At 38.7% G+C, this 138220-nt stretch overlaps 2 protein-coding genes across 4 annotated transcripts; both read right to left on the bottom strand.

Annotated features, from left to right (window-relative positions):
- Positions 1–6448: 6448 nt before the first annotated feature.
- Positions 6449–6814, bottom strand: C11H3orf35 (chromosome 11 C3orf35 homolog). The gene is given in 3 exon segments (XM_036867848.1): positions 6449–6481; positions 6483–6607; positions 6610–6814. Coding segments are annotated over 3 exon segments (363 nt in total).
- A 12386-nt stretch (positions 6815–19200) lies between these two features.
- Positions 19201–132104, bottom strand: GOLGA4 (golgin A4). 3 transcript variants are annotated; one of them, XM_036869834.1, is made up of 26 exons: positions 131757–132104; positions 117264–117353; positions 105518–105616; positions 101446–101511; positions 92639–92953; positions 88661–88708; positions 87323–87379; positions 77639–77737; positions 76562–76691; positions 74896–75083; positions 74527–74610; positions 72180–72327; positions 60876–61054; positions 57675–57803; positions 55003–55158; positions 48985–53210; positions 48307–48428; positions 47774–47904; positions 40979–41092; positions 38805–38825; positions 38556–38624; positions 37194–37269; positions 35019–35122; positions 29546–29632; positions 22769–22831; positions 19201–19898 (listed from the first exon to the last, which is right to left on the bottom strand). In XM_036869834.1, exons 1-25 carry the CDS (start codon positions 131826–131828, stop codon positions 22802–22804), a joined length of 6840 nt encoding a protein of 2279 aa, XP_036725729.1. In that variant the 5' UTR covers positions 131829–132104; the 3' UTR covers positions 19201–19898; positions 22769–22801. The 3 variants fall into 3 exon arrangements, with proteins under 3 accessions (XP_036725729.1, XP_036725730.1, XP_036725731.1); XM_036869835.1 differs by lacking the exon at positions 22769–22831 and having other exon boundaries at positions 131757–132103; XM_036869836.1 differs by lacking the exons at positions 19201–19898; positions 105518–105616 and having other exon boundaries at positions 22791–22831; positions 29461–29632; positions 131757–132103.
- Between the last annotated feature and the right edge of the window lie 6116 nt (positions 132105–138220).

Below are 138220 nucleotides of genomic sequence, written 5' to 3'. Positions count from 1 at the left end.
GGCGCCCCTTGGCCACCCAGTCACCTAAGAGAGAGCTCAGCACAAACTGTTACACCTATTTCTCTCCCACACCCAATCCAACCAGTTTGTTTATTCCACCTCCTCAAGCTTTCAAATCCATCAACTCATTCTCATCTACTGGGTTCAGTTCAAGACCTTGTCTTTCCTTGACCACACTATCAGAATCATTACCTTTTTAATGTCTGTAGAATCTGTAGTGATGTCAGGTTTTTCATGCCTGTTACTTGTAATTTGTATTTTTGGTCTTTATTTCTTGATCTGTCTTTGTAGGAGCTATTAATTTTCTTAATTATTTCAAAGAACCCACTTTTAACTTTGGTGGTTTTCTTTCTATAATGCATTTACTTTTTAATTTTAAATTTTTATTTATTGATTTGTTTTTAATTATTTCTTTCCTTCTACTTTCTCTGGATTTAATTTGCAATACTTTTCTCTAGCTCCTTGAAATAATTGCTTAGATTTTTAGCCTTACTATTTTTCTAATTCTTTTCTATTATATACATTTTGTATAATATATAATAAATATATTATATAAAATATATACTATATATAATACATGTGTATACACATACACTAAATTTCCCTGTAAGCACTGTTTGAGCTGCATCCTACAAGTTTTAATATGCTCAAAATATGATGATCTGACATATGTAGATTTTCATGCATCTATATGTATACATGCTCATAAAAAGAGGTCTGAGTGGGGAGGGGGGAGAGATAATAGAGGGGTGGAAGAGTGGGAGATACAAACTATTAGGTGTAAGATATGCTCAAGGATGTATTGTACAACACGGGGAATATAGCCAATATTTTGTAATAACTAAACGGAGTATAACCTTTAAAATTATATTAACTTTTAAAATTTTTTAAAAAAGAAAAAAGAATGGAAATAATACAGAGGAAATTGATGAAATAGGAAATGAATAAGCAATAAATAAAATTAATAACCCCCCCAAAAAAAGAGGTCTGGATGTTTACCTGAAATATGTTCATATATATATATATATATATATATATATATATATATATATATAAAACTGGTTATATATATTATATATATATGTTATATACCTATATGTCATTTATATATATATTATATATATAATATGTATATATATAACCTGTAATGGTTATAGTTCAGATTGTGGGCTGTTCTTGCTAATTTATGTATCATCTATCCATCTACCTACTTACTTACCCATCATCTATCTTTCCTTTTGTACTGCTTAAATGGTCTACAGAGAGCCAGCAGTGGATGTAAAAGATGCTCCATCCATAAAGCCAAAGCATTTATCAAAGTGAAAGCCTGTTAGAACAGCCTGGCCTCTGCTGAGGGGCTGACACCCGCTTGCACTCCCAGTAGAGGTTAAGAAGGAGAGCAGCCAACCTGTGGAAGAAAAGTATCCTCATGGTATTGTCAAAGGAGGGGGAGAAATAAAAGGACCAAGATCATTCACACACCAGATAATCATTCTCTAAATAATTGATACTTAGCTTAATGCATTTCTTGATGTTAATTCTTTAAAAGTTCTCCGACTTTATTTTTCATATAAGACAAGCTACACTTCCACATGGTTTTGAAATCCAGAAAGTTCATGGGAAGGGCAAATATTATCACCAAACCTTCAACTATAATAGCAGGCAGAGATTTAAGCAAATACTTTCCCACTGAAGTATTTCATATGCCAAAAGTCCCACTGTTATTACTGGGTGCAATATTTCCAACCTGCTTCCATGCTCAAAAAAATGTTTTTTCCAGAGATCCAAATTTAGTGAAACTGCTTTAAGTAACAACCATCAATGTTAACATAGATAATGCCAAGGTTTTATTTGTTTATTTATTTATTTATTTTATTTTTGGCTGCTTTGGGTCTTCGTTGGCTGCGTGCAGGCTTTCTCTAGTTGCTGCGAGCAGGGGCTACTCTTCGTTGCGGTGCACGGGCTTCTCACTGTGGTGGCTTCTCTTGTTGCAGAGCATGGGCTCTAGGCGCGCGGGCTTCAGTAGTTGTAGCACGCAGGCTCAGTAGTTGTGGCTTGCGGGCTCTAGAGGGCAGGCTCAGTAGTTGTGGCGCACAGGCTTAGTTGCTCCACGTCATGTGGGATCTTCCCAGACCAGGGATTGAACCCATGTCCCCTGCATTGGCAGGTGGATTAACCACTGCGCCACCAGGGATGTCCCGAAAATGTCATTTTGAAAACATGTCTCACGTCAATTTAAATATTAAAACTAGCATGCCACTTTACAAAATGTAAAACTTTTCAAATGATATTTCTAGGAGGCAGTTCAGGGTGATGAGCCAGGGGCTCTGGTGCTCATAATCCCAGTGTGGTGGGTTGTCAGGTATATAACCTGCTGGGGCCACCATAACAAAATCCCACAGACTGGGTGGCTTAAACAACAGAAATTTACTTCCTCACAGTTGTGAAGGCTGAAAGTCCAAGATCAAGGTGCCACCAGGGTCAGTGACTGGTGAGAACTCTCCCCTTGGGTTGCAGACAGCCACCTTCTTACTATGTGTCACACGACCTCTTCTTTGGGCAAACACATGGAGAGAGAGGCAGCTCTCTGGCGTCTCTTCTCATAAAGGCACTAATCCTATTGGGATGGGGCTTCACTCTTATGACCTAATTTAACTTCAATTACTTCCTTACTCCAAATACAGCCAAGCTGGGGGTTAGGACTTCAACACATGAATTTTGGGAGGACACACACGTTCAGCCGTAACATCATGTATGTCACCTTGAGAAGTTCCTTAACCTCTCCAAGCCTCAGTTTCCCTATTTGTAAAGAGAGGCTCACAGAGGACTGCTGTGGGAGATTCAGCGAAAAATGCCTCCTAAAGCACACAGTACAGTATTTGGCACGTGGGAAGCCAGTGGTAAGTGTTAGCAATTTAATCATTATTATTATGCAATTTCTTTTACTCTTAGAAACAGCTATTTGCATTTGGATTAAAAGAGAAAAAAATCAAAACACTGTTCTTAAAGTATCTTCCTTGTTAAGTGAGCCATTTTAGAGCCTTTTTTGGCTTAAAAGTTCAAGACCTCACATCCTCACGTGCTTCAGGTACAGCTTGTGGAAGGCTGAGACGTAACCCACAGTGGTGCAGCCACGACCTCAGCCTCACGTGAGCGGCCCACCCCAGCTGGGCTTCCTTCTCTACAATCACTGTAGCAAATTGTCAAATCTGCCTCTCACCAGTTTCCCAGATGTGAGCCATTGGTGAAGACTCCAGAAATGTCCTCCGTAGAGATTTCCTGCAGCTGCTACCCACTGTTCACAGGGTTTAAGTGTACTGTGTGCAGTGCCTGTGTACGTGCAGCTAAAAGATACCCTTCCTCGGTGCTCCTAAAGCACTCTTTGCCAGCCATCTCCCATTTCAACCCCTTTCATAATGTTATTAACTGGTCTGTCATCTGCTTCCCTCACTAGACTGCCCTCCAGAAGAGCTTCACTGTTACAGCTCAAGCACTTAGCAGCCTGCTAAGGAATTGGGGCTTGGCGGGGCAATTCTTCAGTTCTGTTTCACGTGGCATCACCTGAGGGCCTCAGTGGTACTCACCTGGCGGCTGGGCTTGTCTACAGGATCCAAGATGGCTTCACTCACACGTCTGGTGCTTTGGTGGGAATGACTGAAAGTCTGGGCTCGGGTGGGACTGTCAACAGTAGCACAGACACGTGGCCCTTCAAGCATGGAGAGAAATGGGCAGATTTTCATTTCTAACAATGGTCATGCGTTCCCCTCAGATGGTGGGCCCTGGTAAACTTTCCCCAGCATGCAAACATCAAAGTTGCAAACCAAGGGACTTCCCTGGTGGTCCAGTGGTTAAGACTCCGCTATTCCACTGCACGGGGCAGGGGTTCGATCCCTGGTCAGGGAACTAAGATCTCGCGTGCCACGTGGGGAGGCCAAAAGAAAAAAGTTGCAAACCAAATTGTCATGACAACATTTAGCATATGTGGTCTGCACTGGTGGCCTTTCAAATACTGAGATTCTTCTACAGATGCAAATATTGCCCACAGGTTCCATTCAGGTTGGACAATGAAGCATCAGTTACAGCCTCTCCTCCCATCACAAGTCTCTAGAAATGAGATAAATGTGTTTTTGATCCATAATAATGTTGGAAAATTGGAAGGGGTTTCCTTTTAGATAAGAAATATTTAAAATCCCTGAAATATGGAAGGCAGCCTAATCAGATTTTGAAAGGAATCCTATACTTAGGTACACATGGGAGAGGACTCTTGCATAGAAGTAGATAGAAGTTGGGTGGTGGTTCCAACGATACTCAAAGCCTGAAGGTATGTATGGGAGAGCAGGAAAAGAGCAGCTTGGAGCCCCTGACGGGGCACGAGCTGGGGCACCTGAGAAGGAGCTGTCAGGTCTGTGCCCTGTCCTCACTGCCCCTGGGACTAGGCAGCAGCAGTAGAGGTGTCTGCTTCCATGTAGGACCATGGAGTATGAGTCTTTAGACAGTGTCCCAGGTGGCTGACTGCACCAGGGAGGAGTGAGGAGTTCCTGCACCCAAGAAAGCGCCCTCTGGTGGTGCTGTGTTGCTTCTCACTCCTCATCCTCGAAGTGGGCACAACAGGCAAAGACCAGCCAACAGGGGTCCTCAAATACATGACTCCTCAGCTAAGCATCACCAAGCAGCTGTGCAAGAAAGATGTCACCCTCTTACCAAGTGTAACAATTACGCCGAGGAAACAAAGCTCATAGACTGAGCTGAACTGAATAATTGCTATTCTCAGGGAGATGTAAGATTACCATGTTGCAAACATGATGAATGATTTTTATTTTAAGTATCTGATCATTGAAAAAAATTCAACACATAGGCTGAAGAGCAGAATAGGTTGCCAAAGAGCAAATCTGTGAGCTGTAAAATCAAGCCAAGAATTCTTCCAGAAGGTACCTAAGGTTTTAAAAATATGAAGTAGAAGTTAAGAAATGTGGACTATAAAGTGGACTTCAACGGATATAAACAATAAGGTCCTACTGTATAGCACAGGGAACTATATTCAATATCCTGTGATAATCCATAATGGAAAAGAATATGAAAAAGAAGGTATATACATATGTGTAACTGAATATGTGTAACTGTACAGGTGTTGCTGTACAGCAGAAATTAACACATTGTAAATCAACTATACTTCAATAAATTTTAAAATAAATAAATAAATTGGACTTCACCAGAGTTTAAAAAAAAAAAAACACTTCTGTTCTTCAAAAGACATTGGCAAGAGAATGAAAATACAAGCCCAGGCTTGGAGAAAAAATCTTTGCAAAGCATATTCTATTAAAAGACTTGAATCCAATAAGTATAAATAACTCTCAAATCTCAGTAAGAAACAATTCTATTAAAATATGCAAATCATTTGAACAAACACTTAACTAAAGAAGATATATAGATGTAAACAAGCACATAAAAACATACTCGATAATATTAGTCATTAGGGAAATGCAAGTTAAAACCATAAGAAAAGCTGATATGACTACATACCTATTAGGATGGTAAACATTTAAAAGACTGACCACACCAAGTGCTGATGAGGAGGAACGAGAACTCCCATACACTGCTAGTAAAATGGTGCAACTACTTTGAAAAACAGTTAAACAGTTTCTTTAAAAGTTAAACATATACCTACCATATGATCTAGCCCTTCCACTCTTAGGTATTTATCCAAGAAAGTTTATGTCATATAAAGACTTGAACACGAATGTTCATAGCAACTTTATTTGTAATAGCTCCAAACTGGAAACAACCTCAATGTCCATCTATAGATGAGTAGATAAATTGTGGCAGATTCATAAATGGAACACCACTTAGTCCTATAAAGGAACAAACATGTAATAACATGAATGAATCTCAAAAAATTATGCCAAGTGACAGAAGACAGTCAAAAAAAGAGTACATCCGGTATGATTCATTTATATAAAACTCTAGAAAGTACAACTAATCCATGGTGACAGAAAGGAGATCAGCAATTGTCTGGGATCAACGGTGGGAGGGAAAAGAGGGAGGAATTACAAAGGGGCACGAGGAAACTACTGGAAGTAATGGAGATGTTCACTATCTTGATTGTGGTGTTTCATGCAGATAGACATGGGTCAAAACTTATTGAGTTGTATGGTTTAAACATGTATAGCTTACTGCAGATCAAGTATACCTCAGTAAGGCTTTTACTATGTAGATATACACCCACACACATACACACACAGAGTTTCTCAAATTTATGTGACCACGACCCCCTTTCCCTGCTCTCTTATTACCCAGTTTGCAGAACCATAGCATATGCAATGAGACAGACCTAGGACTGATCCTGGCTCTCATACTGGCTATGTGCCCTTCAGCAAGTGATTCGTGCTTTTAAAACCTCAGTTTTCTCAACAGTAAAATGGAGCTGTGGTCAGGATTCAAGTAGTGAATGTCAAATGCCCACCACATAGTACAGTCTCGAAAAACTTTAATCCACTAATCACTCCAGAAATCAAACCAGCCATACTGATGGTTTCCCCAATTGCATTAACTTTATTTGGAGCTAGAGAAACCAGCACTCAGTCAGTCATCTGGAGTCCAAAGGTCCAAGAGGAAAGACATTGAAATGCTTAGCACTGCCCTGCAGGCCCATCTGCTCTGCATTAGCTGGTTTTCCTCAGTTTATTATTCCTGGTGTTAAATCTCCTCCAATTCTTGTGTGAAAAGTTCGGACGCACAATAACCTCTTTATCACATTTTCAAAATCTGGGCCTGTTCTGGAAAGTTTACACCTTTTTCTTGTTGCCATTGTTTTCATGTGGATTCAGATTTCTGAAAAAAGGCACTTGGAACATTTTACTGGAAACATTTATGTGTAAGCTGGATGCAGATAAATATCATTGAAGAATGAAAATGAGATGTCAGAGGAATTAGAACCACACCACGTGGTCTCTGTGTCGTTCCCCAGCTGTGGTTTTGCAAGGAGGACCCGAGGCTGAAGCTGGTGGTCAGAAGCCCAGGGCTGATCAAGCCCCTCCCTCAGCCTCTCTCCTTTGGGGGTAGAAATGGAATAATACCAAAAAGAGAAACAGAAACATGCCAATGTTAGGATATGGAATAAAAAGCACACATAACTCTGTAAAAATAAATATATCATAATAACAATATTGGTAACCATTCACTGAGTATTATTTGTGTGCCATGCTTCGTTCGCTAAGGGCAATTTTATTTAAACCTCACAATAAGCCTATGAGTTAGGTATAGAGTCAGTGAGGACTCTTTGAGCCACAAGTGACAGAAAATTCACTTCAAGCTGACTCATAATATAAAAGAATTTTTACTGGGTATGTCAATTAAAAATCCAGATTTAGTTCTGGCTTCAAGTGAGACTTGATCCAGCAACTGTAAAAGATATCCCCAGTGACAGATTTTCTCCTTCTCCTCCCTGCTTTTTTATTGGCTTTCTCTTTGGGATTCATGCAGTCAACCTAGAAGTTCCAGGATTTCCCATGATGGCAAAATGAGAGATCAAAAATACTGTAACAGAAATGAAGAATCCCTCTGATGGGATCATTTAGTAGACTGGACATGACGGAGGAAAGACTCTTTGAGCTGGAGGATATGTCAACAGAAACTTCTAAAACTGAAAATTAAAGAGAAGAAAGACCAGGGAAGAAAAAGGAACAAAATAACCAGAACTGTGGGACAACTACAAAATGTGTAATATACATATAATGGAAGTACCAGAAGAAGGAGAGACAGAGAGAAAGGAACAGAAGAAAAATTTAAAGTAATAATGACTGAGAAATTGCCCCAAATTAATGTCAGACACTGAACCACAGATCCAGGAAGCTCAGAGAACACCAAGAAGGAAAAATGCCAAAAGAAAAAAAGAGAGGAAGGAAGGGAGGGAGGGAGAGAGGGAGGGGGGAGGAAGGAAGGAAGGACTGAAGGAAGGAAGGAAGGAAGGAAGAGAAAGAGAGAATGAGTCCCCCGGGAGCAGGCTAAGGTGTGGAGACAGCCAGGGCTTACCTGTACACTGACTTGATCAGTTCAATAAAGTGTACACCTTAAAGAAAAAAAAAAAGAAAAAGGAAAAGATAAAAGAAACCATACGTCTAGGCATATTGTATTCAAACTGCAGAAAATCAAAGATAAAGATGTAGATGAATCCACTATCAGAGTTGGAGACTTCAACATTCCTCCATTAGAAATGGACGGATCCAGCAGGTAGTAAGAATGTAGCTGAACTCCACAGCACCAAGAGGCCAGTTCCAAAAGCGAACAATAGGAGACACAGAGCAGGCAGAATGTTCCATGAGTGGGCCCCAGGTCTGCCCCCTGGAAGGGGCTCCCCAAACATTGTTTTTTGGGATCTTGGCCCCATGCTCTGGGGGATGCTTCCTTCCCCATTGTCCTCCTTGGCCATATCTAGGTCGGCCATTGCTGGCTGTGCCTTCCCTGGGGCTGCACTAGGACACAAACCCTGTGCCACCTCCCAGATTCTCTTGATGGCGTCCTTCCCCCATGGTTCCAGGAATCCACCCTGAAAACATCCTTCCAAAGCACCAAACAACATATACACAAGGCCATTCATTGCAGCCCTATTTGTAATAGCAACTCAACTGGAAACAACTCAAATGTTTGTCAGTAGGGGTCTGGTTGAATAAATTACATCCACGCAATGAAATTCTGATGCAGCTGTAAAAAGAATGAGGAAGTTCTCTGTGCAATGGAGTGATCGCCACAATATATTGTTAAGTGAAAAAAGCAAGAGATGGAACAATGCATATAGTATGCCAACTTTGGTGTAAGAAAAAGGGGGAAATAAATACACGTGCTTATTTTTGCCAGAAGAAACACTGAAAAATGGGGTAAAGACTGTCGAGAGGGAAATGAGATTTCTCTAAGGATACCTTTTAATACTGTTTTGACTTGGAACTGCACAAATGTTTAACATATTCAAAAATAAAGTTACATCAGAAAGGAAAAAATGCAAACCCCCAAACTGAAGGCAGAGCTCTGAGGATTCAGTGATCATGAGGAGTTGGTGAGCAAGGGAAAAAGGAAAGCCTTTAACTGACAGGGGGTGACGTGGCAGGAGCAGGTCTAGGGGGATCAAGATTCAGTCTGGGACACGCCAAAGTCGAGGTGCAATTAGACATCTAAATGGAAATGCTGAACGGGCAGTTAGGTGAGTCTGGGGACCAGAAAGGAGATATAAAACGAGCATCGTTGGCACGTAGTGGGTGTTTAAAGCCATGAGACAGGATGAGGTCACCGAGGGGATGCAGATAAGAGGGAGGAAAAGCCTGGAGCCTGAACCCCAGGGCCCTAGGTTGTCAGCAGTCTGGGAAGCGAGGACGCCCCAGCCAGCAAGGCAGGAGAAGTGGATTCCAAGTGAGGGGAGGGGGTTTCTGAAAGACAAAGGGGCCACAGGTGTGAATCAGGTGAGACCCAGCGAGACCACCTGCCTTAGCAATGGACCTGGCCAAGAGCAGTTTCCAAGAGGGGTTTCAGGGGAATGGAAGCAAACATGTCAGGTACAGTGAGTATAGTTCTCTTTTTTCTTTTTTTTTTTTTTCTGGCTGCATTGGGTCTTCATTGCTGACCGAGGGCTTTCTCTAGTTGCGGACAGTGGGGGCTACTCTTCATTGTGGTGTGCGGGCTTCTCATTGTGGTGCCTTCTCTTGTTGCGGAGCACGGGCTCTAGGCGTGCGGGCTTCAGTAGTTGTGATACACGGGCTTAGCTGCTCCGTGGCATGTGGGATCTTCCCGGACCAGGGATCAAACCCGTGTTCCCTGCATTGGCAGGCAGATTCTTAACTGCTGCACCACCAGGGAAGTCCCAGTTACCTCTTTTTAAAGTGTTCCCTAAAGAGGAATAGAGAAACGGGGCGGTAAGTGGGGGAAGATGCGGAATCCGAGAGCTTTATGTTTTTTCGGGGTTTTTTGTTTTTTTTATTGTATCTATTTTTTAAAATTTATTTATTTTTATGGCTGCGTTGGGTCTTCGTTTCTGTGCGAGGGCTTTCTCTAGTTGTGGCAAGCGGGGGCCACTCTTCATCATGGCGCGCGGGCCTCTCACTATCGCGGCCTCTCTTGTTGCGGAGCACAGGTTCCAGATGCGCAGGCTCAGTAATTGTGGCTCATGGGCCCTGCTGTTCCGCGGCATGTGGGATCTTCCCAGACCAGGGCTCGAACCCATGTCCCCTGCAGTGGCAGGCAGATTCTCAACCACTGCGCCACCAGGGAAGCCCGAACTTTATGTTTTGACGCAGGAGCGGTATCAGCACCCAGATGGTGATGATCCAGCAGTGAGGGGAAAACAAGATGGCCAGAGAGAAGGTGTAATTATATAACCTCTATGAGGAGGGAAATGACGCTTCGGGAGGCAGTCAGCGGGGGCTGGGATGGTGACTTGCAAAGGTCGCTGGGCAGAATGTGATCCCCACCACCAACTCCGTCGTGTTACGCAGCGAGGACCAGCCTCTGGCTCTGCCCGTAAATGGCCACAGACCTGGAGCAGCTCCTGCCTCCCAGGGACAATCAAAGCAAAACCACCTCCATCAATCAGCGCCCAGATTAGATATGAACGGCTGAGGCCTTGCCAACCAGCTCCAGCTCTGACAGCTGCCTGGGAAGATCGGGAGGCTCTTAAGCCCCAGCACGCCCCTGAGAGCTTCCACCAAGCCTCTCTGAGAGCGGCCACGTTGCTCACTCACAGCCGTCCAAGGTCAGAGGACAGGGGACCCCACAGAACCCACCACAACTGGCAGGACCTATACAAAACCCAGAGATGGGATGGCCCAGGGATAAAAGTTCTCCCTCTCTCCTTACAGCTGCAGGATCTGCATGCTGGCCTATGGCGATACTGCACTTGTTAAAAAAATAAAAAGGGGGCACAGTTACCCATATCTCCTTGCAACATGACTCTGCGATGCTTCTCATTAAAGTGGAGCCTGTGTCCCCAGCCCTTCAATCAGGCTGGCCCGGTGACTTGCTTTGGCCAACAGAATGTAGTGGAAGCGATGGCGTGCAGGGTGGGAGCCTGGGCCTCAAGGTCTGCGGGCTCTTACCTGCTCCCAGCCCCCTACTATGCTGCCCGTGAACAAGCACGCGCTCCCTGCTAGACTCAGGCTGACCACGCAGCAGAGACCAGCCACCCTGGCCCCTGGACCAGCCAGTCTCAGCAGACACAGAGTTAACTCCGGGTGCATGAGTGAGCCCAGCTGAGATGGGAAGAATGCCCAGAGGACCCAGCCCAAAGGGCCACCCTGCAGAGTTGTGAGCTTGATAAGTGGGGCTGCTTTAAGCAGCAAACATTAACTGATACATCCAACCGATGTCCATAGGTGACCAGGAAGAATTCAGTCACTGCTGGTTGACAACACATTTTTGGTGAAGGATTATTCAATAAGACTTTAAACCTCGATTCTTGGCACAAGAGAGTGTGGGCTGAGGCCAAGAGTGGGAATGGAAGGCAAAGCCCCGAGGGAAGGACCAGCAAGGGTGGGGTGGGCCTAGAGGTGCACATGCAGGACGGCACGCCTGGGCAGCCCTCCGAACCACACCCCGGATCAGGCCTGCGACCCCACGCCTCTGCCCAGCAGCCCAACACACACAGGCAGGAGCTCCCTGGAGCTCACATCACCAGTGCAACCCCAGATGACCCCTTCTCAAGAGGTCACAGGCCCCCTGTTCACCAGAGTCTGGACGCCATGGTCCTGCAGTCTGGAAGCTACGCTGAGGAACAAGGTGGACCTTCAGGCCAGTCATCCAAGGGGCGTGGGGAAAAACACCCCGACCCCCCCTCCCACTGCCAACACAAGCTGGAGAAAGCTGCAGGGGAATCAGAGTCACAAGACAAGAGTAAGGGTTTCACTTAAATCAAGAAAGCAAAAGGAGACTTCAGAGCAGAGATGGAGGATATCGGTGATTTTGCTAACGATTTAGTGTGAATTTGAGAGGGCCCAGTGGAAGGTCTGGAATCATTAAGTCCAGGGTTCAAATTCTGCCTCCTGGATTACTGGCCTACAGCTTCTTGACGTCCATGGTGACCCAGTTTCCTCACCTCTGCCTGTTCACGAAAGTTGAAGAAAATAAGGCATGCACAGTGCGGAGTGTAAAGCGAGTCAGCCAGGGCCAATTTGTTTCCATCCTACTGTTCTGACACCTGAAGTTTCAACCACTTCTGATGATCAAAAATGTTTCAATGACCATCTTATCTGCTCTTTCTGTATCCTGAGTGCACTCTCTCTCCTCTCCCTCCCCACCCCATCTCTGGTTATGCAGTGCTAGCAGATTCCATTACTCCCAAGGAAAGAACCCAATTGTATATCATCCACCACAAGACCATGAGGCTCCTGACATTTTCTGATCCTTGAGCATTTTCTTGCTCAAGCTTCTATCCTTGTCACGGCTCAGTAAAGCCCAGTTTCACCTTTTAAAACAACTAAAGGTAAAATCCTAATGAGTCAAATGGGACAGCAACACCTACACCCCTGGGAGGGCTTGAACGAGTCAGTGGGTCCTGAGTCCCTCATGCTGTGAGAAGATGCTCCATAAATGCTCGCTTCCTCCTCCTTCTCCGTCTTCCCTCTTTAAAGGGGAGTAGTGAGCTCTGTGGGTGCCCTGAAGCGAATCTAACATTAGCTATTAGCGTGTGTAAAAGAGAAGGCAAATAGTCTTGTAAGAGCAGGAGGGAGAGAAGGAGGGAGAACGAAACAGAGAGAGGCAATCAAAGGGAAAGACATCAGCCCTGCCCACTTCCACGGGATGCAGAGGTGGCCCTTTCATTCAGGGACACACCTGTCACGCAAACAGATCTAGACAAATGCAAAGGGAAACTCATTCCAGCCACGAGGGCAACCTACCTGGTCCTTTGATGGTCAACCAAGGACTGCCAGCCACCAGGAACCCCACCAACAGAAAGAAAAACATTCACAAACAGGACAACTAGCCCCAAAGAAAATAGAGCTGTAGGATAAAGAAGGAAAAAAAAATTTTTTTTAATTCTAATTAGTATTTTCAGAGAGATTTAAGAGTAAGTTTCATTAGAAGACTACTTCAGTTAAAAAAATTAATACTGAATTTATTAACATCACAAATGTAGAACCTTATTTAAGTTCAGCTTATTAATCTCATTATTCTAATTATAAATCTACCAAATTTCAAGCAATTATTTTCAGAACATTTTTATAACTTCATTAAATTCTCTTTATATTTGAAATTGCTACATTAATTTATTTATAAAATTAATTTATTTATTTATTAATTATTAATAATCATTAATAATAATCATTAATCAAATAATCATTAATTTATAAAATTTATTTTATAAATAAAATTTATACATTTCATGTACTCACCTGGCTCCAAAAACCTTCCAAGTACTTATTTCCTTATTTAACCAAGGCTGATAAATCTAACTGATAAAACTTAAAATAATATGTATCTTTTATCTTAAATATTCTAACGTTGTTTATAAACTTAATAAGGTTTCAGCTTAAAATCACAAATCTAAATCAATTCTTCAATTATAACTTTTATAATGAATCCAAGGCTAATTTATTAGCTAATTTAGTATGCCAAGTTATCTTAAAAATACAAATAACCCAGGACTTCCCTGGTGGCACAGTGGTTAAGAATCCGCCTGTCAATGCAGGGGACACAGGTTCGATCCCTGGTCTGGAAGATCCCACATGCCTGGGGGCAGCTAAGCCTGTGCGCCACAACTACTGAGCCTGTGCTTTAGAGCCCGCGAGCCACAACTACTGAGCCCGCATGCCACAACTACTGAAGCCTGTGCGCCTAGAGCCCGTGCTCCGCAGCAAGAGAGGCCACCACAATGGAAAGCCCGTGCACCGCAACGAAGAGTAGCTCCCGCTCACCGCAACTATAGAAAGCCTGCGCGCAGCAATGAAGACCCAATGCAGCCATAAATAAATAAATAAATAAATAAATAAATTTTAAAAAATATACAAATAACCCCAAAATATTAGGACCATGAACTTGCTTCACTTTGACATTTATATTCAATTCTAAATTCAGAATCATCCTAGAGAATGATCATGTCCTTCTAAACAATTTTTGGCCAAGCCTGAGTGTTGAATTAAGCTGTGGGAGACTTGGTTTCTCTTCCTAAACTTGGGGGTGTCCGATAGGGTGAAAATCTCAGCGTGGAGACTGTGCGAGCAGGTGTTCAGATGCTGCAGGGGACTTGGCGGGCTGTGGCTCTTTCTCGGCCCGAGTCCTGCTTCCCTGAGAGCCCAGGGTGTTTTGGCATCTGACCCTCAGGCCCAGCCCCCAGCTCCAGAATAGGCCTCCCCCAGGGCTGCTCGCTAGGAAGGACACCTGACTTCTCAAACCCGAAGACATGGAGGGCCCTGGTGCCTCTACCACTTCTCTGCTGAGGATCTGCCCCCTATCCAGGCTGGGCCCCTAGACTGGCCAGAGGCCTCTCAGTGCCTTCACTGGGTCCTGGGAGCAGCCTCCCACACACTTCCAGTTTGGACCTAGGAATAACTGACTTACTGTATGAAAGAACAATCGGGGCCAGAGGAAACATGTATTAGAATCAGAAGGCAAGTCCAGGGCAGAGAAAGAGAACAGAAATAATCAAGCCACCAGGGGCAGCCCAGTTGCTCAGACTCTCTGCAGTTGAAGCCTTGGAATCTGTATTTTAAAAGCTCCTTGGGCCATCCTAGTTTTAAGAGTTACGAAACATGGGACCTAAATTTGGCACCAAGCTTCCACGTGGCCAAAGCGAAAAGGGAAACATGTTACATGATACATAAAATAGTTCTTGTTGCCCAAAAGAGAAAATATACTGAAACTTTCCCCGGCACTTGTCTGTAAAATAGATTTCTTACATATTGGTGACTCGTAAAATAGGTGTAAAGAACATATAATCGTTGATTCCCTGAAGTTCTTTCTTATGGTGGCCTTTGAGTAAAGCCTAAGGCACAGTCTGAAACACAGGTGAGCAAAAGCACTTCTGCAGGGACCAAGGAAACATGGGCTAAGCGTGCTCTTCCTGTTGGTCTGAATACATCCAAAGAGAGAAAACTTTTTAAAGCCTTTTGATGGCAGAATCTTTTTCAAACAAAACCTAATGTAGAACCTCAATATATAAAACAAATAAAAGTCAAGCAGCTTTAAGTGGAAAGGAGGCCCAGAACCCTGCCTTTTTGTCCCACCCCTGCCCCTACCGGGTTCCCTGAAGCACCCCCGTCAGGGAAACTTACAGTTGTGATGGCAAACAGGTCTGATACCCTGTATGAACTCAACTGATTGGTAGTGGCCGTACTGAGTTGATAAGCATTTTGATAAATTGTTTGCATTAAGGGCCCCAAATCTTCACACTCTCACTGCAGTCACACCCTTATAAAGTGACTTTTTGAATCTTCCTTTCAAGAGATGGTGTGATTTTCCCCACCCCTTAATTCTGAGTTTGGCTTAGGTTGTGATATAAGCAGAAGCTTCCAAAAGGGCTTGCAGGTTGCCATTTCTGCTCTTGCATCTGTACCTTTGTTACCGACCAGGGTCCTTGGACTCATTCAATCAGTAGAAATTGATAAGAGGCCAGATGAGAATTTCAGGCAAGGCTCTAATGGGACTCGTGCTGCAGCACAAGGGAGCGAAAGCAAGTAATAAGGTGCCCTTGCTCACAAGGGGGGCTGGTCCCTTAAATAGGGTGAGGGTAGGGGCAGACTGGTGGGTTGGGCCGGAGGGGTGGCTCAGGTGGTCTGCCCACCCCCTTGGTGGTGCTGTGTGCAGGGGGCATGCACAGAACCCTGCTTTTGTTCCTGGCACTTCAGAAGGGGCAGTTGGGTTTTGGCCTTTTTGCATCACATTGTTCATAGTTTGCCCCAACTGCTCATGCACACAGTTATTTTTAGTCCCTTATAGTTTCTTGTATTCTGTTGCTTGAGGAGAGTTTGTCCAGGTACAAGCACTGCAGCACAGGGTCCCAGGTCCCAGCCCATCTCAGATCTCTGGCATGGTGAGTAAATGGCCAAGCCAGGACTCGAAGCCTGGCAGGCTGGCCCCAGAGCCTGCACTCATAGCCAGCATGCAATGTCACCTCCCCAGGAGATCAGGGGAAATTAAGCTCTTTGGACAGATTCTTTCCCTGGGCCTAAACTAATCTTCAAATCCAACATGGCTCAATCCCAAAAGAAAAACACATCTAGCAGAGTAGGAGTGAAAACAGGGAAGGTCGGGGACTTCCCTGGTGGTCCAGTGGTTAACACTCCCTGCTTCCAACGCAGGGGACACGGGTTTGAGCCCTGGTCCGGGAAGATCCCACATGCCGCGGAGCTCATATTTCTTACATATTGGTGGGTAAAGAACATATAATCCCCTTTCCTGCTGGGGTGGAGGGAGAGGAGGCCCAGGGGAGAGTGGACTTTCACTACCACCCAAAGGTAAAGAGGTCTCCTTCCCTACCACCCCTCCCATGGTTCAGTGGAGGTCTAGTGGGCAACTGTTAACTCTACATCCCCACCCAGCAGTGATGAGGAGACCCTCCCCACCTTGGGTGTCAATGAAGGCCTAGTAGAGAATCTGGATTTCTATCCCATCCTTTATCTGACAAAGACTTCAAAGCAGCCAGCCTACATATTCTTCAATGAGCATTACAAACGTGCTTGAAATAAATGAGAAAACAAGGTCTCACCAAAGAAACAGAGTATCTCTGCAAAGAAATGGAAGATATAAAGACCCAAGTGGGAATTTTAGAACTGAAAAATACAATGACTGAAATTAAAAACTCAATGGATGGGTTCAACAGCAGAATGGAGGGGACAGAGAAAAGAGTCAGTGAACTTGAAAATAGAACAAGAGAAATTACTCAATCTGAACAACAGAGAGAAATTAGACTGGAGGAAAAAAAATGAACAGAGCCTCAGGGACATGTGGGACTATAACCAAGGATCTAACGTGTCATTGGAGCCCCAGAAGGAGAGCAGGGAGAGGAGAAAGAGGGTAGGGCTAAAAAAATACTCAAAGAAATAATGGCTGGGAACTTCCCTGGTGGTCCACTGGTTAATAACCCACCTTCCAATGCAGGGGACGTGGGTTCAATCCCTGGTCGGGGAACTAAGAGCCCACATGCTCCGGAGCAACTAAGTCCGCATGCCACAAGTACTGAGCCCATGTGCCACAACTACAGAGCTCACATGCCACAACTAAAGAGAAGCCTGCACGCCACAACTAGAGAGAAGCCAGCATGCCATGACGAAGAGCCCACATACCGCACTAAGACCTGACACAGCCATAAATAAATAAATAAATAAATAAATATTTTTTTAAAACCAAAAAAAAAAAGGAAAGAAATAATGGCTGAAAAGTTCCCAAATTTGGCAAAAGACATAAACCTGCAGACTCAAGAAGCTGGGCAAACCCTAAGATAAACCTAAAGAAATCCACACCAAGACACTACATAGTCAAAACTTCTAAAAACTAAAGACATCACTTTATCCTGCAAAAATAATTTTTTTTTGCATGTGTCAGTTTTCACTAAGTTATGCTACAGTAACAAATGATTCCCAAATCTCAGTGGCTTATAATAATAATAATTTCTCACTCTGTTACACGTCTGGTCGATGTGTCACTATCCCAGTGTCCAAGCTAAGGGAGAACCCATTATCTCAGTCTCATGGCAGCGATAAAACAGCAATAGCTGAACTATGCAAGGGCTCTTAAAACTGCTGCTCAGATGTGGCAAAGTCATGTCCACTCAAAACTCATTGACTAAAGTCACACAGCCAATCTCAGTGTTGGTGGAGAAATGTATTTCCACCCGCTCCAATAGTAGGTACTTCAAGGTCAGATAACGAAGTATGTGGATGCATAATCCAAATATAGGGAGGGAGAGAAGAATTGGAAACAACGATCCAATCTACCACAATCTGCTCACTGGGTCATAAGGATTCATTTCCTTCCTGGTTGCCCGTAAATTACATTACATTAATTAATGCTCCCAAAGACTTCCCAAAAGTCTCACCCAATCATAGCATCAGACATAATGTCCAGGATCTCATGAGCCACACCGGATCCTGAGTTAACTTTTCTTGGAAACCTGGAATGAAAAAGACAAATGATCTGTCCTACCTACTCCCAACATACAGTAGTGGAAAGAGAAATGACAGACATGGAAACACACTACACATTCCCCATTTAAAAGGGGAGGGCAGCCCAATCTGGGTGTGAGATAAGCAAGAAGCCGCCTGCCTGCAGCAGGGGAATAAGCAATTGGAAAATTATAAGAGATGTACCCGTAGCTGCATTTTAACTGCATTTAATCGTCAGAGTAAAATTTTAAATGGCCATATTGTTTACTAAGTGTCATAGGTTCACATATGTTTGGCATTTGGACATTTCTGAAAAACATAATGACAACAACAAAGCCTGACTAAAGAGGATCCCAAAGGAAGGCACCAGGAAATTGTTATTATTACAATGGCCAGAGGATGGAAGGAATGTCGCGGCCTTGCCTGCACCCTCACCTGCCCCCCAACTGCCACCATGGAGAGTATGCTTCAGGCATAGCTATTTCAATGCAGCTTTTAACACTTTAACCAAATATGGATGAAGCCCAGTTTTGAAACGTAATGTTCTAAGAGTGTACTGACTCTGAATGCTCACCCATGCGTCACATCTTTGGAATGTTTGGGGAAAGGGTGCCAGACAAACCTGGCACACAGTCTTCTGAAGTGTGTCCGTGTTTGGCAACCAAAGGCTGTTGAGAGAAAGACAGGTTGGTCCTGTATTGTTCTTTCCAGTGTGCTTACAACATGAATAGCAAGACCCTCATGGAGTACTGAATGAAAGTGACTAATTACACACAACCTAAATGTTCAACAGTAGAGAACATGGCATTAAATGATGGAATATTGAGGGTAAAATATTAGGCAATTAAAAATGTTTTCACAGAAATTTTAATGGGCCTTAATATAAACAGAATTATAAATGTAGTTATGTGTATACACACACACGGCCTATTCTTCCGTTCATCCATTCACACATTAGAAAAATACTCAATAATTAAATGCATAAAAAAAAATCTTTCCAAATGCTTAGCCATTCAGCTCTCTTGACAAATAGTTCCTCATTATATTCACCCAGATACACCATAAATTCTTAACTGTTTTGAAATAGATTTCAATTTAGGAAAAAACACAATAAGCACATTTTATATAGTAAATAAACTTTATTTATCTGTTCTTCTGAGATGACATTGCCAACAGTCACAGATTTGCATACGATACAGTTATGTATTGACTATTTACAATTTACAGTAGTATTTTTTCCTCTGAAAAATATAAGTACAAAAGCTAAGTAAACAATGAGGTACTGCCATTTGGATTTATCATATGTCATAGCTTAAAGAACTAGTCTTTAGCAAATATTCAACAAATCAATCTGGATAAAATAGTCAATTAAATGCTCTAATATATCAGGAAAAAAATCCACTAAGTTCCACCTCAAAATGTATTGCACAAGTCATTTTAAAAAATCACCCTAGAAATAAATAGGAAAGGCAAGCAGTTCTTTAAAAAGAGGGACAAAAAGAATGAAAGAAAGGAACATTAAATGAGCCCATAAATCAGGTCAAGTTATTCAAAGTATCTTTTAAACAACACAAAACTCTTCCCAACAGAAAAACTGAAGAATCCCCCCGCAAAAAACTATCACCGTTTCTCCACTGATATAATCTATTTTAAAGGCAGTCTGCAATCTTTCTGTGGCCAATGTCAGATTTTTCTTGGTCTTCTGGCTACATGAGGGGCCCTGAATAACAGCTTCGTTCTCTAAGAACAGCAAACGTGCACAGTTTTCCAGGCTTGCCCAACATCACTCTCCCCACTTCTTCAAGATGAAGGTCGGAGCCATGACTGGAAAAGAAAAAGGGTGAGGACAAAGAAAGAAAGAAAATGACATATATACACTACTATGTATAAAATAGATACCTAACAAGAACCTACTGTATACCACAGGGAACTCTACTCAATGCTCTGTAGTGATCTAAATGGGAAGGAAATCTGAAAAAGAGGGGATATATGTATCTGTGTAACTGATTCACTTTGCTGTATACCTGAAACTAACACAACATTGTAAAGCAACTATACTCCAATAAGAATTTAAAAAGAAAGAAAGGAAGGAAGGAAGGAGGGAGGGAGGGAGGGAAGGAGGAAGGAAGGGAGGGAGAAAGGAAGGGAGGGAGGAAGGAAGAAAGGGAGGGAGAAAGAAAAAACTAACTTTTAAAGCTAACTTTCTGTGAGATTTATTTTTTCAAGTTAAACTATATCAAGATTATATTCTATGGTCTGAGGACTAAAGCAGAAATATTCTAAATATTAAATCCTAAAGGAATCTTCTAAAAATTACTCTTCTTGGAATGACCTGACTTATAGTCAGCAGTCCTGGAAAGTAGTATTTTTAAGTGAAATCTGGAACTGCAACCTTTCAGCACATATTGAAGGCTACCAGGTCATGATTAGAGAAAGCCAGGAGTAAACGTGCTGACATGGCAGAATCTCACAAGAATGCAGACTGGATTTAAGAGGAGAAAAGGTTTTTCCTTTTTCCCTAATGTAATGATTTTTCTACATATTGCAGTTCTCCCAGGATGCCAGGCATGGTGGCAGAGGACAACAGCATTCTGGTGTGAAAAAGCTATGTATGCCTCGTGAAGTTAACAAACTTAATTTTAAAACCGTAATATGCTATGAAACATGATGCTAAACCTTCCTAAAAAGGTTTCTCTAATTGATGCTAAAAGCCAGTGGTCAAATCAAGTATGAGGTTAAAAATGCATAAAAATAAAATACCAAAAAAGATTAAGTAATAGAGACAAACTTTTCAAATATATTTTAGTTCTAGAGAAAGTATCAAAGTCTTCTCAACTTGTAAATGAACAATATAATACACCACTCATGATCTATCTCCAAGAGTTTACTATTTATAAAACTTGTTCAACACTCACGTTAGTCCTAGAAACGTAGAGAAGATAAGAAAAAGATCTCCTATGACATTTAATTATTATTATTATTTTCAAACGTTAGCTTGCACTGTTGCAGGAAAAGAAGTTCATGCATGATTCAATAATGCTGCACAATGTCAATGTCATGAGAGACCCAAAAAAGGCTGGGAGAACTTTTCTAGTTCAAAAGAGACCTGAAGAACATGACGACAAAATGCAATGTGCAATCTTTCAATGGATCCTGGAATTTTAAAAATTATGAGACATTATTTGGAAAACTGGGAAAATGTGGATATTTACTATATATTAGATAACAGCATTGTGTTAATATTAAATTTCCTGAGAGTGGTAACTGTATTGTGAGTATGTAGGAAAAGGACCTTGTTCTTAAAGATACTTGGTAAAGTATTTAGTTTATGTTTGCAAGTAACTGTCAAATGCTTGCAAGCACAATGTTTGCAAGCAACTGTCAAATGTCACAGAGGGAAAAATATATATGGAGAGGAAAGCAAGAGTGAGAGCAAGTGAGAAAATGTGGCAAAATGTTAATAACTGGTAAATGTAGGTGGAGGGTATATGGATGTTCATTGTACTATTTTTACAAATTTTGTTTGAAATTTTTCAAACTAAAAGTTGAGGAGACAATCAATCAACGGAAATGCTACAGAGTATACCCTTCAAGTGATAAATGATACTATTTAAATGCAATAACAAGCATGATACAGCATTTATAATATTATAAACAAAGGTAAATGTTAAGACTTATTGAATTAGATTTGGGACTTACAAGACTAATGACAGTTTTAGATAATCACTAAGGCAACTGACATATTAAAAATAAAAATGAGATTCAAATATAGGCAGAAAGGATATTTAAAGCAAAAAGGTTAAAAAAATGTTATATATTAACATTTTAAAACTTGATACTGTTGGTTGAACACTAGCTTAATTAATAATCAGAGAACCTTTAATTTAATTATAATTAAGTTCTATAGATTGTGATCCAGCTTATTTGCCACTTGTGAAAATTCTTGCAAAGTTTGAGGTAAAGATGTACCCTAAATTTTTAGGGGTGCTAAATCACACCAACAGCATGGATAATATGTGGAGGTGATGGGAGGGGTGTTTAAATGTGAGGACAGCCAACTGTGTCCAAATATTTTAGATGCCTCCCCCTCATTGTAATAATATGTTAATTAGAAACAGCCACATTCAATTAGAGCCGGCTGCCTAAGGGTCTCCTCAGGACAAATGTGCTACTTTGTTATACTGCATGATCCCAGGAAGTACTAAAACTGTCATTTATTTTAAAATCAATTTTACTAGTGCTCATTATTTCAGATTAGCCTTGACTCTAAGAAGGCTTTACAATATTTTACATTCTGGATTCGTGAAATACATCACTTTTATCTAGAAAATGATTTTTCATTTTTCTCTCACAATCTTTATTAACTTCAAAGACCATTCTTGAGAAATAAAAAACAAAAAGGAATGTAAAATACATAAAGATTTTTTTGGATTCTTCAGCAAATTTTCAAAGAGCAATTCTGAAACTTTCAACTACTGTTTAAAGAACTAAAATTTCCTAGAATTACGTAACATTTACTGGTGGTGATTATTAATCTATAAAGCAAAATTAACAGAAAATCCCTATATTAACCCATAGCATAATCATATTTTCATTAAACAAAAGAGCAAAAGAACTCCAGCATAATGGTTAGTATCATGCAATACATTTAATTTTTGCACAAAAGACACAAAGACATATTATTCTTCACTCACCACATGCTAACTAAGCACAGACTGACGGTTTACTCAGAAGATACCACTGCGAGGTGAAGTATACTACAAAGCCAGGAAGAAAAAAAGCTTATTGGATTAGTTTTAAGACAACATAACAGAGAGATTATATGTGTATATGAACTTCAAAGGATTAAACAGAATGTACTTAAATTTTTCTCACATCTCCCCAAATCAAGGGAGGACAGGCTAAGGAATCTGTAATAGCTCCCTCCCATCCTAAGTAAATATAACACTATGTAGTGGAGATTTTACTTGGAACTTTAATTTAAAAGTTTAAACAATACAATTATAGATGTACTTTACATTTTAAGTACATATTTATATGCTAGACATAATTAAGTCATGATTATTTGGTTTATAAAAGGATTTCTTTCATAATTCCATTAAAGCACACATTACAATTTGATTTACATAATTTCAATTTACCAAAATTGGGGGGGAAATGTTGATGAATGTGAACACCACCAAAAATTTGGGGGGAAATGTTGATGAATGTGAATACAGTGTGTCTATATGTTGAATCATCATTCCTAAAATATGTCAATTTTATCAATGAATAACTCTTATATATCAACAGTATATCAGGACTGGTTTCAGGAATGATAACCCAAACCAAAGTTTCTATTCAAGGGGACCCAATCTCTGCAAACACAGTTTTACTGTAGCAACCTTCTTAAATAAATTCTATGTCCTATTTAACATGGTCATAAACCAAGATTATTAATTAGCTTCCTGGTTTGCTTTAAAACAGCATCAGCAAAAACAGTTGTTTATAAAATCTGAGTCTATTCTTAGTGTAACCAACCTCAGAAGCATCATTTTATTTATCTTTTATATTTAATGTACAGTTAGTAAGGAGCAGCAAAATCAAAAGACAAATTAGAAAATATCTGCAACACACAACACCATAAGGCTAACATCCTATTGGAAAACTGGCAGAAGCATGTGAAATATATGTATGCTCCCTGTGTCTACGCTTGTTAAGTACTGAAAAACTGAAATAATCTAAGTGTCCATGGATAGGAAATTGATGAACTCAGCTGTAGGACATCCATATAATCAACCAATCAAAAGAATAAGGTAAATCAGTTTGTAATGAGGTGGAATTATATAAAAATAAGTGAAAAAAGCAAGCCATTGCATACTCTCATTTTTATAAAATAAAATACTTAAATGATAAAGGAATAATTATAAATACATAATTATAAAGCTGGGGGTGTTCACCACACCATTAGCAAACATGACCTTGGCAAGGTGGAGACAGCTGGGAGGCTGAAAATCATGAAGCTCTATCTCCCTTTCTATGTAATGTTTCTGAACTGTTTGCAATGTTTTTTCGCAATGATCACACATCATGTAATTCTAACAAAATCAAGAGGTAAAGCCACTTTTAAGATAACAAATGTATGTTTTACATGTGCATTGTTTTTCACTATGCATCATTTTTATGTGCGTTTGTTTCTTGAATCCACCTTGCATGCATCTACTGAGCCCACGCAAAGGGAAAGGTAAACCTCAACTAGAATGGAGAACTTTTATACCTAACGATGCTGAAAAGTTCTGATGATTTTATTAATCTGGAAGAGATTTTTAAAATTTCAGCCAAAGGGAGAGAAGTCAGAAACATTAACTTAAGTACAAGACTGGTCTAGGGTAAGGACTGATCAAGAACTTGACACAACACAAAGGATCAGCATGAAAGCAAAGCAATAACAAAGTCAACAGAAGATCAATCTTTAAAAATGACTAAAGTGGATGAGAAATGAAAACAAGCCAAATCTTTCTCATCAGAATAGAACGATTTTCTTTTAATGAGTCACCAAGAAAACAGTCATCTAGTTTAAAAGCGTCATTAAGTTTGCTAACACTCTAAAGAGAAAAGTATATTCCTAGAAACACATTTTTAAAAAGATTGCTATATGACAAAAGAACCTCTCAATTCCAAGAGATGATTTAGCACCTGATTAAAATAAACTTTCTTACTGTAATTATCCTAAATAAATAACACTCTCTTTAAAAAAAAAAAAATCTGATGGTGTACTTCCAGGGCAGTCTTATTCAATTAGACAAGCTAAAGACTTTCATATTGGGACTTCCCTGGTGGCGCAGTGGTTAAGAATCTGCCTGCCAAAGCAAGGAACACGGGTTCAAGCCCTGTTCCAGGAAGATCCCACATGCCCCGGAGCAACTAAGCTCGTGCGCCACAACTACTGAGCCTGCGTTCTAGAGCCTGAGTGCCACAACTACTGAGCCCGCATGCCGTAACTACTGAAGCCTGTGCGCCTAGAGCCTGTGCTCCACGACAAAAGAAGCCACCGCAATGAGAAGCCCACGGACCGCAACAAAGAGTAGCCCCCGCTCGCCAAAACCAGAGAAAGCCCGCACGCAGCAACAAAGACCCCACACAGCCAAAAATAAATTTAATTAATTAATTAATTAATTAATTAATTAAAAAAAAAAAAAGACTTTCGTATTCACTCTTGCTCCCACCCTGAAACTCAAACATCCAGTCTACTCTGGCCATTTACACTACCTAAACCATCACAAACCAGGCACAATAAGCTAAAAACTGAGAGGAGGGAAAAGGCTGCTCTAGGGAACACAAAGGTATGTGCATTTGGTATGTGCACTTTCTGTAACTTCTGCCTGCTGCATATAAGACAATTTTTTCCCACTTGAAAGAAATCTAAAACTTTAAAATTTACAACTAACTTAATACTTTAGAGGAAAAGAAACCTTAGAGATAGAATAATCCAACATACTTGTTTTACCAATAAGGGCCAGAAATATGAAAAAGGTTTGCTCAAAGTTACACAGGGGCTGAGCTGTTGAGAGCTAGCTCTCGCCAAGCAAAGCTGCATGTGGTGGCACTCAGAGGTGCTGAAACTGGAGACGGGACACGTTTTGAGCTGGTTTCATTCCTATAAAGTGACCTGACTGTTGTAGTGAGGTCTTTCATGATGTATCTTACACACATTATTAGTTTACCTTTCCAAGTCTCACCTTCTAGGAAAGACTCGTTCTACTCATCACTACATGGTGGCTCAGGAACCACCACCACCAGCCCCACCACGATCACAAAACCCCAGGGCGGGCACTATACATACTCTGGTTCTCCAACAATCCTAACAAGATAACGTTAGTTTTGTGAAGAAACAGAGGCTCTGAGACTTGTGTGTGCACTTTCTTTAACTTCTTTCTACCTCCTGCATAGAAGACAATTTTTTCCCACTTGAAAGAAATCTAAAACTTTAAAATTTACAACTAATTTAATACTTTAGAGGAAAAGGAACCTTAGAGATAGAATAATCCAACATACTTTTGTGAAGAAACAGAGGCTCTGAGACTTGTCAAATGAAGGACTAGGATTCCTTCTCTACACATTGTGACCCTCAAATAAACCAGACTTTACTTATGCTCTATAATTTACTCTTACTTGACAGATAATGGTTTCTCATCTATGAAATACATTCTTCAAATTAGGTTAAACTCTGAAACCACTTATTAAATAATAACTGTTGTATTCTGTAGTGGGGTTTTTCAAATAAACAGTATAAAAGTCACTAAGGAGAGGGGAGATACGGTAAAGAGGGGACATACTGAAAAATACCTTACCAGCAGTCGTGGACAGTTTTCAATCAATGCCACAAAGCAAACGTATAATCATTAGGGTCATAAAGCAAAGTTTTTAGAATGTATTCCTCCTCTCATACCTGCTAAATAACACAAATGCTGACGTGGCTGCACACTCTCAGCAAAAAGTGCCGCCCACGCTCTCTCTCAAGCATCCCAAAGACTAACGGACAGGGGAGGGGGCTCGGCAACGTGACGGGGTTTGTTCGGTTTACTTATAGCAGCTTTGTAGCCCCCAAACCTAAAATAACAAAATAGTCAATACTGTTGATTTTTAACAGAGGGGAAACTGTAGCTGCAGTTACAACAAATTACAGAAATGGTCCATCTGGAACACATATTTAAAGCTAATGTGACTAAATAGCTTTTAAACAATTATTTAATAAAACCCTAAAAAGCTCTGCTTTCTACACATATAGATATCTTCCTATTGGATACTTCCATAGAAAAAGAGAAGTCACTATTCTTAGCAGTGTTTTGCTCTAATCAGCTACAGTTCATTGGGGTATGAAACAAGTTATAATTTCTTTAGGAGGCTTGTTCAAAGACAGTGATTCTTACCACTTATTTTATGAATGACAGCAATCATAAGGCAAATGTGACTTACGTTTCAACTTTCTCAATCAACAGTAATCTTAATTTTTCCATCAAATAAGGAAACAATCATGAGTCACTCTATCCTGTACCAAAAATCTCTTTATGCTGACAAAAGGTGACTCAAATTGATAAGTCATCTTTGGGATCTCCCTCACTTCATGCTCACTATAAATTAGTTCATCTTTCCTAAGCACCTATTTTTATTATTTGAATTACATTACTTAAGCATATCTTTTATTCGTGTATGAATGAATGGATGCTACCCCTTCCCCCTAAAATTAAAGGTTCCACAGGGTCAACAATCGTATCATCCATGTCTTCAATTTTCCTACATTTGCCGTAACAAGTAAGATGTTACAGAAAAAACCCAAACAAACTTTTTGGCCAACCCAACAGAAGAGCAGTAGGTGACTGTCAACTGAACTCATTCATTAAGCAAAAGATAATGATGGATGAGACTTTGCTTAAAATAGTAGGGGGAAAAAAAAAAAAAAGTAGTGGAAAGGTGGGACTTTCTTTCTGGGCAGGTCAGCCTCTGGGATAAGGAAGGATTATTTCAGGAAGTCAGTCACCACTTCATCCCTATCTAGAATGAATACCATTTTATTCATGAAAGAGGAGTGTTAAGTTTTTCAAAGATTTCTTTTTAATTAAACTTAAGAAAGAAACTTTTCCATCCACCTTAAAAGGTTTTTAGATGGTTCACTATTTACATGTAATCAATTCGATTAGTTTCCTTCAAGACAAACCAATCTAAGGTTGTATGTGTGTGTGGGGTGAGGGGGAATGTTTCCTACCACATTTGCCAAAGCAGTGACTTAGGATGAGTCTATATTATATTCTAAATCCTGACAAAATGTAGCCCAACGGTAAGATGAGAGGTTGGCTATATCCCAACATCAAGATAAAAAAGAGGCTACAGGAGAATGAACAAAGATAATAAAAGCTTTCTATTTACATCCATCATTTTAAAATATTTTCTTAAACTGGACTACAATGACTGGACTAGAATTGTGTCAATGGGCTCAAACTGCATTGGAGATTTTTATTTTCACAAAGACACAGTTGTTTACTCAGTGAAGAGGAAGACCACTCTGAGTGGACTATAGATTATAGAATTGGATGTTTGCTGTAATTTAAAACAACATTCTCTCTACTGATGAAGGGCATACATTATAGTTACATACTTCTTTATCAAAAATATCTATAACCAGAAATAACCACAGAGGTATGACAGTATTTTTCAGACCACTAGATACCAGGGAGAAATGCTTCACCAAAAAAAACAATTAAAGGCTAACCAAAAGAACTGCAACTGTCCCAGAAAATATACAATAGGTAAATAATACAGTATACAATGGAGTATTGGGACAAAAGTCAGGGATGCTGGGATGACCTTAGAGGAAGCCGGAAAGAGGTCAGAACATGCAATGGGTCAAAGGAGAGGAACTTCATAGATGGCTGATAAGTGCTGGGGTTATTTAGCCTGGAAGGTAAAAGCCCTTCATCCAGGCCATCTGTGGGTTCTTGGTTGAGTTCCATGGGTTAGAACCAGAACAGGTTGGTGACCACAACAGAAAGGGAGACTTGGGATCAAGATAAGCCAGAATTTTTGTAAGAAACACACAGTCTGTAGAGATAAGATAGGATTCTTAAGGGTAATTACTTATTGACTTAGTCCTTCCTACTGGAGATACTCAGACATGGGCTAACCCATCACTAAAGAGTAGATCTTTGTTTGCTTTAAATAGGAGAGTGAAAAAAACAGCAGTACTGGGATCATGAAATAGGTAAAGAAATTGGGGGGAAGATGTGGAAGAGCTACAGGCTATTAGCAAGACAAGAAAAGGAAGCAGAAAGAGACAGCTAAGGGCCAGACAGGAAAACAGCACAAATTTCATACTGTGCTTAGAATGGATCTTCTTACTGTATTATTGGTTCAGCACAAAAAGAAGTTAGGCAAAGGGAATTTTGCATAATTTATGAAGTGTGTGTTTGTTTCATTTCAGTCACAGCTGACTTCACACAAAGGTTTCTAAGAATTCAGTTATCTACATTTCCCTTGCAGGGTATATGTCAAAAGCTCAAAAAATGCTTAAACTCTTTCACTCAGAATTATTGTTACTTAGAAATCAATTGAAGTAGAATAAGGAATTGTAATCTACAAAATACCTAACATCATGATATAATTCGGTTTAAAAAATTATTACTGGATATACCAGAACAAATGCCTTTTCCATCCTTCCCATAAAGAGCTCAAGTTCCAGAAATCTCATATAGCACATACTGGTGTCAACCTCATATATACTATTAAATAAGACTGTTCTTTCCTTGAGGGCATCCATTCAGATCTGCCCTCAGTTTAATTTTCTTAATGTAGTTTCACTCTCATTTTTCAGGCTATAGTACAATAAAGATGAAAACTTTTAAATTTCTCTTACCAACTCAAAGTCTTTGTAAATGAGACAGAATGTAAACAGATGAGATAAAGTTGTCTTCTATCTGTAGCCTATTCTTAAAGCTTACCATGAGCCGAGCATCTTCTCTTTCCAAAATTTTCTGAGTCTGATCATCAGGAAACTTCAGTACAGTGGTTATAACCTTTGCCATGGTCTACAAGAAAGACAAGAGACGATCACTAGACAGTGGAGCAGATGGGTCTCACCGAATTCTGACATGTTCTGCTGGTGGAATTCTTTAGTGCTCTCAATGGAAGCCACGACCAAAGAAGTATGATGTGAAGGTATTGGTCAAGGAAATAACAGCCAATGCTAGAATTTCAATTTGAAAGGATCCCTCACAAGGTCTGGGTTGATATTATTTTAAGAAGATGTATTTACAATAGCATGAAGCTATACACAGTTCTAATGCTCTTGGCCCTTTGTCTTATTAAAATGAAACTTTATTACTCATTCATTTTATAAGGCTTTTTATTTGTAGAAATCTACCTAGTAAGTGATGTATTGCCAAAACATATGCTCTAAACAATCAGATTTAGAGACTCCCAAGTTCACCTTGAACTAAATCACATCATATATCTCATAAACACGGGCTACTGCATGAACATGAACATGCTTAATAGGTATTTTTTAATACATGCAGCACATCAGCCTAATAGAAATACAAATTACATTTTAAATAAACACAAGATGTTTTGTTTGGTAGAAAACAGGATGAATCAAAACATTACACATGGTGGCTTGCAAACAAGATCATAAACTGTGCAGATCTCAATAAATATACCGTAAGTCAGACTGTCACCCATAAGCTCGTGGAAAATTCTCCTCAAAGGTTGAAATTCCCTATTTTGTATCAAGATGAGATGGTTTGAGGGAGACAGAGAGGAAAGAAGATACCACTTATGAAATAAGTAGGATAACAAGTTCAGTGCTTACATACAAATTCAGGTACTAGTGCTCTCCTGAGGATTAGTAGTAGTACTACTTACTGTAGTGCTACAGAGGATGGAAGGCTCACCAGAAAGCTGACTCTAACATTCTTTGTTCATAGTTACAAGACTGTGTGTGTGTATGGCAGGGCGGGGAAGAGTATGTGACTGCAGAAGGTCACTGAGCAAAAGATGACATAATAGAGTTAACCAAAATTTTAGGAACATACATCATTAGAAAAAAAGTATAATTATTTCCAGGAAGGAAAAGAACTAACATTTAAAAAAATTCCTATTATGTGCTAAGCCTAGGCAAGGCACTTTACATATTTCTAATACTTATTTCAACTAACAGATCAACTAATACTATTCCTCAACCACAAACCCCATAAAGAGCAAGACTTTAGTTTCAGCCCTCCTTCCTTCCTTTTATCTTTGCCTCTGCCAGCTTGATGATTAAAAAATACCTTTAAAACAACTTAGTTCTTGGAGAATTCCAAAGGCATTTTACAAAAACCCTCATCCTTTAAATTGTATTGCCTAGATAGAACAGAATCTTCTGTGCTAAACTGAAGTCTAGAAACCAAGCGTATATGTGGCATGAAATGGGAAGAGAAATATGAAGTAGTAACTATTTCAATATTCTTTTTATTAGCACTCTGGAAATTTTAAATGGTTTCTGGTATACTACCTATGAAGACTGTTTTTAGGAAGTACCAAAAATCTAAAATTCAGGGATTCACAATTATAGGGAACATTTCTTTAATTTCAATAGCTTATCAAGTTCAGAAACCCAAAAGCCCATTTATATTCACTATGAAACTGCATAGTGCACATCTATGCACAAACATGTCTGTCAAAACAAAAACAAAAAACAAAAAACGAAAACAAAAAATAAAACCAACTGTGGCTAGTTGCCTCTTCACATTTCTAGACAGCGTTAAATGGGAAACCCACCTCTAAATTCATCACTGATGCCGCATTTGCAGTTGATTACCTAGTAAAGACTTAAAAGCTCTTCCCTGGCTTGTCAGAAAACACTTTAATGGAAAGCCCAGGCTCTTTGCTGAATCTTGGGAAAGAAATCAGACTGTCTACTCTACATACAATATCCTTAGGTCCTGGGAAGTAAGGAAAAGTTCAAATGAGCCACCTGGTTTAGAAGTGGCCTCTCCTGCCATGTTTTCTTTAGGGAGAGGAGTCAGTAAAGGGTAGAATGAGAAACACTTTCTATTGAAAAGGAGAACAGGCTGAATTTAAGCATCAAAAATAGCATGGAGGCTCAAAACCCAAGAAAAAGAAAGTGCAAGGACAGAAGAAAGAAGGGGAGTTTACTTAACTTCGTACTATAAGAATGTGTATCACATATGTGGTCTTAAGAAAATCATCTGCCTCATCAAATAGGGAACACTGTGCAAAAGCAGATGAAGAAAGACAGGTGGGATGACATACAGATCCTACTGGACAAGAAACAATGGCAGATGGTGATCAAATCACAAAGGCCACAATATACTCCGGCTCGTTCTAAAACCACAACCTGGTCTCCATTTCAAATTCTTTGTGAATGTATGGAAATTAGGCAAATCAACAAAAGAAATGTCTAAAAATAGCTCTGATTGTGTCAACCCCTGCTCAAAAATTTTCAGGGCTACCCCCCAACAACCTACAGGTAAAACTCTGAGAACACTCCAGGCCCTCCACACCCTGCAGCCCTAAGCAGAGTCACTTCCACCTCATAGAGCTGGTATTTTAGTTGGAGCGGACTACTTGTCATTCCAAAGCCCACACTCAATTTCCTGTCTTGGACTTTCTGTCTGGGCTTTCCTCCTGTCTGAGCTCATCTATCAAAATCTATGCCCCCTTGTAAAGGCCTGTATATACATCTCCTTCCCCATGATGTCCTTGACCTTCCCACAAGTAAACATGAGGACACTGTGCTACAGTCTGCATCATACTGTGCTTAGTAAACAGCTCCACTTCCTCACTATATGGTAAACACCTTAAAGTTAGGGATGGTGTCAATTTTCATCTCCTTATCCATCATGGTGATAAACAAAGGACCACATATAGTAAGTGCTCAATAAATATGCAGTAAATTAAACTGAATATCTACTGTCAATTTTCAATATTGACTTATAAAATGTGATGGCAGAATAAAAGACTACTCGGTCTTAGTAACCAGAAAAGCACACTGAATGCTGAAGATAAAGATCAGAGAGAGCCGCCTCAGCACAGATTCCCAGCCATGTGTTAGCTGGGGCTGCCCGTGCCTCAAGAGCATCCCTTCTAGCTGTCTCCCAAGTCACAGCCTAGGAGGAAATGCAGAGCCCTGAGACCTGGCTGAACTGGTACCACCCCAGAACGTATCTCATGCTGGGCTGGGCCTTTCTCCAGGACTCAAACTCTGTAGGGATCTCACCCCACACAGGCTCACAACATCCAGAAGACACAGGCTGAGGCAGTCACACTCTCTTCATTTTGCAGATTGAGAAAAGACTAAATAATTTATTTAGCAACAACTCTGGGATGATAGCCTTAGACTCAACGAATAAACCAGAGTAGTTGAAGTTCCTGAGAGGCTATTTTTCGTAAAGAAATGCCTTTCCCCCTTCCCTGCAATAACAAGGTAACTTTAAACTATCTACCCCACCTCAAATACAGGCTGCTATCCAATCAGGGCATAGTAAGAGAAAGTTACATTTCATTGGCTTTGTTTTTTAAAGATAAGGAGAAAATGAGTTTTAGCTATCCTCTGAATTAAAAAAAAAAAAAAGTCCTTAACAAAAAAAGGTACTGAATTACCGTGAATTAATATATCCCGCCGGGCTTCCCTGGTGGCGCAGTGGTTGAGAATCTGCCTGCCAATGCAGGGGACACAGGTTCGAGCCCTGGTCTGGGAGGATCCCACATGCCGCGGAGCAACTAGGCCCGTGAGCCACAACTACTGAGCCTGCGCGACTGGAGCCTGTGCTCCGCAACAAGAGAGGCCGCGATAGTGAGAGGCCCGCGCACTGCGATGAAGAGTGGCCCCCACTTGCCGTAACTAGAGAAAGCCCTTGCACAGAAACAAAGACCCAACACAGCCAAAAATAAATAAATAAATAAATAAAAATTTAAAATAATACAGACATACACTTTAAAAAAATATATATATATATCCCACCTATGATTCATGTTCAGGATCACACTAGATATTACTTTAATTTGAACTATCTGATACAGTGAAATTAGACTTCTATAGTGTCAAGGATTCAAACGACTTCTAGCCTTATAGCTCCTGGTGTTTAGCTGAATCTACGATTCATAACATCTTTTTTTTTTTTTTTAAATAAATTTTATTTATTTATTTGGCTGTGTTGGGTCTTCGTTGCTGCGTGCGGGCTTTTCTCTAGTTGCGGCAAGTAGGGACTACTCTTCGTTGCGGTGCGCGGGCTTCTCACTATGGTGGCTTCTCTTGTTGCGGAGCATGGGCTCTAGGCGCGTGGGCTTCGGTAGTTGGGGCACGTGGGCTCAGCAGTTGTTGCTCGTGGGCTCTAGAATGCAGGCTCAGTAGTTGTGGCACACGGGCTTAGTTGCTCCGCAGCATGTGGGATCTTCCCGGACCAGGGCTCGAACCCGTGTCCCTTGCATTGGCAGGCGGATTCTTAACCACTGCGCCACCAGGGAAGTCCCCATAACATTCTTAAGAGATTTTCTTATGTCCTAATTTTTAGGTCTTAAATATATTTACCAAATCAATCCCTGAACTGGCTTATTAGCACTCAGTAACCCCCACAGACCCATAAATTAAAACACTGATAATTTCTTAGAAAACTCATTATCCCATTCTCAGCCAACATATAAGGACAATGTAAAAGTTCATGAAGGTAAAAAGTTGAAACAATATCAGAAACAGAAATTGCTTCAAATGAAAAACTTTGAGAAAAGGCTCATGAATTTCCCTAAATGCAATCAATTCAATTAAAGATATATTTACAAAATGTCTGGTACAAGGCTCTTTTAAAAACACTGCTGGGGATACAAATAACAGTAAGACAAGACTCTATACTCAAGGACCTTATAATAAATTTAACATTCTAGAAAACAAATTAACCAAGCATTATTACTTACACAGTACGGTTTTGTTTTTTTTTTTTTTGTGGTTATTTTTAAACGGTCAATATTCCATATGTGCAAGAGTAACTTTCTTACAGTGACTAAAGTAAAATATTTCTAAATATCCCTACATAGTCATTCTTAATTAGGACCATAGCCACGCTATCCTCAAGTTTCCATGAAATAGTCTCCATCTATTCTCTTACCTTTAGGATTTGAAGTCAAAAAAATAGGCACATGCTTCACAAAGTATTAAGTTAATGAAATTTTGATTTTTATTTTTTAGCATCATCCACCAGTATTTTCTAAATTAATATTTTATAAATGTAACAAATGTAAGCAAGATCTGCCAATTCACTTTTGCACACAAAGAGCAATAACACAATTACCTATTGCCTACTATCAGCATGTATGGTCTGCTAATAGTAAACATACAACATCAATATGTGTATTAAAAATGGGACATATTTCCTTTTAAATTAAACCACATGCCAAATCACCAGACATGATTTATACCTTAGTCTCACGACCCATCATATACTCAAAAAGCACTTTTCGCAAATACTCAAACTCGGTAGGTTCTCCAAAGAGCGAGACATCAGTATGGTACAAATTGCCACCTGTCAATAAAAAAAACAGATCAAACTGTAAAGACAAAACCAGATAAGCTACTTATTACTTAGAAAAAGACAAACTAAAAGACAATCAAAGGAACAAAGAGAGAGGCATCAATCTTGTATTAATTGTATTATATTGTATGTATTGTACTGCATTACATTACATATACACTAAGCATTCCAATTGGTATTTTTCCCTTGGAAGAGAAAACAAGAATTATTATAGCAATTTTATTTCTCACATTCCCCCCATCCTCAAACTTCTTCTTCTTCATCTTTCTGGCATGGCAATTTAAAAAGACTAGACCTAGGGAATACAATGATTCCTCAGAACTGTTATTTCTTTCCTAAATATTATGTGGTTGGCTTCAGATATCCTGCAATGACTAAAATGAACAATCATTTTTATTTTAAGAGTTTAGTAACTCAGAATAGTATTCTAGATTTTCTAGTATTCCAAACCTGAAAGCACTGAAGTTTAGATCAAGTTTTCTAAACAGTTCTGAAACACAAGGTAGATAAAATAACTTGAAAATGCATGAAATAATAATGCCAATATAGTGGTTTTCAAATACTTTGATTCAACATCTTAAAAAGACTGTCATAAAAAAAAAAAAAAAAAAAAGACTGTCATAAAATTTACAGTTCATCTATTAATCAAGCTCCATTTCAATCTAAAAATAGAGAAAAAATACAGTTCAGGTATATGAAGTCACACTGTGACAAACTTTAATTTGAATGAATTCATAATTATGCATTATGTGAAGTCTATACTTGCATCCACTTCCAGAAGTATGGCACACTAGGTAATCTGAAAAGCCTTCTGCACCAAGAAACATCTAAAAGCATAGCAAAGAGATTAATGTGCAAATTCAAACAGACTGCTTGGATTGTTGACAGGATTAGATGAGTTGATAGACAAAATGTGTCTTATAACAGTGCCTGACACTTAGTATTATATATGTGTCAGTTATTTAAAAAACTGTACATATGTGTTCATTTTACAATTTAAAACTGAGAAAAAAGGAAAATTAAGTATGAATTCTTAAGTTGAAACTAAAAAATAAAAACTAAAAAAAGAATCAATACTATTCCCTATGCACTGCTGGGCACTGATTTAGCAGTTCTATGCTAAGAATCACATATGTTGACTTAGCTATGGCAAACAGTCTTTGTAGCAGGAATTTTCCCTGCAATGAGCCATAGGAAACTTCCAAGTTGGTTTTCTCTTCTTTTTGAAGTGTGTTTTGGAAGGAATCTAAAGAAAGTCCTTGTTTAATTAAAAACTGTATAATATCTTATGTTATTTCACAACAATAAGAGCTTTCAAAAACACAAAAGAATGTGAAATGGCTTAGGTTCATGCCCCAGTGCCTTCCATGAAAAAGCAGAAAAGTTTACAAAACATTTAGCAAAATAAAACTATTCTTAATGCAGTGAGGCAGTGAAACTGAGAATGGGAAATTGTTAGATTATTCAGAGATTATTCGAAGTCATGACTATTTCAAGGGAACAACTACATAAAGACTTAAGCTCATCTTTAGAATCCTTTGTAAGTGGCATACGTAACTTAAGTCAACAGAGTAATACTTCCAAATCATCCTTCGCCACCTTGAAATAAATATCTTTATGAATTATTTTCTCCTTAAATCCTGGTTAAAAAATAGCAATTACAGCATTATTGTAAAAGTAAAAAACAGAAGCATCTAAAATATGTAACTCTGAGTTTGTATGGGTACGTGTAGTGGATTACATAAATGTCTGGATACACACAGAAGAGTCTGGAAAAATATATGTAAATTGTAAACTAGGTTCAGCTGGAGAGTGGACAATGAAGTAGGAACTTGCAGTTTCACTTAAACATGGCAGCATTTTCTTTTTTAACAATAAATACACATTAATTTTGTTTTAGATTACTACCATTCTTTCCATAAAACTAGTTGTTACTGGTGAATTACAAAGGTAAAATATATTCCTTGTAAAGCATGAGATTAGCAAAGACAAAAATGAAAATCATCCAGAAGTCCACCAATACAAGATAACCATAGATAACATGATGAGAGATCACTCCTACCTTTGTAAGGTGTCCCCACAGTTGTTGCATATACGTTCTTTTCATATTCCTTCAAACGATCTTCTAAATTGTGAATCTAAAAATAACAAATATTCCAATCATATCATAAGATTCATATGGAAATCATATGTAAAAAAAAAGACTGCTGTAGCCACTAGATTTTCTTAACGCTGAATACAGGATATAGGCAAAAAAAAAAAAATTAATACATATGGTTTCTTAGATATGATACCAAAAGCAGAGACAACGAAAGAAAAAACATATAAAATGTTTGTGCCTCAAAGGACATTATCAAGAAAGTGAAAAGACAACCCACAGAATGGGAGAAAATATTTGCAAATCATATATCTAATGAGGGACTTATATCCAGAATATATAAAGTACATTTATAATTCAACAACAACAAAAAACAAATGACCCAACTTAAAAATGAGCAAAGGACATTGCTCCAAAGAAGATATACAAATAATAAGATGCTCAACATCATTAGTCACTAAGGAAGTACAAATTACAACCATAATGAGATATCACTTCATACCAACTAGGATAGTTATAATCAAAACACTTGCTGGGGAAGATGTGGAGAAGTTGAAATTCTTATACATTGTGGTCAGAATGTAAAATGGTGTCCACAATGTAAAACCGTTTGATGGGTCTTCAAAGAGCTAAACATATAATTACCATATGATCTAGCAATCCCACTCCTGAGTACATAACCCAAAGAAGGAAACAGGTATTCAAACAAAAACTTGTAAACAATGTTCCTAGCAGCACTATTCACAATAGGCAGAAGGTAGAAACAACCCAAACATGCATCAACTGATGAATGAGTTAACAAAATGTGGTATATCTATACAATGAAATATTAATCTGCCATAAAAAGGAGTGAAGTACTGATATATGCTGCAACATGGATGAACCTTAAAAACATCATGCTAAGTGAAAGAAGTCAGATTAAAAAGCTCATGTATTATTTCTATTTATATAAAATACTCAGAATAGGTAAATCCACAGACACAAAAAGCAGATTTGTGGTTGTGAGAGGCTAGGGGGAGGAGGTAGTAGGGAGTGACGGCTTAATGGGTATGGGGTTTCCTTTTGGGGGTGATGGAATGTTCTGGAACTAGATAATAGGAATGCAAATGTTGTTTAAATATACGTGATCACAAATTTATAAAGATATGTTCTAGCACCTTCAGGTTTGGGAATAAAATTTCCTGTGTAAGACAAGATTGCAAAGTCAATTAATAAATGAGTATTAAATCCATTCTTTTTTAAAAACTAGCTAAATGAGTTCCAAGAACATACGAACAGAAATCAAGGAAGTCATCTCAAAATAAAAGGCACCAATTAGACCTGTACCTGTTCTCTGAACTCTTGCTCTTTCAACTTTGAATCACTGATTAGAGTAGTCTTCTGTGCTAGTTGTGTCTGAAAGAACAAGAAGTCAGATCTGAGATGCATATGGGTTTCATCATTGCCTGGACACATTTCTATACTGCTTGGTAAATTTTTCCTGAGAACAAGTCTCTTTATGTTTTAACCTTAAAGTACAGAATGCTCCTGAAAATGGACTACCTTCACTCAAATTCAGTGAAAAACTAGTCTTACCTGTAGCTCCATAATTGTTACCTAAAAATGGAAAAGAAAAAAAAAATTAGTGCATATAATAAAATCTACAAGAAATAATAAAATAGAGCAATATGAAATTACAAGGAAACAAAAATTTAGTGTTACAGTCTTAAGAGAGTGGTTAGATTTGAGATGAGACAACTTTAAATATTTGCTTTTAAACCTGGTCTATGTTGCTATACAAACTATTAAAATGTAAATATACATAAAGATAGGTAAACACAAAGAAAAATGACTGGAAGGTCACCCACCAAACTCCTAACAATGATTACCACTTGGGAAAAGGAGGTACCCACCAGGAAGGGTTTATCTATATACTTCTGTATTATCTGACTTTCTTTTTTTTTAACAAGAATATATTCATCTATTATTTGTGCAATTTCAAAAAATTAAACATATTAACATCTATTTATAGCATATGGGCCCTTTAGGGAAAATTCTAAAGGACCATTTCTGGGAATCCACTCTACACAATAATCACAAATTATTCTTCATTGAACTCAACACTGACATGTAGTTCAAGATATCCCAGAAGCACCAAAAGATGCTCAAAAAGGAAAAGAATAAAAATTCATAAAGAATAAAATAGAAAAATATTTTTTAGAGTAGAAATAAAAGTTAAGGATAGTTTCTCCTTTCTTATGCTACAAGGTAAAGGACTCAAAAGACCTCCTGAATATTAATTTCATAATGTTTCAATACTCTATGGCATCTTGACACAGGCCTCAGTGCCACTTTATGCAACATTAATACTTAATTTGATACTAAGGAAAAGAACATGTTACAGAGTAGAATACACTTATTTGGCTCATAGGAAGCAACATTTAATAGCACCAAGTATATTCATATTGTGACCAAATGGCAAAAAAAAAAAAAAACTAAAACAATAGAACTAACTTAGTAGCTAGTAAAGAAAGAGAGAGTCTACCCAGCTTTGCTCATTGCTAATAATCAAGATATATGTACCAAGCAGCACAGCATAGCAAAGCCTTTTATAAAGTCCTCTTCTCTCCATTTTGGAAAAGTGATCCATGTAATTGGTTGTCTAGAAAATTGCTATCTGGTCACTGACTTCTCTAATGAATCCTCTATAACTAAAGGATGAAGCCATGAATGTGTCCACCTTTCCCAAGACCCTCATGACAGAGCTATGAAGACCATACTGGAATGAGTGAGAACATTTTAGACGTACAACAGTACACTGCCCGGATTCTTGAATGGGGGCCCACAAGCCCTGCGGGTGTGCACTTGTTGGGGTGCACAGCAGGACAGGAAGCCACAAGGTAAACATGGCCTTTCATAGCATCATTTTTACTTAAAGATTGGGATTATTAAAAAAAGAAAGAAAGAAAAAAAAAAGCCTGGATATGGAGTTCCAGATTCCTTTGAATTCAGTGCAATTTTCCAAAATAAGCCCATTGCATCTACAACTGGTCTGTTAACCAAGGAGAAAAGCAGACATTGTTTTTCTCAAAGGTATACAACTAAAAACATTTTTATGTGACTACAAATAAAGATATATTATAAAGCAGGGGTCCCCAACCCCCGGGCCGTTGACCCGTCCACGGCCTCTTAGGAACCAGGCCTCACAGCAGGAGGTGAGCAAGCAAAGCTTCATCTGCTGCTCCCCATCGCTCACATTACCGCCTGAACCATCCTCCCCCCACCCCACCCCCACCCCACGGAAAAATTGTCTTCCACAAAACCAGTCCCTGGTGCCAAAAAGGTTGGGGACTGCTGTTATAGAGAATGTAAAATTTATATGAATTCTTAGCTCAAAATATAAAAATCTAAAATTATCATACTTTCTATGGACCATTTTTGGCTCTGCCCCAGGGCTATGAGGTTAACTCTCCTCTGCTGTTCTTTCCACGGGAAAGACTGAGAAGCACTGGTATCACAGAAACGCCCTAGGCTCTGAAGTCTGGAAGATTGGGTTTATATTCCCAATAGAATATTTATTGTGTGAGCTTCAACATTTTATTTAACTTCTTTGAACCTCAGTTTCACTGTCTATAAAAGAGAGGCAGGAATCTCCCTCTTGAAAGGCTTTTGTTAGGATTAGATGAGGTAGATAGGCATGTTAGTAGGCGAGCCAATGAAAACGACAATGTTTTCAAGGAACGTATGGAGCCAAGTCCAGTTCCCCTCACGTTATCATTGCCAGGGTTCTCCTCCTGCTCTAGTCTTTGCTGGTATTTCTTCTGCAGCTCCTCAAGTTGAGTCTGTAGATCTATTACTTTTGCAGTCATTTCTTCTTCACGAGCCTTTAGAATAAAAAAAATATTAACAAACATATCAAAAAGTATGCAGTAAAGAGGCAACATGATCTAGAGAAAACTACCTTTGTAGGAGAAACCAACACCTACACATTTTTGGAAACACAAACCACTGTTTTTACTGTAATTCATTACTGTGCTCTAAACACCTTCCTTCATGCCCCACTTTTTTTTTTTTTTTTAATTTATTTATTTTTTATTTATGGCTGTGTTGGGTCTTCGTTTCTCTGCGAGGACTTTCTCTAGTTGTGGCAAGCGGGGGCCACTCTTCATTGCGGTGCGCGGGTCTCTCACTATCGCGGCCTCTCTTGTTGCGGAGCACAGGCTCCAGACGCGCAGGCTCAGTAATTGTGGCTCACAGGCCCAATTGCTGTGCGGCATGTGGGATCTTCCCAGACCAGGGCTCGAACCCGTGTCCCCTGCATTGGCAGGCAGATTCTCAACCACTGCGCCACCAGGGAAGCCCCCATGCCCCACTTTTAACTCCAAGTCCTTTTTAAAGCTGTTCACTCTTCCTAGGATGACTTTTCCCACCCTCAGTCCTCCTGCCCCCACCCCATAAAGCTCATCAAGCTGTTTCTTTCCCCTTAAACTAGGGTTCCAAGGTTTAAGCAACACTTAGGTGTATAACAGCGTTGTGACAAAACTGTAAAACAGAATCTCTGTTTTAAGACTTTGGCCTTTTCTACACTAGGATTTGATTTCCAGAAAATACCCAATATAAACTACTTTTATGCAAAGCACTGCTCAACCAGCTGGCAACTTAACTGATCACAAGAAGTTGTGGAGGTTTTTTCTCAGCCCCTTGGGAAGGGCTGCACAAATCAAGATAGTTCTTTGTCCTAGTTAGCAAACCTGTACGTCCCCTTCACATCTGCCTGCAAACCATACCAGTGGTTCTTTGGAGTAAAATGTTCAACTAAAATCCATTTTTGAAAAAAAATTACTGTCCAATGTATTGGTAACTAACGTAACGTATCCATTTGCCCTGAACTTTGCAGAAAACAGACAAGGCTGCAAAAGTAATACATGACTTACTGGTTCAAAAATCCTTTTTATAAAATTTGGCATACAAATCATTCTCTCTTCTGTTCTGACTGCCCTGGTAAAAGGCTGTTGCCCACCCTTAAATTTTTTCATTTGTCTTGATAATTGCCATCATTTGTTGTACAAAGCAGTCCAGACCTCTCCTTGCTCTTATAAATCTTGCAATAACCTTTGTGCTAAAAGAACATTTGACATTGGAATATTGATCAGATTTGAGTAATGAAGACAGGACAAGTGTCTGCTAAGTAAGAGACTAAACAGGAAAACAGCCACAAGCAGCTATCTGATTTAACAGATGCTGACTTGCCAGAACCAAGAAACATCATTCTCAAAAACAAAAAGAGGCCCCAAGGCACAAAATAAAGCAAAAAACCATAAGACACCTCGAAAATCTAACTTTAAATACCACTTGTCATGAAACTTAGACCAACTAAAAAAGAACGAACCCCTTCTCTCAACATAAGCAAAGTCTCTTGTAAATAGCCTCCTTCAACATCTGCCCACTAAGGCACTCTAACCCAGCCTCCACCCCCTAAAACACCACTGATCAGAAACTACTGTAAATCTGTAACTGCCTGCAATCCTGGTTTACTTACTGTTTTTATTCTACCATCACATATCCTGTGTGGATGTCTGTGTCAATGTGGTCTAGCCTTGTTTGAAAGGATCACCTCTTACAGCTACTTATTCAGTTAGGTCCAGATTCTGATATGACAATCAGCTATGTCTGACATTGCCTTTGACAGCTGGGAGATACCAATAGAAAGCAAGCCCTCTAAGAATTGGAAAAGAATCCTTGATGCGTTGTTTCTAATTTAAGAAACAGTTCTATAATTTCCTTTGTAAAAGCTTTCTGTCTTCTTGAAGGGGGAAAGAAAGCAATACTGCTTGCTCTGAAGTAAAAACAATAAGAAAAACTAAATTGAATATTTATGCACATACATGAAAGTTATGTTTTAAAGACTATTATGCCAAAACCAAATCACTAAAATACAGTAAATGTCAAAAAGAAACCAGTTTTGTATCTAATGTAGCTGTAGGAGCTACTCCCTCCCAGTGAGACTGCTCTGAGGTTGGGACGAAGGCAGTCAGCTCCCTTACTTGTGAGACTCAACTCCTTTCAGATGTCACCAGCCCCTCTCCCCGAATGAATGCTCCCTTTGCCCTACCAGGTGTCACTTCCTTCAAATTTACCAAGTGTCTAGTGTGTGCCAAGCATTTGGCTAGGTCCTCAAGACTAGAGATGAACAGCAAGATCCCTGCCTACAAGATGCTAATAGTCTAGAGGAGAGGACAGACACATTAATACATTCCTACACACATATGTATGTATGACAAAAGTAACATGTCGTAAGTGAAGTAATAAAGTACCAAAGGAAGACAGGTGCAATTAATTCTATTTTCAGGGGTTTCAAAAAAACTAAGTGAAAACAATATGATGCAGAAAAGCATATTCAAAAAGCTAACTCTGGGGTAGGACAGGGAAAAAACAAGAATATATTTCATTTTTGTTTCTGTTTGCATAAGGAAACACGGGAATATTATTACATAAGAAACGAATGGTTACCTGTGGAGGGAGAAGGGGAACAGGGTGTAGAATACAGAGAAAAGTTTGGATGCAATTCTCATGATAGACCATTCTCCAAGTATACTTTTTTTTTTTATTTGATTCAAATTTTTTTTTCTGAATACAAGATAAATTTAAAACTTTTAAAGAAAACTGCCAAAAGAGATGACAACAGCTGCAGTAACTCATGAAGTGTGAGAATGTACTCTTGAAGCACCAGGAAAAGCGTAAGCAGAGGTGAAATACAGGGAAGAAGGAGCTAAAGCTGAGCTCAGCTAGACCACAGAATGACCCGGAGGATGGGGGCACTGGGACAAGGGAAGCCACTGCAGGTGTTCAGGAGAAGGGATATGATCCCACTTTTGTTTCCAGATAGACAATAACTCTGACAGGAAGAGACGAATACTTTACAGGGAAAAAAAACAAGAGCAAGGAGACCAGGCAGGAAATTAATACAGTAGGCCAGACCAAATGGAATACGGCAGCCTAGACCATGGCAGAAGCGGTGGAGTTAAGAGGAGAGGAGCGGGCAATGGGAGTCAATGAAACAGTACAGCTGAGAGTCTGTTACATGTTGGAGAATGTGCTGGAGATCCACAATTAAAGGGAGAAAGGTGATTTCTCTGCCTAGGAAATCAGGGAAGATAAGCAGATTTCATGTCCTAAAAAGTGTGTGGATGTGGATGTGTGAGGGGCTGAGGAAGACGGGAGGCATGAATCGAGGATGACAAAGTTCTCAGTTTCCTCCAAGCAACGGTAAGAATGTGAGCTAAGACAGTGAAAGCAAGAAAATGAAAATGTCTCTGTGCTCCACTTTGCTATTAACAAATCATGGAATTATTTTAATGGATGAGAAAAACATAGCATTCTACAATGTCATCATTAAGACAAATCATCAATCTGATAACAGCTTTTTCAGAGGGAAAAAAAAGTACTACATAATACATACAAATCCATATAAAACTCCAAATCTGGAAAATTTTAAATGGGAGAATGGTAAAAGAATATGTCTCAGAATCAAAGCAATATGGTGTTTACCTAGAATTGGTAATATCGCTTTTAGCAATATATGCTGTTTTAAAAAAACTCTTCAAGACAGAATATATATTTGGGGTGTTTGGATGGGGACTGCTGATTTAATCACTGGCCACCCTGTACTCTGGCTATAAGCACTTGAAATGTGACTAATCCAAACTGAGACAGGCTGCCAACGTAGAAGCACACTGAATCTCAGAGAATTAATACATATATCATTTTTATATTGACTACATCTTGCAATGATAATGTCTTGGATATAACGGGTCAGCTAACATTATTATCAAAATTGAAGTCAGCTGATTCTTTTTTTTTTTTTTTTTTTAATGTGGATACCAGAAAATTTAAAATCCCGTTTGTGGCTTACATTGTATTTCTAATGGACAGTGCTGGTCTAAGGGGCAGGAAGGGGCCTGGGGAAGAGTCCACCTGAGTCCTCTGGCCCACCCTCCACTTCCTGCCCACTTGCTCTACTTACTCCAAGCCTGAAGCTGGGAGGACCATTTATTTTCTAATAAACAGCAGATCTTCCAGGAGGAACCATACCAGAGATTAACTGCTACCTGTCTCCCTGTTCACTCACCCCTCCACCTACAGAGGCTTGTTGTGACCTTGGAAAGTGTACTGTGTACTACCTCCACACCCCCATATACACACATTCAGAGACAGAAGTAGTTCACAAAAGGGAACACTACAGCCGTGACACAGTTTATCCCCTGTGAACGAAGCTCCCTGACTTAACTATCCAAGTTCTTTCCTTAGGGAGAAGCCTTTATAAAATATATGAAGCTAATGAAGAATCAGTGCTCTACCACTCGCCATATGTAGTTTTAGGGAGATCATTTGACTATGCTGAACTCACTCTCCTGCTTCTGCCACACACAAAAAACACAAAAATAGAAGATGAACCTAAACTAGCTGTAATGTATCTTCCAATCCCAACATTCTCTAAGCATTCAAGAAACAACAGTATTTTTTTAAAGCTTCGCATAATATACTCTAGGGAAGTATAGGAAAATGTGAAATCGTTCAAATTTTCCTTCACAGTGAGGTCTAAAGCTCAAAAATTACACGAAGGTAACATTTAGATTTATGTATCAGGTAATTTCAGCTTTTTCAAATATATTTACAATAATTGGGACTTCCCTGATGGTGCAATGGTTAAGAATCCGCCTGCCAATGCAGGGGACATGGGTTCAAGCCCTGGTCCAGGAAGATCCCACATGCCACGGAGCAACTAAATCTGTGTGCCACAACTACTGAGCCTGCGCTCTAGAGCCCGCGAGCCACAACTACTGAGCCCATGTGCCACAACTACTGAAGTCCCCGCACCTAGATCCTGTGCTCTGCCACAAGAGAAGCCACCGCAATGAGAAGCCCACGCACCGCAATGAAGAGTAGCCCACGCACCGCAACAAAGAGTAGCCCCTGCTCGCCGCAACTAGAGGAAGTCCACACACAGCAACGAAGACCCAACGCAGCCAAAAATAAATAAATAAATAAAACTTAAAAAAATAAAATAGGGGCTTCCCTGGTAGCGCAGTGGTTTAGAATCTGCCTGCCAATGCAGGGGACACGGGTTCGAGCCCTGGTCTGGGAAGATCCCACATGCCATGGAGCGACTGGGCCCGTGAGCCACAATTGCTGAGCCTGCGCGTCTGGAGCCTGTGCTCCGCAACAAGAAAGACCGTGGTAGTGAGAGGCCCGCGCACCGCGATGAGGAGTGGCCCCCACTTGCCGCAACTAGAGAAAGCCCTCACACAGAAACGAAGACCCAATACAGCCATAAATAAATAAATAAATAAAATTAGGAAAAAAAAAATAAAAATAAAAAAATAAAATAAAATAAAATAAAATAAAATAAAATAATTACTACTAGAATCTGTTCCTGGCTCAGACGTCTACTGCTGCCATAGTCAGCTGAGGCATGATTCTCTAATTTATACATTCCTAACCATCAAATGGTTTTTAGCACATAGTGAAATAAGGCTTGCAGTAACTAAAGAATCTGCAGGGCTTCCCTGGTGGCACAGTGGTTAAGAACCCGCCTGCCAATGCAGGGGACACGGGTTCAAGCCCTGGTCTGGGAGGATCCCACATGCTGCGGAGCAACTAAGCCCATGCGCCACAACTACTGAAGCCCACGTGCTACAACTACTGAAGCCCGAGTGCCTAGAGCCCGTGCTCCGCAACAAGAGAAGCCACCGCAATGAGAAGCCTGCACACCGCAACGAAAAGTAGCCCTTGCTCGCCGCAACTAGAGAAAGCCTGCGCGCAGCAATGAAGACCCAACGCAGCCAAAAATAAATAAATAAATATTATATTATATATTAAAAAAAAAAAGAATCTGCAATCCAGCAAAGAATAATTTACACTGCTTTACATTAAAAAATGTTCTGCAGTCCAAATACTCACTAGCATTCATGGCTTATCTTCATACACAAAAATGACAATACTAATCTACCACTAGAAGAATAAGTACATTGAACTTAGCTTCCAAACTACATATAAAAGATTTGGCTGATGTATTCCTTTTTTTTTTTTTTTTTTCCTATCTTTTTTTCTCCCTTGAGAGCAACAAAACCTATGCAAATTGGGTAGGGATGAAATAAAGTTAACTGGCCCTCCTGGAAAGTTCCCAGCTAAAGCTCATACACACACTACCTGTCCCAAGCACAAGCTCTCAATTCTTAGTCTGGTGCTCTCACAATTTGGTCTGAATTTAGGAGAAAGACATAGAAGAGAATCCATTCTTCCCCTTACTAACTCACTGTTGCTTCAAGTGGCCTATATGCCTGGTTAGCAGAAACTGATCAGAAAACTACAATCCTAGCAGAAATCAATTAGGCTCCTTATAAATCTGCAAACAGTAGAGAAATACTAATTTGAATAATATTGAACCCCCCCCCCCAAAAAAAACCCTCTACACTAGAAAAAACAGGAAATCTGACAGCCAATCTTCTTTAGCACTACCATGAAATCTATTACAGCTAAATTTCAAGAGAGAGAAAATAAGGTACATCAAGGATTTCTTCGTATCTTTTGGCTGTTCTTTTTAGATCATCTTCTTTCTCTACAATTTTCTTATATAACTGATTTGTCTCCTCCTGATGGCTTTCCAAAAGTTCAGCCTCCACTTCCTGGGCTTTATCTAATAAATAAAAAATGGACACATACAAGAAAACACATTAGGTTAAGAATTAATATCTGTATCCCAATTTCTGTAAGAACCCTTGTTCCAAATTAAATTTGATTAAAATCAATTGACCAAATTGACCAAATGTACCCTTCTCACGGAGCAGAAGTGTCTTCATTAGGTAATTAATCAGGTAATGCTTTCAGGTTCTTCCACCTGCTCCTCCCCTCTGACAGGCAAGCCACTTTCAGGCAGCACAGTTTCCCATCAGAGAACTTTCTTGGGCAAGAATCATTTTTTTCTCCAGTTTATAATTACTTTAAGCACTTAGCACAGTGTGAAAAGAATAAGCTTAAATTATAAATAGTCTCTGCTGATTCTGATTTGTTTTTTTATTGAATTTAAAAGTTTACTTACCAATGGTCTCTTTTATGGTCATTTCCAGCTCCTGTTCCTTTTGTGCCAGCTGTGTATGAAACTCCCTCATCAGATGTTTTAGTGTGGAATTGTGCTTCAACTCAAGATCTTCCTGCTCCTGTCTGAGTACCAAAAATAGGAAGAGCTAACTGCTGTCATACAAAAAACAAGCTGCAAAGAGTTACCTGGTCTTCACGACAGTGTATATAGTATGACCTCACCAATATCAACCATTTTTAAGGGAGTGTGCATCCACATGCATGTGCGTGTGCGTGTCTCCAGGCACAGAAAACTTCTGGAAGGGTAAGTAAATTATGATTAACTGTAGGTAGGGAATGGTCCTGAGGATTTGAGAATTTTTACTTTCGACTTAAAATTTTTCACCATACACATCTATGTTATATAATAACAATATAAAAATAATTTTAAAAATAATTACTGGGATATGTACCTAATAACCATGATCTCATAGGCAAGAAAAGGTTTTTTTCCCCTTAAACTGATGAATAACACTGCCTCTTTCCTTAAATTGTTTTTATTTCTCTTCGGTATTTAACATTATATTTATGTTCGATACTAACAAATTTAGGTTGTGAAACTTAACTGTATTAGACACAAAAAAGAGAGATTTCATTAAGGAGGACTGCCTTAAAAATATTCATACTGAAAAAAACTTACTTGATTTTCTCTTCCATTTCTTGTTCATACTCTTTCTTTATTATATCCAGTTCTTGCTGATGTTCCTTCCGCAACATTCGAAGATCTTTCTGCAGCTTAACCACCTCCTGGCTCAGCTTCTGCTGCTCCTGCTCCGCCCCTGCCAATTGAAACTCCAGGTCATTGTGCTCAGCCTCCATGTTACGAAGCAAGCTGGGTTGGACCACAGGAGATTTGGACTTTTCTTCAGCACTTTCTTCCAAAACTTCCATGGGTTTACTTTTTCCATCCATCTGTTGTTGTAGAGCCTGTAATCTTTCAAGTTTTGAGGTCAATGCTTCAATTTCAACTCTATGTCCTTCCCTCTCTCTCAATAAGCAGGAATCCAGCTCTTTTATCTTTTGCTCCAAGATCTGACAGGTCAAGTCCTTCTCCTGGAGGGCTTTCTGGACACCATCAACCACATTCTCCAAGTTCTGCTTTGCCCCTATGTTATTTTTACCTCCCTCTTCTCCCACATGATGGGATACTAACAAGGAGTATTTGTTTTTTTCTTCAAGTTCTTCTTGAAGATGCTTTATCATCACTTGATCCTCATGTTGCTTTGCTTCAGCCTGTTCTGTCTTTATTAAGAGCTCCTGGTATTTGCACTGCATTTCAGAATGAGAAGAAATTGTGTCTTCTTTTTCCTGCTCTAGCCTCTGCAATAGCTTTTCCTTTTCAATTAAATTTCTTTGTAAAACACGGATTTTTTCTTCACATGCCTTCTGCACACAGCCTTGGGAATCTGCTTCTTCTTGCTCAGTACATGCTGCTTCATTTTCTGCCGATCTGGGTGCAACTGATGTTTCTGATTGTGGTGAACTTCCCACCGACTTAAGTTTTTCTTCCAAGACGTGAATTTCCTTCTCTCTTTCCTGCAATTTTGTATTTAGCTCACTCAGATGGCTTTCTCTGTCTCTTCTATACTGCTGTTCTTTCTCTTCCATTTGAGATAACAACTGCTTCTTGATGGCAGCAATTTTTTGTTCAGCTTTTTTCTTCAGTTCCCCTAATTTTGCAGCACTTTCTAGCTCAAGTCTATCTTCCAATGCCTTTAACTCCTCTTCTTTGCTTTTCGCAATTGAATTCACATGTTCCAATTCTTTCTTCATAGATTCAAGTTCAGATTTCATGGAAGATGCTTGCTTTTCAAGGCTTAAGACTTTTTCTTCAGCCTCTTTAACCCTGTTGTCCTTTTCTTCTCCTAACTCTTGAATGTGGTGAAGTTTCTGAATCATTTCTTTCCGTTCGATATCCTTTTGTTGATTGTAATTTTTAAGAACTTCATTTAAGGACTCAGTTTCAATTGTTTTCTGAGTAACATGCTCCTCTAATTCCACAATTCTTGCTGTTTGAGTTTTTAACTCCGTCTGTAAATTACGTTCCTTTTCCTCCATCTTGCTCTTCTTATCTTCCACTTCCCCCTTTAAATATTCAAATCTCTTCTTTTGCTGATCAAGGTCCTCCTTCAGTAAAGTTATCTGCTCATCCTTTTCACTGGTTTCCTTTGTTTTTAACTCAAGCTGCATCTGCAATTCTTTACTAGTATTTTGATATTGTGTAAATCTTGACTGTGCTTTCTTCTTCCATTCTGAGAATTTGTTGGCCTGTTCAAGAGCAGAAGTTTTCTCCTTACTCAGAGTTTCAACTCTCAAAGATAAATCTCGCACCTGATCCAGCAATTCCTGTTGCGCTTCATCATGTTGCTTACTTAGTAATGAAATGGCTGCTTCTTTTTCAGTTAGGCTGATGCTATTCTGAAGTTGAGTGCTCATATCAGTTAGTTGTTTACTAAGACTGCTGATCTCAGCTTTTTTTTCTTTAAGCTCTTCTTTCATCGAGGTGACAGCGTTGATGTTTTCTGATAACTCCTTCTTCAACTGAGTGATGCAAGACTCCTTTTCTGAGGCAGCCTGTTGCTGATTTCCTCCTTCCTTCTGTAAGGCTTCTTTTTCTGTCACAAGACCTTCAATATTGGCCTTCATGCTCTTAATCTGACTTTCTTTTTCTTCCAACTGATGTGTAGCATGTTGTAAAGAACTATTTAGTGTGTACTGCTCTTCTGTTAGCTGTCTCAGTTGTGCTTCTAATTCAGAAACTTTGCAAGTTTTACTAAGTAGTGCCTCCTTAACTTTAGTTGTGTGGTGTTGACAATGGGAGACCCTAGAGAGAATGGCATTAATTTTACTGCTACTAATATTGATGAGCTCACTTGTTTTAGCTTGTAATAAGGCTTCCGTTTTCTTGGAGTAAATGTCCAGCTGAACTGCTAGCTCCTCGGACAGTTTTTTGAATTCTAAGCTTTTGTCTTCTAGGCTTTTCTTATTTCTGTCATGTGAAGATTTCAAACTCTGGAATTCTTCATCTGTGGTTTTCAGCTTCTCAGTCAACTCAGAGACCTTAAGCTTATCTTTTTCTGCCAGCATCTTCAGTTCAACTACATGCTCTTGAAGAAAAGTATTTTCCTTCAGAGAGTGATTCAGGTCAACCTCCAGCTTTTCAAGTTCAGCTTTCAGTTTAGCTTCATTCTGTGAGACAGAAACCATGTGAGCAGCCTTCTGGTTTAACTGTTCCTGTAATTCCTTCAACACTGCATCCTGCTTAGCACCCTCTTCCTTCAGCCATGCCATTTCCTTGTTCATCTCTTCTTTTTCACACCCAAATATGAGGATCTTTTGCTTCAGTTCTGCTACCTCTTGTTCTTTTTCCTGTAACTGGATTTCATGTTTTTCCTGAAGTTCTTCAGCTTGCTGGTTAAGTTTCTGCTCCCAGACTGCTATGACATCATTGAGTTCTCTCCTGTGCACCTCAGTAAGACTTTCTATTTGCTCCTTTTGGTTTGTCTCCAATCTTGACACTGCATCATTGATTCCAGCTGAGTTAGCCTGTGCCATTTCCAAAATTTTCGCATTGAACTGTTTTTCTTTCTGACTGAGCTCCAGAGCAGTATTTTCGAGCTCTTTCTTAAGTTTGGCTTCCTGATCCAACAGTTTCTTCTTTAACGTTTCTTGCATCTCCTTTGCTTTCTGCTTAATTTTTTCTATCTTTTTCTCCTGATTTTTAAATTTGGTTTCATACTCCTCTTGCAAAACACGAATACTGTCCTCCTTGGCTGATAATTTCTGTTTGAGTATTTCAATTTCTTTGCTCTGTCCTTCTCTCATTTGTAAAATTACATTTTCCTTTTCCATTAAGAGTTGCTTTGTCTGTTCCTGCTCTATATTATCTTTAAGTTGGGACTCATAGTGTTGGGTTAAAGATTTTACTTTTTCTTCCATTTCACTATGCTGTTTTTCAAGTTGCTGCATTAAGTCCTGTACCTTGATTTTGTGAGCATCTAACTCAGCACAAACATCTTTCTTTTGAATGTCTACTTCAGCTACCTGTTTGGTAAGAAGAATTCTTTCTGTTTCCGAATCCAACAACTTCTGCTGCAACTGGGCCAACTGCTCCTCATATGTTTCTACCTGCTCACGCATGGTGCTCTGCAGTGACTGAAAGAGCTCCAGCTTAGCAGACGCCTGCTGGAGCTCCCCTTCAGACCTTTTAATATCTGCCTCTAAATTCTCCACATGAGCCTGATGCTCTTTTAAATGCTTGTCCTTTTCCTTCAGAAGAAGCCCAAGTTGGTTAATTTCATCTTTTAATGCCTTCTCAGTTCTCTGGATAGACATCTCTTGTTCTTTAATGATGTTGTCAACCTGTTGCTGGTGATGACTTTTCTGTTCATCCAGCTTGGCCTCTAATTCCCGCTTCACTCTATCTGCTTGATCCTTTAGTACAGAAAGTTCTTCTTCTAGCTTGTCACGGGCTTTTAATACTTCTGACAGTTCAGACGATAGTGATTCCAATTCTGTTTGCTTCACATCAAGCTTTTCTAAAGTCTTTTCATTCATCTCTTCTATGTGGGCCTGAAAGAGAACCTCTCTGTCATTCAACAATGTTACTTTTTCTTGTTCACACTTTTCTCTCAGTTTTTCCATTTCGGTCTGATGCTGTTGCTTTAAGACTTGGAGTTTTTCAGTCCAAAGGTTATCCTGCTGATGCTGCAGACTTTCCAATTCTGTCTTGTGTTTTTCAACCATGACTGTAATTTCTTTATTGTGCTTATTTTTTTCAGCTTCCAACTGAATAGTTATATCTTCTGATTGATTTTTATTTTCTTGCAAGCTTTTTTCCAAAGAACTTTCTAATTCAAGAACTCTCTGTTAATGAAAACAGATGTGTTTTTATTAAAGTACATATTTGTTAGCAATGATATATATGACATGATGTCTACACCTACTTAAAGATTAAAATTTAAATAAACGACTTTACGTATCTTACCAAACACTAGAAAGGACAAAGAATCTGTGCTCAATTCCTAAACGAATCATATAATAAAGAAAAGATTCTATTTTTTACACAACTCATAATACCAGATTCTTTCTACCTATTTGGGTAGCTATTTCAACTATCTGTTTTTTCAAGAATATTCTGAATGGATAGTGAAAAAGAAATAAGTCATAACGTAGATAATAGTAACTGCTTGTAGAAAGATGAGTATTTTTTTCTGTTTTTTAAAAAGGCCTATAATAGTATTCTATTACTTTCATAACTTAATTTTGGAAGAAAAGTAACGTATCTGGCTCTTACCCCAAAAATTATTACTTAGAAGATATTTTTCAAAAAGAAGGAACTTACACAAATTTTACCAAAGTAATTTACAAAAAGTAATAGTAAAATGATTATCTCATGAAAATATCAATCTTGACTGAAAGGAAAAGAGCTAAGGAATGTCAAGGCATTGTAAGGAATGTAAGGCAGAGCCAAGGAATGTCAAAGCTGGAAAGGTCTTAAGAAATTACCAAATATCAATCTCTTCAGGTGACAGGTATGGAAATTAAGGTATAATTAATTCACAAAGCTAGTAAGTGAAAGATCTAGGCCTCCTGAGTACCCATTCCTCTCTACCATGCCACCTTACAGAAATGTTGTAAGTGGGAAAATAAAATACAGTTTAGAAATAGGGGTAAGAAGTGTGACTGGGGCTTCCCTGGTGGCGCAGTGGTTGAGAATCTGCCTGCCGATGCAGGGGACACAGGTTCAAGCCCTGGTCTGGGAGGATCCCACATGCCGCGGAGTGACTAGGCCCGTGCGCCACAACTACTGAGCCTGCGCGTCTGGAGCCCGTGCTCCGCAACAAGAGAGGCCGCAATAGTGAGAGGCCCGCGCACCGCGATGAAGAGTGGCCCCCACTTGCCACAACTAGAGAAAGCCCTCGCACAGAAATGAAGACCCAACACAGCCATAAATTAAATAAATAAATAAATAAATAAATAAATAAACAGGAGCTGTTGTTTAAAAAAAAAAAAGAAGTGTGACTGTGTCACTGTCTAAATCAGAGCAAAAAGGATAAAAAGTCTAAATAACATCAGTCAGTTTATTCAAAATAGGTCGAACATTTCATACACTGTTCAGGGGAAGGAGAGAGGGCCTTAAAAATGTGCACATGGAGATATATATACTAACATGCTCACCATAGGACTATTTTTAATGTGGGAAAACTGGGGAAAAGTTAAATGTCAAAGTAGAGCAATGGGGTAACTGAACTGTGATATAAACAGAGAATGAATTATGTCCAGGGCGTGGCACGAGATGAAGCTGAACAGGCAGGAAGGTGTCAGGGCAAGTGCTGCGTACAAAATGAGGCCACTTCCTAAAGATGAAAGGTGAATAAGCAGTGGAGCAAAGATGCTGCACAGCCTGAGGGCAAAGAATCGGAGCGAATGGCTGACAGAAATACAGCCAACTAAAGGCAGGTCAGGAGCACCATGTAGCAGACATCAAAACCACTCCCATGAACAGCTCTTACTACCTAATAATGAATGGAGTGTACGTATATGTAAATCTAAAACAAAAGCTTCTCTACAACCTTATATTGACTGCAGAGATAACAACAGTTTTCCTATACAAGCAGTTCCACAGCTGTGGAACCTGAAGAGTATTTAAACTTACAGTTCTGTAAGTCTCTGCTTCTTGCTGAAGGTCCCAAAGTTTGTTTTCGCTCTCTGTGAGGATTGCCTTCTTCTGCAGCTCTAACTCTTCCAAGGCCAAAGATTCTTGCTGTTCTTTTTCTTGAGTGATCTTCAAATATTCAGACTGACTTTTTTCCTGTGCCAAAAACAGTAACACCACCTTAGACCCACGTAGATCTTCAGCATTCCCAAAGCACTGCCACAGGAATCATTCATTTCATTTGATCTGCACACCAGCCCTGCGAGGTAGGCAGTATCATTACCTCTCTTCCCACACCCTGGTCTGCAGAAATAAGGTACTGTGGTTTTTTCCGTATGGTCTGGCCAATCTTTGCCACAATCACTATTGATGTGAAAAATTTTGTTCCAGTAACCCTACTATGTCTGCTATTTTTTCACTACTTAAAATGTTTTGCAAAATATCACTGAATGTGCAGGGTCACACAATTGTTACTACCTCTTCTCTGCATGCCAGTTTGGTATTTCAACTCTAGGCTGAGAAATTTATGTGATTTATGAGAAATACCTCACTATAATAGGGAACCCCACACAGAAAAGCAAATCAAAATCAGAAGATTACATGTGAATATATGGATTAGATCAAGGAAATATTTATAAAAGCCTACATAACTCTTCAGATGGCCTGGCCCTGACAAGCTTCTTCTTTGACTGTCCTTAGTGTATGTCAGCATTCATATTAATACTGTTTACTGTTTTGAAAAGAGAAGCTCCAGAGAGCACTTTTAACATTTAGTGACTTTAGACTCCAATTAAGTATATTTATCTACACCTATTGCTTAGGGTTCATGTGGCCAACAGTAATATTTTCAGTCCATTTCACTCTGGTGAAGCATATTGCCTTAAGTAAAGATTTTGTACCATATTATAAGTAGATTGATAATAAAATATTAGTTTCTATAACATCAATTTTAAAACATCATTTAAAAATGTTATATTGTTTAATGTAAACTATATGTTAAATGCATCTCTATATATGTCCATAAATATAAAAGAGGAAATTTTAATAGTCTGAAGAATTTTGATTCTCAACTCCAAGCTAACTCCTTTGAGAAACTAGGTAGGAAGGGGAGTGGAAGGGGGCAAGAGCATGTGCACATACGTGTACTTTACGTGTGTCCTGCGCTCGCTAGTGGGAATATGTCTGAATATGTCAGTTCCCAGAACACAGTATTAACAAGGCCAATGTTCAAGGCTCAGTGCCCCCAATTACTCTAGCATGAAAACCCACAGCAGGTCTTTATGACTTGAATTTTTAGCACCATTCCCAGCTTCATTTAGGTCCTTAATGTCCCACTTTATTCCTTTATTTCCTTGTCCCTATTTTAAATGTATGCTATCGTGTTATAGGTTTTAAGTACTCTTGTAAACAACTTTAAATCCTTTTTGGACCAACAAAGAATACAAATATGTACCCATACAGATGTACATTTCACAAAACCACGGACTAAACCGCTAACCTCAGCCAACAGCACTGTCAAACCATGTGCCTGTTGGCCCCACAGAGATTAGAGAACTCCCTGACTCAGTTCAAGGATCACAGCTGCTGGAAATCCTCAGAGCCCCAGGTCCAGCTGAGAGTGAAAAAAAAATGTGTAAAAGAAAGCAGATTAAAGGGACTTCCCTGGTGGGCCAGTAGTAAAGAATCTGCCTTCCAATGCAGGGGACGCAGGTTCAATCCCTGGTCGGGGAACTAAGATCCCACATGCTGGGGGCAACTAAGCCCACATGCCACAACTACTGAGCCTGCGCGCTACAACAAGAGAGCCCGCGTGCCGCCAACTACAGAGCCCACGTGCCAAAACCAGAGAGAGAAAACCTGCACGGCACAACTAGAGAGAAGGCCGAATGTCTCAACAAAGATCCCGTGTGCCACAACGAAGACCCGATGCAGCCAAAAAAAAAAAAAAAAAAAAAAAGGAGATTAAAATTATAAAAAGTATTTCTCATCCTTTCACACTAAAAGCATTTTTAAATTATACATATTATCTCATGGATATTAGCTTCATATAAACACAGTAAACTACATTTTCAGCATTAATACTTCACAGTTCAAGAGAAAAAATTTTTTGCTTTAAACTTCCAAATTATACTATTCCAACAAATCTTTCTTATCTTTGCTTTTCTGGTTATTGTTTTAGTTAGTTCAGTCAGTTTTCTCATTTTACTTTATCTTTTTAAACATCATATGGATTGAAAATTACTGAAATTATTCTACTTAAAATGAAAACTACTTGGTTATTTTCATTTTGTCTTCTTTAAAATGCATTCAGGCAAACTCTCTGAACCTTAAGCTCTGATACATTCAGTCTGTTGAGTTTTTAGACATTCTTCCTAAGTTACGCAGTCGCTGCTTCCAGTTACCCCTGTGTTCCCCTTTACTTCTCCTAATCACAGCCTACAGCCAGGGTGAGAGGAATGATAAACAAACTGACTTAATGAAAGCTTGGTGGATGAGAAAATTAATTTTCAGATATACTAAAATTAGCAAGCTGTGAAAGCCTCATCCTGCCTACGGCCAAACCCCTCTCTGCATACTCAAATGTCAAGGACTGCCAGTAGCGTGACTCAAGCTGGAGGCAGGGGTGAGGGGCTGACAACTCTATAATGTGGCCAACCAAAATAGGTACTTACAAGAGCTACTTTCATTTGCTCCTGAAAATTCCTCTTCTTGGGTCTGAAACTTTCTTCGTCAGTTCCTGCTCTTTGCTGGCCAGTCCTCTTCATGAAGCTTCTGTAATTTTGCAATTTGTTCTGAGGATTCTGAACAGCAACCAAATAGTTAAAGTGAGACACCCAGAATAAATATGTAACTCTACAACTAAATAATACTTTATATATAATTAAGTTAATAGCTTCTTAAGAGGAAAGTTGGAACATATTTCCCACATAAATCAAAAGTCACCAAACTCTTGAGAGTTAAAAGAAAAACCAGTAAAGTGTTGCTCCTCATTTAAGACAAGGAGAGCTGCAGCTGCAACGGTCAGTCCTATGGGCTTGAAGCTCCAATTTCACATCATACAAAGATGCTCCCCACCAATCAGGATAGGGAAGCACAGCAGGGGGAATAAGGATGCTCTCAGAGAGGGCACTCCACCATGGTCAAGGTGTTCTGGCTACACCCATCTAATTATGCCTAGCTTTCCAGGCATGTACTACTACTTATTAAAAAGTATTGACCTTGTTCTTTCTTGAATAGGAGGACTCAACCTTATAAAAATGTCAAATCACCCCTAAATATATTCACAAATTTAATATAATCAAATAAAACAAAATGAGGGAAGGCCCCACTGGACAAATAAACATGCAAGAATAGCTGATCTCTTCTGAAAATAAGAGTAAAAGGAGAGGCTACCAAATAGTAGAATATTATAAAACTAAAACAATATTATAAAACTGGTATTAGTGTAATACCAGCACATGGTCAGACAAGCAGTGGAACAGCACAGAGAATCCATAAGGCCCATATGTAGCACTACAATAATTTAGTATGTAATAAAGGTTAGTATGGCATGTCAGAAGGGAAAACATGGGTTATTAAAGAATGATTTAAGGCTACTAGGTAGTCATTTGGAAAAAATTTAAGTTGGATCCCTACCTCACTCCTCACACTAAATAAATTTCAGTTGGATCAAAGATTTAACCATAAAAATGAAAACACAAAAGTGTTAGATGAGAGGGCTTCCCTGGTAGCGCAGTGGTTGAGAATCCGCCTGTCACATGCAGGGGACACAGGTTCGAGCCTGGTCTGGGAAGATCCCACATTCTGCGGAGCAACTAAGCCTGTGTACCACAAACTACTGAGCCTGGGCTCTAGAGCCCGTGAGCCACAAGTACGGAAGTCCGCACACCTAGAGTCCGTGCTCTGCAACAAGAGAAGCCACCATAGTGAGAGGCCTGCGCACCACAACAAAGAGTAGCCCCCGCTCACCTCAACTGGAGAAAAGCCCGCGCACAGCAACGAAGACCCAACACAGCCAAACATAAATAAAATAAAATTAATTAATTAAAAAAAAACAACAAACTTGGTGTGATGGAAGGCAAAGTTACCAGGGTCTGGGGATGGAGAAATGAGAAGATGTTGGTCAAAGGATACAAAAAAAAAAAAAAGTGTTAGATGAGAAAAATAAAAAAAATTTTTAATCTCAACTGAGAATGTGTTTTTAAAGCAGAACAAAAATCCAGATAGCATTTAAGGAAAAGAAAACTTTCTGCATAGCCAAAAAAAACCCAAAACAAAAGCAAATCATAAACAAAGACAACAAATAACAAACTGAGAAAATTATTTGGATAAACGCACCTTATATCCAATGGCTAATTCTTACTATAAGTAAAAAGCTTCTACGAATCAGTAAGAAAAAGACCAACAGCCCAAGAGGAAAATGAATCAAGGATCTGATCAGGCAACTCAAAAAGGAAAACTGTAAATTCCTGTAAACACACAAAAACACCTTTGTCATACTGGTAACAGATATGCATATTAAAACTACAGGACTTCCCTGGTGGCGCAGTGGTTAAGAACCCGCCTGCCAATGCAGGGGACATGGGTTCGAGCCCTGGTCCGGGAAGATTCCACATGCCGCGGAGCAAATAAGCCTGTGCGCCACAACTACTGAGCCTGCGCTCTAGAGCCCGCGAGCCACAACTACTGAGCCCACGTGCCACAACTGCTGAAGCCCATGTGCCTAGAGCCCATGCTCCACAACAGGAGAAGCCACTGCAGTGAGACGCCCGCGTGCACTGCAATGAAGAGTAGCCCCTGCTCGACACAACTCGAGAAAAGCCCGCGCGCAGCAATGAAGACCCAATGCAGCCAAAAATAAATGAACAAATAAATAAATGTATTAAAAAAAAAACTACAATGATGTCATTATTTTAACTTAGCTTGGAAAGATAAAAAAATTCAGGTAATACCATCTTTGTGGGGGGGGGGGGGAACATATTCTAATACATTGCTCATGAGTATAAACTGTCCTCCATTGAGCTTGTAGCAACTATCCAATAAGTAAAAATACACGTAATTTTTTCCTAGATTCCACTTCTAGGAGTCTATTCTAAAGAAACACAGATGTGAGCAAATACGATAAGGATATTCACAATTTCCAACAGTAAAAAATGAAAGGCTAAATATCCATCAGCAGAAGACTGATTAAATTATGAGCTATATCATACAATTAAGTCCTGAGCAGTCCTTAAAACAAATGGGGCATCATTATCAACTCAATAATAAAGAACAACCTCCAAGACAGATTATTAAGTGGAAAAGCAAAATACAGATCAGTAAAAATAACATGCCATCATTTGTGTTTAAAAAAAAATAAAATAAAGAGACTCCCCCGGTGGTCCAGTGGTTAAGAATCCGCCTTCCAATGCAGGGGACGTGGGTTTGATCCCTGGACAGGGAACTAAGATCCCACATGCCGCGGGGCAACTAAGCCCACGTGCCGCGACTACTGAGCCTGCGCGCTCGAGCACAACTAGAGAGAAGCCTGCGCACCGCGACGGAAGATCCTGCACGCCACAATGAAGATCCCACGTGCTGCAAGTAAGACCCAATGTAGCCAAATAAATAACTTAGTTAATTAATTAAAGAGAGGATTAGAAAACATAAGAGAGAAATTATATGCAGAGACTATCTCTGGGAAGTATAGCCAAAAAGGTACACATTCATTTATCTATCAAAGTGCTTTTTTCCTATATCCTAAACATCACGAAATGATCAAGGTCTCAAACAAAATACAAATTAACTCTTCTTTACTATCAAAGATGTAGGAAAAGCATAAGACTTAAGTTTCAACACTGCCGTAGCCCATTTCAATCCAGAATTATTCTTACTTTCATTACATCAATCACCTCCTGTTTCACGTGGCCTAATTCTTGTTGAAGTCTGTTATGCTCCTCCTCACTTGTTTTTTCAATGGCTTTTATTTGCTCCTCCATTTCTGCTTTCATTTTTCTCCGTGCTTCTTCTGTTTTTTGGGCTGTACTCAAGGCTTTTTCAAGTTCCTCAAAAGCTATAATGAAAACAGCAGAAAACAAGTATCTCAAGAAATACTATCATTGAGCTAAAGTGTTTTACATTCAATTTATGGGAACTAAGAGCAGCAGTAGCAGAAGAGGTTAAAAAACTCATCACTGTTTTAAGCCAAGAGATTATCTGAGTAGTTAAAAGCCACAGAAATGTCCAGTCACTGAAAGCAATTTGTCATTGAGTTCTGATTCAGATCTTAAGATTGCTTATATGAACTTAAGACTCAGAAGTTAGAAAAAATATTAAATTACTAAAGATTGCCTACTCTCCCCCACAGTGGTCCTTATGGATAGCAAATTCAAAGAAATGAAGACTTGTACCTACTTCTGTAGTATATAATTCCAATTGCTTTTTTGTTTGTGATGCAGTTCTTATCTAATTATCTAATTATTATCAATTATCTAATAATTATCTAATTATTATCAATAATTAGGTAATACTATTGTATACTCACTAGGACATTTTTAAGAATGAAAAAATCATTCTTTGACTCATCTTATTTTTAAAAACCTCTTAACCATATGATAACAGCAGGATTGGTTTTTTTTAAATATTTACTGTCTGAATCACATATTTAAACAATGTATTTTGATATGAAACCTACTACTTGTGTAAGTTTCGAATTAGTGTAGTTAACTAGAAAGAAATCTTTACCTGAGTCAACGTGTATAAAAAGGTACTACCAGCAGGGAGTTCTTGGGTGAAATAAGTAAGAATTCAGGCCCTTAAAAAACAATCATCTAGGCTAGAGTAGTAAGATCTTTAAGGACAGCTCACCCAGTATCAAACAAAATCAGATATGATGGGTGCAAGGGCTGGGTAACTTGACACCAAAAATATATGTGTGTGTGTTTATGTATATTTGTGTGTATATGCGTGTGTGTGTATATATGTATTTGTGTATGCATGTGTGCACTGCATATGTGTGCAAACATACACTTTCCCTCTCTCTCCCCTTCTTTCTCTCTCTACTGACAGAATAGTATCCTGTGAAAATCCTACGGCTATTATCATCCTAGACTATTTCCTTTAGTCCTCACAGACTAGAAGACACCAGACTTCCCTTTACCAAAGAGATGAACTATAAATAAAACATCAATTTTCAAGATGGGTTTTAATCCTTTTAAGAAACAAATATCCAGAGGTGACAGTTCATTGACATGTGTAGTATTTTCACTCCCAGTGGTATAAGAATTGTGGAACTTCAACCTATGATATCTCATTTAAAAGCCCCTTTATTAACCACAATTTGACTTAACAGACAGTGGTTTGGGCAAAGGAATTGCATACCTGAAGCAAACACGTATTCTAAAGCATTTTCTTAATGATGAACTGTAGTAGGTATAGAAAAAGGCAAGAGAAAGGTTGAATTCTGGTAACAACTGGGAAACAACAACTTACTTTGCTCACTACGTTAAAAAAAAAAAAAAAAAAAACACTTCTCTGGCAACCATGTTTTTGATATTAAAAAAATCTACCCAATTTGGGCTTCCCTGGTGGCGCAGTGGTTGAGAATCTGCCTGCCCATGCAGGGGAAACGGGTTCGAGCCCTGGCCTGGGAAGATCCCACATGCCGCGGAGCAACAGGGCCCGTGAGCCACAACTACTGAGCCTGCGCGTCTGGAGCCTGTGCTCCGCAACGAGAGGCCGTGATAGTGAGAGGCCCGCGCACTGCGATGAAGAGTGGCCCCCGCTTGCCGCAACTAGAGAAAGCCCTCGCACAGAAACGAAGACCCAACACAGCCAAAAATAAATTTAAAAAAAAAAAAAAAAAGCCTACCTGCTTTATAAAAAAAAAAAAATCTACCCAATTTATTCATTTTATATGCGCAAAGTATAAAACTATAGCTCAAATAAGGTCTAAATTTCAAAGGCATATTAATTAGCTGAAATTATTTTTAAAGATTCCTACTCCAACTTTACTGATATTTGGCTGTAAACACCAAGATGATAATCCTTAGACATAAATATGTTGGTAAATAAAGTATTTAAAGGGAAATGCTCTTTGTTTTAGTTAGATATTCTTTTACTATAAATTCTGGTGTCGAGCATTAAGAAGCATCTCTTGCTAGGAATAAGAAATTAGTTTCCTAATTTCTCAAAAACGAGTGGAGTAAACTGATCAATTACAGGAAAGAAATTCTGTAACAGAGTGCTTACTGCTTAGTTTGAGCTGAAGGTTTAAATCTGGGAAAGAAAAACATGGAAAAAAGGAATGACGACATTTTAAATGCTTATTAGATGTCATCACAATCTTTCCTTACCGCTAATATTCGGCATGTAAGATTGCACTTACATTAGCGCTTCTAAGCACTTCACAGAAATATCTTAAATCAGGCTCTAGAGAACCTGAAGATAGTTTTGATATTCTTCCAGCAAGACAGAGTTTTAAATGAAAAACTTTTGTCAATTAAGCAAAATAAAACAAAACTGTACACAGTCAATACCAAGTGAATTTTCATTGTTTTCTTTAAATTCCAGAATCCAATATAGTATAAAAATAGATGTGGTGCTCTCACTTTCTCAAGTAACAACAAAAAAATCTATGCCACAAAGTTCCTATTTGGATATAATTTTCCAATAGTTAACTTTTCTAACCATACTCAGTAAATTTTAGTATATTCTCCTATATTATATTCTAATTTTAGTGTTTAATCCTCCAAAATAGCTTTCCTAAGTCACTTGATTACCCATGACATAATGATTAAGGTAGGACAGATCTGGTTCCAAAGTTCTTTTCATCTAAATTTAATCCTTTCTTCCTACTTTCTGCCACCTTGTCAGAGAACCATATAATTTTATACCTAAAAAGACACCTTTGAGATGTCCTCATTCAAATGCAAGAACTGAGTCATCCAACTTCTCCTTCAGATGATAAATCAACTTAAATATACAGGATTTAAGGAACAATCCTTAACTTGCATTATTTTTTAAAACTAAGAATGCTGACATTGATCAAGCTCAGCTGAGCAATAATATACCTTACTAAACCAGAATTTCTGAACCAATCAATTACTGATGGCTTCTAACTCTCAACAAAATGCAGCATGTTATTATACCTCTGACAGACATACAAAAACTCACTGCTATCCATCTCCATCTTGCTTTATGAAAATGTTAAGTCCCCCCAAAATAAAATACAATTTTAAAGAGGCAATAAAACACATTTCTATATCCACATACAGAAAACTTATTTCAAACCCACTCTACACTCTACCACAAATGAAGCCACTTCATTTACAGGAAGTCTGCGTCCAACAATGAGTCCCATTTCAATGTTGAAGGAGGATATACTGAGAGCTTACTTACTAACCAGAAACATCTCACCTTCTGATCTTGCAACCACCAGACATAGTAAAGTGGTGTCCTTAGCCTGTAATATTCTCAAGTGAATTCCCCACTCCTTCCAAAATAAAACTATGCTAGGATTTTAATGTTGAGTACTAAAGAAGTATGTTCTGAATGTCTACATAATTTGTCTTCCAATTACCAACACAGGGTAAGTGAGTGGGGAGAAAGAAAGCGTGCATCAGCCCCAGCTGACAAGTCTTCTGCCAACATGCAAGAGTGCACAGAGAAACCATGGTCACAGCACACATCAACAGGAAGGCTAAGCACGAACTGCCGCCAAATGTTGCAAGAACACGTTGTGTTCTTCCAAAGCAAAATTCAATGTATCTCAGGCAATTTTTGCTTTAAAAAAAAAAAAAACTTTGAAAATATTTCTAGAAAAAATTGAATGTACCTTAAGAATGGTCCTCTATCAGTTAAGAAAAACACAGGGCAGACCTTTTATTGCTGGCTCATCACTTTCCCCTTCAGATGAGGTTTACTCACGTCCATGGGAATTATGAAAATGGACAAATGCTCACTATATGAGTTACATGAGAAAGGGTGGCAATCTACAGCTCAATAATCCAACCATTCATTCATCATATATTTATTAGATGTTTGACATCTGCCAAGCATATGTTAGGCATTGGGTGATATAAAGAAAATATTTCACAAAAAGACACTTGAAGTAATAAGGCAGGCGGGGGGTGGGGGAGAGGTGTATAAAAGAACTAATCGTCAGGCTAAGCTAGGAAGAATGTGGCATTTGCTTGTGCCACTTCACTGTCTTTCCCCCTCCTCATCCTCAACGTCCTAACCAATCATAATAAATAACCAATGCCGGAATTCTGAGATTCTAGGCAGCATTATTGTTTTGTTGCACTGTCCCAGGGGACACTTTACTGTAAAAATAACAAGACCCACTCTACTCCCCCTGCAGGGAAGAAGCAAAGAGGCAGAAAAGTGGAAAGGCTGCCACCTCTAGATTAAAAAGCTAATTAATAACATCAAGAATGAATAAGTAAGCCAGTGCTTATTTCTTTATCCCAGCAAAAAAGCTGCTAAAATGCATGTGATATAAAACCAAAACAACACAGCTAGTACTATGAAATGAATGAAATGCAAATTAACAGAAAAAAACAACAAAAAGATTTATCAGAATTCCCATCCAATCATCAAGTGTCTTGTGAATAAAAGCAAAAGTCTAGAGCAGCAGTTTTCAAAGTGTGGTCCACAAATCCTAGGGTCATGAGACCCTTTCTGAGGGTCTATGAGGTCCTCCTGTTTCTAGATACACATCTGCATCAGGGCAGATGTTCTTCATATATTTTAACCAAGATAATGTATCACAACAGATTGAATGTAGAAACAGGTATGAAAATCCCACTATCTTCTATTAAGCCAAACAATAAGATAAGGAAAAATGTAAAATAATGCCATTCTTCACACTAAATTGTGTTTTGGGAAATATGGGTAATTTTCATAAAAGTATTCAATACTTACATGTAATAGGTTTATAATTGTTATTTTAAAATGAACTTTAAAAAAATTTCTTAGTTTTAATTTCTAATATAATAAATATCAATCCATATAACCCACACAAACAAATACTCTTTGGAAACCTCAGTAAGCTTTAAGAGTGTAAGGAGATCCCTGTGATTAAAAAGTTTGAAAACCACTGGTCTGGAGTTTACATAAATGAAAATAAAATAATGCTACCACCCAGTGGCATAAACTAGATATTGCAATACCTATAAGTTGGGGCCTTCAGAAATTTAATAAATATCACATGTGCAATGGAAATCTACTTTTCAAGCCACTTCCCAAAATACATAACAGGATTCACTCTAAGGATTAACTATGCTTTGACCTTTAAAATTTTTACAGATCTATCCAAATTTCATGCACTCCTTACATTAACCATGCAAATTTAACTATCAAATACTTTGAAAACATCAGGATGATCTTTAAAAATATAAGGCTAAAGCTAAGTAAATTTAATTAAATGGAAAATATGATTCTGTAGCAAAGAAATGTGTTCCTCTAGCTGCTGGTACTTTCCAGTAACAGTGACATTTCCAGGGACATAAATAAGTGCAGGCTGACAATGACTTTCTAAAGGTATGTATGTACAGCTACTATTGTAGAAATGTATCAAGCACCTACAAATACACGACTATGAAATAAAAAACCTATATTAAATTAAAATCTAATTCCATTTAAAATAATAAAATTTTCCAACAGGTGTTCATTCAGTGCCAAAATGTGTACATACTACTCACCTAACATGGCATACTTAAATTCAACTTTAATTCATACTTTTTTGCCTGAGAAACATGGAATTTTCTTTGTAAAGCTTATTCTAAGTACCCATGATAAGAAAAAACAGCCCTTACCCCAGTCCTGTTCATACAAGGCTTGGGAAAGGCACCATGATTCACTTATTGGCATGTGTGGATGCACAAAAATAAGATGTTTTGTGAGACTTAAGACTCCAAGAAAACTCTGTTACATAAATTATCAACAACTAACAAAGCACTTAAATACACATGTGATTTTTGTTTGTTATATAAATATGCATAAATCTTATACATTATTTAAAAATAAACTCTATTCTAAAGGGTCCTTCAAATAAATGTTCCACTGAATGTCTTTGGTATACCAGGTCTGTACTATACAAATGAAAAAGAAACTTATTTCCTGCACAAACACAACATGACAATAAAAAAGCAAAGAATGTTGTGAATTAATCTACATTTTAAAATGCAGCCAATCACATAAAACACAGAACTTCAGCAAAGCCAGGGTACATGAAAGGGAAACAGGGTTTACAAAAGTCAGTGCACTCTGGAAACTTTCCTAATCCGAGCAGAATATTTTATTCATTTTGCACAGTTGTGGGCGAGAGCATTTTAAGGACAGGGTATTAATACTATGATATGGGTTCTTTTTTGTAATGGCTATATTTAAATCTCTTAAAGGCAATTAATAAAAAAGACTAAAAGTCTATGGGTAAGACTTTATCCGGAGAAACAATTCAAGGATGGAATAAGCTGTATTACAAAGTTGTTATAGTATTCTTCAGAAAAGTGAAAGTAGAAAATAATCTAGGTGATGATCAATAGGGAGATGGTTAATGATGTACATGCATTCTGACAAAGCCATTAAAATGTTAGTACTTTAGCAACAAGTAAAACTACTCCTAATATAATGTTAAATAAAGAAAAAGGAGCATACAAAATTATATGGACAATTATGATTACAATCGTATAAAATAAGGATTGAGAAAAGACTAAATGGAAGTGTACTGAAACAACAGCAACGTGCTTTCATTTCCTCTGTTTTCCAATTTTTGGGTAATATACTACATTAATGATTAGCCAGCTACTCTCCCTAATATCCCAGGTAAAACATACACACACATGCACACAAAGAATACCCAAGACCTAGCGTGAACTTTAGCAGCATTAACATTCTGCACGGGTGCTGCATTGAAGAGGTAATATTCTAGACAATCAGTAATAATACCTAGTACCTAAAAAAGCACCATCACATACTTAAGCTGAATCACCAGAATTCTCCAAATTTAAAATCTGGTTGCTTGAAGATATGACCATCTGTTTTTAAGTAACACCTAGAAAGGAATACTATCAACAGCTGTAGTAAAATGCTTGTAACAAATATATTTATTTTTGGTTTTCTTTATTCACTGAAATAATTTTAACAAAAGTGCTAGAGTATTGTACTTCAGAAAACATGCCTACCAGTTCCACTGTAGAGTAGAGTTAAGTACTACAAGCTGATACAGCATCAAGTAGGCATGTTACCATATTCCCATAGTCTTGGTATTTTATGACAGAACTATTCTTTTTAAAATCAGAGACACTCAGATTTCCTTTGTCCTCCAACATATGAGAAGCATCACAGTTTGTCTAGAAAAACTATGAGAAGCAGTGCAATAGACTGTTTTCTAAGAAAAGTAGTGAGGAATGTATTTGAGCCGCATTTTGATCTCCAGAATAAGTGAGCCCCCAAAAGTAGCTATTTGTCTACTAATATCCACATGTCAAGAACTGCTAAATATATGAGTTAAATTTTTTACAATAAAAAATGCATTAGGAGAGTTCAGATCCTTTGATAATTATTTTATGTAGACACATTTACTTCTAAAAACCTTAACAACCACAAACTTTAATGTTAGTGTTTCCTTCACATGGCCAGCTCTTATGTGTTTTTTAGCCTTTGAATTTTAAATCTAAGAAAGAGAAAGACAAACATTTAACAGAGCAATTGAATTCTCCAAGAGCCAAATGATGTTTATAAAAATTTATGAAAACTCTATTTCCTTTACAAAGACCTTTTCGTACTTTTAGTACTAAATTGGGACTTTTCTGTCAATTGGCATATGCGTTTTATATTTGAACTAAGAATCACATTATATTAGAACAATTCTGTTCAGACTTAACTAAAGCCATTAGATGAAATTCAGTTGATGCACAAAACTAACTTTCATTATAGATTTAAAGGGCAACATCTTCAATATGGAATCAGTCTGTTACAACTTTCTATCATAAACCTCAATAATTACGACTACAAATATAATTTTGAAAATATCTATAAAAGCACTCATAACTGTGTTATCCAAAGACTTTCCAAAATAAATATATCTATTAAATAACTGTAAATCTTAATTCTCTCTTTAAGTATTTATTAACTTTAAATATTTTGACAGTATTATTAACAGATAAGTTTCTCAACTTATAGGCTATGAAATATTACAAAAATATAGTTTTATGAAAATCACATTTAAAGACAAAATACATAAGAGGTACAATCTACCATGCATAAAATAAATAAGGTACAAAGATATATTGTACACCACAAGAAATACAGCCAATGTTTTGTAATAACTATAAATGGAGTATAACCTTTAAAAATTGTGAATCACTATGTTGTACACCTGAAACTTATGTAATATTGTACACCAACTATACCTCAATTGTAAAAATAAATAAATAAAGACAAAATACATCTGTGTTTTGGTGAAGCAAGAGAAGGAAGACTGTATTACAAAAGAGTTGACTGGAACAGCAGCCTGGGAAATTTTTACCTTACATATGAATTAACTGTATATTTTGTCTGCCTTTTTATCAATCATGTGCCCCTTTTTACTTGTTATTCATGGGTTTCTACCTCCTCACAAGATGCACCTCAATTTTAAAAGGAAATGTAATCCCTGACCAGCATTATTTTCTCTCAGCTGGCTACAAGAGTCAACAAAAGCAGTCCTAAAAATGAAAAGGCTTGACATGAGAAGCTGAGACTCTGCATTAGGTTTTCTGCTCACGGAAAGCAAACCTGTTTAACAGCATCTCACGAATCTACAGCTGCTTCAGTGAAGTCTTTAGAGATTAGAATCTGAGAGATTCTACCTATTAATGCTCTCTGAAGGGAAATCTTAGGCTTTGGGGGAGCAAATTTCTAAATTTCCCAGCCACTTGTCAATAAAACAACTAGGGCTTCCCTGGTGGCACAGTGGTTGAGAGTCCGCCTGCCAATGCAGGGGACGCGGGTTCGAGCCCTGGTCCGGGAGGATCCCACATGCCGTGGAGCAACGGAGCCTGTGCGCCACGGCTGCCGGGCCTGTGCTCTAGAGCCCGTGCTCCACAACAAGAGGAGCCACCGCAATGAGAGGCCCGTGCACTGCAAAGAAGAGTGGCCCCTGCTCGCCACAGCTGGGGAGAGCCCGTGTGCAGCAGCGAAGACCCAACACAGCCAAAAATAAATAATAAATAAATAAATAAATTTATGTATTTAAAAATAAATAAATAAAAATTTTAAAAAATAAATAAAAACAACTATAAGGAGATGAGGAGATATTTATGAGCACAACCAACTGCCTCTCTTATCCAGACCCACTCCTTTCCTTAAACCTTACACTCTGGTTTCTAAAATCATTTCTGAAACTGCATCCTGGGAATCAAATCCTCATGCAAACTAAAAGACATTTAAAAAATCTTCATCCTACCTCCCCAACTTTTGGAAATGCCTCCTATATTCCCCCAGAAGCATAAGTATCCGCAATTCCTCTGACTTCTCAGATTACTTTTTTTGTTCTCATTTATGTCTCTTTGCCAAACTCAGTATCTCTGTATTAAGAGCACAGGCTCTGGACTCAAAATGCCCGGATTCAAATACTGACTATACATTTACTCTCTGTGGGTGAATGTAAGCAAGTTACTTAACTTCTATGTTCCTATGTTTTCTTGTCTCCTTTCTTATTTGTGAAATGAGGATAATAGTAATACCCAAGTCATAGAAATTTTGAGGATTAAATACAAATACATACACAAGTGAATACGAGCAAAGCGTTCATGACAGAGCCTTGCATAAAGTAAGTGCTGGCTATTAGTAGCAGCAGCCGCTAAAGCTACCACCGCTTCTACTACCAGTAAAACAATCTTTCAGAGAAATCAGCCTCTTCTACAGATCGAACCATAGGCTTCAACCTTAGGCTAACAACTCCTAAAAGATGTTCCGATTTTTTATTTCCAAATTCCTACAGGTCAATTCCATCTGGAAACCTCATGATAGGCCCAAATTCAAAGAATCTAAGCAAACTCACCATTTCACTCTATTCCTCAGCGTTCCCATTTAGACTTCCTATTCTGACTTCACCTGATTCATTCGGTCTCCTAACCTTAAAACTCTGGCGTCATCTTGGACTCCTACTTTTCTTCTGCCCCTCCAAGTTAACTGGATACCAAATTCTGCAAATTTGACCCTTCCTCTCCTTCCCAGACCCACCATCCTAGTCAAGGTGGCCAAAGCTCTCAGTTCCCAAAGCCTGTATTTCTACCCTTGCCTTTAAGTTTGACTTTCCACTTCATTTCTTTTCTACATACAACACTGGCTTCCATCACATTATGCTTTCCTATTACTGGTTTCCTTGTTTACCAAAGTCTAAACTCAGCTACTCACTTTTACAGACTTTAACAGTCAGTTCCTTCACAATCCAACTTCATTTCCCACTTCAGCAAGAATGGTTTCCAGTTGACACACACACCCCCTATGGTCACTGGGCCCATTTATGATCTTAAATCTGAAATATGTTCTGCCCCCATCTCTCTGTTTAGGCCCATTCTATTCATTATCTGAGGCCCAAGTCAACTCACATCCTCACTAACCTGAAGGCACCAGTTCACCCTGCTCTCTCCTCTTTCTAGCATCTCTACTTTCTTTCCGAGCATCATTCAGTATCATACCTTGCTGAATACTGGTCTCTACACTTTACAGTCTAGCATTTATTGGGTCAAAACATAATGCAGTTATGTATAACACTGAATTATTCCATCATTCTCTTAAAAAGCAGACTACATCTTATACTTTTTATTTACCCTAGAGCATCCAAAAGGTAGCAGTTATTTAAGATGTACCATGCTGTGCCTACCTGGGGAATCTCAAAGTTGTAAACCTGAATTTTGATAGTCTATGGCAGTGGTCAGCAAACATTTTCTATAAAAGGCCAGATAATAAATACTTTAGGCTTTGCAGGGCTCTACATAAACAGGCCAGGCATGGGCTGCATTTTACCCATAGGCCATAGTTTACCAACCCCTGCCTCTTCTGAGGAACAGTCCCAGTGTCTTTATAAAGAGTCTCTACAGTTAAACATTTTTATCCATATTTAACTAATTTTTCTAAATGTTGGTTGGTCAAGCACTTTACATGACTTTTGATTTCTAACATAAAACAAGTAACCCCTGAGTTCTTACCAGCTCTTTCAGATTTTTCTTTCTGTTCCCGTAATTCCTCTCCCTGGCTAGTCATCTGCTTGATGCGACTACGAAGTTGGGCAATTTCTTCTTCTTTGATTTCCAGGGTTTCATGCATCTGACGTTTTGTCTCTGCTATTACCATCCCCTAAACAGAAGTGCAGACTCTAAAGCGTTTGCGTAACAAAACTGCATTATCAATAGCACATATCAAACTTACTTTAAAGGGCAGAAAACATAATGTCTCTTACTAAGTACAACATACGAATTATTTTAGTATTTCACAAACTTAAGTCTGTGTCCTGTGTATATACTACACTATATACTACAATAACTTCAGTTACCTGGCATATCAGCGTATTCTTAATAGAAAAAATTATTTTAATAATAACTTTAATCTTTTAATTATTAACAACATATTTTAGTTAAAAGATTTATTTTATAATCTTTATAAATGTTTACTATAATTTTCCCTATCTTAGTAAACAGTTTACATTGAACAAAATATAGCCATTAGTACTTGGCTCAGAACCAGTCATGAACTACAATTATTGAACTGCGCTGTAACATGGGGAAAGCCCCAGAGGCTGCTGAGAGTATAAGGTTACTGCTGCCACACTGGATGGACCAAGACTGCGGTACAGAGCTACCTGGTTTTTCTCTTTCCTCTTGTGACAGTCTCTGGTCCCAACACCACTCCTTATTACTGTCAGTGAGGCATTCCTCCAATTTGCTAATTGCTACTGTCTTCCCACTCTCTGGATAATCTACACAAGAAATGAAGGTCGCTAGGGGGAAAATATAATCAAATAGTATATATTAAATCAGTCATTTGCAACTAACAAAAAATGGGTGGTTCAACTTGTCTCTTGAAACATAAGACTCTGTGACAGCTATTTTATGATATTAAGCAGAGTATTACCTTACTTCCAGGGTTTGTCAACCCTTGCTTTAGGGTATGACTCTTTCAGATGGCTAATATTAATGAACAGATTAAAAACCAGGTAAGTGGGGCATTATTATACAAAATTCCAAAAGAAAATTGTGGGCCTTCAGTTTCTTCAAAAACCAAAGCACAATGGAAAAAAAAGAGAGAGAGAGAGAGAGAGAGGTGGAATCTATAGATTAAAAGAAGCCTTAAGAGTCACATCAACCGACTGTAATGAAAGAACCTCATTTGGATCCTGATTCATAAAAATGGGAAAGAAATGTATGAGACAAGAGGGAAAATCTGAAACTGTCTAGGTAGTTGATTGTACAAAGGAATTGCTATTAAATTTTTAGATGTGATCATGATAATGTGGTTATATTTTTATTTAAAAAAAGACCTTTATTTTAAATATACATTAAGATACTTATGGAAGAAATGGTAAGATTTCTTAGATTTGCTCTAAAACAAGCCTGGGATGAGGGTACTGGGGGCTGGGAATGTACACATGAAACAAAATTAGCCAGGAGATGTTAACTGTTGAAGTTGGGTGATGGGTTCATAGAAATTCCTTTTATTAATCTTTGTACTTTTGTAAGTGTTTTAAGTTTTTCATAATAAAAAGTTGTTTGTTTTTTTTTTTAAAGAGGGCCTTCATGAAGTTTATGGAATAGAATCCAGCAAAATGAATAGGATGAAAAAACTGCCAATACATTTCAATAGCAGAACAGCTCTAACATGTTCTTAATTACATGGTCACTTAAAATACTGCAGCTATAAAGTACCATATTAAAGAACACGGTGGATGGTGTGGAACTAACTGGAAGCTACTTTTAAAAAAAGGACCCACGAACCCAGTGCTGAAAGGCTTTGGTCAAAACTGTTTTGCCCATGAATTTTTTAGCTGTCTTTGCTTCCATAGCTAAAGTTTCTGTTCCAACTCTAAACTGCCAATCTCACCTATACATTCTAAAGTTTATTTGCAGAAATTTCTGTTTACGCTAACGTATACATTACCACTTCTTTACTTTTTAGGCAATTTATCTGTGAGATTAATCTGTTTCCATTATATTTGAAAGACAATACTTATATCATTCACATTTAGCAATGGCTTAACTGTAAATAATTTAACTTTTCTCTAAAAAGTAGTTATGTTCTGTAAACAAATTTCTTTTGCAACAGTATTCTAATCTATAAATCAAAATGCTGACTGGGATCAAGAAATCACAGATTCAGCTTCACATGATACGAAACTAATGCTAATGGTTATATAAATCTAGAAATTAAAACAAAAAGATTTTTCATGGAAGCAGCTGTAATAATTTTGGAAAGCAGAAGTCTGAATGCTTCCAATTGCTTCCAAAAATGAATTGGGGTGCCCCTTGACAAATTTTAGTATCATAAGTTTTGTTGTTTTACCTTATCTTGTTCAAGCTGTTCAATTAAGTTCTTTGCATCACGCAACTGAGTGATAAGTTTAGTCTTCTCAGCCATATGAAGCTCCTAAAAAAATTTTAAAAGTTCATTTCCATCTCTAATAAAGCTTCTCCTCATATGAGAACTCTAAACATTTTCTCTAATTTGAATACTCCTACAAGTCTAATAGGAGAAGAGAACACAGGATGTGTCAAAAGGATGGTAAATGCTATGAAGCCCAGGGCACTCAGGAGCCCTTTCCATGCTGTCTACGGAGGAAGGGGGAAGGCTTTCCAGAGGAGGTGCAGGCCACGCTGGGGCCTGTGGATCTAGCACAGGGCTGCGTTAAACCACAATCATTTTCTCTTTTACCTTCATCTTTTCTAGTTCTTGAAGTCTTTCATCTAGTTGTTCTTGCAGGGCTTCTTTTTCACTGGTTAACAGCATACATTGCTCCTTATGCGACCGAATGGTTTCCTTACAGCGCTGCAGTAGATTCTCTTGACGCTTAACTCTTTGCTGAAGTATTTCCAGTGTTTTAGCAGAAGCTCCATCTCCCACTATTAATAAAGCAGCATAAGCAGCGGCAGTCAGTGAGGAATCTAAGGGCTCCCTGGGAACAGCTACTCTGTTAGTGCACAGGACTGTATTCTCATTCCAACACTCTGCTATACTCTGAGCCAGATTGAGAAGAGAGGGGTGCCCTTCCAAACCTCTACTCTGCCACTATTTGTGTGATCTGCTGCTGAAGAAGCTGTGTAGTACATTCACCTCTTCTTCTGTGGTTCAACCCCAACGCAAATGGCACAAAACACTCAAGAGTTAACTAACGTTAACTGAATCCACCCTCCTTCAAAGACAGTTTGATGACCATCTTTTGCTATTTACAAGTGCCTCCCATGTCTTAGCGCCAATCCCCACAGGATCACTAAAGTATTCCTTCCAAAGCATTCTAATCTCATCCAGAGAGGAGTTCTGGCAAGTACAGCTTTCTCCATCTCCTTACACTTATGACATAGCCCAGGGGTGTTTCAGGAGCCCTTACAGGTCGGTTGCTCAGATAAATGGCTGCTCAGCACCTTACTCCAGCACTGGCGGGACCAAAAGTTTATCACAAATCTCTTTGTGATAAAGCTAGTAAATAAAAAGTGGGAAGTTTACTAAATAGGTACCACAAAGCCTCAAAGAGTAGGGAGGGCTACAATTGGATTTTAAAACATAATTTAACTATTCCTTCTTTTACAATTACAAAGCAAATAATAGGGCAAATATTGGCATCTTTGAATGTAGAAATACGTAAGCAATAGTACTTAAAAACTAAAAGAGACAAATAGTGACAAAGAGCATATTCCTTAATCTTGAGCAGACTTAACCTTTTTGTATGAAATCTAGCTACTGCTACCAGTAAAACAGTATAACATAATGAATTTCAATTACAATGAAAATGTGGTGCTACTCACAGACTTTCAAGTGTCAAAACAATTACTCACTTTCTCCTGGAAAACAATAAACAAAGAGCCCAAAAAACCATCAAAACTCTTGCATCTGCTAAAAACAGGTCCAAAGTGGAGGCTTAAGCTAAGCCCCACATCACCAAATTGAGACTTAATTACAGTTTCAGCCTCTCCCAGAAATGGAATCTGAAACCAGTCTATCAGGAATCACCTGGTCAACACTAGGGAGGTCACATGCCTGACAGACCCCTGCATCCCCTAAAGGAAAGGGACCTTGTCACAATCAATTCACTTTTTGCTACTATAACTTCCTTGTCCCACTCCCTTCTGCCTGTGAAAGTCTTTCATTTTGTACAGCTCCCACGAGCTCTCTTCTATCTGCTAGAAGGGGTACTGCCTGATTCATGAATGGTCTAATTACGTCAATAAGATCTCTAAAATTGACTCAGTTGAATCTTTCTGGAAATATTAGGGTCAGGGACACTTTACTTCTACCTCAGTCCATGTCTACTACTTCCTGCCCTAGAATCACTCACCATCCTCCTCTAGTTTTTAACGTAACCTTCTGACAAGCTGAAGCTTACCTACTGGCTCTACATCACCATCTGTGTCCTCTTTAGTGACGCCTTCAGCCTCTGGTTCCATCTGCGAGAGTGGTTTTGGTAAATCAGCATTCATCGGGCCATTTCGTAACCGCTGTTTCAGCAAAGAAACCTAAAATAAAAAAATGTCCTTCATTAGAAAAAAACCAAGAGAAACTTTGGCAGTAGGGCTTTCCTTGAAACAGAGAAAGAATAGAGTAAAAGATACCCTTTTTGCTATAATGGGGAGGGGGGGAAATCAAAATAAAAAATTTACTCCTAATGCTGCTGATTTTGATATTTGCTATTTTCAATGATAGCTTAGCCAGAAGATACAATAAATCAAAAATTATCCTTAAGGGGCTTCCCTGGTGGCGCAGTGGTTGAGAATCTGCCTGCCAATGCAGGGGACACGGGTTAGAGCCCTGGTCTGGGAAGATCCCACATGCCGCGGAGCAACTAGGCCCGTGAGCCACAATTACTGAGCCTGCGCGTCTGGAGCCTGTGCTCCGCAACAAGAGAGGCCGCGATAGTGAGAGGCCCGCGCACCGCGATGAAGAGTGGCCCCCACTTGCCACAACTAGAGAAAACCCTCGCACAGAAACGAAGACCCAGCACAGCCATAAATAAATAAATTCAAAAAAAAAAAGCCAGACCCTTAGCTCTTAAAAAAAAAAAAAATTATCCTTAAAATTAATTGAGGAAAAGCAAAGAGTTTTAAAAATCGGCCATTTTGGGACGTCCTGGTGGTCCAGTGGTTAAGAATCCGCCTTCCAATGCAGGGGATGCGGGTTCGATTCGATCCCTGGTAAGGGAACTAAGATCCCACATGCCGCAGGGCAACTAAGCCCGCACGCTCTGGAGCCAACGAGCCACAACTAGAGAGAAGCTCGCACGCCACGACGAAAGATCCTGCGTGCTGCAATGAAGATCCCGCATGCCACAACTAAGACTCGATGCAGCCAAATAAATAAATAAATGTTTTAAAAGGCCATTTTTTAAACATCTGGAACCTATTAGATATCCCATCAAAACCCCTTTATTTTTCTTTATCCAAAAATTCCACACTTCTTTTTTTACCTGAGTCTGAAGGACACTGATATACTGATCTTTTTCCTCTAAAGATGCATCAAACTCCTCTTGGAGATGTTTTTTTGCTTGCTGGTCCATTTGGAGCTCCTAAAAGGTAAAGGATTCATAAGCAGTTTTCAGTATAAGACAAAAAATACAAACCTGAAATTTTCAAAGTTTAAAAACTCATCAATCCAGATTTGCATTAGTCTTAAGGTAAGGTAAGAGCAACAATAATTAAAGAATAATCAGCATTTAAAACATTAGTACTTACCCCAACAAATAATTCTGTTCCTTAAAGAATATGAAAATCCAAGAAGAAAAAGTATACTTATAGATCTGTAATCACTGCTGAATCGATAATTATGTAGAGAGGATTAAAAAAATTAGTTACTTAAGATAAAGGTAAAATTTTATCCTACTTTAAGACATCTTACTGCTTGCGCTATCTTATATTCACTTGATCTAAAATGGAATTGTTATATACTAAATAGATAATCAATAGAACCCTCCTCCTCCCAATACATGAAAGTGATCAACAGTCAAAATCAGAAGCCTCCTCAAATGAAAAGGTTGACCTAGTTGATCACCAAACAGTGAAATTTCAACTTCCTGACATGCTGCTTTCCTTAAGTCATTAATGAGCCTCCCTAACTAAATCCAATGGTCTTTACCTCTCCACTACACCAGTCACTAATAATCACCTCCTCAACTGAGGTACCTGCTTTCTGCGGCTTCAGGGCTCCTACCTATATTCCTGTCTCTCAGAGTTTCCACTGTGCCCTTCACTGATTCTCTCAGCAAATATCCCTCTGGGCTCAGTTCTGTGTCCTCAGGGCTTCTCCCTTACACTTGCTCCATTAGAATGGTGCAGATTAACACCTGGAACATAGTGGATATCCCATCAAAACCCCACAATTTTTCTGGGATTCCTACTTTTCTAATTCTCTAAGCTCAAAATATTCAAAGTCACATTTTACTTATCTTTTGTTGACCTCTGCACATAACCAAATTCTTTCATTACTTTCTCTACAATGTTTAGGTCCTTTTTCCACATCCAAAACCATAATCCCAATCTCTAATAATCTTGATGATTAATTTCCTTCAGTAGCCTTCTAGAGAGAATTCTTACCTCAAGTCTACCTCTGATTTAATCCATCCCTCACACATTTGCTAAAAACTTTCCTCAAACACTACTTTCAAGGACTTATAAGCAACGTCTTCTTCTTGAATTGTTTCAAGTTTACTAATTCTCAAAACACTGAGGTACTAACTGTCCTCTACTCTCCCCCACACCCACATGGTCCCAAGATCTCAGCACATTTACTGTTCCTCTCACTACGGACTCCTGGCTTGACCTCCCCCGGCAGTAGGAGTCTCCAAATGCTGTTCTTCAGGTCAAGACATGTTTTTTCTTAGATCTAAATTTCTTTCATCTAAACAACTGTACTTTATTCTGAGACTGTGTCCTTCCTAATTTTTTTTATTATTAAAAAAAAAACTTTCTCGCGTGAAATAATGACAATAGAAGAATCTGGTTCCTTATTCTCAATGTCCTCACTTGAAAAAAATAAAAGTAGTCCTATGACAAGTCTCCTTTCCCCCATTTCTGGAAGGAACTGGAAGGTAATTTCTCAGTCTCTGAAATCCAAAAGTCTGGAAAGCACTGTCCCCCCACCCATGACTCTGCACAGGCCAATTCTTTAGTAAGGACCAGCTGCACATCTCCTTAATAGCAATGCAGTCCTTTACTTTCTTTAAAATTCATTTCTTCCAAATAATTTCCTACATTCTACCATACTAGACTCTGTTACATGGCATCCCTACCAGCCCACAAAAACTTCTCAATTTATATTATGATTTTCCGGTTTTGAATGTTTTCATCTCCTCATCTTAGGTTAAGAAGTCCTTGGATACAACAAAAGCATCTTTTTTTTTTTTTTTTTGGCCTTGCCTCACGACTTGCAGGATCTCAGTTCCCCGACCAGGAACTGAACCCAGGCCATGGTAGTGAGAGCGCTGAATCCTAACCACTAGACCACCAGGGAATTCCCCAGAAACATCTTTTAATCATGTCCCCTTCTCCCTCCTCCTGCTACATTAGACTATTCAACCAATAAGTACTCCATAAACAATAAAGACCACAGTTATAAAAGAACTTAAGAACTGTCAACTTATATCCTGACTACAGCCCACAGGCTAGCTAGCCAGCTGTCCAACACCACCATGATAGAGATTTCACTAGCTCCAGAACTAGACCCTACCATATGAGGTTACCTTCCACTTTCAGGAAGTTCTGATTAGACCCTTGGGGTCACTAAGAACAAATCTAATCCTTCTTCCATGTGATAGTACTTCCAAACTCTGAAGCCAGGCAAAATCAAACCCTGATTTTTCTCCCAACAAACCTAATCTTCTCCCACTATACCCTGTCTCAGCAAACGATGCCACCATTTGCCATCACTCAAGCCCAAATTCTTGGGGTCAATTTTGACTCCTCTCTTTTCCCCCATGTCCAATCATCAGCAAACCCTCAAAGTAGATAGCAACCTGACCATTTCTCACCACCTCTATCCCTACCCCCACTATAGCTGCAAGAGTCTGTTAACCACCCCCAAATTACAATGAACATAATTTTCATTTTACTTCACCAAAAAGATTGTTGGTTAGGAAAAACAAAAAGATCCTGAAATACCTAACAGAAGGGACAGGTTAGCCTTAGAAGTTGTCAGTGACTGTTTATGCAGGCGAATGATACTCTATAGCTAAATAAGACATTCTTGGATCATTACAGGCACACCTTGGAAATACTGTGGATTCAGTTCCAGACCAACACAATAAAGTAAGTATTGCAATAAAGCAAGTCACACAAATTTTTTGGTTTCCCAGTGCATATAAAAGTTATGTTTACACTATAATCTACTAAGTGTGCAACAGCATTCTGCTTTTTAAAAAATGTACTAACTAACCTTAATTTAAAAAATATTTTATCGCTAAAAGATACTAATCATCATCTGACAACACAAGGTTGCCACAAACCTTCAATTTGTAAAAAGTCAGGATCTCTGAAGCGTAATAAAGTGAAGTGCAATAAAACTAGGTCTGGTGGGGTGGACTCAAGATGGCGTACTAGGAGGACACAGAATTCGCGTCTCCTCACAACTGGGGCACTGACCAGGCACCGGTTGGGGACCATGGACACCTAAGGGGACAGGAGGAACCCCCAGCGACCGGTGATCTCTCCTTTTGGCTTGTCACCACCCCCCGTTTTTTTTCTTTGTTCTGTTGTGGTTTTACTTTACCTTGTTGCAGTTGTTTCAAGTATAGTTTTATTTTTCCTCTTATATTTTTTATCTTTCTAATTTTATTCTGTCTTCTATTCTTTGATATTATACTGCTCCTTTTTTTCTTTCTTTCTTTTTTTTTTTTTTTTTTTTTTTACCATGCCACGAAGCTTGTGGGATCTTGGTTCCCAGGCTGGAGGTCGGCCCCAGCTCCTATGGTGGGAGGTCTGAGTCCAAACCCCTGGACTAACAGAGAACCTCAGACCCCAGGGAATATCAATCGGAGTGAGGCCTCCCAGAGGTCCTCATCTCAGCACCAAGACCCAGCTCTATCCAACTGCCTGCAAACTCCAGTGCTGGATGTCTCAGGCCAAACAACCAGTAAGACAGGAATACAGCACCAGCCATCAAAAAAAAAAAAAAAAAAAACAAAAAAAGTTGTTAGAGACAAAGGAGCAAGGTAAAAACCTACAAGACCAAATAAATGAAGACGAAAAAGGCAACCTGCATGAAAAAGAATTCAGAGTAATTAATGATAGTAAAGATGATCCAAAATATTGGAAACAGAATGGAGAAAATACAAGAAACATTTAACAAGGATCTAGACGAACTAAAGCGCAAACAAACAGTGATGAACAACACAATTACTGAAATTAAAAATACTCTAGGGGCTTCCCTGGTGGTGCAGTGGTTGAGAATCTGCCTGCTAATGCAGGGGACATGGGTTCGAGCCCTGGTCTGGGAAGATCCCACATGCCGCGGAGCAACAAGGCCCGTGAGGCACAGCTACTGAGCCTGCGCATCTGGAGCCTGTGCTCTGCAACAAGAGAAGCCGCGACAGTGAGAGGCCCGCGCACTGCGATGAAGAGTGGCCCCCACTTGCCACAACTAGAGAAAGCCCTCGCACAGAAACGAAGACCCAACACAGCCAAAAATAAATAAATAAATAAATAAATAAACAAATAAATACTCTAGAAGGAATCAGTAACAGAATAACTGAGGCAGAAGAATGGATAAGTGAGCTGGAAGATAAAATTGTGGAAATAACCGCCAGGGAACAGAATAAAGAAAAAAGAATGAAAAGAATTGAGGACAGTCTCAGAGACTCTGGGACAACATTAAACGCACCAACATTCGAATTACAGGGGTCCCAGAAGAAGAAGAGAAAAAGAAAGTGTCTGAGAAAATATTTGAAGACATTATAGTTGAAAACTTCCCTAACATGGGAAATGAAATAGTCAATCAAGTCCAGGAAGCACAGAGAGTACCATACAGGATAAACTCAAAGAGAAACATGCTGAGACACATATTAATCAAACTATCAAAAATTAAATACAAAGAAAAAATATTGAAAGCAGCAAGGGAAAAGCAACAAATAACATACAAGGGAATCCCCATAAGGTTAACAGCTGATCTTTCAGCAGAAACTCTGCAAGCCAGAAGGGAGTGGCAGGACATATTTAAAGTGATGAAAGGGAAAAACCTACAACCAAGATTACTCTACCCAGCAAGGATCTCATTCAGATTTGACAGAGAAATTAAAGCCTTTACAGATAAGCATAAGTTAAGAGAATTCAGCACCACCAAGCCAGCTTTACAATAAACACTAAAGGAAATTCTCTAGGCAGGAAACATAAGAGAAGGAAAAGACCCATAAAGAACAACCCAAAACAATTAAGAAAATGGTAATAGGAACATACATATCGATAACTACCTTAAATGTAAATGGATTAAATGCTCCAACCAAAAGACACAGACTGGCTGGATGGATACAAAAACAAGACCCATATATATGCTGTCTACAAGAGATCCACTTCAGGCCTAGGGACACATACAGACTGAAAGTGAGAGGACGGAAAAAGATATTCCATGCAAATGGAAATCAAAAGAAAGATGGAGTAGCAATTCTCATATCAGACAAAATAGACTTTAAAATAAAGACTGTTGCAAGAGACAAAGAAGAACACTACATAATGATCAAGGGATCAATCCAAGAAGAAGATATAACAATTATAAATATTTATGCACCCAGCATAGGAGCACCTCAATACATAAGGCAAATGCTAACAGCCATACAAGGGGAAATCGGCAGTAACACAACCATAGTAGGGAACTTTAACACCTCACTTTCACCAATGGACAGATCATCCAAAATGAAAATAAATAAGGAAACACAAGCTTTCAATGACACATTAAACACGATGGACTTAACTGATATTTATAGGACATTCCATCTGAAAACAGTAGAATACACTTTCTTCTCAAGTGCTCATGGAACATTCTCCAGGATAAACCGTATCCTGGGTCACAAATCAAGCCTCGGTAAATTTAAGAAAACTGAAATCATATCAAGTATCTTTTCCGACCACAACACTATGAGACTAGACTCAATTACAGGAAAAAAACTGTAAAAAATACGAACACGTGGAGGCTAAACAATATGCTACTAGATAAGCAAGAGATCACTGAAGAAACCAAAGAGAAAATCAAAAAATACCTAGAAACAAATGACAATGAAAACACAACGACCCAAAAACTATGGGATGCAGCAAAAGCAGTTCTAAGAGGGAAGTTTATAGCAATACAATCCTACTTAAAGAAACAAGAAAAGTCTCAAATAAACCACCTAAAGCAATCAGAGAAAGAAGAACAAAAAAAACCCCCGAAGTTAGCAGAAGGAAAGAAATCATAAAGATCAGATTAGAAATAAATGATAAAGAAATGAAAGAAACAATAGCAAAGATCAAGAAAACTAAAAGTTGGTTCTTTGAGAAGATAAACAAAATTGATAAACCATTAGGCAGACTCATCAAGAAAAAAAGGGAGAAGACTCAAATCAACAGAATTAGAAACGAAAAAGGAGAAGTAACAACTGACACTGCAGAAATACGAAGGATCATGAGAGATTACTACAAGCAACTATACGCCAATAAAATGGACAACCTGGAAGAAATGGACAAATTCTTAGAAAAGCACAACCTTCCAAGACTGAACCAGGAAGAAGTAGAAAATATAAACAGACCAATCACAAGCAGTGAAATTGAGACTGTGATGAAAAATCTTCCAACAAACAAACCCCAGGACCAGATGGCTTCACAGGAGAATTCTATCAAACATTTAGAGAAGAGCTAATACCTATCCTTCTCAAACTCTTCCAAAATATAGCAGAGGGAGGAACACTCCAAAACTCATTCTATGAGGCTGCCATCACCTTGATACCAAAACCAGACAAAGATGTCACAAAAAAAGAAAACTACAGGCCAATATCTCTGATGAACACAGATGCAAAAATCCTCAACAAAATACTAGCAAACAGAATCCAACAACACATTAAAAGGATCATACACCATGATCAAGTGGGGTTTATCCCAGGAATGTAAGGATTCCTCAATACATGCAAATCAATGAATGCGATACACCATATTAACACATTCAAGGATAAAAACCATATGATAATCTCAATAGATGCAGAAAAAGCTTTTGACAAAATTCAACACCCATTTATGATAAAAACTCTCCAGAAAGTAGGCACAGAGGTAACCTACCTCCACATAATAAAGGCCATACATGACAAACCCACAGCCAACATCGTTCTCAATGGTGAAAAACTGAAACCATTTCCTCTAAGATCAGGAACAAGACAAGGCTGCCCACTCTCACTGCTATTATTCAACATAGTTTTGGACGTTTTAGCCACAGCAATCAGAGAAGAAAAAGAAATAAAAGGAATCCAAATCGGAAAAGAAGTAAAACTGTCACTGTTTGCAGATGACATGATACTACACATAGGGAATCCTAAAGATGCTACGAGAGAACTACTAGAGCTAATCAGTGAATTTGGTAGAGTAGCAGGATACAAATTAATGCACAGAAATCTCTTACGTTCCTATACACTAATGATGAAAAATCTGAAAGAGAAATTAAGGAAACACTCCCATTTACCACTGCAACAAAAAGAATAAAATACCTAGGAATAAACCTACCTAGGGAGACAAAAGACCTGTATGCAGAAAACTATAAGACACTGATGAAAGAAATTAAAGATGATACAAACAGATGGAGAGATATGCCATGTTCTTGGATTGGAAGAATCAACATTGTGAAAATGACTATACTACCCAAAGCAATCTACAGATTCAATGCAATCCCTATCAAACTACCAATGGCATTTTTTACAGAACTAGAACAAAACATTTCACAATTTGTATGGAACCATAAAAGACCCCGAATAGAGAAAGCAATCTTGAGAAAGAAAAACAGAGCTGGAGGAATCAGGCTCCCTGACTTCAGACTATACTACAAATCTACAGTAATCAAGACAGTATGGTACTGGCACAAAAACAGAAATATAGATCAATGGAATAGGATAGAAAGCCCAGAGATAAACCCACACATATACGGTCACCTTATCTTTGATAAAGGAGGCAAGAGTATACAATGGAGAAAAGTCAGCCTCTTCAATAAGTGGTGCTGGGAAAACTGGACATGTAAAAGCTACATGTAAAAGAATGAAATTAGAACACTTCCTAACAGCAAACACAAAAATAAACTCAAAATGGATTAAAGACCTAAATGTAAGGCCAGACACTATAAAACTCTTAGAGGAAAACACAGGCAGAACACTCTGACATAAATCACAGCAAAATCCTTTTTGACCCACCTCCTAGAGAAATGGAAATAAAAACAAAAATAAAAAAATGGGACCTAATGAAACTTAAAAAGCTTTTGCACAGCAAAGGAAACCATAAACAAGATGAAAAGACAACCCTCAGAATGGGAGAAAATATTTGCAAATGAAGCAACTGACAAAGGATTAATCTCCAAAATTTACAAGCAGCTCATGCAGCTCAATATCAAAAAAAACAAACAACCCAATCCAAAAATGCGAAGAAGACCTAAATAGACATTTCTCCAAGGAAGATATACAGATTGCCAACAAACACGTGAAAAGATGCTCAACATCACTAATCATTAGAGGAATGCAAATTAAAACTACAATGAGGTATCACCTCACACCGGTCAGAATGGCCATCATCAAAAAATCTACAAACAATAAATGCTGGAGAGGGTGTGGAGAAAAGGGAACCCTCTTGCACTGTTAGTGGGAATGTAAACTGGTACAGCCACTATGGAGGACAGTATGGAGGTTCCTTAAAAAACTAAAAATAGAACTACCATACGACCCAGCAATCCCACTACTGGGCATATACCCTGAGAAAACCATAATTCAAAAAGAATCATGTACCACAATGTTCACTGCAGCACTATTTACAATAGCCAGGACATGGAAGCAACCTAAGTGTCCATCAAGAGATGAATGGAGGGGCTTCCCTGGTGGCGCAGTGGTTGAGAGTCTGCCTGCCAATGCAGGGGACACGGGTTCGAGCCCTGGTCTGGGAAGATCCCACATGCCGCGGAGCAGCTGGGCCTGTGAGCCACAATTACTGAGCCCGCGTGTCTGGAGCCTGTGCTCTGCAACAAGAGAGGCCGCGATAGTGAGAGGCCCGTGCACCGCAATGAAGAGTGGCCCCCGCTTGCTGCAACTAGAGAAAGCCCTCGCACAGAAACGAAGACCCAACACAGCCAAAAATAAATAAATAAACAAATAAATTTTAAAAAAAAAAAAGAGATGAATGGATAAAGAAGAGGTGGCATATATATATATATATATATATATATATATACACACAATGGAATATTACTCAGCCATAAAAAGAAACAAAATTGAGTTATTTGTAGTGAGGTGGATGGACCTAGAGTCTGTCATACAGAGTGAAGTAAGTCAGAAAGAGAAAAACAAATACCGTATGCTAGCATATATATGGAATCTAAAAAAAAAAAAAGATTCTGATGAACCTAGGGGCAGGACAGGAATAAAGACACAGACGTAGAGAATGGACTTGAGGACAGGAGGAGGGGGAAGGGTAAGCTGGGACGAAGTAAGAGAGTAGCATCGACATATATACACTATGTGTAAATGTAAAATAGATAGCTAGTGGGAAGCAGTTGCATGGCACAGGGAGATCAGCTCGGTGCTTTGCGACCACCTAGAGGGGTGGGATAAGGAGGGTGGGAGGGAGATGCAAGAGGGAGGAGATATGGGGATATACGTATGCATGTAGCTGATTCACTTTGTTATACAGCAGAAACTAACACAACACTGTAAAGCAATTATACACCAATAAAGATGTTAAAAAAAAAAACTAGGTCTGCCTGTAATTCCACCAACAGATGTTAGGGAAACCACACAAATAAAAACTATAAGAATTGATCCCTGTTCTTGTAGCTTAGACTGGTTAATTTTCACTGTAACTAATGTAGTAGATATGAAACTATCCGAATACATACAATAGTTCTGATAAATATGAGAGATTGAGTTACTCTTCTCAAAGTACTAGTCACAACTTACCTCTCTTAACTCTCCAATCCTCCGAAGTGCTTTATCCTGACTCTGACTTAATATACCCTTTAATTTAAAAGGAAAAAGAAGCTGGTTCAAACACCCACATGACATAGTAGTGAAAAGCAAGTTTAAAAGATCACAAATCATTGAATTTTATCTCCAACACCCTTTACTTTTGCAACTATGCAACCAAAACTCTCTACTGCCACCTAGTGGTAGAATTATGTACATCTCGAAATAAAAATCTGTAAGACAATTCATAGGAACACAAGCAAGGTACTCAAAGAATTTAGGAATAAAATGACCTTTTGAGAATGAATTTATGGAATATTAATAGTACAATGGATTAAATGGGAACTACACCCAATTTCTATAGACCACATGTTTAAGAAAATATTAAACTAAAAACTTTATTTGTAATAATCTAATTTTCACACTTGTTATGGACCATTAGAACACTGAATCAGCAATAAGTAACTGGTGTTATCATTCTCAGTTGATTATATTCCAGACCAAAGCCAGAAAATTTAGTGTTGCACTCAAAGGAGACTAATATTTATGGCAGATTCGGTATTTTAAAATAATGTACACGGGGAAATTAATTTTACCAAATCTCACTTTACAAATAACTTTCTGGTTATATAATTACTGTCTCTAAATGGGACAAGACGCTAAACTGTTTTAAATGACTTTTATTGTAAAAAATAAGACTATCTGCATTTTATAAATAACACAGCACCATGTGAACTGGAGTGGGTATTTCCCCTTAGCTCTGACATGTGAATTATCACCTGAGATGCCTGTTGGGAAATTTCCAGTCATGAACAGGATGACATAGAGGTGTGGAGGTGAGTCACCAGAAGAGCTATAATAGCTTCTTCTCTCCACACACTTAACCAAGGGCTTTACAAGCAGCAGCCTCAGGAAGTAGAGAGGATGCGTATTTTTGGACCCTGATATAATAAGAAACAGAGATCTCTGCAGGTTTTTAAAAAGTAGAAGGGAAAGCTTCGAAGTTGTACATCTCTTTTCCACTAAAACAAAGATGCAGCCTGCACACTGGCACACGAGGAAAGATGCTTGAAAGAGGCAAACATGCCTTAAATCCAAACCTCTTACACACTGCAGGGATCCAGAACTCAAGGAAGCCCATCCCTACCAGAGGTTAAATATCTGAGATTTCTCACTCATTCTCTTTATCAAAATCCCCAATGGGAAAACAGCTTAAATACTTTGGTCATATGAAGAATTATTAAAAGTGAGCGTTAGAACTATCTTATTAAAAGATCCCTTCTATTTTTAAAATTATATATGAATCAATATAACAGACAACAAATCACTTACTTGTAGCTTTTTCTTCTCTCTCTGAAGAGTCTGATAAGCTGTAACAAGCTAAAATAAAGAAAAAGTCACTAATAACATCAGTCATTCCTACATAAATGCAATTAATTATTCTAAACTCTGCTAAAACATCTCATTATGAAAGTCAGAAAATAAATCAAAGCAATCCTTTTATAGACAATTCAACCCAATTAGATGTATATGCAGTTGAAACTAAATAACATAGGAAATATATTTCTAAAAAATAAAATGTAATGACTCTATAAAGAAAGATATTAAATCTCCATTTGATTTCACCTTACACACACACCTCTTTAAATTTCAGTACCTAATTTATAGGTGGGGATTAGAGACAACTTCCTTAAAGGCTACTCAAACTGTGGTCACAGATCAATACCATTAGCAAAAGCATCACCTGGGAGCCTGCTAGAAACAGAAATTCTTGGGCCCCACCCCAAACTAACTGAATGAGAAGCAGAGGGAGGGCGGAGAGACAACAATGTGTGTTTTGACTAGCTCCTCAGCTGATTTTTTGCTTTGGGCCGTAACAGACCATGTAACTGATCTCTAAAAGTTCCTCTGGTGTAGGACCTGTGACTGCGGCTCTATGAAAATCTGAAGGGAAGCAACTCACAACCACAGAGGAAAACTGCTATGTCAGGTCCTAAAGAGATATTTAACCATTTAACCTAAAAATGATATTTAAACATTCTAGCAAAACTTGATGAAATTACAGAGTAATAAACCTTTAAACCTATAAATTATATAGCATTTCTCATCGGAAGGCTAAGCACATGGCTCCACCGCATTATTTGGACCCACTTTAGAGGTGCTAGTGGGCTCTGAAGAGACAGGTTGCAGCTTCAGGAGAAAGCACTCCCAATTCTGGCCTTGCCATTTTCCTTGGAAGGCTGCTGTGTGCCCTCGAATGTGTCTACTGATGTCTTGAGTCAAGAGGCAGGCAGCAATGGAAGGCGAGTCCAGTGATAGGGATAAGGATGTAAAAAAACAAAATTCGGCCTTAAACCAGGATCCTCCCCTTCTTATTACTTAAGACCAGTTAGGAAACCGGTACTCAACGTCGGGGTGAGGGGTGGGGGGAGGAGTGGGAGTGGAAGAGTAACACAACAATCAGATGGCACTTACAGCACTACCATCCTAGGTACCTACAGTAGCAAGGAAAGGTGGAGACAAAGATGATGGGCTCTTTTCATCCCTAAAAAGCCTCACAGCTTTACCTGAGGTAGTACAGAAGAGCGGAAACAACCAGGAAGACCTAGAATCCATGCAGAGTCTGTCAACTGCTACCTGTGTGACTATAAGCAAGTTACTTAATCTCTATGAGTAACTCTCTATGAGTCTTTAATCTCTACTCTGCAAAACAGAGCTAATAAATATCTACTTCACAGAGATGGTGCAAAATTAAATGACACCATAAACATAAAATGCACAGTGTCTTGTACATTTAAATACTAACTATATGGGCTGCCCAAGCTTCAAACTTAAAAGTCATGGGTTAGTGAAAATAACAAATCTAAACAAAAAAATTCAGGACCATTATTAACTTTGATAGAAATAAAAAATAAAATTTTTTTTTAAAATTTAAAGAAAAAAGTTGCCTGATTCCACATGTGCCTTATGAGATACGTGGCCTTAATGCCCTGTGTACATCTCTGGGTTCCAGCTAGCCAACAGATTTCAACCTAGTAATTCCTTCCTATTTTGTCAGCACTTTGTACTTTTTTTTTTCTTATTAATACAGTATTCATTTGTCTTCCCTCTGTCAAACACTGAGCCAATCACTTTCCCCAGGCTGCCTGGGGAGGTACAGGAAAAGGAACATACAGGGCAGACGAGATAAAGGAGAAAGAACTATGGGAGGTGGAGACGGCTCCTTCACATGGCGAAAAGGATGAGAAAGGCCAACATTAGGCAAAAGAACCCCATGGCTTCCGAGAGTGCAGAAGCCCAGAATGGCGCAGAAGAAAAGCTGTTGCTTCAGAGAAGGGTTCCTGGCATAACCAACGATGAGGCTCCCAAACACAGTCCCAATCCCAGCCCCAGAGCCAGCCACCCCTACTGTGGCAGCCCCAGCTCCAATGAACTTGGTTTCAGTGTCAATGTCCCTTGAAATGGCACTGGTTTGGAAGGTGCGGCTAGAAATAAGTGAGGTGGTCAGGGGACTCGGGGCTGCCAAGCTGCTGTGGCTCTCATCTGTCAGTGTCTCCTGCTGTTTCAGCATCGCTGTAGACAGTGATCAGCTCAGTAGTGGAGAGGTTCTCTTGATCAAGGAGCGGGTGGAGACGAACTTGGCACAAGAGTACGTTTTCAGAGGATGAGAGGCCACGGCAGGAGAGCTGGTCCCAGTGCAGAGAAGACAGAGAGGGGAGCACTTTGTACTTTTAAAAAGATATTTTGGGCTTCCCTGGTGGCGCAGTGGTTGAGAATCTGCCTGCCAATGCAGGGGACACGGGTTCGAGCCCTGGTCTGGGAGGTTCCCACATGTCGTGGAGCAACTAGGCCCGTGAGCCACAATTACTGAGCCTGGGCGTCTGGAGCCTGTTCTCCGCAACAAGAGAGGCCGTGATAGTGAGAGGCCTGCGCACCGCGATGAAGAGTGGCCCCCACTTGCCGCAACTAGAGAAAGCCCTCGCACAGAAACGAAGACCCAACACAGTCATAAATAAATAAATAAATAAATATTAAAAAAAAAAAAAGAAGAGATTCCTTGCTAAAAAAAAAAAAAAGAAAAAGATATTTCATCTAGGAGTTTTTTTTGTTGTTTTTGGCTGCAGGGTAAAACTACCCATATTACAGCCAAACTGGAAATAGAAGTAATAGCTAACTTTATACTCTAACCTTGAACTTTATTATTCATTAATTAAAATTAACTACAATGCTGATTTATCAGCATTAAGACAATAAAACATTATGGGGTCTTTTTAAAATTTTATTTATTTTTTATTTATTTCTGGCTGTTGGGTCTTCGTTGCTGTGCCCAGGCTTTCTCTAGTTGCAGCGAGTGGGGGCTACTCATCATTGTGGTGCGCGGGCTTCTCATTGCGGTGGCTTCTCTTGTTGCGGAGCACAGGCTCTCAGTGCGCGGGCTTCAGTAGTTGTAACACGCGAGCTCAGTAGTTGTGGTTCGCAGGCTCTAGAGCGCAGGCTCAGTAGCTGTGGCGCATGGGCCCAGCTGCTCCGTGGCACGTGGGATCTTCCTGGACCAGGGCTCGAACAAGCATCCCCTGCACTGGCAGGCAGATTGTTAACCACTGCGCCACCAGAGAAGCCCATGGGGTTTTGGGGGTTTTTTGTTTTTTTTTTTTAAAAAGGAAGCCACGGGCAACTTTGTCCAGAAAGGCTTTCCGGAGGAAGAACGTTTTAACTGCACAGGACAGCGAGGGCAACTAATACAATCAGCCCAAAGGGAAGGCGCCATGTTCCTAAAGGAACGAAAGGAGTGAAGGAGCAGCACCACTTCCTTCCTCTCTTAGACCAAACATTATCAAGGGGTGAAGCAGTTAAAAGATTCACTTGAGGCAAATTGTAAATGTAGGTCCAATGAGAATGCACCAAATGTGCACATAACTAGGGTCAGAAATAATGGAATCTGGTTGGCAGAAGAGGTCATTTTGGAGCCACAACACTTAGAAGATGAACAAGGGAAGGGATGTGAGGAGGAAAGACAATGAACTCTGAGCTGGGTGTCCAAGCAACCCTGGAGAGAGGGGCACAGCATGTGAGAATCAAAAGGCAATGGGCAACAATCTGCTCCAAAATTTTACTAAGAGTATTGTCAAAGGGCCTCAGTACCACTGAAGGTCTTTAATTAGATACTGCCACAAACTATCCACCATCAGTATCCAGCGTAGCCAGGGAATCGACAGTTCAGCCAACAACAGGCATAAAGGCCAGAGAGTAATATGAATTAGAGAATACGAGGAGGAACTTTTCATACCAACAAAAAAGTCATGCTCCTACCTCAGAACATTTTCCTTTGTAGCCATTCAACCTTCGTTCCATTCTTCGCAACCACTGGATCAAATGTTCTTTGCTGAGACTGTCTAAATTCCCTAGTGAATCTTCGGTCTCACTCTCCATATCAGAGGGTGGATCAAAGGTGGCAGCAGAAGAGTCCAGGTCAAGTCGATTCAGGGACTCTCTAGAAGACGTTCGTACCAAAGACTCTTTAGAGGAAGATCGGAATAGAGATTCCTTCATTGGACTCCGAAACAAAGACTCCACGGAAGGCACCCGGAGTTGGAGCTTCTGTGCAAAAGACTGCATGTCACCTGACTGCAACCAAAACGCATCAGAACATGTGGGTTAAAATACATATTTAGACTTCTATAATTCCCTAATCACCAGCAATAATCTATAGAAAGCTAACACATTTAATTTACATTCCTGACATTTTACACAATACACTGTTTTCTGAAAAACAGGAGACACCTGTTTATTTGTGAAAAGGTGCTGGACCTAGAGTCAGAGGACTGGGGTGTAGGTCCCAGGTCTGTCACCGAGCAGTGGAATGACCTTCACTAAGTCACTTCCCTTCAGTTTGCACATCTGTAAAAAGAAGGAAGCCATACTTTCCCAGCCGACCTCACAGGTGTGTTGTGAGATCTGTCCACTAAACTGTAGGACCCTTGGAGGCAGTGGTCATCTATACCACCAGTATACACCCAGTGCCTAAAATGTGGGTATGTACTGTGAAGTGTGAAGTGTGTGGCTGCATCTGGAGTCTGCATGAAGGCCTGTGCAGATTCCTCATCACTCTTCTCGGGCAGAGGGTATGTTTAGTGAACCCATTTTGCTCAATAACAGAATGCCAGGCAGAGCTGACTAGGGATATCCAACTCTGCTCTACTTATCACTGTCTACCGGCAATAAAAATAAGCATTAAAAAATCATGGAGGACCATTAAAAAGTCTGAGCTAGAGTCCCTCTACACGGATCAGTAAGTCTGATGTTAGAAACAGTGATAAGCAAGAGCTGTTCTCTTAATTAGAATATTAATATTAATAATGATGCATTATTTTGAACAATAGCAATGGAAAATAATATAATTCAATAACCTGCATTATTGTAAGCTGCATTTTTTTGTTCACGTGACAGCAGTCAGTACTTCAGGTGTTTCCTAGAAACTCATTCTCATTAGTGCAATAGGGTCACTGCAAGATCTCAAAGATGCCAGGAATGAAATGCTCAGGGGAGACTGAGGTCATGTATAGGCAAAGATTACAGGAAAACAAAAAGATTCTCTTTAATATACAAGAAAAAAAAAATCAGACCAGGAATACTTTACTCATAGATTTTAGAGATTTAATAATAGTATTTGGCAAGGTGGGAGTAAGAGGGGCCCACCCCCTGCATACGCACAGATTTATCACAGGACGTTCATAACAGTAAAAAGTGGTTAACAACCCAAATGTTCACAACTAGAGGATACATTATATAAACCACAATGTATGTAACGAGGTTCAAGACATACTATTAATGGGAAAACTCAGGTTATAAAATAACACATGCACTGTGAACTCATTTTGATTTCACGTAGTTACATATACTTTTGAATTTGTATGCATGTTTACACAAACACCCTTAGAATCAAGTTGTTAAAGAACAAACACCAAAAGTTAACAGTGAGTGGGTCTGGGTGGTAAGACTTTAGGTGATTTTTATTTTCATTTTTCTATTTTCCTGTACTTTCCAAAACTTTTCTTTCATAATGTGCAAGTTTTACCTTTATACTGGGATGGGGTAGAGAAAGTCTTAAGGGAGAGGAGGGACCCTCATGCTCAAAAACTTGAAGAACCACTTTACCGCTATTCCATTACCATCCACTTCTGACCCATGAAAAAAGTGCTTTTCAGCTCTTACAGACAATCTCCTTGTAAATTGCCTTAGGAGAAACAAGTGAGGTAAGTTTGAATAACACTAGAAACAGTTATTTTAGGGTGAGCCAGGAGGTAATGAACAATTTCAAAGACATGTATTTGCAGAAGCTCATAAACTGAGTAACTGTCACATCTACTCTGCTTGGGAGTTTGAGTGTTGTGATTCAGCCTGTGGGCTGCTGAGTAAGGCTGCCTAAGTTTAAATCCCAGCTCCACCACGATGTCCGTGACACCGACCAAGTTACTCAACCTCACTAGTCTTGTTTCCCCCTCTCTAAAGTGGGGGTGATAAAAATAATAATGATGGTAATAATAATACCACCCACCTCATATGGATGCCACAAGGACTGAATGAGTTAATATGTACATGCAAATTGCTTACAATGCAGCAAATACTCAATAAACATTAACAATTATCATTATTATTAGAGAATGAAGACTAAAACAAAACAAAAGACAAATACAAATAAAAATGTTATACGCAAGCTTATGTGGCAGACTCTTCTGGCTATAAGATGCAGCAGCTAAGAGCACAGGCTCTGCAGCCAGGCTTCTTGGGCTCAAGTCTTCCTACCACGGTTTACCGGCAATATGACCTTGGGCAAGTTACATAGTCCCTCTGTGCCTCTGTTTCTTCGTAAGTTAATTGGGGGAAACAACAGCACTCACCTCGTAGGGCGCTTGTGAGGAGTACTACATTAATACATGTGAAGCTCTTAGCATCATGACTGGTTTGAGCTGAACAATCAATACTATCTATCACCTGATATCCAATCCTCCCTTCTTCCTTTCCACCAGATGCCAGTTTCGTGCAGGGTGACAATACAGCCAGGTTAAAACATTCACCTTCTCAAATACAAATAAAAACCATAATGAGATACTACCACATATCTACCAGGATAGCTAAAATTAAAACTATGGAAAATTCCAAGTATTGGTGAGGATGTGGAGCACTCCATTTCAGAAAACTACCAGTATTTACTAAAACTAAACACACACGTACTCTCCAGACCAGCAATTTCACTACTAAGTATATACACAATAGAAATGTATAAATATGTTCAACAAAAGATATACACTAGAAAGTTTATAGCGGCATTGTTTATAATAGCACCAAACCTGAAACCACTGCTGATGCCTATCAATAACAGATGGGATAAGTCAACTGTCATCCGCTCACTAACGGAATACTAGACAGCAATGAGAATTAAAGATTTACAGCCACAAGCAAGAATATAGATGAATCTCACTAACACTAACAGAGTATTAAGCAAAAGAAGCCAGACACAAAAGAATAACCACTTTTGATTCCATTTACATAAAGTCAGAAACAGGCAAAATTAATCTATAGAGTTAGAAGTCAGGATAGTGGTTACCCCTGGTGGGGGGAGGTGAGAGCAGAGAGCAGAGGGGAGCACAAGGGCTTCTGGGGTGCTGGTAATTTCTGTTTCTTGATTTTGGCTGCTGGTTACAAAGTTGTGTTTGGTTTGTGAAAATTCAGTAAACTGTATAAGGAATACATGATACTTTTCTGTATACATTATTACATTGTGATATATTACATTTCAATTAAAGGATTTTTTTTAATTAGCTTTTTCCACACTCTGTTTCAGCAAGGAGTGGGCCATGTGCCTAAGTTCAGCCAATAATGTACACTATAAGTGGGAATCTAAAGGATGGAACCTTTGGGAATTCCCTGGCGGTCCAGGGGTTAGGACTCCGTGCTTTCAGTGTTGGGGCCCGGGTTCAATCCCTGGTCGGGGAACTAAGATCCCACAAGCTGCATGGTGTGGCCAAAAATAAAACGGATGGAACCTTCTAGGAGAGATATTATTTTCCTGATAAAAAGGAATATGCCTTTTGTCCTGTCAACAATGGAGATGCAATTCCTGGAGGCCAAACTTGTAACTGTGAGGGTGAAAGGCAGTGGGGAGGATGAGAAGGTAAAGGAGGGGGGGACAAGAAGCCAAACGGAGAAGGGTCCTTAATGACTGCCTGTCTCTAGCCCTTCTGCTCTGTGAAAAACTAAACTCCCATTGGCTCCAACTATTGTCAGGTTTCTGGTACCAAAAACATTCACTGATTTATAACTCATTTTTTAAAAAGCTGATGGGGGTTAGAGAAGGAGAAATGTATAAACGAAAATAAATGAACACAGAGTTACTTTTAGCTCCTTTCTGTCTCCCCCACTTTACCTTGTTTGCATTCCTCCTTTTTATTTCCCCAACAGTGTTGTTGTTCAGACCTTTATCCTCTACCAGCTGGATATCTGTAGCAGCCTTCTGTTCTCTTGCCTCAAATCTCTTATCTACCCATCTGCCCCTGCCACATGGTCACCAGGATTGTCTTCCTAAAACATAATTCAGATCATTTCATTCCAATTCCTAAACTGAACTCCCACTAAATATAAAGTTCAAAATCCTTAGCTTATACTCAAGGTTCCCACTTCCCAAGACCCATTTCTCCGTAAAACCACCCCTTCATGTAACAAAAACTTGAGTTCTAACAGGTAACTTCCTGTTCCCTGAACAAATGCATCCTTGTGTGCCTCTGTACTATCACCCAAACTTTCCCTGTGCATGGAAACTCAGACATCCTTCAAAAGTGAGCTCAAGTTTCTGCTCTTCCAGGAAACCTCAGATCTCACCCATCAGAAACAACCCTTCTTAATGGCCTAAGCACTTTACCAGGACCACTACTGGAGCACATACTGCATTCTGACTCACCATTAGTTACTTACTTGCTGATGTAACAACTAACTGAATTGTTTATGCCTTAGAACAACTACAGAGACAATACAGCACAGTGGTTAAGACTCGGACTCTGACCAAAACTCCATGATTTGAATCCCAGCTTTACCATTTACTAGCTTTAGGACCTCTTTGTTTCAATTTCCTCATCTATAAAACAACACTACTCTAGTAGGTTGTTATGAGGATTAAATGAGTAAAAGCATTTAAAATAGTGCCTCATATGCAGGAAGCACTAAATACATTTTCCTATCATTATATCTGCCACACACACCCTCACCCCAGACTTTATGCTTTTAGAACAGAATTCAAATTCTCTAACTCTGTAGTCTTGCCTCAGTGCTTTCCACAAAGTAGGTAGTTAGTACACATTTGTTCAGCTGAACCTTAACCTGGCAATATGATAATGATGATCTAATGGGACATCTTTAAATACTCAATGCTTGATCAAAATGATATGTATCACTTTTTATATATAGCATATCTTATTCTAGAAATCATCAAAAAGCATTAATACATAATCAATAACACTCAAGAAGGAAAAAATGAAAACATACATCCACAAGATTTCTACAATAACGTTTATGATAGTTTTATTTGTAATAGCAGAAAACTGGAAACAGCCCAGGTGTCCATCAATAGGTAAATAACTGCAGAATATTCATTCAAACGAATCCTACACAGCAATAGAAAGGAACAAACTACTGATAACCACAACATGGATGAAATTTCAAAAACTGAAAGCTGAGTGAAAGAAGTCTTCCACAAAAGAACACATACTTATAAGGTCACTTATATAAAGTTCTAAAATAAGCAAAACTAATGTGTTGTATGGTGGAAAAAATTACAACAGGTTGCCTCTGAGAGGGAGGACCATAAGGGAACTTTCTGGTGTGTTGATAATCTTCTATAACCTGTGCATGGGTTTGGCACATACATTTGTCAAATGTATGTGTCGATGTACAAATCAGTCAATGTACATTTGAGGTTTGTATATTTCATTTTATATAAAATTCACTTCAAACTAGAAATTACAAACACTGAACTCTAGATAATGATATACATACTAAAACATTAGTACTGTGGCCTGTGACTTACTCTGAAAGGCATCAAAAAAATAAAATCGATTGAGGGACGAATAGAGGAATGAATATACGGACAGATTTGTGATTTAAAAAAAAAAAGTACAGGACTTCCCTGGTGGTCCAGTGGTTAAGACTCTGCGCTTCCACTGCAGGGGGCATGGGTTCAATCCCTGGTCAGGGAAGTTCCACGTGCCGTGCAGTGCAGCCCAAAAAAAAAAGAAAAGTAAAATATCAATGATAGAATCTAGGTGGTAGGTATACAGATGTTCACTTTATAAAGTTCTTTCAACTTTTCTGTATGATTGAAATTTTTCATAACAAACTGTTGAAAATAAAATTAAAGTTAAAAGCAGTATTCAAAAAACGGCAACAGAAATTTCAAAATTTAATTATACTACTATAATTTCTCTTTTTTAAAAAATTCATAGGGACTTCCCTGGGGGTCCAGCGGTAAAGAATCCGCCTCCCAATGCAGGAGATGCAGGTTGGATCCCTGGTCGGGGAACTAAGATCCCACATGCTGCGGGGCAACTACCGAGCTCGTGTGCCTCAAGGAGACAGCCCATGTGCCGCAAACTACAGAGCCCACGTGCCACAACTAGAGAGAGAAAAAACCCACACGCCACAACTAGAGAGAAGCCTGCGTGCCACAACTAAGACCTGAAGCAGCCAAAATTTAAATAAATACATAAAATTAAAAAAAATTTTAAAAATTGACAGAGGTTGACTTGCTTTTAAAAAAAAATCATAAATGATTTCCAAAACCAGACTTTTTCCTATAGTTAAAAAAAATAATAGCATATGAGAATGGTCATTTAAATCCCTATGATTTGCTCTATTCAATTTAACAAAATTCAGTTGTTATTTTTTATTGTTTTTGCTGAAGTATAGTTGACTTACAATGTTATGTTCATTTCAGGCATAAAACAGAGTAATTCGATATTTTTATAGATTACACACCAAAGTTATTACAATATTACTGACTATATTCCCTGTGCTGTACATTACATCCCTGTAACTTATTTATTTTATAGCTGGAAGTTTGTGCCTCTCAATTCCCTTCACCTATTTCGCCATCCTCCCCACCCTCCTCAGCTCCTGCAACCACTAGTTTGCTCTCATTTTGTTTTAACAGCGTATAAACTTAAATGAGGCAATACATGGCAAAAAATTACAGCGGGGTAGACTGATGTTTTTGTCTATCTATGATAACCCCACTATCAATAACTAGCCACTGGTGTTTGGGCAAATAATTTAAAGTTTCATGCCTGATAGCTCATCTACACAATAAGAGGGTAATACTAGATCCTAGATTCATCCTAAACTGCTAAAACACTAAAACTATGATCCAATAAAACTATTTCACAGCTTCTCAGATAAGGATGAGTGCTCATACATACCTGTTTTGCAAAATATATTTTTCTCTATTACATGGTGGCATACACTATTTTCAAATATCTGAGTTTTATGAGTCTGTTTGAGGTAAAATGTCAACTACCTGCATTCCTTTGGAAATGAATGAAGAATCATTTTGATTAGCTGAATTTTGTGTACTGCATTAAACAATTTAAGAGTTAACTATTTAACAGAAATTTTTCTGAGATAGGTATACTGCACTTTTCTGCCTTCTTAAATAAGGACAGTGAGTAACCCTTTTTAATGACACCCCCGCCACAATCATTACACTGTGTGCCAAAATCTATTGGTTTACAGAGGATGTTCTACCCAGTAGTAAGGGGGTCACGGGCAGCTACACTTTATAAACTCTTGGGCTTGCTTTTCACCATCTCTTCTCCCTTGGTATCAACTCTGATTTCCTGCTGCCCAACCACAGTAAGCATTCTACCCGCTTTGGGGATACCCACCGTTCCTAATTTGCTAACAACAACCAACAACCAACTTGTCAGAAATTTGTATAAAAGTAAACAGACTCTGAGTGAAGGTGTCTCCTTGTTATGAGAATTAAATGAGATCATATACATAAAATGCTTAACAATGCCTGACACACAGTAAACTCAATAAACACAATTAACTTCCTGAATGTCACCCATGTTCATTCTTCACCTTAATTAAACTTAAATCTCTCCTGAATTTGATCATAAAGCTGGTTATCTAATTAATATTCCTTCAAGATCACTGGATCTGTCCAGTACCATTTAAATTGATGCCTCCCAATATTTTACCCCTACCTCAAGGCACTAATAGAAAATGATTTATTTGTAGAGGACTTAGGGGATGCTGCTCAAGGCCCAGGGACGTCGTGGACTATGCCCAGAACCTGACCGGCCTCCCTGAAAAGAATGAGACTCTCAGCTCACAGGTAACCTGTGCATGGAGTATGGAAAGCTAGACAATACTTTAGAATGTTTAATCTACATGAGTTAGTTCAGAAATTGCCTATGTTCCTGCTCCAGGTTCACAGAATCAGAAATGTTATTGCTCTACACAGAGACTGTTGAGAACAGCCAGGTTAATGATAATAATAATCACTAAAGCCAAAGAAAATAAATGTTCATCTCAGACACTGCTAGCATTAAGATTTTTTTTAATGAATTAAAAAAATTCTTTCTTTCTTTTTTGGAAGGAGTCAAAAGAATGTTACATGAGCCCCACTCTCCAAATAACTTTTTAAAATCAAAGATAAACTAAATTCTCTGGTAGTAAGATATTCTGCATTAGAACAAACTTTAAAAGAAATCCCATTTTCTTCACGTCTCCCTTCTAGAATATGTAACTCAACATGTCTTTCAATATGACTTACTCCATAATCTTTTACTATAAAATCAGAGTCTTTTTTCCCGAAGTTTTCTCTTCAGTGCCATTAGTTTTTTAAATGAGTAATAATGGAATCTTACATGACTGGTATATATATACCTGTATTGCTTTCATTTTAAACTTTTTCCAAGAAACCACCAACAAATCTGGATTTACCATAGACATTGTATCAATGTTCAGACATCACTGTTTCAATGTAAAGTCAAATGCTAATAATACAGATTGACTGACATCCTGAAATGACTTGCTCTTTCTTTTAAATAACATTAATAACAGACCTGAGGAGTTGTGGGTTCACTTCCATTAACACTGTCGGGAGATTTCATGGCTTGGATAGATGCATTCTAAGAAAAAGAAAGAAACATTGTAAAGAAAGGATCAGAAAACTAAAAGTTTAAAACTGTTAAGAACAAAGAAAGGTCAAGTACCAAAACCTATTAGATACATTTATCTGTTAAACAAAATTAGTAATTGTTCACTTATTAGAATTTTTCATGCAAGGCAAAACTAGTATGGTAAGTATTTTAGAAAGTTCATTTTGCTATAATATCTGTAACTAAATAGCAAAGACTAGTATGCAGCCAAATTTATTTCAAGCTAATCACATACCTCTCCCCATTCCAATCTCCCCAGTTTTTTCCCTCAATATGAAGTTAACATCAGGGATTCAATTAGCAAAACTCATTCAAGTAGAAAACTATCCAGAAAAAGTAACGTCAATTGTTCCTTACAGTAAAATAATATTTAAAGTTATTTGGGCTAAGCTCTGAAAAATATCTTGGTAACAAGAAATGGAAATGCCTCATTCATTTGAAGCCAGCAGTCTAAATGAAATTGTTATGACAATTTTCAGAAAAACTTATAATTAAAAATAATTTCTTCCACATATGAAAGCTTTTTGTTTTGTTTTGTTGGTATGACAAATGCTCCAAGTTACACAACATTCTACTGATTACATCATACCGGCGTGAGTTCCATAATGGATGATATTCTTCGAGATTCAAAATTCTACATTGCATTCATAATACACTAAGTGTCTAAAATTAAAGCTATAGAAGCAGCTCATGATAAAATAACTTCCATGTTTTAAACAAAAGCATTCAACCAAATACTAGCCACTATGTTTCAGTAACTTGAAAATACATTTCCCCTACAACTCTAGGGCTAACCAAGAAAGGGTCAAATATATGACTCTTCTTATTCTTAAATACAAGTGGAGAAGGCACTCAGCTTTGCAAAAGTGTTCTCAAATTTTTGAACTCTCATTAGGTATTTGATACTAGGAAATAATTTTAGGTGTGATAAATGTATTGTGGTTATATACTTTTAGTCTTTATCTTTTAGAAATATATACCAAAATATTTAGATAAGATATCTGAAATTTGCTTCAAATAATCCCACGGGAATGGGCAGAGGGTATCTGCATGTGTGGGGAGGGTGGGAGTGGTGTGGTTAGGGAGGTATGAGGGGATGGTAATAAGACGGCCATGACTCATTAATTGTATAATGGATAATGGATACTGGGGAAGGGGGAAGAAATCTTATGTGACTCATTACTATTTTCACTCTTGCAATACATTTGAATTTTTTCCTCATAAAAGTTTAAATACCTTCTCCCTCTGACATAAAAAGAGTTATCAAATTTTATCAGTCCAAGACACTTCCTTAAAGTTACATAGGGGAGAACGGTTGGGGGAACATAGGAATTAACTTTTATCTTCCTGCTGTCTGCCATTTCAAAGAATTAGAAGTCGTATACATGGCATATTATTTGTGTAGCATCATAATTAATGCTTTCCAGCCCTAAAAATATCCTACACTACACACTATAAAATAAAAAACATACTTCAGAGAAATCAGCAAGTCTCTCTGCCAGGCAGTATACCGAAAAGTAAGTTACTGTTAAATTATGGAGAAAGCAAATGAAAGGGCTCCATAAAATATTTAGGTCAGGAAGAAGAGTGGCAAGAGAGTCCATATTCTATTTTAAGTAAATTACTTGACACATGATTGTGGTCCATACAAAAAAAGCTATTCTACAATTGTCTGAAATATCACCCTACCAAACAAACAGCATAACATTTAAAAACTTTTCATCTCTGCATCTATATTTCAATTTACTTGTTATACTATATATCTAAATAAATGCAAGACAGCTAAGGAAAGTATTGGCCTCTGTTACCATGTAAATCTAAGTTAGGAATCTCTAGAAACAAAATTAGAGATTTTATCACTACCTGTAATGCCTTCTCCATTTCTGCCCAGCAAATTCTTATTTGTCTTTCAACTTTCAAATGCCCCTTATTTTGTGAAGCTTCATATGGCTGGCCTGAGGGGCTAACACATTTCCTATGCCTGTATTTTGTTCTACGAAGACTTAATTCCTTTGCATTGTTAAGTGTATTCTGACATCTTTGTCTCCATACTAAACTATAAACGCTCAGAGGGCAGGAACCCTACATTTTGCCTGACTGTAGTAGAGGCTCAGTAATTGCTTGTTAAATCTTTATACAGTTACTTCCTTCAGTGTAAGGAGACTTCTGAAGGCCTCCCCCAAGAAAGAAGCCTAAAGAACTAGCTCAACACATGTCACTATTCAGTCACCAACACTTTCTCCTGGAGGCAATTCTTAGATAACAGGAAAACATTTCTAAAGTGCATTTAACTGAAAAGCACACACAGGTTCCCTGCCAGGTTTGTCTTCAATTATGGTGTTTTGTGTATGTGTGTTGTTTTTTTGTTTTTTGTTTGTTTGTTTTTAATTTTCAGCCGCACTGCGTGGCTCACGTGATCTTAGTTCCCCGACCAGGGACCGAACCCCGGGCCCACAGCAGTGAAAGCGCTGAGCCCTAACCACTGGACGGCCAGGGAATTCCCTTCAATTAAGTTTTGTTCAATCTTTCAACAACTACTTTTGACTACCGAGCACTAAGGATACAGCAACTTTTAGAATTTGGGGTAAAGAGATGCATTTTTCAAAAAACTGAATTAAGGAAAAGTCAGCAGTTGGTGAAATAAAATAATGAATTAGACGCTCACTAAATTTTTATTCTACTATAGGTTATGCTATGGTTTTATGTGAGGAGAAATAAGTTTTTATCTGAACAAAACAAAATTTAAATAAGATTAACGTAGACTTTCAGCCTACTTAAATTATTTTAAATAGTTCTAAAGCCTCCATTTTAAAATTATTAGCATTTTTCACAATAGGATAGGCACTCAATACAAATCATTTTATGTTCTAATGGAAGTGGGCCTAGGAGAAGCTCTTTTTTGTTGTTGTTTTTTAAGGTTCTATTACTACTACATGAAGTGTAATATCCTTTTATGTTTTTAAAATAAGTTGGTAAGTTATTTCTAACTGGGACTCCTGTCTCCCTCTCAAACCAGTACTGAAAACAGTGAGGTGTTACTTGTAGCCAGAACCAAGCAGAGACCATTATACCTGAGAACCAAGCTAAGGCATTATGAGAACTCTGAGCTGCCTCCGTTTCTAAAACCAAGTTTAGAATGTAATATAAGATTGCTACTGGCCATATGCAGACCAAGTCTTTACTGGCTGCATGGATAAATACAGAAATGTTCTAACTCCATTACCAGCCACTTAATAAATTAAACCAATTCTCACTGCTTAAAAAAACCTCAATCCCAGTTCAGTCGGTGTCCATTCTAACAACAAAAGCTATCCTTACTAAGCAATCAAACATCTCTAAGTTTTAATTTGCTAAATTAAGAACTTAGATACTTTATGAAGAAAGTCTACTTTCCCCAAGTGAAATTATCAATATATACAAGATTCAAAATTGTATGAATTCAGTCAGTTGAAAAATAAAGAGGTAACTTTTTCCTTTCAAATGTTGAATACACAGAAAACTGGTACTCTCCCAAAATAAGATGCAATTACTTGTTACAGTAGACTCCACCTGCCTACTCAATGTTGTTTAATTATGGATTTACATACAATGCATTTTTCTTTCCTAAAAATGTGAGTCACATCTCAAAATATTCTTGGCCTCCTACCAACAGATTCCTAGCAATGCATACCTCTTTTAGTTAATGAGCAAACATTCCCTAGGGAGAAAACTTAAGCGTTTAGACCAAGTGAAAGTATTCTTCACTACATTAATGAAAACAGTGTTATTTTGTTGCTGTTAAAAAGCTAGCAAAAAACACACCAGCCATCAGAATTCAGCAATTTACTCTCTGATTTTTTAGAGCGAGGTTAGCAACAGGGCACTGAAGATGCTTTGAGAGATGGTAAGTGACAAGCAACGTGAGATCTGCTTCTAGAATTACCAAATTACTTTGCTTCCCCACAAAGGGAATGCAGAAAGCGGTGGAAGGACTCACCACACCGTCAGTCTGGGTTTTAGGCTGCTTGGAGGAATCCAAAGCAAAGATAGTATACTCAGAGAGAAAAGCAGGCTCTGCTATCATCCCGGCTAGGAGCTGTCTCATTCAGTGCAATGAGCAGAGGTATAAAAATAAAACAAAGGATGAAAGACAAATCATAAGGGCATGTTGCAACGTGTTCTCACCGCACAGCACACACAACGCTATAATGGCCTTGTGCTACCACCACTGCTGCCACCCATCACTCCACCCATAGAAACAGTAAGTTGCTGGGAAAGGTCAGGAAGGGAGATGAGGTGAGCTGTTTTGGATCTCAAAACTCAACTTTAACCAACTTGCTTATTGGCATACAAATGATATATGCAACAGGCACCACAGCACACAGCACATCTGGCAATTCAGTATGAGAGCCTATACCAGTAAGAACGATACATGGTAAAGAACACAAAGCCTTAGTATAACAAATATTGAGCCACTCATTTTTATATATTCAAAAAGACAGCATGGAAATTTATGGGGAGTATAAACACATAAAACTTTAAATAATCATTTATTTCTACTTATATACAAATACAGTTTTCTCCAATACATACAGAAGAAACTTTTGAAACAAATTTATAGTAAGTTTTAAGGATAAATTCTATTATACTAGCTCTTTTGATATATATTCTCTTCTGAGCTTCAATTTTCTTTCAGAAACTGTATACTATACACCAAAATACTAGTTATCATGAATTAGATGTATAAGAAATTATAATTAAAATGAACTTTTTCATGGTGGGGGTTACACAAACATACATATGTGATAAAACTGCATAAAGCTACACACACACACACACACACACACATACACACATAAAACAGGTGAAATCTGAATAAGCTCTGTGGATGTCACAGAGGTTACCAATGTCAATTTCCTTGTTTTGATAGTGTACTATAGTTATATAAGATGTTACCTTTGGGAGAAACTGGATAAAGGGTACACAGAGCCTCCCTAAAAAGAAATTTTTTAACCTCCCATGAATCCGATTATTTCAAAATAAAAACTTTAAAAAACAAAAGTTCTGAAACATTAACTTAGCAGTTAATGTATGTTATTATATAATATATAATAAAGAATTATGTCATAAAATAAATGTCTGCAAAAGTTTAAAAACTGACACTTTTCATCTCAGTGCTCTAGAGTTCTGGATAACGACTAGAGCCTTCACTAACTCTTCATCTGGTCCTACATTAGAGGCCACCTTACAGATGAGACAAATTTTTTTTTTAAGTTTTTTTTTGGTTATGTTAATAACTGATACTCTTTGGGTAGGATTCAAGAATTGATCTTACACTAAATCCTAAAATTTAGTGTCAGTAGTATACTAAAATACACTAGATGCCTGTTTGGCTCTAGGGTATCATTCTATTCAAGTTTCCACTCCTGCTGAAAATCTTACTCTCCCGGAAACTCAGAAAGGTCATCTTTTGAGTGGATGTTATCTTAAGTTAAATGCTATACAAATTCACTCTTCTTAGGCTTCCAAAGTTAATTTTTGAAATGAAGTCACTCTTCATATCACTTAAGGAAATAATTTAAAATTTCACAGTTAAGAGTAGATTTGGAATTTTAAGAGAAAAACACAAAAGCTGTATAGAAACCAGTATAGAAACACACGCTGACCAAACATTTCAAAAGAAGGTGCTACCAAACAACAATTTACATTCCATGCCATAGCCCAAGTAAAAAAGCAAAGTGTGTCGAAATTAGTTTCCACTGACAGCTATTTCAAAGCCTAAAGAGGCTTCCTCCCCACTTGTGGTCCTTGTCATTTGCTTCTTATGCCTATCAAAGTCTCCCAAGATTCAGTTCTCAAAAATCCTCAGTAAGTCTGTCTCAACTCTTTCAAACTTTGTTGAAATTCTAATCCAAATCTGCTAAGAATTTAATTCGCCTCTTCTGTGTGGTCCCATCAGTTGAACTAACACTGACTAAAGTTTTATGTATCTCAACATTCATGACGACTACCTAAAACTCCTATCAGATATGTGGTGAAAGCTTTCAATCTATCCTCCATGTCTCTTACTCTTAGATAATTATCTATCTCTATCTCTGTGTTTTTGGTGGGATTACTCAGTATTCTTTTCAAATTCCCTAATTTTCCCTTGAACTGGGACAGTCTGAGTTTTATTCTGATTTACATTCTTATATCATTTTTTTTTAATTTCCAGGATTTCTAATTGGTTCTTTTTCATATCTACCTAGTCTATTTTTTGGCCTGTTTTTTCCCCACAATTCTCTGTTCTTTTTAAGAAAACTATTACTTCACTTATCCTACTGAAAATACTTGTTTCAAAGTTTTATCCAGACTGCCCTTTTACTTATTCTAATTTCACCTGGAATAAATTGATATCCCAATTCCTATTTTTATTGGCTGTCTTCTTAGCATTTATTTTAGCATTTTCATTTACAGGCTCATTTTGAGGAAGGTATTTTCCTTCTCCTTCCTCCTGTGCTCATCCCTCCTTATCCAGTCAATCTGATTCCCTGGGCCCCAGTTTGGGTTTCCTGCCCTATCGCAACACAGGTTATCACAGACTCAGTCACTAAGCTGATGCGAGGTTTGTTCAGTTGTTGGTCATGAAGCCTCCCTAGAGACAGCAGCTTCTCACAATGGGCCACAGAGAGCTCTATGCATCAGCTGGGAAACGCTTTCTTCAACCTCCTTTCACCAGTGCCATGAGCCCCACTTTAGCCTCTGCCTTGCAGCACCAAATCAAACTGTGGCAGCACAGAACCCTCCCAGTCCTTCTCAACCAGAGTTCAAAGAGAAAATTAAATCCTAATGCCAGCCGAAAGGCATCTGCTACCTAGCATCCACTGTATGTAATGAATTAATATGTCTCCTACGTACTAATGTACCTCCTATTAGGAGAGGGACCCTAAAAAGTTTAGTATCTTTTAGTATCTCTGCCTTGAAGAGAAGAGGTCCTGTTTCTATCTTCCCAGACACTGTTATATATAGCTGTTAGTAGCAACACTTACTTTTTTGAGTCAAATTCACTTCCTTCTTATTCCCAATAATGTATACCTTAAGAAGTACTCAATATACTCGGCAGAAGATACGAGAAAAAAACTGCCTGTAGTAGCAGCAGGTGAGAAAATATGCAGTACAGACTGTGGTTAAATCATTTTGATCAAATCTAAGGTCACGAATTAAGGCCCTATTTTGTCTATATGGATATTTCCACTATATATAAAGTTAAAGACATACAAAGCCATTAAACAAAAAAGATAGCATAAAAAAAAAGTTAAAAAAAATTAAAAAAATAATAAAAAAAAAAAAGATAGCAAAACAGGACCAACGAGCACTGAAAAGACCAAGGCTATATAAAGATGGTAAAAAACACATATCAGGCCAGAAAGCCAGGAAAGTAACAAAACAGATTCAAGTAATTTCTGCTAAGTCCCAGGGCATCTGGGACTTGAGAAAAATAAGTCATCAAAGATCAGCTTGCCACTCCAATCCTGAGAATGCTCACTACACTCATCAAGAAAGTGGAATCAGGGCTTCCCTGGTGGCGCAGTGGTTGAGAATCTGCCTGCCAATGCAGGGGACACGGGTTCGAGCCCTGGTCTGGGAGGATCCCACATGCCGCGGAGCAACTGCGCCCGTGAGCCACAATTACTGAGCTTGCGCGTCTGGAGCCTGTGCTCCGCAACAAGAGAGGCCGCGATAATGAGAGGCCCGCGCACCGCGATGAAGAGTGGCCCCCGCCTGCCACAACTAGAGAAAGCCCTCGCACAGAAATGAAGACCCAATACAACCATAAATTAATTAATTAATTAATTAATTTAAAAAAAAAAAAAAGAAAGTGGAATCAAACACTGGTTCATATTTTGTTTGACAGAGTAAAATAAAAAGAGAGAAGATTCATATTATATTACTAATATCAGGAATAAAAGAGGAAAAATTCTACTGCATTTACAGAAATAAAAAGGATTATAAGGCAATGCTACGAACAACTGTACGCCAACAAACTGGACAACATGGATGACACAGACAAATTCCTAGAAAGACACCTATTACCAAAACTGATGCAGGGAGGAACAGAAAATATCAACAGAACTATAAAAAATGAAAAGATTGAATTAGTGATCAAAACACTTCTCACAAAGAAAAGGCCAGGATCAGATGGCTTCATTGGTAAATTATACCAAACATTTAAAGAACTAATACTAATCTTCAAAATTTTCCCACAAATTACAAGAGGGAACACTTCCCAACGCATTTTATAAGGCCAAAATTTTCCTGACACCAAAACTAGACATCACACACACACAAAAAAGAAAACTGCAGACCAACATCTCTTATGAATATAGACACAAAAATCCTCAAAAAAACCCCCAGCAAATCAAATCCAGCAATATAAAATTACACACCATGAACAAGTGGAATTTATCCTATACGGGGCTGGTTTAACATCCAAAACCAATTAATATAATACATCGTATCAACAGAGTAAAACAAAGCCACAATGTCAATCTCAAGATGCAAAGAAAGCATCTGACAAAATCCAACACTGCTTTATGCTAAGAACATTCAACAAACTAGGAACAGAAGGGGACTTCTTCAACATGAGAAAAGGAATCTATTAAACACCATGGCTAGCATCATACTTAATGACAAAAAGACTGAATGCCTTTTCCCTAAGATCAGGAATGAGAGACAGCATGTCTGCTCTCACCACTTCTATTCAACTGGAGGTTCTGGCCAGGAAAATTAGGCAAGCAAATGTAATAAAAGGCAGCCAGATTAAAGGAAGATGTAAAACTATCTCTATTTGCAGATGACTTGATCTTGTACAAAGAAGAAACTAAGTAATCCACGAAAGAACGGTTAGAACTACGAAATGAGTTCAGCAAGGTTACAGGATAACAAGATTAACTTATAAAAATCCAATTTTATTTCTGTAGAATAACAAGAAAACTGAAAATGAAATTCAGAAAACAATTCAACTTATGTTAACATTAAAAGGAAAAAAATATTTGGGAATAAATTTAACAAAAGTAGTACAAAACTTAAACTCTGAAAACGATAAGATTTTGTTGAAAGAAATTAAAGAAGACCTAAATAAATGGAGGAGGAGAAGGAAAAGAAAGGACCAGCAGGAGAAGATAGAAAGTTTCCAATTTATTAAACCCCTCTCCTTACAAACAGAGTCAGAGAAAATGTTAATAACATGAGTATCAGAGAACAACGGTATATTAAAAATGCACTCTGACCAGCAGAGTTGATTTAAGGAATGAACGAAAGGCTTAGTATTAGGAAACCTATTAATATAATTCATATCCTATCATTAGATCAAAAGAAAAAATATGAGAATTGAATAGACACCAAAGACAATCTAACAGGCATGGCTTTTACTTTGATTAACTGACAGAGGGTAGGTAGGTTATAATCTAACATCTAACAAAAAAAAAAAAGCATATCCAGCTTTGAAAGTCAATCCATTTAGGGGCAAAATTAATTCCAAACTTAGGAAGAAACATTTCTCACCCATTACTTTGAAGATACTTCTTAATAATTCCTAAAGAACGACGCCTTTAGAAGCCCTGAAACAAAGAATAAATTCCAAAAAACCGAACAAAATTCAAAAAAAGAATTGTCAAAATCTGAGAGTATCAAGAATCCCTGTTAGGGGTCCTCACACGGAACAGTGAAAATTGACTTGGAAATACAAAGACAACTACTAAGGTAAGAGGCAGCATTTTGCTTCTAAAAAATATCTCAGATTAAGAGAATAAAAAAGAAAAAGGGACACCTTTCTTGAAGCTTGGGAAAGCATCTACTCCAAAGCAGCCTGACGCTTCATTGTTTCTTTCCCTACAATGTCACTCTTAACACAAAATGCAGTGTCCATGCTGCTCAAGAGCTGGTGAGTACAGAAGAAGCCTTTTCTTTTCTGTATAATAACGATCTTTGTATGTGATACACAAATTATGAGTATTTTCATACTTCTGAATTCACTTGCCCTTCACAAGAACCCTGTGAGAGTAGATATTCATTTCACTACAATTTAAAGTTGAGAGAGCTGAGGTTCTGAGAAGTTAAAGAAAGCTGCCCAAAGCCACACAGCAGGTAAGGGATGGAATCCTGGGATCCTTCTACTACTCCAGGCTCTCTCTCTGCATGTAGGGAAGCAAAAAAAGCATACAGTATATATGAACAGACATCTACTAAACAGAACAGAATCCATCGATTAACTAGAATAGTTTATTTCTTTCTATGCATTTTTTTAGCCAAAATACATATATGAAAATAAACTGATTTCTAAAGTTTAATTTTAAAATAATATGAAAAATTTGAACAGATGAGTTTCTAGGGAAAGAATGGACATGAACACTTTGACCCCCAATCTATGAGGAAGTGCCTCCACAAGAGAGCAAACTAGAGAACAGGGTAGCAGGGAAAGTGAAAATATCATTCCTTCGAAAGCTCAGCAGGCAAAGACAGCGCACTAACACCCCTAGGGCCCCAATCCACATAATGGTACATCTGTTTCCCTCCCCTCGTGAGGGGACCTACGCAGAGTAAGTGGAGCAGCCCTTCCCGTCTTCCGTGGCTGCCCCAGTAACAACTTAGTAAGCACCTACCACGTGCACGGCACGACGTGAGGAGAGTTACCTGCTGTACTACTGGTAATCCCCACAATACCACAAGGAAGGCATTATTATTCCCATCTTACACATGAGAAAACCTCAGTCACTGAAAAGTTAACCTTCAAAGATCCTTCAGCCAGCAAATCCAGATGACTCCAAAAACCAACCCCTTCTCACTAGTCTATTCCAGGTCTTACTCCAAACAAATAAACATATTCTCATTCTCTTACAAAAATCATTAGACTCAGCCATAAAAAGGAATGAAGTAGTGATACATGCTGCAATATAGATGAACCTTGAAAACATGATGTTTGAAAACATGATGCTAAGTGAAAGAAGCCAGACGCAAAAAGTCACGTAGTGTGATTTCATTTAAATGAAATATCTAAAATAGGTAAATCCACACAGTAGGTAAGCAAATTAGTGGTGCCTGGGGCTGGGGGAAAGGGAGAATGGGAGTGACTGTTTAATGAGTAGGGGGTTTCCTTTTAGGGTAATGAAAATATCATGGAACTAGACAAATATGATGGATGTACAACACTGTGAATGTACTAAATACCACCTAATTGTTCACTTTAAAATGGTAAATTTTATGTTATAGGAATTTTACCTCAGTTAAAAAAAAAAATCAGAGTGGAGCAGAGGGCAGGAGGACAGTTAGTGTCATTTGCCTAGTTAGCCTTTTACATGATGCCACACTCCATATTGCTCAAAGGCACCCAGCTCTAGAGGCAAAAAAGATTCATCTCAAGCAACACAAAGGGGAAGGAAGCCCTATGATGAGGGTAATGAGGCTATGCCTAGGATCCCCAGGAGAGAGTACCAGGTCAACTGGACAGATCTGCCATCTGTGCAGGATGAAAGAGCGCCAGAGACCCGCAGACCTCAGGGTCAGTGCACATCACCCTACTCTCCTTTGCCTTTAAAGTCTACAATCATATAGATGATTTTTTACAGCCCTATAAGGAAGCCTGAGGCACTGCAATCAAAGACAGACTTATTTAGATTTACATATAATATTTACTAATATGGGAAAATAGACATTAGGATTTTCAGCAATAGCTGAAAAAAGGTAAAACATTTAACTGATGGAAATATCAACTTAATGAAACCATTCTACTTCCCAAGCATTCTAGATTACATAGACTTTACTGTACCTACTGGAGAGATGGGACAAATATTTATAATTTGAATTAAACTTCCACATTTCGCTAAAAAGAAACTTAAAACTAAAAGTGAGGATCCCATCACTGACAGAGTATCTTCCATCTTAGAGGTTTAACAAGATGAAAAACCTGGGGCAGGGGGTGGGGGGAGTGAGGCATAGTGACTAACAGTTTTTTTTTTTTTTTTTTGCAACAGGAAAAAAAATTATATTTTCATTGACTTGTTTTGTAAATCTGGATTTTTACATTAGGTTAAGATGATACATCTGTATTTACCATTTACCTTAAGATGGATTATGGTACAAGATGGATCTGTCTTAGACTTTATCCATCAAGCTTTTTTAGTTTTTTTTAACATCTTTATTTGAGTATATAATTGCTTTACAATGGTGTGCCAGTTTCTGCTTTATAACAAAGTGAATCAGCTATACATATACACATATCCCCATATCTCCTCCCTCTTGTGTCTCCCTCCCACCCTCCCTATCCCACCCCTCTAGGTGGTCACAAAGCACCAAGCTGATCTCCCTGTGCTATGCAGCTGCTTCCCACTAGCTATCTATTTTACATTTGGTAGTGTATATAAGTCCATGCCACTCTCTCACTTCGTCCCAGCTTACCCTTCCCCCTCCGCATGTCCTCAGGTCCATTCTGTATAACAAGATAATTTTATGTAATGTCCTTTAATCTATAAGTTGATCATGAAATTTAAAAGTCCTTTATTTATTGTAAAATAAGTTGAACTAAAGTTTACACTTCACTTTGTGGTCAAAAATATCTTTTAGAGTTGTTAGAAAATGCTTAAAAAGCAACGAGACAAAGTGATATACTGCTTTGGCTTTCAATCAGAAACCATTTCTTAAACTATACCTATAAGCACAGGACCTCTAGTATTGAAATTTGGGAAGAAATAAAAACTAACCTTTAGCTTACTTAGCCTGCTGTAAAAGAATGCTCAAACCATCCCTTTCAGAAAGGATTATTTTGTAAAGATATATTCAATTTTAATGTTTTAAAGCATCCTAGATAAATCTTTTTTAAAAAAGCAATAGTAACAATCAACAAGTTGTTTTCAAGGTTTCTACTATATTATATGTAAGCCAATTACCATAATATCAACCAATATAGTAAGTGTAGGAATGATGCCATTAACACTGACTGCAAAAAGTGTTTTCACTACTCAGTACTGCAGCTTTCATTCCAACTGGTTACACATATAAACTAAGTTCAACAACATTAAACTTGAAATCATAAAGTTAAAGAATTGCAATATTGCAAATAATGCATAAGAAAATAAGATCTCAAAGAAAGTATGCATATACTTTATACTCTTATGTACTTCGTCAGATCATTTAAATACATAAACCGAAGACACAGTATATATGCCATTAACTTTGAATGCAAAAACTACTATGAAGTTTTTAAGTTTATTTTGCTATCAACATCTATTAAATAAAGGTTTTAAAAAATTATGTTTTAAAGTAACATCAAGGCAGTTTGGAAAAATCTTTCAAATTTTTTAATTTGCATACACCCTACGACCCAGCAATCCCACTCTTAGAAATCTGTCCTAAAGAATAACAGCATTGTAACTTATGCATTATGTAAAATGCTCAGTCCAGTACTACTTATAATATTGAAAAGATTATAAAATTTGACTCATAATATTGAGACTTTTCCCAAACTAATCTATAGAGTCAATGCAATCCCAGTAAAAATCTCTACAGGTTTGTTTCTTTGTTGTCAGTGCTGTATTTTATTTTGGTTTGTTTTGAGTTTGTTTTGTAAGACTTGAAAATCTGATTCTAAAATTTATATGGAATTATATGGAACGGTACAAGAATTACTAAGACATTCAAGAAGAACAAGGTAGGAGTGCTATGGAATGCGTATGTCCCCCAAAATTCATATATTGAAGCCCTAACCCCCAAGGATATTAAGTGATGGTATTTGGAGGCAGAGCCTTTGGGAGGTAATTACAGTTAAAAGGTAATGAGGGCAGGGCCCTCATGATGGGATTACTGTCCTTATAAAAGAGAAAGAGACAAGAGAGCTGCCTCCCCACTCTTCCATCTCTCCCTAGGTGCATGCAACAAAGAAAGGCCATGCTAGGACACGATGAGATGACAGCTGTGTGCAAATCAGGAAGAGGGCCCTCACCAGATACTGAATCTGTTGGCACCTTGATCCTGGACTGCCCAGCCTCCAGAACTCTAAGATATAAATGGCTGTTGCTTAAGCCACCCAGTCTATGGAATTCTGGTTTTAAAACTAAGACAGGGAAGACCTGCTCTAATGAGGGCAAGATTTAATATAAAACTATAGTTATGAAGACAGTGTGGGATCAGATCAGAGACAAAGCAAATGATAGAACAGAAACAAGAGTCCAGAAATCCACTCAAATATGGACACTTAGTTTCTGAAAAAAAGGTAGCACAGTATAGCAGTATGGAAAGAATGGAACAACTGGATAGCTATGTGGGGAGGGGGGCAGTGGTGAAACTTGATCCCTACCTCACACCATATTGAAAAAAATCTTTTCCAAATGGAGTATAGATCCAAATGTGAAAGGTAAAACAGGATAATAACGGGAAATACTCTGAAGGGTAAGAAAAGAATACTAAAAAACAAAAAACACTAGCCATAAAATAAAATATTGATAAATTGGAATGCATTAAAACTAAGAACTTCTGTTTAAAAGACACCATTAAGAGAGTAAAAGGCAAGCTACAGAGTGGAAGCAGATATTTGCAAGGCATGTATCCAATAAAAAAACTCCTATCCAAACTAAATAAAAAAAGAACTCCTACAAATCAATAAGACAAAGATAAACCAATAGAAAAATGAGCAAGAGACTTAAGCACTTCGCAAAAGAAGTTATCAGTACACAGATGAAAGATGCTCAATCTTATTAGTCATCAGCAAAATGCAAATTAAAACTATAATAAGAGAACATTACACACCCACCAGAATGGCTGAAATTAAAGACTAGCAGGGATCTAGAGCAACAAGAACGTTTATAAACTCCTGGTGGGAAGATAAAATTCTACAACTATTCTAAAAAACAATGGGCATTACCTTCTAAAGTGGTAAAACTATGTATACCCTTTAACCCAGTGATTCTACTCCTAAGTACACAGCAAAAGAAATGCAGGTACATGTGTAGCAAAAGAAATATACAATAATGTTCACAGCAGCATAATTCATAATAGCCAAAAACTAGACAACCCAAAGGTTTAACTATAAGGTTTACAACAGAAAGCATACTTAAGTGTGGTACTATAAAAATTTAAAAAATTTAAAAAAAGAAGGAAGCAAATATCAAGAAGTCAGGATGATGGTACTCTTTTGTGGGGAAGGGAAGCAGCACTCTAGTGCTGGCAGTGTTCCTTTTCTTGACCTGGGTGGTGGTCACATAGGGATTCACTTCATAATAATTCACTGATTTATGCATTTATTTTTTACCCTTTTTTTCTTTTACCCTCTTTTTACCCTGATTTGTGTACTTATGTTTTACTTGCATGACTCATAATCCTTCACAGAAACAAAAAAAGTTGGAAAAAAATCTAATCTGAGTTATAGTGCCAGCTCCAAGTCACATGGAATTAGGAGTTACTTCACAGTTTCCAATCACTAGCTTGAAAATATAGGACTTCTCCCCACATAATGCTATGCTGAACAAATTGTTATCAAATCATTCAGAAAATTTCAAATATTAAAGGCAAAGTATATTATCCTCTCAAATTAAGATATTCAAAGAAAACACACTTTACAAAAGCAACACTACTGTTTGCAAAAAGAAAAAATTGTTACTAAAAAAAAAATACCTAGGAACTAAGTAATTTCCCATTTTGTTATCAACAGTAACATTACATTTTAAATTAATAAGCTTCTTATAAAAGATTTATTGAAGAAGAAATTCCAAACTTACCTCTCTATTGGGTGTACCTTCATCAAGTTGCTCTGTAAATGAAGACGTCCGGCTCCTGGTTCTCGTTGGCGTTGAAGAATTGGAGGAAGCCTAGATTTAAAAATTATTGCACAAATTAGAAAGACTACATTGATGAGCGTACTACGTACTAGGTAGTCCTTCTCACAGTCCATGCCCAAAGAACCCAGTGAAAGGAAGGAAAAGAGCAAATACATGAAAAACAGAAAAGGATACCTGAAACATAATCAACTAGCAGACCCAGGCTACCTACTGGGTCCTTGGTCTGATTCTGCCACCAACTAGAACTATGATCTGAGGTAAATTAACATTTTGAGGCCTAACGTTAACCTCAAAAATAAGGTTGTGATGATAACATAAGATGATAACATTAGGACTTCCCTGGTGGCGCAGTGGTTAAGAATCCTCCTGCCAATGCAGGGGACACGGGTTCAATCCCTGGCCCAGGAAGATTCCCACATGCCGCGGAGCAACTAAGCCTGTACGCCACAACTACTGAGCCTGCGCTCTAGAGCCCACTAGCCACAACTACTGAGCCTGCGTGCCACAACTACTGAAGCCCACACACCTAGAGCCCGTGCTCCGCAACAAGAGAAGCCACCGAAGCCCACATACCGCAAAGAAGAGTAGCCCCTGCTCACCGCAACTAGAGAAAGCCCACGAGCAGCAACGAAGACCCAACAGAGCCAAAAATAAATAAATAAATAAATTTTTATTTAAAAGATGATAACATTAGGGGAAACTGAAACCAGGTGAGAAGTATATGAAAACTCTCTGTACTATCTTTGCAACTTTCCTATAAATCAAAATTATTCCAAAATTAAAAGTTCATTAAAAAATAAGGTTGTCAATTCAATCTTTAAAGTGCCATCCAGCTCTAATATTCAATATAATGAACTGCACAGGTAAACATCTCTCTAGTCAAGGGCCTTGCTTTGAGAACACCATGCACACCATAGCCCAACACTGAGATGGCAGTCCATTTGCTCTGTAAAGGAACACATGACTCCTATACAGAAACCCACAGGAGAAAGGGCCCCAAATTTAAACTAGGAGTCTGAGGTGTACTCTAAGGTGAGCTAAAAACAGTCCAGAAAGTGTAAAACCAAAACTTCAAGACCCCCCATCACCCATAACAAGACAGATCTTAACTCATCTCCACAAAGAAATGTCTCAATGTCTTACCCTTTTGTAGTCTGTACAGCACTACCTAAAAAGGCATTTAATAAATATTTGTTAAATAAATGACTGAATGAACAAATGGAACGCTAATCTGTCAAGTCAGTACATACTGCTGTGGCTATGCTAGAACAGAGAGGTCACAAGGAATGTTGCACACACATACACACACTCTACACACACATATACATATTCAGTTTACAATAAGTCTAACATTTCTAATCAAGACAGATGTTCAATAAGCGGTGCTGGGACAAATGGCCATCCATATGGGGGAGCAATATCAATCAGATCCTCACTTCATACTTAAGCTATATTAAAGATTTAAATGATTTTTAATTGAAATATAAGAGAAAATATGAGAGTCTATTTCTATAATCTCTGAATGTGAAAGAGATTTTTATGTCAGAAGCAGAAATCAAAAGGAATAGATTAATTGGGAGGAGGGGAAAACATCAACAAAACATGACAAAGTTTAATAACCTTTTTTTCTAAACAGCTCTTGTAAGTGCTTAAGTCAGAATTCAGAAAACTCACCACCCTAGTCTTCTTTTCATCTAGGCAGGTGACCTGAACTCCACCAATGAACATACCCACACGAGACTCTGAGTCATAAGTGGGTAATATGAGAAAACAGACATGCAAAATTAATAAGGTTCATCAGCTGGTGAACATGGAGACACGGAGCTTCATGCAGTCGTTCACAAGAGCTGTGCAGTGCAAGATGCAATGCTGCCAAACTGAGGCGGCTGCAACATTCTTATTAGTGCAGCCCCCCAAGTGTGGCTGAGCAGAGCAATCAGCCCAGACTTTCAGGCCCTCCTGAAAATTCTGTAAGTCACCAACTATTCATTAATAGATCCCTTTTCTGCTTAACTAGCTAGACTGAGTTCTGTTGCTTACAGCGTAGAATTCCAGCACACACATACCTTCTAAAAGATGAACCAGAAAAATCAACATGTGACAGAAGGAATTAGCTATGTGCAGCAGTTACCTTAGGGGATAAGATATCCCTTTCTCAATCAAGATAAAACAGAAACAGTAAGGCCTTAGAATTTTAAGCAACAAAATGGTTGAATGTGAAATAAAGCTGAAGCTTATCAATGTTTTAAATGTCTAGAAAATGTATGAAGCCAACATTGTGCTTAGAAAATGGGAAGGGAAAGCAGTCACTGGACAGAGTTTACCCAGGACTGAAACAAAAATCACAAGTATTCAAAGCACTTCAGAAACAGTTCTCACTGAAGTTGAGGGAAGTGCAATAACCCCTCCCACACCTAGAGCCATAAATTTCAAACCATGCCAGCTTCAAAGGCTGTAGATGTTTCAAACACTACCACTATGTCCGGGAGAAACTCCATTTGCATCTACTTTTAAATGGTTGTATGTAATATCTCCTTTAATAAAAGGACCACCGGGACTGCCCTGGTAGTCCAGTGGTTAAGAATCCACCTTCCAATGCAGGGGACACGGGTTCAATCCCTGGTTGGGGACCTAAGATCCCACATGCCACGGGGCAACTAAGCCCACGTGCCCCAACTACAGAGCCCACATGCTCTGGAGCCCACGCGCCACAACTAGAGAGAAACCCGCAGGTTGCAACTAAGACCCGACGCAGCCAAAAAAATTAAATAAATAAATAAATAAATAAATATTTTTAAAAATAGACCAAAAAATAAATAAATAAAATAAAAGGGCCATTGAGAGGGCAAAAAGTTAGGAAAGTGATTAGAGAAGTAATACTAGGCTAAAGGATATAGCTCTTAGCTAACCCTCTCTGTTGTGATGCCATCATATCCAAAAAATTTGGGGGTTAATAACTCAGCTTTCCAAATGCCCAGATGCCAGGACAGGGCTACTTCAGACAGGGACCTTGAAATCACTTGAAAAGTACACCTCCACTGTGAATTTTTTTAAGTGGCACTATGTCTTTTTACTTTGGCCTCATGTGAGCCTAATCGTAATTGGAGCCTCATCAGCCCTGGATAAACCGGCAAAATCAAATGTTGGGGTTTATAAAGTTAAAGAATAGGTTCTAACACACACTGTCCTCCGAAAAGTAGTACCACGTGGCAAGGTTTGGCCTGATGGCTTGTAGATCTTCCTCTGGAGTTGCAAAAGTAAGGAACACATGAGGGAATGGATATGACTGTAAAGTATAAAACATGCATAAAAAACTAACTGTACTTGAGTGTTTATCCCAAAGTCCTGGATCTTTAACAGGCTATCCTCACTTCAAAATATATAAGGATTTAGATTCCTTCAAACTAAATCTGGTCTAATTAATTCTCATAGCTTAGAAATCTGTCTTCATATTTCTCATGGCTATTTACCAAAAAAACCTGATGGCTATAACCAGGCTCACAATTAATATTTTTATTGCCAACTAACTGATTATTAATTGACCATAGCCCTCAACTTCAGTATAAAAAAACCCATTTTAGTCACTGTGGTATGCAGAATTTGAAGATGACCCCAAATGACCCTCACCTTGTGAATATGAGATATCACTGCCCTGATTATCTTACCTTACATAGCAAAAAGGTTTCTGCAGGTATATTTAAGGTTACTAACCAGTTGACTCTGAGTTAATTGAAGGGAGATTGTCTGGATGGGTCCAACCTAATCACACAAGCCCTTCAAATGAGTCCAGAGTGCAGAGGCAGCAGCAGAAAGCAGAGAGATGTACTCCTGCTACCCTGAAAGAAAGCAAAAGGCCTGTGGGGGCCAAGCGGCAAGGAACTGTGGGCAGCCCTAGGAGCTGAAAGCGGTCCCGTTCAACAGCCAGCAAGAAATAAAGACCTCTGTCCTACAACCACAGAGGACTAAATTCTACCACGACCACATGAGCATGGAAGAGGACCCTCACCTCCAGATGAGAACACAGTTTGGACAATAATTGATCTTAGTCTTGTGAGACCCTGAGCAGAGAAGCCAGTCATGTCATGCCAGACTTCTGACATACAGATTGTGAAACAATAACTGGGTTATTAGGCAGCAAGGTTGTGGTAATGCGTTATGTAACATTAGGAAACTAGTACAGTCACCTTTAGGAATAATAAGCCTTGAACACCATGACTTTTCATTACCCATCAAGACTCTATCAGATGTCACCCTGATCCTCTCACACTCCCACCACACCAGGAGTAACTGTCTCTCAACCCTATGGTACAGAGACTACATCTACACTTCAAAGACAAATGCAACACCAGCACAGCACCTTAGCAGGCTCTGTTAAATAAAGAAGTGTTCTATAACTACAAATGCTTTCAAATACTTTCTCTTTTGATTCTCACAACCAATCTGAAAGGTAAACAGGACAGTTATCATCCCCAATTCCCTGACAAGAAAGTAAGAAGTTCACAGTGCTTATGTGGCTTGATCAGGTTGCATACTGCAGCATCTGGGTTAGCAAACAGGTCTTCTGAGCCCCTCATCCACTTCCCCAGTATTCTTTGGATCACTGTTTCTCAAATTTTTTTCACTGGGACCCACAGTAAAACAACAACATCCTTTTCACACAGACACTTCTAAAACAAGTTTTACGAAACCTTAACCTTTACAACATAAGATGCCACATTTTGACCTAATATAGTCTTTCATTTAAAAAAAAAAAAAAGCTGATCCCAATCCACAGATTCCACAACCCACCTGAACTGCTTTCATCATACCATGTTGTCTGTATAAGAACAATGTTGATAAACATGGCCACTAACTATTAAATCTAGAATACATCAAATATATCTAATATATTTTAAATATACCACAAAATAGAAATTAAAAAGCATTAATTCTAGGCTGAACAACAAAATCTAAAGATAACAAAAACACAAATTTTGGACATTCACATTACTGGGAAGTTCTACACTAAAGTCAAAACTATGTTAATCATAGTTTATTCCATAAGGAGCTCTATTATCTGGGAGTTTTCATAGAAAGAATTACTCAAAATAGCTGAATTGTTAGATCTATCTAAAGTTACAGATTCAAGATGGTTAAACCTCACTAATACCTGAAGGGGTTTGGAGATAACAATGAGGTTTGATCATTTTGAATCTACACTTTTCTGAAATCAGGTTTCACCTTTCCGAAAATAACTAATTCTAGTTTTCAAATATAAAAGGAAATTGAATATAATTTAACATTTTCTAGGTCAGTTGTCATTCCTGTCAATATGCTACTTGTAGTATATCTTCTCTGTCCATTTTAGCCTGCTACTAGTTTAGAAGCTAGATAACTACATTTATTGGAATTGTAGACAAAATAAGCATAAAGAAGCTCTAAGTGAGGGATTTTTTAAAGTATTCTTATGAACAACATACATTAACTATGGAATGTGAAGTTAGTGACGTTAAAATTTTGGCTGCTTAGAGGCCTTTTGACACTACTCAGTTCTCAAGTTATGCCCCCAATAGATGAGATGTTATTCTTACACAAGCATAACAAACATCTGGCTTCACTTCTCCCTCCCACACCCATGGTAATCAATCATGGCAAGGACATAGCCGTAGACTCCTTCTCACCACAGCACTCCTGAAAGTCTCTGCCAAATCCATCCGACATCCCAGCTATAAAGGAATGGCCAAAGTAACTGGGAGTTAATGCTTCACATAAACCTCTATTTACTAGTTACCAAAATTATTAGAGCTTTCTATTATGTCTGTAACAAAGTACCTTCCACATCCTGACATCTAAATAGTAGTGCTGGAAATGAAATATTGCTATTTATGTTATAAATGCTTACCTCTCAAAAACAGCCCTTTAATGTGGCGAAATCCACTCATTCAAAAGTAATTTAAGGAGACTTCTAGTTAAACATAGTAGATTGGCTACATATGTTCCTATTTTCTCTCCTTCCCAAAGAGTTAAATTTCAACCAATTTTCAGAAGATTGGATGTGAATGAAAGAATACTAAAGTAACAGTACTGCTGACACCACTACAACCCCATGGAGAAGGGAATAGTGATGAGAAGAAGCCTATTTTCATCCCCAGAACCCTAAAAAGACTTAGGACTTAAAGCAAAAGTTATAATGCAAGATGAGACAGGATCAAAACCAGAAAGATTGGCTGAAAGAGTCCCCAGGTCCCCTGTCCCACCTTACATAGCCTCTGAAGAAACAGAGGTTTATTTTCTGGAGCCAATGAGGCTTTAAACTGGGTGAAACCAAGCACCACAGTAAGACAGGAGAGAAGGGCAAAGTGTGTGACTAAACTGAGCAGATTAGGCAATATTCTGCACAGTGAACAGTGGAACCTCCAGCAGTCCTTCTCAGACCTGCTTCCAGAAAGTTGGCAGCTAGGCCTCTGGTTACCAACATGTAGATATTTCTCCCAACAATAAAACCAGTTTACAGCTTGCCACCCACCAGTGAGCCCCAGTGTCAATCACATGCTACTTCCAAATAGCATCAGATTGTTAGTGCCTCGCCCTCAAATATGAATAGATAGCCCAGAGCACTCAATAAAGAAAATTTCCAATGTAAGAGGGAGCCAAAAACAAGAAGAAAAAAACCCCCAAAACCAAAAAACAAACACGGCACTTCCCTGGTGGTCCAGTGGTTAAGACTCCATGCTCCCAATGCAGGGGTCCTGGTTCAATCCCTGGTCAGGGAACTAGATCCCGCACACCACAACTAAGACCCAGCACAGCCAAGTAAATAAGTAAATAAATAAATAAACAATTTTTTTAAAAAAAACCCTAACACAATAAAGATTAAAAGAAAACAAAAGAAAAAAAATCCCCATTATTCTCAGAGAGAGAAAAGATATATCAGTACATCAAGAGCAATGCTATGAAAAAGCAAAAGACAATAAGAAACAGCCTTGGGAAATTTAAAAATAGAGTAGCCAAAATTAAAAATTCAATTGAAGAAAACTAACACAACATTGTAAATCAACTATACTTCAATAAATAAATATATAAAACAAAAAATTCAACTGAAGAGTTAAATTGAAGCACACTCTCAAAAATAGAACAAAAAAATAAAAATAGACCATAAAGGGTAAAAAATAATAAATGAGAATCTATCCTGAAGGCACAAAAGCTAACTAACTGGAATTTCAGGACAGAAGAGAAAAAACAAAGGGGAGGGAATTATCAAAGAAATAATACCTAAAAGTTTCCAAGAATTTAAGCACAGGAGTCACCACACTTAAAGCGTCCACTGGATGTCCAGCACAATGCAATAATAAACACTGTTTACTTCTCTTCCTCCCCAAAACCCAAAACCCATTGAAATGAAGGTTAAAAAAAATTAGAAAAGCAGACAGATTAACACTCTAGAACAAGAGAGAGAACACCACAGGCAAAAAGAAAATAAATTTTTGAAGACTCAAAGGCAAAAGGATTCAAACTGGTGGAAAAATCAGGGCAAAGGTAGCCATAACCCTAAACACACACAGAAGGCTGCGGGAGAGGCAGCAGCAACTTTCTGCAACAGGAAGAAAAAAAATCACAGTTTTAGACACTCTAAAGGGAGATTACTGCTCTCAGCAATGTGTTAAGTGTCTGCAAGACAAACAGGTACGTGGGGTCAGCCTCCCCCAACCCAAATAGATCTCCAGACAACAGTAACAGCCAAATATAAAGAGCAATACCTTGGAGGAGTTAGCGCTCCAATAGCAGGGGCTGGTACCACAAAGCAGCAGGGTAACAATACACCCCAGTCTGACCAAGGCAATCCCAGTCCCACCCAGTTCATGCCAGTTTATGTTCCAAGATAACTGCCAGTAGCGTCCCCGTTCATTCATAAGAACGTTTGGATAATAAATCGTATGGTCACCTTTCAAAGGAGGACTCTCTGTGTTTTGGCTGGCCCTCCACACAGGAGAGTAGCAGGTAAGAGCAGAGAAAACCCATGTTAGCTACCGAAATAAACCACCCACTAGGTCTTCATAAATATAAACAAACAACCAATAATAACAAGACATTTTTCTCAAAAAAAAGAAAAAAGATAAACGATGACAAGTATGAAGAAATATAACAAGTAACCCAGAGCAATCAGATAAATCAAGGAAGGGAACTTAAATATGTATGTACGTATAATATATAACACTTATCCTGCAAGAGTTTTGAGAAGCTCTAGTTTCCGTTAAAACACAAGCTGCTACTGAAAACTGAAACAAAGCAACAAGCGTAGTACTCTGGTTAAGAGAATGGGCTTTAGAGCAAGACTGCCTGGGTTCATATCTCGGCTCTACCACTTAGCTGTGTCGTACTAGCTGTCTACCACAGACAAGTTACTTAACCTCCCTAGGCCTCAATTTCTTATCTGTAAAATGGGTATAATACAAATCCACACCTTTTATTATTTCATGTATTAATTTAGTTAATACATGCAATGCACCAAGAAAGCACCTGGCTAAAAATAACTATCCAGTGTTGACTAGTGTTATTATTTGTGGAAATTAAATATATGATTAGGGTTTCCCTAGTGGCACAGTGGTTAAGAATCCACCTGTCAATGCAGGGGACATGGGTTTGAGCCCTGGTCCAGGAAGATCCCACATGCCGCGGAGCAACTAAGCCTGTGCGCCACAACTACTGAGCCTGTGCTCTAGAGCCTGCGAGCCACAACTACTGAGCCCGCGTGCTACAACTACTGAAGCCTGCACACCTAGAGCCCGTGCTCTGCAACAAGAGAAGCCACTGTGATGAGAAGCCCGTGCACCGCAACGAAGAGTAGCCCCCCGCTCGCAGCAACTAGAGAAAGCCCGCGTGCAGCAACGAAGACCCAACGCAGCCAGTAAATAAATAAATCAATAAATATTTTTTTAAAAAAGGAGGGGGACTAAAAAAAAAAATAGAAGAAGAAAACTGGAAATTTTCTAGCATCAAGGAAAAAAGAAAAGATTCAAAGATCAAGTAACTACCAATAAAGAAAGAACAATTTGGAATTAGACTTTTCATCTGCACACAGGATGCTAGAAGATAAGGAAGAAAAACAGTCAACGGTCTGAGGGGAATTTTTCAACCCGGAATTTAATAGCTAGCCAAATAAATGTTTAAGTGAGAACGTCTTCCTAATATTTTGTGATTTAGAAGGTGAAGAAGCCAAATGCTGTTAGTTAAAATCCTATACTTTTAAGAGCCCTGACCTTTATCAACACATTAACTGAATTTCTACATCAAAGTTTCCAGCCCTGCTTTCTCACCTGGGCCCAGGAAGATGCACTTTTGAATCTGCCTACAGCTTCCGTGGGATGTAAAGTTAAGGTATGTATAATTTGCATCTATGTCTTGGGGTCTTTGAACATCACAGTTTAACAAATTGGGTTAATTCATCCCAAAAGCTACAGAGACAAAGACCCTCTCAGAATTTTTTTCCTCCAGCTCTTCCTATCAAACTAAGAAGCAGATGAGAGAACTTTGTATGGCCCTTACCCTATTCAAGTTTCACAAAGATTTTTTAAATCACATGAACAAGTTTGTTTATATATATGTTTAAATTATTTAAAACATGAGAACTTAATGTATATTCTATATAAAGTAATACAAATAGGCACTCTATGCTCCCTGGTCAAAATACAGATTTATAAACACTCAAGACATTCTGATTTTTCTGATCTAAATGTTCTCTCTGGGAGTTATGCTTTTTAGATTGAGGCTAGTTATTTTGCCAAGTGGCATTTACAAAAAGCCTATGTTCCTTCAGAAGGCGACTCTTTCCTCTGCTGTCTGTGGAATTTTTAAAAAATTTCTATTACATAAACTATTATTTTGAGGCCCCACTCTAAAAAAGCTATAATTCTGCAGGTTTGGGGTAGGTCCACATTTTGCTTTCTTTTTAATTTAATTTTTTTTGTGTGGTAAAGTATACATAACATAAAAGTTACCATTTTAAACATTTGTAGGTGTACAGTTCAGTGGTATTAATTATATTTACACTGTTGTGCAACCATCACCACTATCCATCTCCAGAACTTTTTCATCCTCCCAAACTGAAACTCTGTTCTCATTAAACAGTAATTCTCCACTTCCCCCTCCCCTCTCCAGCCCCTGGCAACCACCATTCTATTTTTTGTCTCTATAAAATTGACTAATCTAGGTACCCCATACAAGTGGAATCATACAATTGTCCATTTGCGCCTGTGCTTTTTATAATTTTTAAGTTTCAGTAATATTTGAAAAAGGCTGAAAATGTTAAAAAATATTTTTATTCATGGCACTACATATATCCTAAGAAGTTAGAAAGTATTCTATATTACTTTTTAATAATTTTTATCAAATTCATTCTGTAAGGAATTTAAAAATCTAAGTAGATATTTGTTGTTAAAAAAAATATTAAATGGAGGGACTTCCCTGGCAGTCCAGTGGTAAAGAATCCGCCTTACAATGCAGGGGACACGGGTTCGCGCCCTGGTCAGAGAACTAAGATCCAGCATGTCGCGGGGGCAACTAAGCCGTGTGCTGCAAACTACAGAGCCCACGCGCTCTGGAGCCTGCGCGCCACAACTAGAGAAAAGAAAACCCGCACACCACAACTAGAGAGAAGCCTGCGCACCGCAACTAGAGAGAAGCCACGGGCTGCAACAAAAGATCCCACATGCCTCAACGAAGATCCCGCGTGCCGCAACTAAGACCCGACGCAGCCAAAAATAAATAAAATAAATAATAAATAAATCTTAAAAATATATATATTAAATGGAACTTGATTTGAAATTTTTAAATTTTATTCTTAATTAGTGATTAGGCTTCACGTCATCATCAGAATTGAACAAATGTTTACTTAAAATAATATCTGCCAAAGAAGGGTTCAAATAATCTTAGCACCAACCAAAGAGAAGTGACTGGGGACTACAGAAGGCTGTCTTTTTTTTAAATGGGTTTATTTATTTATTTATTTATTTATTTTTGGCTGTGCTGGGTCCTCGCCTCTGTGCGAGGGCCCCCCCTAGCTGTGGCGAGCGGGGGCCACTCCTCATCGCGGTGCGCGGGCCTCTCACCATCGCGGCCTCTCCTGTTGCGGAGCACAGGCTCCAGACGCGCAGGCTCAGTAGTTGTGGCTCACAGGCCCAGTTGCTCCGCGGCATGTGGGATCTTCCCAGACCAGCGCTCGAACCCGTGTCCCCTGCATTGGCAGGCAGACTCCCAACCACTGCGCCACCAGGGAAGCCCCAGAAGGCTGTCTTTTACTGAATGCTTTCAAAAACTTAAGGGACCCTTACAGTGTTACTAACACCATCACTATTACTATTACTGAAAAGTTTTGCAAATATTATGATGCAAATCATTCATTTCTCCCATAATTATGAACACCTGACAACTCACTCTACTTGAAACATCCCTATCAGGCAATCTCCCCTCTGGAAAGCAAGCTAAGAATCAGGAAGTATGCACACACAGGCCTCCAAAATCTCGAAACAAATGTCTCAAAATTTGTGTTAATACACTAATATACACTAAAGAATCTCTTAGGTACTTGCCCTTATTTTACACAAAATTTTAGAAGTTTAGTGTCTTGTCTTGATTTAAAGCCCAAACAATTCAGAAGCTGGAAGAACGACACTGGGCAGATAGCAAGGGAGACTACAAAGTAATTACAAAAAGTAGACCAAAAACAAATAAATCCTCCTGAGTGGGTAAAAGGGAATTGTCTTTCACACCCCATTAAATTCCTGAGGGCATGGTGCCTTCATCACAAAATAATTCATACTCAAAAATGAAGACATTGATAATATTATACAAATTCAGGATCCTTTGCACAAGAAAACAAGGATATGCGTAATCTGTTATAAAAGGACTGTCCCATCAAAAAATATTTGTTTAATTCATGCTTGAAAGAAATCCTTAACTCTGAAAACAATAATCCAGAACTTCGGGACTTCCCTGGTGGTGCAATGGTTAAGAATCTGCCTGCCAATGCAGGGGACACCGGTTCGATCCCTGGTCTGGAAAGGTCCCACATGCTGCAGAGCAACTAAGCCCGTGCGCCACAACTACTGAGCCCGTGTGCCACAACTACCGAAGCCCACATGCCTAGAGCCCATGCTCTGCAACAAGAGAAGCCACCACAATGAGAAGCCCGCACACCGCAACAAAGAGTAGCCCCCACTCGCCACAACTAGAGACAGCCCGCGCGCAACAACGAAGACCCAATGCAGCCAAAAATAAATAAACAAAATAAATAAACAAATAAATCCAGAACTTCTCAACTTGAAGGGTTCTGAATAGCTGAGGATCAAGACCAGAAAATAATCAAGTTTCTATCAGCAGTTGATCACTAACAATTTACTCTGGCATTCTGAATAAATAAATATATGTTATCAAAGAGGATTGTTTTCAATCTTTTGTATACAAGGTGATATTATTTGCTCCACATGCACTGTCTCACCAGAGGCATCAACCCATAGAAACTGGGAGCTCTAATACATTATCTTTTAACTAGCTCTTTTACTATCATTCTAAAGACATCCTCCCTTTGTTAAAGCTCATGAAAAAAAGATAATATTACAAACAAGAAAAAGAATGAGCACCTTGGAGCATATTCTTCTTAAACTATTTTCACTATTTCTGTGTGTATATATATATATACACACTTATATACATACTTTCCCCACAAAGGAAGCCCCTACACACTCTTTTTCAATCTTTTACTACAAGTTAGAGCCTATGTCTCTGTAGGCTCTAACTCTAGCTGTGTGACATCAGGCAGGTTACTTAACCCCTTTGAGCCTCACTCCATGTATGAAAGATTCTCTAAGTTGTAGAGTTATGTGAGAATTAAACAAAATAACACAAGCAAAATGCCTAGCATAGAGTAAGAACCTAATAAATGATGGCATTTTTTTAAGGCTGCGGAATAACTATCTAACATAACGTGTTTAACCAATTTTCTAGCGTTGAACATTTTTGGCCAGATTTTACCTATTAAAACAACACTGAAGTGAAAATCCATGTGGCTAACTGCTTAATACATCCTAAATTTTCTTAGAATAAATTTCTAGAGGTGGAATCCTGGATCAGTGATATGTATAGAGTTCCTTACATTCACTACCACACCTGTTTCCCCACATTCCTCATCTGTACCTCAATTTTTAGTTTTTCCTTTGTTTCTTAAATAATGGTGTTTTGTAAAATTTAAAAGCTTGCGGTAAATGGTATGAAAAGTAAAATTCTAGTACTGAAATCTTAATCACTATTTACGTTTCACTTGGGAGAATGAACAAGCTTTCGGTACCATGTACCTATGTATCTCAACCACTGTTTCACTCTAGGGGATCTTTACATTTTTAGAGAACAACTTCAATTTACAGTTTCAGAATAAATTCAATAGTTGTTTGATTTAGTAGTTGTTAATTAGTTAGCTATATTTAAGTTGCATACGATAAATGTTATGTTAAAGATGTTTAGAAATGCCTCCAAATTAGTCAAAACTCAGCCTTTCTTGTAGAAACTCTAAAGTTAAGAGAGAGATTTGCTCCATCTGTTGAGACTCTGAAAGGCTGGGAAGGAATTTAGCAGAAGCCCTCCCCTCTGCTGAAGGGACCACGTGCTGCCAGCACCCAAACACACAATCACAGCTGCTTAGGAAACTGCTTCTGCTTCTTTAAATTAACACTACTAACACGCCCCCTTTTCCCTGAAAACCGTCATTTCCTGAAGCAACAGCGTTCGTGAAAAACAAATATTAACGAGACTTGAAGAAGCAGAGCCGAGCTATGGACAGGCGCAAGCCCTGCTGGGCCGCACAGTGTCAGCCCCTCCGCCCGTCCCGGATCAACCAAGTTATGCGAAGTGACTAACTCGTGACAGCCGCGGGCGCTGGACGCCGGCCACACCGCCACCTCTTTCAGGTCCCAATGCTCCTGCAAGCAGCCTGGGCAGGAATGGCTCGACCCCTGGCTCTCACGCCTGGACGAGGGTTTGGAATTAGACTTCGTCACGGGCCAGGGGCCCCTCCGTACTCAATCTCGGGTCGGGGATCAGAGAGGGGACTTCAGTCGAGAGATCAGATGTTACAAGGGACCCTGGTTTTCCCATTCCGCCCTCACTCTTGAGTTGGGGTCTCGGATAGTTGGTGGAACCTTCGATATGGGTCAAAAATCATGCAAGATCGGAGCCCTTCTCACTTATTCTCAGACCGGGTTGGGCATTAGGGAAAATTACCAGAGGTCAGGTGTCACAAATCCAGCCACCCCCACAACCAGAACGGAGTTTTGGGTTGGGGGACCCGGGTCAGGAGTCACGGGCGACCTGGACCGCCTTGAGCTCTTTCCCAGTCCGGGGTCTGGGGGAAGCCTCAGGTTAGAGGTCAAAGGTCAGGGAACTAGGGGAGCGCGGCGGCCATAGTACCTGAGTAGAGGCCATCGCCTGCTGGAGCTGCTGCTGCTCCTCGCTGATCTTTTGCTTCAGTTTCTTGAACATGGCGCAACGCGGGTTCCTGAATGTGAATGAGACCTGAGGGCGAGTGCTCTGAGAGACCCGGCCGCGGCGGCGACGGAGGGTTCTCTACACCAGGAACCGCGGGGGCCGGGCCTCGCCTCTCCTCCTTGGCCTCGCGGGCGGGTCGGCACACTCGTCCTGCGGGTGTCGGCGTCGCCGCCGCCGCGTCTCTCTCTTCTGGGTGCCACCGGTTGGCCTCGGCCCCCCATCCAGCCCCTGCGGCGGCGGCGGCGGCGACAACAACGGCACCAGGTGAGCGTGTGCCCAAGGCGCCTGCGCGGCCTACGTGGAGCTCGCCGAGGGAGCGCTACGGACCGCCGGAGGGGACAAGCTGGAAGTCGGGCCCGCACATGCGCGCTCCAGGGTCGCTCCCGGAAAATCCAGGGGTTTGCGCTGCGTATGCTCACTGCGTGCCTAGATGCCCTCAGATCCGGATCCCGGGCTCGTCGGAACGCTACGCTGACGCACACCGGGGCTTCGGCGCTGCGAAGTCTGGTGGGGAGGGTGCTGCTTCTTTTGAGGACCGCAAGGCTGACAATCCTGCCGCAAAGAACCGCATGTGTGGGTGTCCGGGGTGCGAGAAGACTGCCGAGGGCTCTGAAGGATAGTGTACTTTTGTTCAGTATTTGTGGTTAGGATTCTCTGCCTTCAGTGTCTCGTACTCCTACTGCTTCCCAGAAGGGCCCTCTTCCCTTCGCTGCACTCTTCCAGGGTTCAAGAAGTGCCTGACACGGGGCTCCCAGGGTCCAGAAGTTTCTGGCCAATATTGTAAGATTTCAGTCCTTTGGACATCGCCTTTATTTATCTTTTATTTCACAGAAATCGTATATTTTCATATATTCCTTCAAAAATCTTTAATTCTAAGTGCCAGGTTCTTCGGGGTCTCTCTCAGTCTTTGATAGAACAAGTAGACAAAAAAATTAGTAAGGATATAGAGAAGTTGGATCAGCTAACTTTGCCTAATTGATCTTTTTCGAAAAGACCCAACAACTGCAGAATACACGGGGTTTTTTGGAATACTTATAGAACATTCCCAAGATAGACCATGTGCTAATTCATAATACAGGTCTCAATTAATTTCAAAGGCTTAATATCATATAGTGTGTTCTCCGACCACAAAGCAATTAAATTAGAAATCAATAACAGAGATATCTAGAAAGTCCCCAAATATTTGGAAATTATGCTGCACAGTTCTAAATAGTTGATGGGCCAAAAAGCAAAGCACAAGGGAAACTAGAAAATATTTTAAAAGAATGACAATGAGAACAGAGCATAGCAAAATTTGTGAGGTTCAGCTAAAGCAGTGCTTACATGGAAAATAATAGCATTATGTGTTTGTATTACAAAGGAAATAAAGATTGAAAATCAATCATCTAAGCTTCCACCTTAAGAAGTTTGAAAAAGAAGAAAAAACTAAAATCGAAGTAAGTAGAAGGAATGAAATAAAAGATACTGAGCAAAACATCAATGAAATAGAAAACAGACAATAGAGAAAAACCAACAAGACTAAAATTTGGTTCTTAGAAAAGATTAATAAAATTGGTAAGCCTCTAGTTAGACTCATAGAAAGAAAAACAGTAATTATCAATATCAGGAGTTAAAGAGGGCTTATTGCCACAGATTCTACAGATATTATAAGGGAATATCTGACACAAATTATCAAAACCCAGATGCCCTTAGGTCAGTGAATGAATAAACAAACTGTGGTACTTCCATACCATGGAATGCTACTCTGAAATATAAAGGACAGAGTATTGATACTCATAACAACCTAAATGGATCTCCTTAAGTTTTGATGAGTGACCCAAAAGAAGCCATACATATATATCTTGCTGTCTGTACAGTCCCTGCCTCACCTACACCCTACTCACTTGACTGACCTCCCCTCTTAATCATAGACCTTCATCAGTAAATGCCTGCATACTTGCCCCCAGCTCCAACTAGTGATTGTTCTCCTCTTTAGATCAGAATCTCGCCACTATGATAGTTTACCAAAGGGGAGGTGAGGGGCACGCTCCTCTGCTGGTTTCCTTGGTAACCGATGAGCCAACCGGAAGTCAATTCTCCCTATAACTGGTAACCTCCCCTCTGCCTGGAAGCAAAGACTAGTGCCGTGTCCTGCTGCACACGGTGGGGTGTCGCTACAGGACCTTGTTTCAGACATGTAAGATCCCCCATCCATTAAACCATTGATGTCTCTGTCACTGACTCTGGACTCTCTTTGGTCTTGAAGCTGGGCAAGTACAAGGCTTGCAGGCCTGTGGGATGCAGCCCAACAGATTCCACTTATATGACATTATGAAAAGGCAAAGCTATAGGGAGGGAGAACGGACCAGTGGTTGCTAGGAGTTGAGTGGGCCAGGACTGGATTGGGGTAGAAGTGGTGTTAACTGCAAAAGGGCAGGATGAGGGAATCTTTGGGATGATGAAACAGTTCATATCATAACTATAGTGGTAGATATACAACTTTGTGTGCATTTGTCAAAACCCAGAAAACTATATACCACAAACACTAAACTTCACTGTATGAAAACTTTAAAATGGAAATTAAAAACCCGAGGCTCAGAGAGGTTAAGAATTTCACCCAAAGTAACACAGCTTGGACATGGTGGAGGCAGCACTTGAACCCAGAGCTCTCATGGCTCTAAAGCCCATGTCTACACCACCCACCCACACTGCCTCTGGATCCCTTACCATGGTGGCATAGACTACCACTGACATTGATTTCGCTATGTCCTCCAATACTTTGCTCCAAAATGATTTACTGATTGATATCCAGTGTCCTCACTAGCATATATTCTTTCCTGGTTGCAAAGAAAGAAAGAAAGAAAAGAAAAAATATTTTGTACATTGAGAGCACTTATCCACAAATGTGAAAGTGCTACAGCTGTGTTGTTCTTCACATACCAGATTTGCCAACATTTGTAAGGTTGGGGGGGATATATATGTATATAATATATATGCGTACATATTTTGGCTATAGCAAGTAACAGATCTGGAGCGGACTGAAATACTTGTATTCCTATCCTGTTTTAATGTACTTCACCGGAACACTTTGAAACACAGTATGTTTTTAATATTTACTTTGCAAAAGAACATCTTATGGCTATGTAAATTAAAATTATATGGGGACTTCCCTGGCAGTCCAGTGGTTAAGACTCCACAGGGAACTAAGATCCTGCATGCCAGGTAGCACGGCCAAAAACTTACTAAAAAAATTAAAGTTATAAAACAGTTGGAAGACCTCCCATCGAAGAAAGTTCTGCACATCAGTGTCTAGACTTTGACTGTGACTCTCCCAGGAATTTAGCTTACTTTTCAGCCTGGGGCTTTTTCTTTAAAGAATGTTTGGGTTTTTTTGGTATCTTTGTTTTTAATTTAATTCCCATTGTAGGCAGAAATAAGGAAACTAAGGAAAAGTGAAGGGCTACATTATTATTGCTATCGCAAAACGAAGAGCCAAAAAGTGACCTTCCCGGAGTCATATGATCTCAGAGATGGAAGTGGAAACTGACCTCAGGCTTCTTGCCCTTTATCCTGGTCTCCAACTGTAGTATGTTTCACATTTCCTTCTCTTCTCTGAGACACACCCTGCTCAATTTTTTAACAGTTTTGTAATTGTTTACACATGTCCTAGGGCTGTTTACCCAGCTGATGACTCAACAATCTAATGAGAAGAGTCCTTGGAAGGGAAAACCCAACACTGGGCTGAGAAAAAAAAAAAATCTTATTTCAAGAATGAGGGCTCTTGGTAACAAAGAGAAGGGCTGAGGGACTGGAGGTGAAGTGTCAAATTCTCTGCTCCTACTGAATAACTATATGATAATCAGACTCCTAAGTAAACAACTTCACTCTTGCAAATGTTTGGATCCTTGCCTCATACTCAAGATACTGTGTGGGTGGAAAGGCTGGGTAGTATAATGAATAAGCACAAAGGCATTAAACTCAGCTGACTGGGTTCAAGTCGCATCTTTGCCATTTACTAGTTCTGTGATGGGGGAAAATGACTGAACTTTTGTATGTGTCAGTTTCATCTGTAAAATGAAGACATGTCATTGTATCCATCATAAATTTCCCATGAAGATTAAATGAGTATTTGGATAATAAGTTAGTATCTTGGAAAAAAAAAGTTGGATTCATTCCTCACACCTGAAAAAATGAAATTTTTAAATTACTAGAAGAAAACACTGGAAGATTTATTTTATAACCCTGGAGTGCTAAAAGCCTTCCTAAGTATAGCACAAAATCCAGAAACCATTACAAAAAAACAGTTTGTAATAAAGGGGGTTTTTTTATTCTGCATGCCAAAAAAATGCTATAAAATAATGAAATATTGTGTAATTCATTGTTCTATAGTAATCACATAACAACATGGATGAATCTTACATAATGTTGAGCCAAAGAAGGCAAACAAAAGAATGTATACTCCTTTATTTCATGTAGGCAAAACTAACCTACGGTGTTAGAAGTCAAGAGAAATATTGTCTTGGGGTGTAGGAAAGGCGTAACAATCGGGAGGGAGGTTTGAGGTGCCTGCCAGTAGTATTCTTTGTCATTGGTGGTGATGACATAGATATGTCTGAAATATTTCTGTTTCCTGATTGTAGTGGTGGGTACACAGATGTTAGAACACAAAGAACTGTACATCAAAATTAAAATTCAATTTTACTATACGTAAATTTAAAAATAATAACAGTTTGCCATGAAAACAAATAAATAGGCACAAAATTAAAAAAGAATGAGGCAGCTCTATGCATACAGTTATGGGGAGATCTCAAGATGTTTCATTAAGTCAGAAACCAAAGTGCACTACAGTGTATACAGCACACTATCATTAGTGTGATTAAAAATTATATTCATATATATCTGTGTTAGGTTAAATTGCGTGAAGTTGCTGATTTTTAACTTCAAAAATGGCAATTTAATATGGTTCAACATATGTGTGTATGTATATTTGTAAACACATGGATATTACAGAATATATCTGGAAATACACATAAGAAACCAGTGACAGTTGTTGCCACCAGTGAAGGAAACAAGGCAGCTGGAAGTATTAGTGGTATCCTTTTTTATCTTTCAAATTCATCCCCCACGCATGTATTTACTATTCAAAAATTAATTTTAACATGCAAAAAAAAAAAGTAGTCAATGGAGCAATACCTTCGAAATTTTAAAGAGAATGTTTTCAATCTCATTTTTTTTAACATCTTAATTAGAGTATAATTGCTTTACAATGCTGTGTTAGTTTCTGCTTTATAACAAAGTGAATCAGTTATACATATACACATATCCCCATATCTCTTCCCTCTTGCATCTCCCTCCCTCCCACCCTCCCTATCCCACCCCTCTAGGTGGTCACAAAGCACTGAGCTGATCTCCCTGTGCTATGCGGCTGCTTCCCACTAGCTAGCTATTTTACATTTGCTAGTGTATATATGTCCATGCCACTCTCTCGCTTTGTCCCAGCTTACCATTCCCCCTCCCTGTATCGTCAAGTCCATTCTCTAGTAGGTCTGCGTCTTTATTCCTGTCTTGCCCCTAGGTTCTTCATGACCATTTTTTTGTTTGTTTTTTAGATTCCATATATACGTGTTAGCATACGGTATTTGTTTTTCTCTTTCTGACTTACTTCACTCTGTATGACAGACTCTAGGTCTATCCACCTCACTACAAATAACTCAATTTCGTTTCTTTTTATGGCTGAGTAATATTCCATTGCATATATGTGCCACATCTTCTTTATCCATTCATCTGTTGATGGACACTGAGGTTGCTTCCATGTCCTGGCTATTGTAAATAGAGCTGCAATGAACATTGTGGTACATGACTCTTTTTGAATTATGGATTTCTCAGGGTATATGCCCAGTAGTGGGATTGCTGGGTCGTATGGCAGTTCTATTTTTAGTTTTTTAAGGAACCTCCATACTGTTCTCCATAGTGGCTGTATCAATTTACATTCCCACCAATAGTGCAAGAGGGTTCCCTTCTCTCCATCAATCTCATTGTTTTTGAGCCAAATTATTAATAATCATGTATATGTCCATAAATGCTTAGGAAAACTACTGAAGTATACACATCAAACTATTAGCTTTGGATAGGTGAACTCTGAACACTGGGATTAATTAAAACAGGGGAAGTGCAAATACCGCTTTTTGCTTTGTGTGTTTCTTCATGCTTTGAATATTTAAGATGTAAAATATATACAACACCCAGCACCAAAGATGTGGATATTTTACTCCAGAATCTAGAATTTCTAGTCTAGATTTTCTAGGGGGAACAAAAGTCATGGTTTACATTGTCTAGTGCACAGTATTTCACTCCAAATAATCTTATTAAGCATCTCTTTTCTCCTCAAACCACCCTACCTGCAGCTC

The sequence above is a fragment of the Balaenoptera musculus genome, chromosome 11, assembly GCF_009873245.2.
Source record: "Balaenoptera musculus isolate JJ_BM4_2016_0621 chromosome 11, mBalMus1.pri.v3, whole genome shotgun sequence".
Classification (NCBI taxonomy): Eukaryota; Metazoa; Chordata; class Mammalia; order Artiodactyla; family Balaenopteridae; genus Balaenoptera; species Balaenoptera musculus.
The sequence above is the reverse complement of the archived record's forward strand: the minus strand, read 5'-3'. Positions and strand labels throughout refer to the sequence as shown.

Excerpts from the sequence above, each read along its gene's own strand:
- GOLGA4 (XM_036869834.1), bottom strand. The coding sequence starts at position 131,828 with ATGTTCAAGAAACTGAAGCAAAAGATCAGCGAGGAGCAGCAGCAGCTC. Across the intron at positions 117,354-131,756 it reads AGGCGATGGCCTCTACTCAG|GCTTCCTCCAATTCTTCAAC; the intron begins GTACTATGGCCG and ends TTTTAAATCTAG. Across the intron at positions 38,826-40,978 it reads AGAACCCTGGCAATGATAAC|GTAACAATTATGGAGCTACA; the intron begins GTGAGGGGAACT and ends TTCCATTTTTAG.